The sequence below is a fragment of the Ascaphus truei genome, chromosome 1 (assembly GCF_040206685.1).
Source record: "Ascaphus truei isolate aAscTru1 chromosome 1, aAscTru1.hap1, whole genome shotgun sequence".
Taxonomy (NCBI): Eukaryota; Metazoa; Chordata; class Amphibia; order Anura; family Ascaphidae; genus Ascaphus; species Ascaphus truei.
Window position 1 is genome coordinate 477182757 of NC_134483.1, and position 123714 is coordinate 477306470.

Below are 123714 nucleotides of genomic sequence, written 5' to 3' on the forward strand. Positions count from 1 at the left end.
ACCATCCAGACTCTTGCGTTCTTCTCAAGGCTGTCTTCTTTCTACCCCCTTTGTATCTAAAGCCCTCTCCCGCCTTAAACCTTTCTCACTTTCTGCCCCACACCTCTGGAATGCCCTTCCCCTCAGTACCCGACTAGCACCCTCTCTATCCACCTTTAAGACCCACCTTAAGACACACTTGCTTAAAGAAGCATATGAATAGCACTGTGGATATTCTGAACACGATACATAAAGCTTGGCCCCCTGCAGACGCACTTACCAGAACTCCCTCCTACTGTCTCTGTACGTTCTCCCTACCTACCAATTAGACTGTAAGCTCCTCGGGGCAGGGACTCCTCTTCCTTAATGTTACTTTTATGTCTAAAGCACTTATTCCCATGATCTGTTATTTATATTATCTGTTATTTATTTGATTACCACATGTATTACTACTGTGAAGCGCTATGTACATTAATGGCGCTATATAAATAAAGATATACAATACAATACAAAATAGGAGTTGAACAGCAAGAACTTGTTCCGATTTAGCCTTATGGCAGTGCGCATGTGCACGGGTTTAATAGATACAGCCTTTTCGTTCTTTCAGCTGTTTAGTGCATATTATATAGTCTCAACACCTTGTTTGCCCCTTACACACATTTATTATACCTAGGATTGAGCATTATAGGATCCTCTTCTGTTTCAGCATATAAAGTTACAATTTGGTTTTGGGTTTGCATGCATGTTTTTTTGTCCAATATGAGCCACCGTAGGAGTCTGGGTGGGGAACTTTTGGCGCCAAATATGCTGATTGACAGCATTATAAATGTTCACAATTTATGTCAGATTATGTGGGGGAGCTTGAGAAAGGACCGTAAAGGTCCGAAAGGTTGCTTCTTTTTTCTGTGATTACCCCCTGATTGATGTGTTACTTCATTAAATTGTATTTTTTGAATTTGTGAGTGCTCCAGATTCTTTGATATTGGGTGTATATATATATATATATATATATATATATATATATATATATATATATATATATATATATATATATATATTTATTGGGTATATATATATATATATATATATATATATATATATATATATATATATATATAGTATATATATATATATCTAACAGAATAGTCACTTTTAAAGGGAAACTGACAGAATCTACAGGATTACCAGTGCCCATGTCCCATGTGACATCTCATGCGCACACCCAACGATTTCTAACCATTTACCAGCTGGAAGGCACAACAGATATAATGAATATATCACAATTATAAACTATATTTATGTACACACATGCACAGACACAGATTTGGCAAAGATCATTGCACCTGCGCATAATACAGAATATTGTGTCAGATTTTCCATTAGATTCAATGAGAGAGATAGCACAGAATATCCCATGCTAATGCGAATGCAGGTGCAATAACTCCTGCTGTAGATAGATACGTAGATACACAGACCTCTGTAATACATACACACAGATAACATGTAATCCTTACCATATGAAGCTGCACTTTACCCTCAAAAAGTGCGGCAGCATAATCGGAGTTTATGCACATACTAGCAACGGTGCCCAAGTATTCCATATCTTTCAGTTTTTCTACACCTAGACATAAGATAGACAAGTGTGTTAATAAACAATAGTAAAAACGTTTTGTTGGGACGACCACAAAAAAGGGGGCGGGGGGGGTGGCAAGCACACCCAATGTAAGTGAAACTTCACAGTGGTTTGTAAATTAAATAAAATATGCATAGGCATGTTGACGGATTAAATACAGACTGGTTTTAATGTAATACATTTACTGTAGAACTGGTATGCCAGTTAAATAGTATTATTTTTAATACATGAAATGATAGATTTATGATAACTAAAGTAAGAGACATACATTTGGGATTGAAACGTATCGTGGCTGAAGTAGTATGAAATTTGTGTCAGTACTATTGGAAATGATGGTAAGTGAAGTTAGGAGATTTGAAAGGAGAACCCAACAGGGAAGGATTGCTAATGAGTGGTGTGGTCGGGCGGGCACCTTCACGCATGTGCGGAGGTGGCACAGACGCATGTCCTTTCTACGCATGCGTGGATCCCGTATAAGGCTTGTGACCAGCGCATGAAAGGGGTACTGCAGCGGTGAGTACTGGGGATGTCTAAGCGCATGTACAGGATAATTTGCCCGGTACAGCAGCGGTGAGTACTGGAGCTGCAAACGCGCAGGCACAGCAGATTTCGCCCGACGCTTCCACACACATACAATTGGAGACATGCGCAGTGAGTATGTTGCATTATTATTTGCGTGACCATTTGCAGGTTTTTTCCCTATGAAAATGTTGTGAATAGCAGTGCCACGAAAGAAGTTTCACTTCACAAAATATATATGTAGCACCTTTTCCCCCCCCATGCCACAGAAGATCTGGCAATTGGGTATTGTCCCCGGTGCTGTCGCTCACCTGCTGGTTCAAGATGTCTGAATGACTCCCCACTTGGAGTATGGGAGCAGCAACAGGGCAGGCTTTCTCCATTTCTTTACTGTGCAGCGCCTCCATCCCATGAGGATTCTGCTGAGTGCAGGATGGTCCCCACAGGCAATCCTCATTTCCAATAAGCACACACCATAGTTGGTTCAACGGCAGGTTTATTGCAGAACAGCATTATACATCTCCAGCCCTGGAGCAGACCCCAGGGGCTTGAGGCCCCAAGAGCCCCTCCCAATTTCCTTGACCCTTTTGTAGGGAAAAGGGGATCACACTGTCCCATAATCAACACACTCAATTTGGTGGAGTGTCAGCTTTTATACCCGGGAGGGAAGGGCTTGTAACCCCACCCCATAACTGGGCAGGTCCAGATACAGACTGGCATCACACCACATACATGTGACCCAGTCAGTACCCTCTCCAGCTATGACACTCAAACTGCCGGTTTAGGCCTGCCCCTGGATAAGGCAACCTAGTACCCATCCAGGATTCAACTGCAGGCTAGGCCCTGCGCAGGAGATTAACCCCAACACTGCCTGTTCCTATCAGGACTTATAGTGTTGAGGCCAGTAGAAGACTATAGCCAGGGGCACTTGGCTACATATATATAGTACTGTACATGACAAAGCTATGTTGCAATGAAGCACCTACAGACTTAATTCCCAATGAACCGTCCAAAAAACGGTCAAATGAAACAATCTGATTGGCTTCATTAAACAATTCTAATTTAGCTAAAGCCAACAATCCGGCTGCTTTTGTTTCTTTGGAAATTAATTAATTCATTACAAAATGTATTTCTTTGGGGCATCTGACTGGGGAAGTGTTTGTTTATTATGTGTTTGGTGCACACTTAGCCCACCCTGTCCTTATCAGAGAACCAACAGATAAGGGGACGGAGAGAGAGGGGCTCTGGCTGTACAAGCTCTTGTTGAAAACACTGTGACATCACAAAAAAGGGAGTAACCAAAGGAAATGAACCCCCCCCCAGTCTCAGCTCACCATGTTTTTAAACTAATTTAAAACATTATTTAAAATAAATTAGAAATACTTATAGGATATTGGTAAAAAAAGGCATCAATCACTCAGATGTAACCTCTTAAACACGTCTCCGCTATTAGTACAGATGTAGCAGACATTATTACCCATTAACGAGAAATATAACATGCTAAATAATGTGTGTGTTCTCGTTAACCATTGTTCTTACAAGCGTTAATGCAATACATCACGTTAACAGGAGCGGTAACGTTTGATACATCTGAGCATTTTGGTCCTAGGAGGGACTGCCCTATTAAGAAAAGCACAAATATATTTCAAGCCATTTCTTTATGATCCGGAGATACATTTTTATATAGTAATAAAACGTGGGAAATGAAAATGTTTAGCCACATAACAACTTCTATACCATTTCCATAGTGACACACATGATTAAGACTTCTTACAATATTTTTTACAGCAATATTTCTTCAAGATTAGTAGGATCATCAGTGGCCAGTGATGTATGTTATCAAGAAGGCAAAATGATAGAAATTTGGACGCAAATACTTAGCTTTTATTTTGACCACCAAGGAGGGGGTAAAAATTTTTGGTTATGCTTTATTCAGTGATTGGATTTAAAAATTACATTTACACTCTCAGTACCAGGTTAATTTCTACATAAAGAGAGTTGTGTGTGAGAATCTTCTGTCCCACGTGGCTTGCCACTAGGAAGTGCGAGTACAAAGACAATATGAAGAACTTACCCTTTTCTGTAAGGGCATAAAACCAAGCTCGGTTGTTCATTCCCACAGCTAAATGGTCCGGACCAACAGCCACAAAATTTGGCTCCACTTCAACAGAAACTGTAATTGGTAGTTCCTAAATGTCAAGAAAAAATATCAAATATTTTGTTTTTACTAAAGATAGATCCACTACAATAGCTCACTAAAAAAAACCTCACTATAACACTGAAGTAATAATGTGTACAGAGAATAACTTGTTATCTGGTTAAAGAATCAGTGCCACGTAATAAGAAAAACCTTTGAGATAAGTTGCGGTTTATATGGTACTACTTTTGATTCCCTCAATATTTGCAAACTTAACCCTAGTACACAGAAATATATAAATGGCAGGTAAGGGTCACTTAGCCCAGCGGTGCCCAACTCCAGTCCTCAAGCCTCCCCCCCCCTAAACAGGTCAGGTTTTCAGGACATCCCTTCTTCTGCACAGGTGGCTCAATCAGTCCCTGCTTCAGCACAGGTGGATCAGTCGTCGGCTGAGCTTGATTGAGCCACCTGTGCTGAAGCTGGGATATCCAGAAAACCTGACCTGTTGGGGGGGCTTGAGGACTGGAGATGAGCACCCTTGACTTAGCCCAGAGTCACTCCGTTTTCCTAGCTTAGATCCCCTATTGCTTCTTGGCTCTTTTAATTAAATATAGGATACTCGTGTCTATCCCAAACAAAGGCACAATCCTTTACTACAGTATATTAACCTCCACCAGCTCTGCATCAAGGTTGTTCTATATTCACTATTTGTTCCCAGTAAAGATGCATTTCCTCACGTTTCTCGTAAGCTTACCACCGCCAAGCTTCAGTATGGGACATCTTCTATTAGCATTCCTCTTTCTATGAAAAGTGCTTCCCTTCGGTACTTTTTTGGTGGACAGTATTTAGAAATGTTTACGATACTCCCTATACTTCTTCCCTCCTTGCAAGATGTTTAGGTTTTAAAGTCTAACGTTTTATGATGCAAACCATCCAACATCGTTGTGCTCTTTTTGGACCATGTCTCATTTATTTAGGCCCTCTGGAGGTATGGACTCCAGAAATTAACACAGTTTTTATAAGTGAGGGCTTAATAACCATCTATAGCTAGGCATTTGTACATTCCACTCTCTTCTTCTAATACATTTCCTTATATAAACAAGCATCCTTGTGCCTTTCCCCGTTGTTCTATTACGCAGTTTACCTTATTTTAAGTTAGTAGTCTACAAATCCGTTTTCACTGTGGTGGATGACAGTATTGTACCATTAATTACCATGGTTTGCAAATAATACAGACTAAGAACTAAAAGACCTTACAATGGCACCAGACAGTCATCTCAGTGAAGCCTTTTGGTTCCCAAAACGTTTTGTAAATCCTACCTCCACTTTTTCAGAGGATCTCCATTAGGAGTATAAAGTATCCTTATACAGTCTTTCTTTAACGCCTTATGTACCATATACTGTACATGTTTGGATAAGTAAAGGAATTCCCCAAATTCTGGACACATGTCTACAATGTCCATCTTCAGCGAGCACTAATGTTGGTGATATTTTGTGGTGGTTAAAAAGTCTGCAAAGATATTTAATTTTCCTGCAGTATGTACGGCCAGAAAATGTACAGCTAGAATTTTTTTAATATACAGGTATGCTACAGACTCTAAATTTTGATCATCCTATTTCTATTTAGCCCAAGAATCATCTCTCTCGCCATTTGATAAAATATCTCAACCCTTGATTTTTACAAGTCTTGTGTGATCTGTTAACATACAGAACTACAGTAGTGTTAAGCCTTTTAGAAAGTAATAATCGTGAGCTTACTCCTTCAACATTGTTAGTCACTGTGACCTCAAGAAGAGACGTGAGGTATGCAATTTTTGTGGCACAGGTATCTCCAAGGATAGGAAGCTTTGTCAAGAAGACATGGAGGGATCCTTGTTGTGTTGATATAGCCAATAACTGACCATCATCTGTCCAAGACAGGCTGTCTAAACCTAGAAAAAAATATTATAAATCATAAAAATCAATCAGTGCACTACCCAACAAATACTGTACATCATTTTAACAGAACTTTTTATTTTTTTACATTAATAATAATGAGTTCTCAGAGAGGCATCAAAAAGCAGACATTGCCTTAAGAACAGCAACATCAATAGTATATACAGTAATTAGTATCAAACATTAAATACAGATTGAAAGAAAATGGGGAGAGAGTGGATACAACAAACACAAATGCCAAATATCTGAAAGGGATATCTACATTCATGGGGATTCAATTTGTTTTTTTGATGCTTTTACATATAAAAAAAATGGTATCACATCATTGCGACACAATCGACCACTACTCAATTGGTGACTAAGGAGAAAGTAATATTGATAGTGCAGTAATCTAAGGCAAGGCGCGGAATTTTAGTTGGCTGACGTGAGTCAGCCCTTCTATACGAGGGCCGTGCGCGTGCACGGCACGGAGAGGGGAGCCGACAGGGAGCGGGGAAGACGGGGAAAAGAATCTTTTCGCGCCGCGGCCGGAGCTAAATGTGTGTGTGTGTGTGTGTGTGTGTGTGTGTGTGTGTGTATGTATTTGTGAGTCTGCAAACTTACTAAATATTTTATTTTTACCAATTGTTTTATTTTAAATAAATAATAAATTACACATGCATATATACACACACACACATACACACACACATATACATACACATACATACACACACTGTACCTTCCCAGTATACTGCCCCTCTCACTATATTTACGAAAAGCATGCGGCACATACACGCGTGTTCGCATAGGCACGCACGGCCGCTTGCTCTATAACAGCCCTAAGCCCTACTAGTGGTCACAGAATAAGTTAATCCTTCTCTCCTGCCAAGCTAGATCTCCTATTGGTAGTCAGACATTGGATGCATCTCTAACCTTTGGCAACTACAAGGAGTCATAGTGACAGATCATTTAGGAATATCAAAAGTATGTATATCTGTATTTATATAGCACCATTTATGTACATAGATATTGACAGCAGTAATTCACGTGAAATAATAATAAAACCCATAATGGGAATGAGCGGGTTGGACATAAAAAGTAACATTAGTAAAAGGAGTCCCTGCCCCGATGAGCTTACAATCTAAGTGGTAAGTAGGAAGAACGTACAGAGAGAGTAGGAAGCTGTGATGTATGAGGTGTATGGTATCAGCCACAGAGCTACCCATATGCTAAGTTAAGGAAGTGGGTTTTAAGATGGGTCTTAAAAGGTGGATAGAGTGGGTGCTAGTCGAATATTGAGGGGAAGGGCATACCAGAGGTGTGGGGCAGTGAGTGAGAAAGTTTTAAGGCGGGAGAGGGGTTTAGATACCAAAGGGGTAGAGAAAAAACAACCTTGAGAAGAACGTAAATGTCGGTATGGGGTGTAGTGAGAAATTAGGTCTGAGATGCAAGGACGGGCAGAAGAGTGTACAGCCTTAAGAGTGAGGAGGACAATTTGGTGTGTGATACAGGATTTAATAGGAAGCCAGTAGAGGGATTTCAGCAGGAGAGCCACAGACAGATTTAGAACAGTAAAGTGATTCTTGCAGCAGCGTTTAGGATAGAGTGAAAGGGAAAGAGGTGAGAGGCAGCAAGGCCGAACAGCAGAAGGTTACAATAGTCGAGACGGGAGAGAATGAGGGTTTGCGTTAGAGTTTTAGCAGTAGAGCAACAGAAGAAAGGGCGTATCTTTGCAATGTTGCAGAGTAAAAAACGACAGGTTTTAGCTACATTTTGAATGTGACGGAAGAATGTAAGGGAGGAGTGAAATGTGACCCCTGGCAGCGTGCTTATGATACTACACGTATGATAGTACTGCCAACATTAATGTAGAAGGGGTACTAGGGCCAGGCTTGGGAGAAAGTTTGAGGAGCTCTGTTTTTGATATGTTAAGTTTGAGTCGGCGGAGGGCCATCCAGGATGATATAGTGGAGAGACATTCAGAGACTTTGGTCTGTACAGCAGGTGTAAGGTCAGGGGTTTAAAAGTTTGTGTATCGTCAGCATAGAGGTGATATTTGAACCCAAGAGATGCGAGAAGGTCACCTAGAGAGTGTGTAAAGAGAAGAGGTTGCAGGACAGACTGTAGAGGATCTAAGAGAGAATAGGAGGTGAGAAAATGGAGCAAACGAGAGAATACAAGGCGTTCAAGTTTAGAGGCAAAAGGAAGACAGGACAATAGTTAGACAGGCAGGGTCAAGCTGGCTGTTTTTGAGTAATGGTATAACTGTTGCATGTTTGAAGGAGGAGGGAAAGGTACGAGAGTAGAGGGAGGAGTTGAAAATGTGTGAGCGTTAGGATTAGAGTAGAAGCAAGAAGTTTGAGGTGATGGGAGGGAATGGGGTCAAGAGGGCAAGTGGTAGAGGGAGAAGAGGATATCAGTAGAGACACATCCTCCTCTGTGACAGCAGAAAAAGAGTTGAGGAAGGCAGGAGAGTTAGGAAGAGGTGTAGAATGTGAGGAGGATACAGATGGGATGTCTTGATGCACCTACCGGAGGAGGTATACCAGGAAGACCACCCAGCCGTGAGTAATATTACTCTTACACCTTACACCTTATTGTTCCACAGCGACATATCTGACTGGACACTAGCTAGTGGGAGTTGTTACTTACAATAGTGGAACTCCATTCAGGCCATCGTGCCATAGTGGAAATAGGTGTTATATCCAACAGGATTTTGGTTTGGTTTAATGCTCCTGGTACCCCTAGGATCTCTACACATGGAATTATTCTGTTGAAGGACTTTATTGCAGCTTTTGATCTATGTTTTTGAGCACCATACAGCATTTTTTACATTGTTTTTGAGTAATGGTATAACTGTTGCATGTTTGAAGGAGGAGGGAAAGGTACCAGAGTAGAGGGAGGAGTTGAAAATGTGTGAGCGTTAGGATTAGAGTAGAAGCAAGAAGTTTGAGGTGATGGGAGGGAATGGGGTCAAGAGGGCAAGTGGTAGAGGGAGAAGAGGATATCAGTAGAGACACATCCTCCTCTGTGACAGCAGAAAAAGAGTTGAGGAAGGCAGGAGAGTTAGGAAGAGGTGTAGAATGTGAGGAGGATACAGATGGGATGTCTTGATGTATGGAATCCACCTTTGTCTTGAAATAGTCAGTAAAGTCCCGAGGTGAAATGGAGGAAGAAAAACAGGTAACAGACGGTGGTCAGCCGTGGGTTAGTCTTGTGAGTGTTCATAAGTTAAGAAAAGTAGGTTTGTTTAGCCTGGGAGAGGGCAGAGTTAAAACAGGATAGGATAAATTTGTATTGAAGGAAATATGCAAGAGTGTGATTTCCTCCAGAGGCGTTCTGAGGTACGAATGCAGGAACGCAGCATGCATGTGGCAATTTAGCCAGGGTAGGGTTAGACGAGCGAGAATGTCAGAGAAAGAGGGGAATGTAGATCAAGAGAGGAGGATAGGGCAGAGTTGTAGTTCCTGACCAGGTTGTCAGAGTCTGGAGCAGAGCAGAGTGAGGAGAGGGAGGATCGCAAAGTGGAATCAAAAGCTGGTAGGTTAATAAAGCGTAGGTCTCTCCAGAAACGAGGGGTTGATGGAGGTGGAGAAGGGGAGAAGTGAGAGAGAGAAGATGAGATGATGAGAGAGAGAGAGGAAAGGGGGAAATGGAGAAACCAGAGAAAGGAAAGTTTTTTTTGTGAAAACAGGTCTATATAGTGGCCATCCTTGTGGGTACTGGCTGCAGTCCATTGGTGAAGGCCAAAAGAAGAGGTTAGAGAGAGAAAGCTGGAAGCCCAAGGGAGAGCGGGGTCATCAATGTGGCAGTTGAAGTCCCCAAAGAGAACAGGAGAGTCTGAGGAGAGAAAGAAGGAGCCAGGATTCAAAGTGTCAGAGAAAGACAGAAGGTAGATGACTGCCCAGTGGAGAGGGAGAGGAGAAAAAAGCTGGACAGTGTGAGCCTCAAAAGGAGGGAAAAGAAAGAGACGGAGGAATAGGAAGGGTTCGGAAACGGCAGATTAAGAAGAGGAGGAGCCCCACGCCTCCACCCCTGCCATCAAGGTGTGGAGTGTGGGAGAAAGTAAGGCTACCATAAGTGAGCGCAGCTTCCAGTGCAGAGTCAGACTGAGTGAGCCAGGTCTCGGTTATAGCAGTTGTATATTATTGTTATGGCACGTAGGTGGCACTACATCTGCAAACTAAAAATTACATTTTTTTTTGACAATTCCCTTTAGAAACAAAGAGATCTGTTACCTTTAGTTTCATCATCCAGGTTTATAATGGCGTACATTTCTTTAAGCTCGGTCAAATCATGGATTTTGATGCTAAAAATAAACATATATATTAATAATTGCAGTGGAGTAATGATTTAAACTGAATGACAATCATATCAAAATGATACAGAAAAATGTTAGCTAGAAATAATGATGCTTTGATGCATTGCTAGGTAGTACTGTTTCTTTAAATAAGCTCCACTGAAGCAGTCGTATAGTGGCAACATCACGGTCTTTCAAGCAGGTGAACCTATTTGAAATACAAGGTCATTGTAACCTTAACCGACTCAAAAGATCCCCCTCTACCCTGGACACCAAAAATTAGGTTGTAACCTCCAACAGGCTACGGTGTGGCATTGTATGAAAAAAAAATATTATTGTTACAGTATTTTATAACCACATAGGAAAAAATAGAATAAAATGTATATTATAAATAAGGAGCAAGACATCTATTGTGTTTCCCCAGTTGTCAAAAAGAATCCGATGTTTCGGTTGCAACATGTAACCTTTATCAAGGGTCAGAATGGCTTATCGGCCGTTCAGGTTTGCCCCGGTGAGTCAGTGCTGCGGGCCAGAGCTGCTGGTGATATGACAACTGTCCCAGCATTTGCAGCTACAGAGGCCCTGCGCTCTGTAAGTGTCTCTTACCTTCTCTGGAGCAACCTCTACTGCTGCAGTGTTGCGTAGTCATGGCAACCCGATGTCACATGGCGACACGTTGCCATGACATGACGTCACATGGCAATGCGTCATAGGAGGGCTGGTATGAGATAAATCGCCGGGCCGATATTGGTCTGCAATCCACCCCTGGAGCCCTCACCTTGATAAAGGTTACATGTTGCCACCGAAACGTCGGATTATTTTTGGCTAATACATGTTTGTGATTAAGTCGGTTTGTGCCCTCCTCTACATTCCTTTATGCATGCAATTTTGTTGGGCCGTCCAGGAAGGTTCATTTTGAGCTGGAGCACAGGCATTACTTTATTGATTATAGCGTTCATGAGGAGTACCTGGGGAACTTTTACCTTGTTACTTACCAGTTGTCCCCACATGATGCGGCCTTGTTAAGGGACTGTGAAATGGCAATACTTGTCAGAGTATCCTTGTGGTTGTGAGCCTGGAATAGCTCCTGGCCAATCTCCCGAATATGTGTAGAGATTACAACGAAGAATCCCTGGGAGAAACCAATCATGATGTATCCATCACCATACCTGTCCACAAAGGAAAGAGATAGTATGTTTGCAAACATACTAACATGGAAACCTCACCACAGGCTCTGCTTTCTATGATAATGTAAAAAAGAGAATGCATACTATTGCATACTTTGGGAAGTATTAGAGGTCTCTTCAGCCATGAATTTCAGAGGGTCGCTTTTCTAATGGACATATTTATTAGGTGGGGTAATTATATTAACCTTTCTTGTCCTAAACTGCTACTTCTTCTAGTTAAAAATGTTCGATGCATAAGACAGTAGCTAGTGCTTATGATAAGAAATGGAACTATTTTCACAAAAAAGAAGCTTATGGGCTAGGTCTATTAATTATATTAATGTGATATACAAAGCAATTAGTCTTTAATCATTTTTGCTTAACACCTGTTGCAGGGTACATGCAACTACACACGTGGGTTTCTTGACAAGGCTGTTTTATTTTGCCTTGAAAAATATACAGCACACAAAACAAAAATAGCTCTTTTTCAGCAACAAACAAAAATGGCTTTTCCTTCAGCAAACCGAACAAAACAGTTTCTCTTTAGCAGACAGTTTATATATATGCAGCTACCCTTTTTCTATGCAGGGGACAGACAGTTCACAGTTTCACTACTTTGCTACTCAGACCTTGTTTTCAGGAATCACTTTAGCAGCTTACTCCTCTCTCATCAACAGCAAGCTCCATGTGTCTACAACCTGGGTTTTAACACACCTTGATTAGGCAGCTGGGATCCAACTAATTGTCCTGAGGTTCCCAGCTGAAGTTTAACCTAGTCAGTGCTGCACTGCAGACTAGACATAGGTTTTCCAAGCATATAACTGGTGGCTTTTATTTACCCTGTCACAACCAATATCATTTCTTTTGTTGATGCAAGTTTAACAGGCAATGTAGTTCCTTTAATGCTCCATGCTTTAAAGACAAAATAAATAAGAGAGTATGCTGCACACCACAATGAAAAATAAATACATACAGTTTACCGGTGCTGCTGGTTCAAGGAGTACCTGTCAAAGTGATTCCAGGGTAATACTCAGGAAAAGAAGGATCCAACACTCTACGGTTTTGATTATAATGCTAATTTATTTGTGCCACACAACGTTTCGACCTATTGTATGTATTTATTTTTCATTGTGGTGTGCAGCATACTCTTTTAATTTATTAACCGTAGAGCGTTGGATCCTTCCGTGCTTTAAAGACAGCATATGCTCCTGTCTCAGAGGAGTTTTGAAATTCCATTCACTGTTTACTGTGTATTTCAGTGCCAATGATTACAAATCCCTATCTGATTAATCAAATGCTCCCTGTTACCTTCTCTACACACATGTTAAATCAGCAGTCCAAGCTGCCATTTATTTTTATTCCTCTTTAATATGTGCATCAATACAATCCACACAATGATAAGTAATTCGCTAAATTGCTGATTGATTGGCGAAGATTCAGCTCGGGGGTTCCCTTCTCACTGTCAGTACAGCAGAAGAGGACCAAAGATGCAAAGTTCTGTGGGGAAGATCATGTGACCAAGCAGTCACTAGATACAATTGGTGCACTGATAAAGAGAGGGCAGGGCTCAAAAAGGGGTGTGCCAGAGCCTGTTTCAGAAAAGGAAAGTGATTAGACTTTTTCAATGGTTGCTATAGAAACAAAAAATGCTTGATACATTATAATACATTAAAATGACATTCAGAGTTTTTTTTTTTTATGCTTCAAGTATTTTCTCATAGTACAGAACTGATTAATTTAAAAAAAAACACACATATAGGATATTGCTTGGTCGGCAGCTTTTAGTCTGAATAACAATGGCAGACACCTACTGCACTGTAATCTGCTCTCTCACTCTCCCCAAGAACAACACAACAATGTTCTATTGGATTCAGACAAGGATCCCGGCCTCATCATGTTAATTTTTTTAGTTTTTTTTAACTTCACATTTCTCAAATTGTAATAAGAAAATAAGAGTATATTGTAGGCACTTCATGTGAAAAGAAATACAAAAGAGAGAAATAAAAACAGAGCAAACAACATCACGAAAAACGTCCGGCAACAGTGAAAGCAGGATTTTCATGGAACATTTCGTTCCTCAGATGTGCCTCTGGGTTGCGAAGGCAGGCAGCATTAAGCACAATACCTAGTACCTTATATACTCTCTTATTTGTCTCTCACATGTCGGGGTGAGGGTGGGAGAGGAAGAGGGCAGGGGGGAGGAGGGAGGAGGAGGGGGGAGGGGGAAGAGGGAGAAATATTTAAACAAAAACTCAGCAATCCTATCCTAATGAATATAAGCCAACATTAAACCATTTTAAGCAACAGTTAGTATCAGAGACAAGAGACCCAAAGTCCGGTCACATTTGTTCAGCTGGGACTAAAACCAAAACGGAGGAGCTTCCTCTCCTCCTTGTCTACCCTCCTCTCGGGGGGCCTCTCACGAAGTGCTTTACTCACTGTTTACCGTCCTACACCCGCTGGGGCCAGACTCCCGGTTTTTCTTCCTCTCCTGCATATATCTGCTGGGCCGATGGTCCATTATTTTGAGCTGACCAACAATAGAGAGCGGACATAGGGCGAGCATAGCGCCTACAGTCGCAGGCAGGATTTTCCATGGGCGCAGGGGACCTGGCGGGGAGCTTTACTCTTCAACGGCTGCGACATTACTGCAGGAGCGGAGTGCAGCACTCGAGATCTAAACTTCTCGGGTGAGGCAACAACCAACCCCCCCCTCAGCTCTCAAAAAACAGGCAAGCAACAGGCTTGGGAAACATAGCGACCTCACGGATCGTTGCAAACGGTGGGGGAAGCATCCAATTTCTTCAACCGGTGAGCTGCTTCATAAAAATCCCCCCCGACAATGATCATCGCGGGTGATTGCGAGCCAAGGAGGATTTTCTGGAGCGTAGCAGGAAAAGGGCTTCTGTTCTTCTGAAGGGGATTAAGCCTCAACCAGGGACTGGAAGGTAGGTGGAATTCCGTTTTTCCAGGTGAGATCTTTAACCAGGTGTAGATGGGGTGCCTCACTCGCCTCACTTGTTCGTGTCTTGCTGAGCTGCCGCTCTGGCTGGGATGCGGCTCGGGCTTTCGCCGTTCCTCGCGGTGAGCGGGCAGGGGTCCTTGAGGGTGGGGGCGTCAGACCCAAAGCTTGGGCATAGGGAGCCATATCTTCCGGGTACTTGAGGGTTAGGAATTTCCCATTTCTAAGCACCACAAGCTTAAAAAGGAAAGCCCCATCGGTACTTGATGCCTTTTTCCCGGAGCAAGTTGGTAAGTGGCTTTAGTTCTCTTCTACGGTTGATCGTAGCTTTGGCAAAATTGTTATATATTTGGAGAGATTCATTCCTGAACAGGATCTTATCTTTGTCTCGGCATTCCGTTATAATTTTGTCCTTGACCGAGTAGCTATGTAATTTTATTATGAGGTCTCTTCTCCTGCTAGGATCATCCGACTTGGGCCCAATGCTCGGTGTGCTCGATCTATTTCTAGATCTCTTTCGGTCAGGTCTCCGCATATATCATTGAATAAATCTGTTGGGTAGGCGCATAGGTGTTCTTGAAGGATCATTTCAGGAACATTTCTCATCCGAATATTCTGGCGCCTCTCTCTGTTTTCCTGATCCTCCATTCCTTCCTTCAGTAAGGTAATTTCCTCCCCCAGGCGACTTATCTCCTCTTCAGCCTCCGTCTGTCTGTGATGGGTCTCATCCAATTTGTTCTCGAGAGTCGTTGTCCTCTCAGCAAGTCCCGCAATTTCTTGTCTGATATCGTTTGCGGCAGCCTGGAATGCGGAGTGTAGCTTTGCTGACATGGTTGATAGCAAGTCTTCCAAGTGCTCCCTTGTCAGAGGAGTTTCTGTGGAGCGCCACCTGGTCCGGCGCCATTTTGAGACTCCATGTCGGCAACAGAAGGGCTCTGAGACGGGGAAAAGTACTTCTTGACTTCTTCGACATAACAGCCTTAGTTAGGCACTCGGTGGGACTGGATCAGGTGTTCCAAATTGGCAGGAAAGGTGAGTTATAAGGGTTTTATGCTTACGGGTCTGAGGAGCTCCTCACCTACCCGACCATTCCGTGTGACGTCACCGGAAGCCCCCCAACTGATACCCTTTTTAACCAATTCTGCCAACTACAAGAATTTTTTTTTTTAAAGTTATACTTGAGAGTGGTTTGATTCCCTCAGGCTTGCTCCCTTTTGTGTGATGTCGCTTGGTGTTCAGAAAGCGCTTGTACAGCGAGTCCCCTTCCTCACCTCCCCTTAACTCTATTGGTTCTCTGAGAAGGTCAGGGTAAAGAAATCACTTGATTGACAAACCCTTCCCTATTCAGAGGCCGACTTTAAAATATAACCAATATGCACATGGCATACTCACCATCTGTAAGACACAATGGAGCCATAGCGTTGCTGGAAAGCCAATTCTATCGGGTTATCTGGATCACTTAGGTTGAATAAAAACAATGTTTTCTTTCCGACAACTACACTTATCTGAAATCAACATAAACCGTTATCCATTAGGGCAGGGGTCTGCAATCTCTCAAGGAAGAAGAGCCATTTTATAAAAAAAAGTCTTTCTCCAAAATATTCAGAGAGCCGCAGCACATGCATGAATATTACACCCCCACAAACACATCCATATACTGTACACACGCTAATAGGTATATACTGTATAAGCATTAACATATAACAAAATATGTAAGGGAATAAAATGCATCTCACAATAAGAAGTCCCTTTAATAAGTGTTTTTTTCAGGGTTTTTCTGTGCAAAAACAGTGTCATTTACAAATACACAATACATACCCATACACATATATACATCCGCCAATAGAAATCTTGGGACCCAGGACAAATTAAAGGAGCAGGGCCCCCCTGATTAATCTCCCCATCTTCCCCTTGTAATCCCCACATCTACCCCCCCCCCCCGCACTCCCCCATTAAACCCCACAGTGTATTGTGTGTTCCTTAGGGGTGGGAGAATGAGAACGACAGAGACAGAGAGGACAGGGATATTGGAAGAGAGGTAGGATCTGTGTATCTGAGATGTAGGACCTGCCTATAGGCTGCCCTGGAGGATTGAGGGGGCTGTTAGAGGCCTGACGAGCTGCCTGCTGAAAGGTGCCCACGGAGGTGCCTGTCAGGGGAACCTCCCTTCCACCAGTCTACAGCAAGACGTGTGGACAGGCATCTCTACGGACACCTTCCAGAAGGCCACCTCTGCGGATCATGCCAGATTAGGTTTGCTGGCAGGATAGTGAGGGAGAGAGGCAGCAGCTGGGGGTCGGCAACCTGCAGAGAGCCGCAAGTAGGAGCGAAAGAGCTGCGTGCGGCTCGAGAGCCGCAGGTTGTCAGCCCTTGCATTAGGGTGTAAACACTTTTGAGTAGAGATCTCCTTCATCTAGGCCTGGGTTGTGAAACTCCCATCCTCAAGTACCACGAACAGGTCAGAGTTGAAGGATATCCCATCAGCAGCATAGGTGGGTCAATCAAAATGACTGAGCCACCGATTGAGCCACCTGTGCTTAAGCCGGGTTATCCTTAAACCCTGACCTGTATGTGGCATTTAAAACGTCTGCAAGTTCAATTCTCATCATCTAGGCTATGTCTTTTTGACTTTAAACTTTGAGCCCACCAGCCAAGACATTAAACCTAGTCAATGCATAAATTTTTAAAAAAAAAAAAGATAATTCTGTATAATATTTCTTTTTTTTCCTATGGTTGTTTGAAACAGCATAAAATGATATATGTATATGGCATATGTGTTTCACTGTGTATGTTGCTGTCCTTAAATCGCATAGCAGACTGTGGCTTCTATACCATTATGAATGGAAAGTTGCATCTAGAGTTCCTTATGGCTTCTATTTGATTAATGTCATTCAAATTTCATCCTGTCTGCTACAATCCACTTTGTTACCCAGACTCTAGTCTGTAATTTTTGTTTGTAAAACGGATTGTGAGAAAGAAGCACATTTAGGGTAAACATGTTATTGTTTATGTGACAGAGAGGAACTTAAGTTGGTACATATGACATCTCGTGTATCCAGGGTTTAGATAAGAATATGGGGTGTACGCCCAGGTTTGTGTTTTATTATTTTTCTTATAATACGCAGCTTTCGGCTTTCTAATATTATTACTACGTAATAATCCATGAATAGGTTCAGCTAGTAACAAGGAAATAACTATATGAAACCTGTAAATGCGTCAGAAATACATAGCCTAAGACTGTTCTCCATTGCTAACCTGTATTTGCCTGTAGGTTATTGCAACTGCCTCTGGAAGAATAAATTATTTGGAACTGCAATAAACCTGTGTCAGATCAATTTATAGAGACAAAGAATCTTTATTTTCTCACATTAAGAACGTTTATTTTCAGAAACCAGTTTCAGCGACAGATAAGATAATTCACTGATAAAGGGCTATAATAGTTACGCCGGTATCCTCTTTAACCTCTTTGATAACAGCCCTGTAGTACAGTTATCATTTTAGCAGGACAGTAAATGAATGACAACCTCAGTAATACATGTGTACAGACGTTTCCCAGTGAGACCTTACTGTGCTTTCTCCTGGTGATGCTCTCTCATCAGTTTTCATCACCGAGAACTGGATATCGCTGGGGTCCGATCTCACGGAGGTCTGCACGACAAACGGGTATTTTATTCCTCATTTGCTTTACAGAGAACCTTTCCCAAAAAGTATTCCTACCATTCGATCTATTCTTCTATTCCATGTATACACACACACACACACACACACACACACACACACACACACACACACACACACACACACACACACACAGTATATTTTGTATTATATTAATATCAAAGAAACATCATTTTTATAAGGTGAAAACCTACAACATGCTCTTTTTTCAGAATACTTCAGAAGAATTATGATCTATAAATGACCTCAGGCAGCTTGATGATGGGCATCCAGAAGAACGTAGCTTCTCCCAGCCCCAAAGTAAATTATATTTAGGAGCACATTGAGTATGTGCAGAAATAATAGTGTACAAAGTCCTGTGTCTTATGACATACCTGTCTGATTGTGTCCCCTTCCTGGTTGCTGACAGTAATCATTTTATCTTCACTCCCCAGTGCTAGCAAATTTTGAGAGCTCCAACAACCACATGTTATACGTTTGGTGTGTTTACCTGCAGAAGAACAGGTCAAACAAGTGATGGATGGTGAAGGATTTTTGATTGCTACATTTCTTTCAAAGGTCTAAAAGTGAAACCATGTTTCTCTACTCGAAAACAGTGTCAAGCGACATTAAACTATACAATACAGTTCAATCATTTGCTAAAAGTACACACTTGTACAAATAACCACCACTGCCAAATGAAATATTTAAGATGGGTTAAGTATATAATAATGCATACAAAATAAATACAAGTCAATGTTAATAGAGCACTTGATTCATAGCAGTGCATTTATATATATTGGACTATCATGACAATTATTAATAGATAAAAACATGTAATTTGAAATAATATTTTAGTACCATAACATTATCTGTTGCGCTTTTAATATACCAAACGTTACTTCACTATTGTGGCCTTTTCTTTATTACCTGCAGGCTCGTCTTCGGGGACAGCTTTGTCTCTTGCCCCCATTACTTTATTAATATCTCGTCCTCACGGAGACCTCCACATACCTTTTCTCCTCCATTTGCGCCTATTTTTTATGTTATAATTTAATATGGGGGTTTTGTGTCAAAACCGAGAATTTATGGCAGTATAAGAGGCACATCTCCATATCACAGAGACAATGACTTTTTGCGCATACATATACATATATATATATATATATATATATATATATATATATATATATATATAGTGTTCGACAAACCTATACATTTGCACGCCCCGGGCGAGTGGATTTAACATCGTGGCGAGCTCCTATTGGCCCAAGCAGCACACGTGTGGTACTAGGTGGCGAGTAGATTTTTTTGTTTGGCGAGTAGATTTCTTGGTGATTTGTCGACCACTGTGTATATATATATATATATATATATAAAGCAACTGTAAATATTACTGTATGTTCATTTGCATGTCTTAGACAGGTCTGCAACCCTGTCTTTCCCCATTGTCACCCAGCATACAGCGCTTCCACTGCAGCAAGGGATTCTGGGAAATGACATGCAAATGAGCACCAGCATGCAGTGGCTTGAGGATTGGCTTGTGTAATACGAGCTTGAGACAAAAGGTGGCACTGAGTGCTCATTTGCATGTCATTTCCCAGAATCCCTTGCTGCAGTGGAAGCGCTGTATGCTGGGTGACAATGGGGAAAGACAGGGTTGCAGACCTGTCTAAGACATGCAAATGAACATACAGTAATATTTACAGTTGCTTTATGCTTTACTGTGGAGGGTTTTTGTCACTTTTTTTACCCACCATAACCTTAATGACAGTGGTATATGTGGTATATATATATATATATATATATATATATATATATATATATATATATATATATATATATATATATATATATATATATATATATATATATATATATTCCTTTGTGTATCAGTATTGCTTGACCTGAAGAAGAGAGGAGAACTCTCGAAAGCTTGTCCTATGACATAAATTGTTAGTCCAATAAAAAAGGTATCACCGAATACTGAAGAACTCATTTATTCTGCACTATCGCAACTGGACTAACACGGCTATTTTCTGCTTTATATATACATATATACACATATACACACACACACATACAGATAGATACATACATATTAGAATTTAAATACTTTATTAAATCTGATACCCAAATAAAATAAACGGTTGGCAAATTAATATAGATTTGTGCCGGTTTCTTCTATTGGGAATTATGAGATCCGAATAAGAGATCAGAACATAACTTCATGCTTTCAAAGCATCATTGTTTATTTAAATAGAACAAGTCAAGAGACACAAAATCTTGTTCTGTCTCTCTTTAGTGGTAATGTGGGTGAAGTGCTTCACTTTAGCATACACACATTTATTTATAAAATATTTTACCAGGAAGTGATACATTGAGAGTTACCTCTCGTTTTCAAGTGTGCCCTGGGCATAGAGTTATGATGACAAATAGTACATGGACATCAGTAGTACATCACTCTGCCTTTTCTATGACAAGTGTATCAATGCTGCACCTATAGAGAAGATTAGTGCTTCTCAAACCTCTCATAAAGGACGGCTCGTTTTAAGGATAACCAACGCACACAGGTGAATGCACATAAATTGCATATATGCACAATGATGGTTGGTTGCCTTATTACCCTGGTCTGGCGCAGGGATCTCCGGGGAGGTTTGTAAACCGCTAGTGTACAATCAACAAGATGTAAAGTTAAAGGCCATTCCAGGTGAATCCCATTCAAAAATAAATATTGCTTACCAAGTACAGGGACCTTACGCGAGGTCTGAAGATTATAAATAAGCAAACTTCCCTTGGATGTCCCAACAGCTAGCAATGTACCAGCCTTTGACCACAGCAAAAAGGACATTTGATCCCTGCAAAGTAAATAGCATTATAAAACAGCATCAACAGAGGAGCAGGTTCTGCTGGCCGATTGTGGGTTACTAACAATTAATGGTAATAACACAACCCGTTGGTTCTTATTTCTCACTATGCAGGGAAGTGTAGTCTGTTGTAACAATGTGTTATAACTGATTGTGATCACATCGTTTTGTGCCACAAACACGTTTTTGTCTCTGCAACACTGACGTGCCTCCTTAGGAGATAATAGTATTAGTATTGGTGAGCTAAGATCTGACATTTTCTTGACCTGGCAGAAACACTGCAATACCTACTGTATATTCTTTACACACCAGTTCTCTAAAACTCACTGCAGATTTATCCAGTCATAGCAAGCAATTAAGCAGGGATAACCTGAAAATCTGAGCTGTTAGTGGCCCTGGAGGACTGGAGTTGCCCACCCAATGTAAGTCTTGTACCCACAGATCTATATTTTAACTTGTTACATTTGTACTGTCCCTTCAGTAACACCTATGCATAATCGTATCTGAACTTGTACGGTACCCAGCTTACCTCATGCCACTGTCTAACTGGCTGGTTTTATTTGTATTCGGATCCCACATATAGATGGAGCTAGATTTATCAGCAATGATGGCCAGAGCATTTCCATCTTTATCCCAGTCCAGTGCGAAACATACGCTAAATACAACATGAGAAAATTACCCATGATTAAAAATAAATATTTAATTGCAAATCAATGATGTACGTAATTAGCACTGTGTAATACAGCAGATGTCATTCTAAAAACACAATAAATACAAATACAATGGAAATGGAGTTAAAATGTATATCTTCTGATTGTTAGGGTTAATGATATAGGGTTTGTGTTTTTAAGATGATAAAGCACTCTTTGATAATCTTACCTCAGTCTTAAACCATAAAGCCTGATTTTATCAAAATCCCTTGTGGACTAATTTCATAGTTACAGGCTGCGGTGTCATTTTAAAACATAGGGATTTACAGTATGTATCTACACAGAGAAAAAGGGTGTTTTGAGGCAATGATGCATTTTTTGGAACACAGTTGCATTGAAAATAAGAAACAGTTTCTTACATGTGGTGCTGAATGTTACACTTAAAAAGAAGCATTTCTGCCTGCTCTGTTTTTATTTTTTCACCACAATATGTTTTAGATGGATAGGTAGTAAGGGTCTCCGAAACTGAACCGCGTTAAATGCAGCTCCGGGAACCGCCTGGTTCTCAAGATACCACGGTAGATGCCACCGATATCATCCCCTCCGGGGGAAACAAAATGGCGTTTAAATCTCCTGCAGCTTCCCATTGGCCTGCGTGAGGCGGGACCTTAGCCAGGGAGTAAGCGGCAGCCCCTTCCGTGGGTAATTATCATCTCGGAAATCAGAGTTCCAGGGGCTGAAATAAATGTGGTTCAGCTACGAGGACCCCCTGCATCACACACACACACACAGGTTTGCAGGAGTATTCACCACCTGCCAATAGTTTTATATTTTGTTGAATTACAAAGAATGTTTTTCAAATAAACTTTTTTTATTCTAAGTTACAAAACTGTAGTGGTTAAACTGAACTCTGTTATATGAGAAGGTTAAATGTCAGCAAAGGAAATATGCAAAATGAAATTGACTGGTTGCATAAGTATTCAGCCCCTTAAGTCAGTACTTGGTAGAAGCACGTTTTGCAGCAATTACTGTTATGAGTTGTTTTGGATCGGTCATTACTAGCTTTGCACAGGTAGAATCGTGAAATTTTTGTCCATTCTTCATGAGAAAATTGATCCAGTTCTGATTAGTTTGTTGAAGATCATCAATGGATTGAAATCTTCAAGTCTCGCCATAAATGTTCGATTGGGTTCAAGTCAGGACTTTGACTGACAGAATTCTGATCAGTCTTTCAGCACAATTGTGCATTATGTAGCCCTTCTGATTCAGTTATTTACCCAATATCTATTGTCAATTTGTTGACTTATACGTAAACTCTGACATTAGTTGAGTGCAATTTTTGGATGCCTTTTTTCCTGGTTTTATTTTACCAGGATTTGTTTAAACCAATGACTGGGCCACTCAGAACATTAATTCTCTTCTTGTTCAACCACTCGAGTGTGACTTTGGCCTTCTGCTTCAGCTCATTGGCCTGGTTAAATGTGAATTTCCTCCCCAGTTTTAGAGTCTTAGCTGACAAACAATTTTTCCTCAAAGATTCAACCATTCTCCCCTCTATTCTGACAAGCTTCCCAGTCCCTGCTGAAGAGAAGCATCCACATAACATCATGCTGCCACCACCATGCATGACAGCTGGGATGGTGTTGACTGGGTGATGTGTAGGGTTGGGCTTAATGATGGACTTCACTGTGCTGAGACGAATAATCAGAGCCTATGATATTTTCTTGAACCCTTCTCCTACTCTGTACCTCTCTATCACTTTATCTCTGACTTGTTTCGGAAGCTCCTTGGTCTTTAGCGTTGCTTTGTTGGATCACTATCTGAGTTGCAGATTCAATATCTTTATATACCTGGAGGGAAATGATCTACAAGTTAAACCACTTTGATTACACACAGGCTGAAACCATTTCACAAATTTTGGGACCTTTCAAACAATTCATTTGCCCCTGAGCTGATTTAGGGGTGCGGTAGCAAAGGAGTTGAATACGTATGCAACTGAGATTAATCTGTTTTTCTATGTGACCTTACTTCTTTATATTCTCTATGTATTTTCTAACTTTATCACTTTAATTGTTTTGTAGATTCTACATGTAAAGTCTAATCTGAAAGTGTTGTGGAGTACACAGGTGTCAACAAAATGTGAAAAAATGTGCAGGGGGTGAATACTTCTGCAAACCACCGTGTATATGTATGTAGATCTAGATCAGGAAAATAGAAGCGCTTTTCTCAAATTATTAGCAGAACAAAATGTATTAGGCTACTGTCCGTTAGACATTAGGATATATTTATTTAAAACAGTGATGTGATTCACAAGGTAAAATAACCATAAAAAATGGCTTTACGGTCAAATAGAACAAATTCCACTGGTAGGTGGAGAAATAGACATAAAAAACATATTAGATTGGGCTGGTAAATGCACTAATTGGGATCATATGTAAAGTGTATGGAGTTTGAGATAACACAAGTCCGGGCAATAAAGTAACAATGATAAAGTGATCTTAATCCAGATATTAAGAGGTGAATTAAAAATATAACCCCACCCAAAAGATCTCCTCACTCTTGCCTGCGTGTAATAAAGCGTGAAAAGCCAATGTACTCATAATCTCAGTGTGACACTGAACCTGTATTAAGATCTTTGTTCAGTAGGGAAATACTCCAAATATATGTTTAACTGGTTACAGATATATGATGAGAAGGTCTGACAGTGCTCAGAGGAGGCGGGTGCTACGTATCTGTGCCCACAGCTGATCCGCAGCTGATGTCAGAAAGGCAATTCACGGTCACAATGCTGTGTTTGATCTGTATAAAAATCCTTTCCGATAACTGGGCCCACCCAGGTGTTAAATCATCTTGTTGCAGGTTTCCAATATAGGGTTCCCGCAGGTTACAGAGTCAGGAGATATCACAATTGGCTCGAACACACATGCACCCTGGAGTGTCCCACACCTTACAGTTTTCACAAGGGGCAGGCAATATTGTGAAACTGTAGCTTGCAGTTACTGCAGCAGCTGGTCTCAATGAGATACTTAGGCCTGGGACATAGTGCCCCAAACAGTGCGGAGGCGTGCTGAGGTTCAGGGAAAGCGGTGCTTTCCCTGGCCTTACACAGCGCGCCGTCAGGGGGCGGGACAGGGGCGGGCCAGTGACGTCACGGAGCTGGTTCGCCCTCATTGGGCGAACCGCTCACGTGACCGGCCCTGCGCTCCGGCAAGCGGGGAAATTTCCAAACTCCGTCAGACACAAGCTTCCCCAAGCGTGCTGACGCGTGCGCGAGCCCCTGCTAAAGCTGCTCTCATTGCGGCTGCAGGGGCTCAGTGCCGAGCAGCAGCACGGCTCAGCACGGGTCAGCGCATAAGCGCTTACCATGCCCGAGGCCTAAGCAACATGCAGCTGTGTGTCTCCAGGGTGATAGGAATAGCTCACGCTCAATAGGATAGAGAAACTACGATCCAGCTCAATGAGTTGTGTTTCTCTGCTCAAGACAAATCCAATATAATCACCCAACGTGGTTCATCGCAATATGCGACTTCCTCAGGGGTAGGTTTCTTGGGAGGTAACAATTCACCTCTACATACTCCTCAGAAACCATGGTAATTAATTGCAAAATGATCCTCCAATCTGGATTTAGCGCTGCTATTTCCTCGTTGTGTGTGTGTGTGTGTGTGTGTGTACATATATACATACATACATACATACATACATACATACAGGCAAAGGACAGACACTGCTGCTTTGAGTCAGATATAGCAGATTTTTTTTATTGCAACTGAAAGGTAAAAGGAATGATGCAGAGGCACAGGGGCACAGAATTCCATACCTCATTACAATCTGTGCGTCATTCAACTCATCCTACTGACACTGCCCAAGTCGTAAGCTGATGCACGCAGAGAACTATTGGAGCAGAGAAGAGTCTCTAGTAGACAAATTGAATTCTTTGCCAGTTGTTTAAATCTTTTCTTGGACCAACGTGAGAATTATTACCATATTTTGGTTGATATAATCTTTTAGGACCAAATGTATTGTATTGTATTGTATTTCTAACCAATATATCAGAAATGGCAAATAATTAACTGCATTACAAAGACACCAACAATAATGCTTACCCTGGTAAATTAATTTCCTCTCTCTTCTGTCCATGTCGGTCGTAGATTTTAACAGTGTGATCCGCTCTGGGGGAATAAAAGGGAGCTGAAGTAAGACATTTCTATATCCTATTTTCATTATTATTGCTGGAGGGATTATGCTACAAAGACAACGTAGAATATGTGCTGGCAACACGGTTCACAGATGTATTATTTCATTAATGAATGCTTAACGTATATCAGTAAATAGAAGTAAAATTAATTCAGTTGCCTGTTCTTGCTTTTTGAGGTTTTAAATTGCAAATATTTTGATTGAGGACTAAGGGCCTCATGCAGAGAGCAGCGTTATCGTGGAAAGCGCCATTTTTTGGCAAAATCTGCCTTTAGAAAGGCAGGTACTGGCGAGTTTTAAAAAAAGCGCCATTTTTTTATTTATTTTTTTCAAACTCCCTGCACGACCGGCGAGAAGGTAAATCTCTCCAGTTGAAAAAATGTCCCTATTCAGAAAGGCGCGATCGCCATCTAGTAGCTGTTCGCGCCAATAACATGGAGAGAAATTCTACAATTACCTCCGCCAAAAAAAGTTGGCAGGCAGCTGGAGAGAGAGGGAAAATACAAAAAAAAAACGCGCTTTTTTCAAACATGTTTCACCAGCGCACATCTCGCCGGTTGCAACTCTCCATATGCAGAAAGGATTCTAAATGCAGTTTTATGCCCTTTCTGCATATGGAGAAAAAAACTCTCCAATAAAGCTAAAAAATTTCCCCCTCTCCAATTCTAAATAGCGCTGCTCTCTGCATGAGGCCCTAAGTCAATGCAGTACAAAGTATAACAGGGCAACAGACCTTAGCCAAAGTTCAGCAGTACAAAGTATAGTAGGGTAACAGACCCAGTATCCACCTGCAGTCAAGAACAGCAGCAGCACTGGGCTGCAGGCTGCCTGTCTGTAAAGGTTTCAGCCCAGGTGGCTCATTAGTGCTCCTGCCTTCTCTAGGCAGCAGTTAAGTATTAGGTTTTAACAGTGCTAGGCTTTTGCTGAGAGGGTTGACACTGCTACATTCCCCGTTTGAGCGTAGCTAGGGCTATCCGCAGCCGAAGCTCACCCCTCCACTCCGTCCGGGACAAGAAGTCAGCATTTGCATTCTCCTTGCCTGGTCTAAGTTGGATGTTAAAAGAGAATGGTTGGAGGGACAGGTACCACCTTGTAAACCTGGGACTGGAGTCCTTCATGGTATGAAGCCGTTATAATAGAGCATGATCGGTATGTAATACAAAACGGACTACGGTTCAATAATATTTTAGTGACTCAATTGCCCATTTTATTGCCGAGGCCTCATTTTCTATCGCCGCATGTTTCACCTCTCTAGGGAATGATTACTGGCTTGGGAACAGGATAGGACAAGACTGCCCCATGGCCTATATTTGAGGCATCCGTCTGGACAATAAAAGGCCTTTTAAAATCAGGACTTTGGAGAGTGGGAGCTTCGAACAAACACCTTTTAACTTCGTCAAAAGCCCACTGGCATCTTCTGTGTTCAGACGACCTGGGTAAAGGCTGTTTATTTGTGAGGCCCATCAGGGCCCCCGTAATCGTGGAGTCGTGTGGGATAAACCGCCGGTAATACCTGGCTAACCCCAGAAGTGAGCGCACCCGAGTCTTTGTCTGCGGCCTGGGAGCTTCTCTCAGGGCATTTACCTGGTTAGATAATGGTCTTACTTTACCACCCCGCATGACATAAAATACGTATTTTTCTCAACCAAAAGTAGAACTCAAACGAAATAATAATAATAAGTTTAAAAGGGTTAAGGAGGAGATAAAAAGGAGGCATGAGAGAGAAAGTGAGACAAGGAGATTGTGCCAGGAAGACACACGTTTCTAGTAACCACGTTGGTCGGAGAGAAGCGCAGATTCGTTGTTGCTTTTAACAGGAGTTCTTCGTAGATAAAATAATAGAGGGACACTTCGAAACCTCACAGGTTCAAAGAGGTAAAGGGAGCAAAAAGCAATACAAATGAAGGTGCAGTGTACGCCAGAATCAGAGTTTATGTATATTTATGTGTATACATCCAGCTAGATCCGCGTAACATTTTTCTTCCTATTTGCTTACCCGGTAACTGCAATGTAATTTCCTAACGTTTTCTGCCAGACATAATGGATGGGAACGCCAAGCAAGCCCTTTTCCGCCAGAGAAAATACACGCTGAAAAACACAAGAGTTACTAATAAGATACAGCAGAAGTGAGAAAGGCCCTTTTAAAACCAATATAGCCCTAAAATATTAAGATATATATATGCACGATACTGGAAGTGTTCAAAATAAAATGAAAAAACAAAGTGATAAAATAGATGTATGTGCTCAGGAGTCAGTCATTTCAGATGTATGTTTTCAGTTACGCTGGAAGACTAAATTCCTCATGTTTCTCCATAAAAGCCAGCAGAGGTTTTATCATTTTATGTTACATTTCCTTTTTTATAACTCCACAATTGTAGAAGTAACTTCTCTCACATTTTAAGTGTACATGTTTTGGACTGCATTATCTAACAAGGACAGGGGGGTAGCTTGCCTACAGACTAAAAAACATACTGTATATTAGAAAGGTATATACTTGGCACTATAGACTTTTAGACATGTCAACGCTCACTAATCTTCTGTGAATCTCACTGTTCTGGAGTCAGTATCAATGATTTTAGCATATGGACTTTAATGGCGAGTCACAGATGAAAATAAATACAGTATTTTCTTTTACAATTCTAGTGTATAAAATGTGCAGTCTTGGGGGCAGATCTTTTGCATTGCTTGAGGAATTGCCCGGTAATCCAAAAATTCTGGTCACAGATTGGTAATTACTGTAAAGAATCACTAGACACAAACATTCGCATAAACTCAGAATATGTGATCTTTCATTTGACAAATTTAGAGGTAGAAAGGGAAAGAGAGAACCAAACTGGGAAAAGAAAATGTATACAAATTATAGCCATGGCAGCAAGGAAAACGATCTTGTAGCAACGGATTCACAATACCCCCTCGTCGCTAAAATGATGGAAAGAAAAACGGCTTAGTTTATTCACACTAGATTGGGTAAAAGCAACGACAGATCGAGAAAACAAGGTGGAGAAATTATTTCAAACTTGGGAGAGCTTTATTGCCACACAATCAGACGATATAAAGCTAAAATACAGGAACATTTTCAATACACAGTGTGGTTCGCGACACGGACGCTGGCCATAAACCCCCCATTAGGACTTAGGGCCTCATGCAGAGAGCAGCGCTAACAGGGAAAGCTGCATGTTTTGCTGAAATCTGCCTTTAGAAAGGCAGATAATGGCGAGTTTTAAAAAAAGCGCCATATTTTTTTTTTCTGAAACTCGCCGCGCGGCTGGAGAGAACCTAAATCTCTCCAGTGTTGAAAACGGCCGTATTCAGAGAGCCGCGAATGCCATCTAGTGGCTGTTCGCGCCAAAAAAATGGCGCGATTTTCAACATTTTGCTTCGCCAGCAAGAAGCTGCCGTTCGGCGGCCGGTGGGGAAAAAAAAAAACGCGCGCATATCGCCGGCTGAAACTCTCCATATGCAGAAAGGATTCTAAATGCAGTTTTATGCCCTTTCTGCATATGGAGAAAAAAACTCTCCATTAAAGCTACATTTTATTCCCCTCTCCAATTTTAAATAGCGCTGCTCTCTGCATGAGGCCCTTAAACATTACACAGTCTGAACAGGGATCTATTAGAGACGAGGGGAGACCAGACACGACCATTAACAGCCCCCTTAGCACAGCTGACGGTGTCATGAGAGCAGATGTTGTATAAACTTGGGTGATTTAACAGGAGCATAGTATTTAAGTTTGTGTTGTAATTTGGTTGACAACATGCAGTAAGTTTGTTTTACAAGAATTGCTGTTGGTTAATAACAAAAAACAAAATAAAAAAAACAAAAAGGGAAATTTACAAAATGTGGAAATATAGAAGCAAAATAAATTGTATTGTTACTAAGCATGTAAAATTGTCATGTACAAGATTGTAAGTTCTCTAATTAAAAAGATTTACAAACAAAAAAATAAAATTATTGCAATAATTATTTATTTCATTCACAGGCTTTTATTTGAGGCCTCCAATATCAGTGAAAACTCCAATCTAAACATTTAGAGGGGAATCGCTGAGTTTTAGCAGTAACATTTCACAATAAATCATGTATGTTAATGTATTTTGTAAAATTGTACAGATTTTCCATGTGTAAATATGTAACAAATTATTTTGTATCCATTGAAAACACACGAGTAACTTAAATGTCGCTCACCTGTCTGGTAATTCAAAAGGAAAATGAGGTCATTTTCATACCAGGTTATCTGCTTACCAACACAAACACACCACTTGTCTTGCGGCCAAACCACTTCAAACTACCCAAATAGTGTTGCACTGTGTGTCATATGTGTAGCCATTACAAGGCGGTTTGTCATTTTCTAATATTGGTCATCTCTGGCAGTATACCGATATGATCGTAATAACAAGAAGTGACGATACGTTTGGAGACATGGGATAGTCTAGGCCAGGGGTGCTCAACTCCAGTCCTCAAACACCCCCAACCGGTCAGGTTTTCAGGATAGCCCAGCTTCAGCACAGGTGGCTCAATCAGTCCCTGCTTCAGCACAGGTGGCTCAATCAGTCCCTGCTTCAACACAGGTGGCTCAATCAGTCCCTGCTTCAGCACAGGTGTTCAATCAGAGGCTGTCTTTGACTGAGCCTCTGATTGAGCCACCTGTGCTGAAGCTGTGATATCCTGAACACCTGACTTGTTGGAGGGGGGGATGCACTTGACATGCAGTTTATGATGTGGCAGCTCCAAAGAAGCCAGATTTGCCTGTGTAAATAGGGTCACTACCCTGCTTTCCTGGGGTCAGGGGCATCACTCCCTAATGGAAGGTTGCTTGGGCTTCCTCACTCTTAATCCTTTCCTTACACCCATCTATTTATTCTAAAATGTAATTTATTTTAAAAAAAACACACACATTTAATTTGTAATAAATATTAAAATGAAATACTTAAAAATATATATTTTAAGCCTTTACTATGATACAATTCTTTCAAACTAATTTGAAGGAGTTATATATATATATATATATATATATATATATATATATATATATATATATATATATCTTTATTTATATGGTGCCATTAATGTACATAGTAATTCACAGCATTCATTGGCTGTCCCTGGGCTAGTGATAGACCGATCAGCCTATCACATAGGGATGTGCAGACATCCTTAGACAAATATAGATACAGCAGGGCCCTGCTTCTCGGCGATCCGCCGGCACCGAGAAGTGGGCCGCCATGTTGTATCGTAAGTCGCGCATGTGCAGAACAGGCGGTTGCGCCCGGCGCACATGTGCAGACCGTAGTTTGCGCGCACAGACCATAGGTCGCGCATGCGCAGAATGGCAAAAAATGCCGGTTTGCGCATGCGCAGAACTGAAAATCGCCGGATCCACTTTCCGGCGATTTTCACTACACGGTGGAACCCGCCGTATACCCGGGGCCCTCCTGTATATCATCTGTATCTGCATCATGTATGTGTATGTATGTCTTTATTTATATATCACCATTAATATATGTACATAGTGCTTCACAGCAGTAATACACGTGACAATCATTTACATAACAAATAGTATAAATAACACAAAGGAGAGAAGTGCTTGAGACATAAAAGTAACATTTAGGAAAAGGAGTCCTTGCTCCGAAGAGCTTACAATCTAATCGGTAGGAGGAAAGAACAGAGACAGTAGGAGGGCATTCTGGTAAGTGCGTCTGCAAGGGGCCAAGCTTTATGTATCAGGTGTATAGTGTTAGCCATGGAGCTACTCAAATGCTTTGTTAAGAAGGTGTGATAGAAGGTGGGTAGAGAGGGGAAGGGCATTCCAGAGGTGTTGGGCAGTCAGTGAGAAAGGTTTAATGCGGGAGAGGGCTTTAGATACAAAAGGGGCAGAGAGAAGACATCCTTGAGAAGAACGCAAGAGTCGGGATCGTGCATAGCGAGAAATTAGGGCTGAGATGTAAGGAGGAGCAGAAGCTTAAAAAATGTGGAGGAGAAATGAGTGTGAGATGCGGGATTTGACAGGGAGCCAGGAGAGGGATCTCAGCAGGGGAGACGCGGAGACAGATTTAGGAAAGAGTAGAGTGATTCTGGCAGCAGCATTTAGGAAAGATTGTAGGGGAGACAGGTGAGAGGCAGGAAGGCCAGACAGCAGGAGGTTACAGTATTCAAGACGGGAGAGAATGAGGGTCTGTGTCAGAGTTTTAGCAGTCGAGCAACAGACGGGCGTATCTTTGCAACATTACGGGTAGAAAAAAACAACAGGCTTTTGCTACATTTTGAATGTTTGAGTAGTCGAGTGTGACCCCTAGGCAGGGCCGCCGACAGGGGGGACAGCCGGGACAATTGTCCCAGGCCCGCTGGCTGCAGGGGGCCTGGCGACAGGACAAAGCAGTTGGGCCTTATCTCTCGTGGCCGCCGGGCCCTGGCTCTCCCTACTCAAAAACTGTCAGCACACGTCGGAAGTAAGCTGGGCTATGCGTCCGGCGTGCCGGCATGAGGTTGTTTTTTGTTTTTTTTTATATACAAATATTGGGGGGGGGGGGGTGTTATATGTATTATTTATATATTTTTAAATATGTATTGGGGGGTTATATGTATGGGTTTTTTTTTCTATGTACAGTATTTGGTGAGTTTATATGTATTCGGTTTTGCTTATATGAATTGGGGGATTTTCGATGTATTGGGTGTTTTTTTCCTATGATGTGTCTACCACTAAATAAACTAGACTATCAAATGGACAACCAATGAACTTTCCTAACGAAAAAATTGGGAAGAGTAGCAAAACCTTAAAGGCCTCAAGTTGCCCTTTCGCGGGATACACAATTATTAAAGGCCAAGCAGACATTTGGATCCCATGCAACAATGGGGAGCACAGACTGACCCCGGAAGATCCTGTACATCACTGGGGAGCACAGACTGACCCCGGAGGATATTGTACATCACTGGGGTGCACAGACTGACCCCGGGGGATCCTGTACATCACTGGGGAGCACAGACTGACCCCGGGGGATCCTGTACATCACTGGGGAGCACAGACTGACCCCGGGGGATCCTGTACATCACTGGGGAGCACAGACTGACCCCGGGGGATCCTGTACATCACTGGGGAGCACAGACTGACCCCGGAAGATCCTGTACATCACTGGGGAGCACAGACTGACCCCGGAAGATCCTGTACATCACTGGGGAGCACAGACTGACCCCGGAGGATATTGTACATCACTGGGGAGCACAGACTGACCCCGGGGGATCCTGTACATCACTGGGGAGCACAGACTGACCCCGGAGGATCCTGTACATCACTGGGGAGCACAGACTGACCCCGGAGGATATTGTACATCACTGGGGAGCACAGACTGATCCCGGGGGATCCTGTACATCACTGGGGTGCACAGACTGACCCCGGGGGATCCTGTACATCTCTGGGGAGCACAGACTGACCCCGGGGGATCCTGTACATCACTGGGGAGCACAGACTGACCCCGGAGGATCCTGTACATCACTGGGGAGCACAGACTGACCCCGGAGGATATTGTACATCACTGGGGAGCACAGACTGACCCCGGAGGATATTGTACATCACTGGGGAGCACAGACTGACCCCGGGGGATCCTGTACATCACTTGGGAGCACAGACTGACCCCGGGGGATCCTGTACATCACTGGGGAGCACAGACTGACCCCGGGGGATCCTGTACATCACTGGGGAGCACAGACTGACCCCGGGGGATCCTGTACATCACTGGGGAGCACATACTGACCCCGGAGGATCCCGTACATCTCTGAGGGGCACAGAATGACCCCGGAGGATCCCGTACATCTCTGAGGGGCACAGAATGACCCCGGAGGATATTGTACATCACTGGGGAGCACAGACTGATCCCGGGGGATCCTGTACATCACTGGGGAGCACAGACTGACCCCGGGGGATCTAGTACATCACTGGGGAGCACAGACTGACCCCGGAGGATCCCGTACATCTCTGAGGGGCACAGACTGACCCCGGAGGATCCCGTACATCTCTGATGGGCACAGAATGACCCCGGAGGGATCATGTACATCACTGGGGAGCACAGACTGACCCCGGAGGATCCCGTACATCTCTGAGGGGCACAGAATGACCCCGGAGGATATTGTACATCACTGGGGAGCACAGACTGATCCCGGGGGATCCTGTACATCACTGGGGTGCACAGACTGACCCCGGGGGATCCTGTACATCACTGGGGAGCACAGACTGACCCCGGGGGATCCTGTACATCACTGGGGAGCACAGACTGACCCCGGGGGATCCTGTACATCTCTGAGGGGCACAGACTGACCCCGGAGGATCCCGTACATCTCTGAGGGGCACAGAATGACCCCAGATGATCCCATATGTCTCTGGGCTCTCTGGTTGGTTGCACACGTTATAAGGAGCCCCGCTTAGCTTGAGCTTCCTCTAGTTAGATCTGTTTAAACACCCATGGCTGGTTGAGGCCACACTGCGGCGTCATTTACCGGGCTAGTGTCGCTGTCACGCAGCCGGTACCAGGCTCTTGCCGCGCTCCCTCCCCGCGTCAGGCAGCCGGTACCGGCCCGCTCTCCCTCCCTCCCTGTGTCACACAGCCAGTACCCCGGGTCTGCGGCCTCATTACCTTCATTCTCCCTCCGCGCGGACAGCTGCACCGAACTGCGCACGCGCGTCACCATGGCAACCGCTGGCGGGCAACGCTACGCAGCGTCACACGTCTCCATGACAATGCTGCTGCGAATCAGCGGGAGAGAAAGCGTCATCAGCGCGACAAGTTCTAAATTGTTATGCTGGACGTCATCGCGCACGACGCGTGAGTCAGCCGTCTTTGATTTGGGAGATAAAAAAGGTTCCCTCCAAAATATCTCCGCTTATTACGTCACAAAATCCGGGGAGATTTGTATATAGTGTTTGTTTTCTTACTGCGAATTGTATCTCACACAGATAACAGCTGCTGACAGTGCGCCCCAGCAGAACTTAACGTGTTGACCCTGAACAACAATGGCCGCTTAGGGAGCAGCAATTGTGTTACACAGAGCCGGACAAAACTGTGAGATGCGATGGGGAGGCATGTTATTTATATAATGATCTGACAGTCACGTCATTTAAAATAAAAATCATTCCAAGTATGTTCCAATTTGCACCATTTTATATAAAGATCTGGAGAGGGGTTTGAGGAAGGAGCGCCCTCAGGATTTGTTTTCATGAAATAGAATATGAAATTATGCAAATTGGTGCGCACTTGCATTGATTTTTTTTATGGTCAGATCATTTATAAATAACATACCTGCAGTCATACATGCCCATGGTGAGCAATACTGATCTTAATGCCCCTCTTACACAAATTCCAAGGTTGTTGCACCCCTCTTCATCCTCTCGCCCCCTCATCCTCCCACTCCCTCCCCCCCCCCTTCATTCTCCCTCCCCCCCCCCTTCATTCTCCCTCCCCCCCTTCCCTTAATCCTCCCACCCCCCCTTCCCTTCATCCTCTCTCACTAGGGTGACCATATTTTCCTAGTGCAAAACAAGGGCACCTGTTGCCCCGCGCCGAATCAGCTTTTGCCGTCAGTGCATTCACGATCGTCACGGGCCAATCGCGCATGCGCAGGATCAGCTCTTGCTGGCAGTGCATCGGCAATTTTGTCGGGGGCCATTTGCACACACGCCAACAACAACAAAAACTAGACATTTTGGATTTTTTAAAAAGTAGTTGTGACACAATCACAAAAACCGTGAAAATCCCGTAAAAAAACGGAACATCTGGTCACCCTCTCGCCCCCCCCCCCCCCCGCTTAGATTAACGAAAAGGTTATTACAAGAACATACAGTTACAATAAATGCAGACCAGTATCTTAAAATAAAAGGTTAAACATAGACTTTAACTTACGTTATCGTCTAACATTGATCAGATCTTTGAGTGGATATTAAGATTTAACGTGCTCCAGCATGCTCCCTTAGTTGAAATCTAATGTTCTATTTACACATGCCAACTTTTATGCCCAGACCTTCTGCATTGAGACACACATAAAACCCACCCCTGACATAAATCAGCTACTTGGTTGACATTTACGACTTAATAAGCACGCAGATACCCAGTAAGCTCATATAAACCCCCCAAATTACAACAACATATATATATATGTATATAAGTGGTACTGAGCATGGCACTGTATACTACAAAAACAAAACACAAAGGGAGCCCAGAGCAACTTCCAATATGACAAAAATACACAGTGAAATACCTATATATATATATCTCTTGAAAAAAGGGTAATTTAGTTGGATCCAACAACCTCCTCTGCCAGAGCAGTCTCCTTTTGGCTTCCTAGTCCCCAGTACCCTGCATACCAGAAAACTCCTTCCTGAACTTCACTTGGAAAGGTGCGTGCGCATATAGTAGAAGCAGAGCGACGGCTTGGTCGCGTTCGCTGGAAATCAAGTGAATTTGATTTTTCCAGCGACCGCAGTGTGACGTAACCGTCGCGTCGCCGGTGACGGCACTATAAGCGTAGCCTAAGTGGGTTCTGCAAAAGGCAGTTAGTTGATCCCTCACCTAGGGGTGAGTGAGCAGGGAAGTGTAGACTGCCTGGGAGCCTCAAGCTCCTGGTATGAACAGTCAAGGGCCAGTGAGAAGCAAGACCTTTCCAGTGAAGTTCAGGAAGGAGTTTTCTGGTATGCAGGGCACTGGGGACTAGGAAGCCAAAAGGAGACCGCTCTGGCAGAGGAGGTTTTTGGACCCAACTCCTTGTTAGGTGCGGGCTTGAGGTGGAATAGAGGCAAAAGCCTGCATGAAAGTCCTTATCTGAATGGGAAGGGTCAAGAAGTGAAATTGCCCTACAAGGTACATTAGGAAAAGCCTGCCTAATGATATGCTGTGAGGGTCCTCTGTGTATTAAGAGAGTGATCATTGATTCTATGCAAGTCTGGAGCTCTTGTGCCTGTTAATAAAAGACCATTGAGTTGCAAAGATCCTGGCGCCCTATTCTTTATCCTGTACTCACAACCACCAACTATCCTCCATTACAGCCAAGGCCTAAACCTGCCAGAGGGAACCCTGAGATCACAGGTAATTGCCCGCGGAGCTAACACGCTAAGTCCGTTTGGAACGGGTAATAGACCTTATCACACGTGTACACCCTATCTCCTGCTGCCGAGGAGGGGGTAGGGGTGTTACACACATGTAAGTTATGGTAAAAAGTGACAAAAAAAGCTCCACTGTACAGTGATGATATAGAACATGAAAGCCGGATCTGGCGCGCTGGGACTGGCAGTGGCGGTGATTTACAGGTCAAGTCGCCGTCGCCCCACTCAATGAGCAGAAGAGGGCTGGTGACGGAGCTAGTCGGTAGCCCTCCTGTACCTGTCTGTGTGTGAGTGAACTAACTTCTGGCTTGCTCCTAAGTATTTTATATTTTTCTCCACCCGTTTACTCCATAATTTCACAGCATACCGTGCTTCCACTGCAGCAGAGGATTCTGGGTAATAACATGCACATGTGAAAGGGTGTACCTTTTGCTTGTTTAACATGGAATACTTTAAGCTTAAGCCTGCTATTTTACACTGCATTGAGCCCCTTGAGTGCCATGGCGTACGTGGTCGTGGCAGCCCTTAACCCAGAAAAGGATGGCGTGTCCTCTTTGTCCACTTCCCTGCACAACAAATCGCCTTCTGCCATCTTCCCTGGATAACGAGCACTCCAAGGGCATGATGCAGGCACTATGTGAAGGAACCCTTGAAGTGCCAGACTCCATGCTGTAGTGGTTACATTTTAGAACAACCAGAGGGTTAAAGCAAAGCCTGTAAACCTACAGAGACAGCTACTGTGACCTTTTGGGTCTCCTCAGTTTGAGGATGGTTACAGGCCTTGCACTGTGAAGCTGGTTGTGGCTACAAACCAAGTACACAAGTTATGTTGAGTAAAAAAAGTTACAAAAAAAAATCATTGTACAGCAATGATAAAGAAAACGTTCACATGCCTGGGATACGTCCACAAACCTGCCTTATTCCCTAGTTATATAACACACGATTGCTGAATAGCGCTCTCACAAACCCAAAATGATAATGGTGCATACAATAGTGCAAAAAATAATGCATAAAAATTAGTACATTAAAAAATATATAAATAGTGCATAAATAATATATATGGTGCACAAATGTGACAAACTAAGCTCTTAATGGTGAACTATAGGTGATTTAGAGGACAAAACCCACTCAACCCTTAGTGAAGACTGTTTCCAAAGTCTTCTGCACAAACTTCTTCCACAAAGACCAGGGGAGCGTCGTAAGTACCATAAAAATAAAAAAACATCACATAGTATAGCATAGTGATCACTCCTGACGAAGCCGTGCTGACCAACGGCGAAACGCGTAGAGTGTTTCAGCAAGAGATCTGTGAGAGAGAGCTCCAAGAGCGCATCTGCACCACCGAGTCCGGAGGTTCCTGCCACATCGGAAGTGACGTGTGACCCTGGCGTCGATGCGGAAGCATTTCGGAGAGCAGTGCGTTACACAGGGGAGGTCGCGACCCGCTGTGCACCTGCTACATGCTATACTGCGCTTGAAAATCTTTCTAAGTGTAAGCCTTCAATTGTATTTCACCGTGTAATAATAGATTTTTCATTCTACACATTGTTTTGTTCTTTTTCTTTGGAGACTGACTGCTGAATATTGCTGCACATCTACGGGAACATCCACCCCTTAAGTTGGATGACTGTCTGATATTTCTACTCTATTGTGAGTAGCCATTTGCGAGCCCATTTATTGTTTATATATTTTTGTTAACACTACTATACTATGTGATGTTTTTTTTTTTTACGGTACTTACGACGCTCCCCTGGTCTTTGTGGAAGAAGTTATTCCCTAATTACACAGCATACCGTGCTTCCGCTGCAGCAAATAATTCTGGGTAATAACATGTCAATGAGCACTGACAGGGTGTCACTTTTTGCTTCTTATCCACTCTAATATGGGTCTTTATAAACGTATGCCTGCTGTTTTATACAGCTTCTAAAGCACAGCCCAGGACCGAAAAGTGCATGGCCTAAAACCTCCTCACAGACAGCTGTGCTGACCTTTTTGGTCTCAATGGTTATTGGCCATGCAATGTGAAGCTGGTTGCAGCTACAAACCAGGTACACAAGTTAGGTTTGGCGAGTAAATAAAAGTGACAAAACTATACAGCAATGCTAAAGAACACTTCTGAGCACGTTGACATATCTGAAACAGGTCCACAACCCTGCCTTGCCCCATAATCGCACAGCATACCAGGCTTCCACTGCAGCAAAGGATTCTGGGTAAGTATATGCAAATTAGCACTCACTTTATGCTTCTTATCCATTTTAACATGGATCCCTATAAATGTAAGGCTTCTGTTTTACAGCTTTTGAAGCAAAGCCTGGGTTAAAAAAAAATAGCGCAGGGCCAGTAACCCTTCTCACAGACATCTTTTTCAACCATTTGCAGCACTGGGAAAGGTTCTGATGCAATGCTAAGTCTTCGCTGTGACACGCTGTGCATTGCAATAACCTGTACCGGCAAATCCAGCCGCACACCATGTACATTACCCTGTGATTTTAGTCCATCCAGATTGACACCTCTTATTCAAGTGGGTTGCCGTGAGGATTATTAGATAAATATTTTATTATTTGCATCAATACTTATGGGACTCATTAAATGTCACATTGGAAATGTTATCAACTGTTTTATTACTCCACTTATACCAACATGTCACGTAAATCAGTCTCCTTTCCTTTATCCATTAGCAGAAGCAGCAGTGATAGCGTGTTCCTTTGTACCCGACATGGCACAGTTCTGGATATGTAATTAAACTTACCTTTAATTGTTAATTGCTAGAAATATGAACTGAATTATTGCCTTTGCTTGATTGTATCTACTATATATGTGTGAAAGCAATGTATGTTTGTCTGCATGGCCTGTGTCCATTGGTCCCTTGGGCCGCCCCCGCACACCTCATTGGCCTGAGGCGGAGTGACGGACCAAAGGACACACAGTGTCACACACACACACACACACACACACACACACACACACACACACACACACACACACACACACACACACACACACACACACAGTGTCACACACACACACACCTCACCCCCCCAAGCTCATCCCCCCCCCCAAGCTCACCCCCCCCAAGCTCACACCCCGGCGCCGCTACAGTCAGCGGGGGGGCCACAACACGCTGCCTCCCACCTCACATCTACGTGGGAGCGGCCGGATGGGTGAGGCAGCGGCCGGATGGGTGAGGCAGCATACCCACGGGCCTCGCCGCACGCTCCTCGGCACCGCCTCACCTCTCCCACCCCCCCTCACAGCAAAGCCCAGCCTACCCGGCGCCGCCTGCAACGCTCCTCGGCACCGCCTCACCTCGAGGCGGAGGCCAGCGGGGGGGGGGGGGCTCCCGCCAGCCTTGCAGGAGGGACCCCACACATGCCCCGTGCTGCTCACCCCCCCTCCACATGCCCCGTGCTGCTCACCCCCCCTCCACATGCCCTGTGCTGCTCACCCCCCTCCACATGCCCCGTGCTGCTCTCCCCCCCTCCACATGCCCCGTGCTGCTCTCCCCCCTCCACATGCCCCGTGCTGCTCTCCCTGCAGCGTCCCCCCCCTCCACATGCCCTCTGTCCAGCTCCCGTCCGATCCCTGCCCCTCCATACCAAATGACTGCAGGGTCCGTCTCCCGGCCTGCACGAGGAAGATGCTGCCGACTGCAAGGTAAGCAGCTCCCCCCCCCACACATTCCTTCATCTCCAGCCTGATCCCTCCGTACACACACACACTATATATATCTCTATACATAAGACACACACACACACACAGATGTAGACACACACACACAGATGTAGACACACACACACACGTAGACATACACACACACACACACACACATAGACAGAAACACACACACACACACACGTAGACACACACACACACACCTATACAGACACCTATACAGACACACGTATACACACAGACACACGTATACACACAGACACACGTATACACACAGACACACGTATACACACAGACACACACACAGACACACGTAAACACACAGACACACGTATACACACAGACACACGTATACACATGTATACACACACGTATATACACACACGTATACACACGTACACACACACGTATACACACGTACACACACACGTAGACACACGTATACACACACGTAGGCACACGTATACACACACACATAGGCACACGTATACACACACACACACACACACACACACACACACACACGTAGACACACGTATACACACACACACATGTAGACACACACGCGTAGACACAAACGCGTACACACACGTATATACACACACGTATACATACACACGTACACGTTGACACAAGTATACACGCAGGCACACGTAGACAAGCAGGCACACGTAGACACGCAGGCACACGTAGACACGCAGGCACACGTACACACGCACACACACGTAGACACGCACACACACGTAGACACGCACACACACGTAGACACGCACACGCACACGTAGACACACACACGCACGTAGACACACTCACACGCACGTAGACACACACACGTACACGTAGACACGTACACACACACACACATGTACACATATACTCACACACATGTACACGTACACACACACACATGGAGTCATACACACACACATGTAGACATACACACACACGTATACACACACACACACACACACACACACACGTATACATACACATCATGTATACACACACATATGTATACACACACACACACACATACGTATACACACACATGTATACACACACACGTATACACACACAATGTATACACACACGTGTATACACACACACACACATGTATACACACACACACATGTATACACACACATGTATACACACACAAATGTACACACACACACACACGTAGACATACACACACACACGTACACATACACGCACACACATGTATACACACACAATGTATACACACATGTATACACACACACACACGTATACACACACACACACGTATACACACACACACTATCCCCAGCACCACCACATCAGCACACCGGTATCCCATGCCCCCCCAGCACACTGGCATTCTCGGCTCCCCACCATTCCCAGTCCCCATCAACACCATCAGCACCCACACATTGGCACCTTCGCACCTCCCCCATCGGCACACCCACATCCGCACCCCTACATCTGCAACAAACCCTCCCAAATCAGCACACCGATATAATCACCATCAGTACAGCCACAGCAGCAGTACCACCGCACACCGCCATGGGCCGCGTGGACCACTCCCCTCCCAAATGCCACCCCCACACCACAAACATCCCGGGCAACACCGGGGCTCTCAGCTAGTCTTTAATATATGCTGCTAAACAAGATGAGTTTTTAATGCCGATTTGGCCAGATAAAACAAATATATATATATAAATTGTGTAACAGATTTTCTGGCCTAGCCTGACCCACCCAATCTCACATTGGCCCTTGTGGTCTAACCAGTCCCCATTACAGTGTTGAGAAAAAGAGTGGTGGAGCACTGCTGTAAAAATAAAGGGCTGCTCTCTTCAGTGAGTGTACATTTCACACACCCACTGTGGTGCCTGCATACAACGCTTTATATATCCTTATTATCAGTGTTCGACAAATCTATACATTTGCTCGCCCCGGGCGAGTGGATTTAACATCGTGGCGAGCTCCTATTGGCCCAAGCAGCACACGTTTGGTACTAGGTGGCGAGTAGATTTTTTTTGTGTGGCGAGTAGATTTTTTGGTGATTTGTCAACCACTGCTTATTATGGCTACCAAGTGAGCATTTAATGCCTGTATACTGCACATGAAGTTAACTCTTTCCTGGACTTCAATGCTATATTGCACAATACTGCAAAGACATTTGTAGCACCTACAGGGATTCATTTCCCATATCTGCAGCCCCCATTACATGGTAGTGTCTGGTGGTGCACCTGTTGGCAACAGAACTCCTGAGTCTCCCGCATGATGTTGTGTGGGGATTGCCAACCAGACAGGCAGCTGAGGTAGTGTGCATGAGTTCTACCTATATCCAGTGCAGCGCCTCCACCTCATCAGGATCTGTGCGTCCGCAGGAAGATGTGACTGATGAGGAACTCCTCTGTGGTGCCTCCTCCTGTGCAAGAACTTCATACCCACACAGCAAGGATTGGTTGAACTTGTGCATCTTTATTGTACTTTCGGTATGGGCTAGCTGCCCCTCGCAGTGATTGACATCTTGGCATGTGATCCCTTCAAAGGTACACCCTCCCAATGGAGTGGGATCCCCTCTCCCCTCAGGGAGATCACCCCTGTGCCAGGTCCCTGGACACAGTATGGCGTTGATAGCTGGATGCTGATTGATATAGAATGGGGCCACTAGTTACAGCACTAGTGGGCCTCTTTCCCCCAGGTCTCAACGCAGACCTGCTCCTTACTCCAACACACTAACTTTGAGCAGTGCTGTGCCTTATATCTCTCAGGAGGCAGGCACATCTCTGATGTCACTAATGGTGGACTCAGAGTATGTAGCCACTCCCATCCACACATAGGGCACCTCACCAGGGGGTGAGGGCAAACCTCCATGATTACTGCTGGCATTCCCATAACTTACCAGGCCTTACTGCCAGCAGAAGAGGAAACGGCAGTCCATTTTACAGCCTGGCTACATTTGTAACCATTGATATCACAGATTACCATATAAGAAGTGGTGTGAGAGTGGCTTACAAAAAAGGGAAAATAGAATGAAGGCATTTTCCCGATTATACAGAGCATACAATTACATAGTACTCCAATGTCTACAATCAAATATGTATTCAAATGCAAGGGACAATTCCATTAACTCTGGATTATTTTGGGAATTGTCTCATCTTAGAAAGATGCGTCAAACTTTGTTTCAAGGGCGAGCCCAGGGTAAATATTGCATCTTAGAGACCAGAGTGCTATATACCAGCGCATTACATGGTCTCTTACTACACTGCTGTAGCATGTCACTTACCTGTGCAAGTGCCTTGTGTGTGTTATTTTATTAGCTCCACTGGATCCCAGAGGTCTAGGCATGAAGTGTCACAAAATGCTGTTTTTTACAGTTAGATGACACTGAAATCCTTAATTTTATTTTGCATTTCTTAGCATTAACTGTGCTGTGTGACAACCTTATGGGAGACATTACTTGGTGCAATATTAGGATGTAATTAGAGCAACATTCTTGTATAACAGCATGGAAACCGGGGAATCACCCGGAACGTGTTACTATGATACTTACCGTTGCTTGTGGTCTTTTTAAAAGGAAGTGAAACGGCTGTCCAATAGGAAGTGGAGTCTTCGACAGAAGGGGAGCGCAGATGCACATTCAGGAAGAAGAAGAATGACCCATATGGTGTAATACGTATATGGTGGGAGTTTAGAATGTATAACAAGAGAATGAGTTTACTCACATTTCCCAAATAAATGCAGGCATTTCAGACACATACAGTACTCTCTTAAAAAGGAGCTTGAAAACCTCTACGACTGGAAGGGTAAGTAACCTTATATAGGTGGTCCAGTGGTCATGTGTGAGTCAGATGATCCTCAGAGGGATAGAAAGGACAATAGTGCAAATCGTTTTAGACAAATTTGCCTATAAACTAGTGACTTGCACTATTAGTTCTTGTATCCAGAACGTATTACACCATATGTGTCATTATTCTTTTTCCTGAACGGGGATCCTGCGCTCCCCTTCTGTCGAAGACTTCACTGCCAACAGAAGAACCACAGAAACGGTTCTTCAATTAGGGGTTTTGAGCTGCCTTAAGATTAATTTATTATGGAGTTGAAATTGGAGGTGAAGATTGGAGGAAGATCTGGACTCTGCATTACAACGTTGCCACTGTGAGACATTAACTTTTAACATCTGTGATTTATTTGTACACTTTTATCCTCCAGTACCTTGGAACTCTCTCCTCCTGCATCTCCCTATTTCTTTTTCTGTTTACTGTTTCCTCACTCCTTTGTGAGCATTTCTGTTCTCTACAACATCTCCACTCCACCATTATTTATATACCTCTACCAACAACGTCTTTACCCCTCAATAAAAAACACCCACACAAATCCTCTATTCACACCTTCTATCTACTCCTTCCTGCTGCTCAGGATCTTCCCTCAGCCTGAAGCCAGACATACACACCTGATCTCACTCATGCCTCCTTGCCACCTCTTCCCCTGTAAATGGTGTTAACCTTTTCATTTAACACTGACCTTCCTTAAATTTTACCCTACAAATCAAGCATCCCAATAGCCTGCCCTCATGGCTAATGTCCCACACTCAGTCACTCCTACCACCCATTGTGACCAAGCACTGCCATCTACAGCACTTACTCCCTCACCTGCTGTCTCTGTAAGTTTCCCATTAAACCTCTTAGATTGTAAGCTCTTCGGGGCAGGGATTTCCTTTCCTATTGTCTGATTTTGCGGCACTTATTGTATAATTATAATTCCCTGTACTGTATTCTTTGTGAAGCGCTGAGTACACTTTTGGCGCTATATAAATAAAGACATACAATACATGCACTTATTGCACATGGGTTTGTGGCACTAGCACCTGAACACTTATAATGTATTCTATATTTGTTTTGTTGATTCACGTTTTTCCTCGATTTAGTATTTAAAATATAAACACTCCTAGCATCTTCACAAGAGCGCCTTTTTGACATTCCTGTTTGCTTTGTCCAATAGGAAGCCACAACCAATGATAATGCCTCTCTCATTGGCCAGCAGGATTTGGTGGCCATTTTGTTGTATGGAATTTTATGAATTAAAAAAAAAAAAAAAAAAAGAACAGCCCAGATTGCTGCTATAAAGTTTGTGTCAATGCGATTTGTTTCTTGAGAATACATTAGCAAGACTTCAGGTGGAGTTACTTCATACAAGATAACATGAGAGTTTTTGCGTCAAGGAGCAAATAGCAGTAAAATGATACATAACTCCTGTAGTTTTTAAAAGTACAAACCCGTACAGTGCCTCATTAACACGATGGCAATTAATGTTTTGAAGCATCAAATAAGCATATGCCCACACACAAAAAAAAGATAGTCCAATTTTATCATGGTTTGATTTTATAATAAATGCTGTAACTACACACATTTTTACAAAATGTAAAAAAAACAACAGACAAGTTCACAGATCATCAAATGTTACTGCTCGGGATTCTCTTGGAAAAAGATCAATAAATAAAGCTAACTTTCCACATAAAACATCTGTGTATAGATCTAAAAAACTTGTCATTGTTGGTGGGGTCTGTGAAGCACTAACAGCAGTGCATAAAGTGAGGAATTGGCATACATGTATCCCCTTCTTTATTACGTTAAGGATATTCCAGAATGTCACATCTTTCAAACTTCACAGAAGCCCAGCGCTCTTTTATGTTAGAGAGAAGGCACAGAGAGAAAAAAAACAAATACCACATACATGAGTGGAATATTAAAATAATAGAATACAAAATTAAACCAATTAGATATAAGAGTACACATTCCAATATGTGACTCCTATAATTGGAAGTACAATTTTTTTTGCGGGGGGAGGGACATTTTTACAGAACATGCCAGGTATTGTAATATGGTCCAGCAAAAATAGAAACAAACATTTTCATGGAATGTTTAGGGAGGGTTACATTAACTGATCACTCATTTGATATTGCACAATTGAAATATATATTGGATAATCAAAAATAACTTAATTGGAATAACCCATACTTGATAAAAAAAAAAGCATAAATGTGACACACCTAATTAACAAATACTTTTCTGTCTCTGATTATGCCGATGCGTGCAAATGATTCAAATTGTATTCTTTCACTCTGACGTTTCTCCGTCTAGATCCTCAAAACCAATGGATAGATTTCAGACAGATGTTATGGCTTATTTGAAATCTCTAATACAAAACAATAGCGTATCATTGTAAACTTCCATGTTAGTGGACAGGTGGTAGGCAAGACATGTTTTCTGTACTGGACTTCTTTAAAGCAGGAATTACCCCAAACCCATTCTTTTTCTATGTACCTCAACCGGGACGTTCCCCAGAGCTATGGACTTTGGGAACCGACCCTTTCATGAGATGTTTGGTGTTTTTTTGTGTGCCTTCTTTGACACTAAAAATAAACCACAAATATGGCTGCAAGGACTCCCGATGACATTCCAGCTTTCTATTTGCCATAAAGCATGTTGGATCCTATGAACATTTTGTGTCCACCAGGCAAATATTCTTGCCCAGTGACGGTACTGTGAGAACTAGGGAGTCCCCTGAGGTCGGGGGACCATGAATCCCATCTGGGGAACCCTTCGGTTCAGGTCAGTCATTTTTTAAAATATATATCTCCCAAAAATATCAAGCCACGAGGACGCCATTAAATTGTTCCAAAAGAGAAGCTTTGGGTAACTGGAAGTGCATCGGACCAGCCAGCTCTGATTTTCTGTCGGTCTACCTGATTTTGACTCCATTTCACCGATTTTCAGAATCAAAAGGTCACAGGCTTCAATGGAGTCTCACTGTACACACAGTACTTCTCAATTTAAAAGCTATTTTCTTCGGCCCATTACACCAAGGATCACAACTGCTGAGATTTGGTGGATGAACATCTCTTGTGTATAAAGATATTATGTAGTGAAATAAAGTTTCTCCATTTGTCTGTAGACAATGTTTTGCATTTTTCAGTTGCCGCTGCTCACATCTCACAATGGACCTTCCTGGTCGGGCCAATGAATATATACAGTAGTAAAGTTATCATCAAGAGGAGGGCTCACACAGGCGTAAGCATAAATTAGCCAAAATCCGATATTTTGGTTGAACTAAGCAACTTTTATCAAGGTGAGGGTTTATGCTTAAGCCCCTTTGAGCCGTCCTCTGTATAACTTTACTACTGTACAAAGATATTAAGACACAGAGTAGGATGTCAATTTGCTCCCCCCTCCCCATAAAAAACAAGCAAATCTGCCTAAGGATGGTCAAAGATAAAGAGATAACCTCTCTAACAAATTTGATTCTGTTTAAAATGTAACTTGCCCCACAATTATGAGGCTGCCCACCAATTTAGTTCCAGTTGAAAACGCCTGAGTACACACCCCGTTTTTTTACAGGAATTGAGCTCCGAAATAGTTTGCTTTCAGATGGGGCATCACAAAATACATCTCCAGATAAATATTATGACGAAAAAAGGCTCTACTCCCCTTTCAAAATGGCTGCTGGGGAGCTTCCTGACCGTGATCTTCTAGTCCAGCGCTGTGCAAACTTTCAGTTGCGGCCCCCTTCCTGGGAGCCGCAGCGTTCATGCCCCCCCTCCCCCGAAGGCACAGCTTCAAAGGACGTTGCGGGTCACGTGTGACATCACATGCTGCGTTGTCATGGCGATGCGTCGCCAAAGACCCGGCTGCCAGTAGGTAAGTGAGGTTACAGAGGCCTCACGCCTCCCCCGGCATTAAATTAAATGCCTGGGGGAAGAGCGTGGGGCCTCTAACAGCCCGCGCCCCCCTGCAAATTCTCCCGCGCCCCCCAGTTTGCGCACCGCTGATCTAGTCAGCAGCAGTGAACTAATACCATTACCCATCTCAATGTTTCAAAATGTTGCTTTAAATACAAAATAAAACTAGATTACATTTAAAAATAAGGCTTTGGTAAATACATTTAAAATTAAAAAAAATAATAAGTGGACAAAGTACAATGTCCGTGCAATAGTCACAAAATAAGAGCATATTTTTGATACAACAAAAAAGAAAATGCATGTATAACCACTATTTAATTTTTCTTCATCCTTTTCCTCCTCTGGTCTTCTTTCCCTCTCTTCCCGCCGCTCTCCTCACTTCCGTGCATCCATATTCAGGCTGACACTCGTTCCTTTCTATATGTTGTACTTACTTTGACTAAAAGTGATCTATTTACCAGTGAAATAGGATTGAGTGTACTCTGCACGGCCCTCATTCCTTCAGGTTTCTGGATTGCATTACTATATATATTTATATCTCTCTCTAACATCGCTGGTTGTGCATTTTTTTCGTTGCTTAATATTTCGATAGCCCCTAATGCAGATTAACGCCTTCAGTGCCAGAGAGGCCTACAACACAACATGTTGCAAGCCCTTCTGGTCTTGAAAAAGTTAAGTGGGGGACTCAACTCCAATCCTCAAAACCTCACAACAGGTCAGGTTTTCAGGATATCCCTGCTTCAGCACAGGTGGCTCAGTCGATAGACTGTCTGTGCTGAAGCAGGGATATCCTGAAAACCTGACCTGTTGGGGGTCTTGAGAACTGGAGTTGAGAACCCGTGGGTTAAGCCATGAATCTTTGTAACATATGTTGCGTTGAAAAATGATACTATTCTATAATATATAGGCAAGAAAAAAACTCACTAGCTACTAGTGTTTAAAAAACGTTGCATCCATTTTAATGGCTTAAATACAGTCTCAGTCAAAATGTGCATGGCGTATGTATGTGAAAGGTCCTTAAAATGTGATAAATACGAAGGTTTCCTCGTTCACCACAAAACCACAGAGGAAGAGAAAGTGTGCTCTGAATGATAATCTCTTTGGGAATGTAAAAGTCCGTGCAGATGGTGGCATAAAACTGGCAAATTATAGTTTTACAGTTACTACACATGCACCAGCTCTGCCAAGGCACAACGGAGCAACCTAGGGCAGCAAAGAAGAAAAAGGTCATTAACGCACAAAGACAAACAAAAAGTATTGTTCAGCAATGATCTCTCAGATTGTAGTAGAAGTACTATAGGGAACCTCATCACGGACGTATCAAATAACAACCCTGCACCAAGGATTCCTCCATTGGCGCTTAAAGAGGTAATGATTGGCAGGAAAATTGCATACAAAATTTGTTTCAATTTTGGTCTGGGTTATTTTTCGGAGGATATTTTGTATTTTGTTTTATTTTAAAGATCAACAAGACATTCCACATATAGATTACAGAATTATTAGGAACCCGGAGGGCCCTTTCCTAATTTAGAGCTGGACTATTATTGTACTTTACATTTGCTGCTCGTTTTTCTACAAAATCGCTCCTGGGTCGGGGACGTATACAAGATGCCAGCACAAGAATACTAACCCAGGAGTTTGCAAGCATCTATTTTTTATTTTTAAAGGTCAACAACAAATTCTTCATTGCTTACCTGTGTCCACTCATTTGTTTGGGGATCATAGGCCTCCACGGTATTGAGATAGCTTTGTCCGTCATAACCTCCGACAGCGTAAAGTTTGTCACCCAATAGGCATACTCCTACGGCATCCCTGCTAATGCTCATAGAGGCTACTGAGGTCCACATGTCTGTTTTGGGATCATATCTGTAAATGAATATTATTTCGTTGTTACATAAATATGAAATAATGTGTAGTATAGATTTGTACTCTAACTTCGTGACTTGTTAGCCATTTGGAGTTACAATTATTTGTAATGTTACATAGTAAATTAGGTTGAAAAAAGACATGTGTTCATCAATTTCAACCTGTGCTAAATTTAGATGACAGATACTTTATACTATATTTGAACTTACAGTATTTTAATCCAGAGGAAGGCAAAGAAAACCCCAGTGAAATATCATCCAATGATGTCTAATAAGGGGGGGGGGGAATTCCTCCCTGGATCAATATCTTTCTCATGTTTACTTATTTGGTATATCCCTGTAGACCTTTCCTTTTTTTTGAAGATATCTATTGTATCTGCCATCACAGTTTTCATGGGTAATGAATTCCACATTTTTACTGCCCTTAAATATAAGTTAGGAGTTGATTGACCAGTCTCAACCTGGCTCATCAAGTAGGTTAAAAAAGCCTGCTGAACAGACTACAGGGGATCTCTGGCACAGGGAGAGTCTGTGCTGCCAGAGAGATCCCAGTGGAGGAAATACTCTGTTCCAAGGAACACTGGTTCCTGGAACCTGCCAGAGGGAAGCCCCCCATTGACACCACCACATATCCTGGACGGACACGGGGAGCACCCTGCCTACAGCTACCTCTCTTTGGACTGGTGTCAAAAGGTTGGTAAGAGGCCTACCCTTCCAGCCGTCAGATACTGCTGAATGGTTGTTAGTCCCCTACATAGGCCTGGTTGTTATTTTCTGCTCTAACTTTGTTTGCCTAGATGAAGCTATGTTCTGTTTAAAGCTGCTGGCTAATAAAGCCTACATTTATTTCTCCTCCGTGGACCGAAACATTTGGTTTGTTGTAGCTCGACTGAAACAGTCGTTAAACTACTGAGTGTCCAGTGTTGGTTTCAATATTGTCTGGATGCTGCACTTTGTTATGAACTCTTATCTTTAACAGTGCACGACATGTCCCAAGGACACTACTCCACTGCAGGTTTGAGTGTGCTGCAACCTTGATTTTGCTTTAATTCTGTATGAATATTAATTCTGGAGGCTCTAAATTAGACGGCCCGCTGTGGTCTATGAGTTACGTTGAATGGGAAGGGTCCAAAAGTGTAGAGGATCTGCAGGCATTGCTGTGGTTACATTAACAAAGACCTGGTATGTCCGTAAGATCAGGAGCAGTGTGAATTGTAGCCTCTGATACTGTGACTACACCCTCTGGTGCTTCCTCACTTCCACTGACTTCTCAGTGATGAACATGAAGAGGTAGATTCATCAAGCTCGGGTATAGGTCAGTGCACCGGGTTCCGGTGTTAACTCCCATTGACTTGAATGGGGATTCACGTTGGATCAGGTGCGCTAACCCACAACAGTACTTGATTAATCTGCCCCCTAAGTGCCTATTAGCAATGTTCTATTGCCTTATTGGCATTGTTGCCTACACCTTCTGCTTTAGAAGATACAAATGTAGCCTTCTTCATTGTTCCCTTTGGTGGTATATGTTATGATTTTACATAATACTACCATTGAATACTCTGAATTATAACGAGATATGCTGTGTGATCTGTAAAACAATATCATGTACAACATCGTTACATCCATCATTGGCCATGGCATGGTCTTCCCTATCTGCTGGTTGTTGTAGCATTCTAATTCGAGTGCTACCTTTCTACACAGTCGGATAGCCGAGATGTTAAATTGGAAGCTGGTGCGTCATGTCCTCCGATTGCATACAAGAAACCATTCCAAGTAGTAACACCAACCCCCCCTCTTCGCTTTGACATCTGTGAGCACAGGGTCCATTTGTTGGTGTGAGGATCAAAGCATTCTACAGATTTGAGGCAAGAACTTCCATCACGACCACCCACTGCATAAAGTCTGTAAAGCAATGAAAACAAAATGTGTGATTTATGGAAAATAATTTTTAAAACCACTTCCATGTGGACGGCGGCTCCAAAAGTATGAGTTATAAAACGTAATAAATATGGAAATATCCCTTTTTGCTTGAGCAATGTACATCTGATAGTCTTAATGGGTCAGAATGAAGTTACCATAAATAAAACAATCACCTTCAAAGCAGGAATCCAACCAAACCACTCGTAGTAAACACTATATTAGAGTAGGACCCTAACCATAATAGCAGGAAAACAATCCAAGAATAGGAGACGGTGCACAACCATAATAGTCTGATCCCCGATACATATTGGGGATTTGGAGAAAGTTCATTGTGCTCCCTCTTACTAGGTGCTCCGCTATTGCTCAGCCTACCAATAAGGAGTGGATGACAAGTGTCTATGATGTCTCTAAGTCTCTATGATGTAGCTGTGCTAAAAAGGCGTGGTAATTCAGAAACCCTCAATGGCTTTGTCAGTGTCAGGAATCCACTCCTGGCTTTTCTCGTAGCCTTGCAGGGTGCTGTTGTTCTCACTAATTCCCTCTTTGCAATCAACAGCAGCTGTGTGGGCTATCACTGCAACCTAGCCTTGTACTTAGTCATTGGAGCAGTGCCCTCACACCCTCCTCCTGGGATTGGCCTGCTGGCCTTTAAATACTGCATTCCCCCACAATCCCTCTCTGTCGAGCATAATCCTTTTTGGATGTTATCAGTGTTTTGCCACAAGCCTCTTGGTTTGTTATCTCTCATTACTAATCTCTGTTTATTGTTCCAGTTCGTTGTATTCGTTCCTGTTTCCTCGCACCCTGCAGCTACTTCACTGAGGCCTGTGTTCCTCTCTTCTCAGAGAGCCTGGACCCTGCAACCTGCGAGCTTGGACCCTGCAACCTGCTGCATACTCCTCTTGCAGAGGTTGCTGTTTTGACCCCGTGGCCTGCTGCTCTTTCTCCCTTCGCAGAGGCCAGCTTAAACTTCTGCGCTGAAGCACCCCGGAGACCTGCTGTGTGCTATCTCCCTGGAGCCCGCAACCTGCTGCTTCTACCCTTAGCAGAGGTTGCTATTTGGACCCTGTGGCCTGCTGCTCTTTCCCCCTTCGCAGAGGCCAGCTTGAATTCCTGCACTGATGCATTAGTTTTCCAGTGCTGCTTGGCGGTGTGCCCTCTCCGGTCAGCCTTCTCTCTGCTGAACTCTGGTCAGCCTTCTCCTCGCTGAGACCAGTACCATGGGCCTGTTTGATTATGAACTTCGCACTCCGGACCAGTCTGCGCGGTCTAAGGTCGGTGATTTCATAACCCAACCTCAGCCCCGCGGTCCGGCCCCCGGTTTGTGGCGAGCACAGGCGTAACAGTCAGATTCGCCTGCTTAAAAAAAAACTTTTCCTACTCCATTAAGGTTCAATAAGGTTCAATGCAGCCGATTGCGGAAAACTGACATTCAAGTCAATTATCATTTTCGGCAGATCGCGACGCAAATCGGACACTTTTGACCTCATTTAATAAATTCCTTAATCCCTTATCACAATAATAGACTTAAAAAAAAAAAAAAAGAGATGAAGTATTAAAAGAAATAACCTAATCAGAAGGAAGTAGCCAAGTAGGTGACCCGGGTGGTTTATAAATGCAGTTAAATGGCCTGTCTGCTTTAACAAACATATTTTAATATTTGCATACAGTACATAGGATATTTAAAATCACGATTATTACAAGAATCTGCTGATCTCTAGATGACCATAATTACCATGATCTAGTTCTTGTGCTCATCCCTAACAATAGTTTTGTCTAATCAAATAAAAACGATGGTTGCCGTATTACTAGGTAAAAGTAGAATTCACATATATGGAATTGAATGTCTAAATCCGCCTGTTATTTTGCTTACTTTCCACCTAGCACAGCCACACCAACTGTGCTCCTGGGAGTTGACATACTGGCAACAAAATTCCACTGGCGTGCCTGCGGGTCCCATCTCTCCACCGTGTTCAGGTAACTCCATCCATCGTGGCCACCCACAGCATACATAGGTCCTTCTAAAACCGCCACTCCTATCGTAAGGAAGCAGAGTAAGTTAAGGTCATGTTACTGGCTACTGTGGTTGTATAATCTGCAATGCATTCAGTTATGGGTTTATGATTCACATAATTCACGCTTGGAGCTGTATCAGCACATCATTTCCTGTAATCAGAATCACATGAAAAAGATGAAGGTTTATTTTTTTTTTTTCACTTGTCATTCAGTATTACTTGTGATGAGATAAAGCGTAGTGTTGAAAGGCACTGAATAATATTAATTCTGCAATGCTTTAGTCAAGCGAACATTTCACGTAACAAAATTTATGTGGCTGTAAAATTATTGACTTTGTTTTATTAAGATCAGATTTCTCCGGGTTGCACATAAGATATTATGACGGCTAAATAGCTTTTCCAAAGTAGTGGTTGCTATTTATTTTTGTTGACGCATCAAAACATATTCAAAGTCCCGTTTTACACTGATTGTTATAGATTGAGCTTTGTTCCTATGTGCCAAGTATTATTTAATCTCCCCACATGGAATATAAATACGATGAGGAAAGGAGATTTCACCAGCAGCAAAGGAAAGGGTTATTTACAGTAAGGGCAGGTAAAATGTGGAATTCATTACCCATGGAGACTGATTGCAGGTTCAATGGATATATTTAAGAAAAGGTCAGACATCTTTTTAGAAAGAAAAGGTATTCACGGATATACCAAATAACTAAACATGGGAAGGATGTTGATATAGGGAGTAATCTGACTGCCTATATTTCGAGTTTGGAAGGAATTTATTTTTCCCTTTTATGAGATATCATTCAATGATATTTCACTGGGGTTTTTTGTTTGCCTTCCTCTGGATCAATCTACTGTAAGTAGGGATAGAGGATAAAGTATGTCATATAAATTTAGCATAGGTTGAACTTGATGGACGTATGTCTTTTTTCAACCTCATCTTCAGTAAGAAATGTAACTGTGTAGCATGGAATGTTACATACAATTACAAATGATGAACATTCCTACTTACCGAGGCCATGTCTATGAGTAGACATGGGTGGCATTACGCTCCATGTTTTAGTTTTGGGGTTGTAGCATTCGACAGTATTTAACGTCTTTAGTCCATCTCTGCCTCCAACGACATACAGTTTATCATCCAACACAGCGACTCCAAACTGCAGTCTCCGTCCATTCATGTTAGCTACAGGAGTCCACATGTTGGTGCGAAGATCATACTTTTCAATACTTGTAGCTCCTGAGTGGGAACAGAGACACATTCATATCAAATGTGGTTATTATTAATGACTTGTACATGTTTGCCCCCACAAAATGTTTTGCAGGCTCATATGGCAACAAAAAGGTTCCAACAAAGATATGTATAAAAGCATTTAAAACAGGAGGGCCACAAACAGGCCAGGTTTTAAGGATATCCCTGCTTCAGCACAGCTGGCTCAATCAGTGGCTCAGTCGAAAAAGAGATTGAGCCACCTGTACTGAAGCAGGGATAAGGCTGTGTAACATCAAAAGCGTCACATCATAAGTGTACATCAAAAGTGTCTACAAGAGTTAATTTTGGAGTTGAAATTGGAGGTGAAGATCTGGACTCTGCATTACAACGTTGCCACTGTGAGACATTAACTTTTAACATCTGTGATTTATTTGTACACTTTTATCCTCCAGTACCTTGGAACTCTCTCCTCCTGCATCTCACTATGCCCTCCCTACTGCTTTTTCTGTTTACTGTTTCCTCCCTCCTTTGTGAGCATTTCTATTCTCTACAACATCTCCACTCTCCACTTCACCATTATTTATACACCTCTCTCCCAACAACTTCTTTACCCCTGAATAAAAAACACCCACACAAATCCTCTATTCACACCCTCTATCTACTCCTTCCTGCTGCTGGGGATCTTCCCTCAGCCTGAAGCCAGACATACACACCTGATCTCACTCGTGCCTTCCTGCCACCTCTTCCCCTGTAAATGGTGTTAACTTTTTCATTTAACACTGACCTTCCTTAAATTTTACCCCACAAATCAAGCATCCCAATAGCCTGCCCTCATGGCTAATGTCCCACACTCAGTCACTCCTACCACCCATTGTGACCAAGCACTGCCATTTACAGCACTTACTCCCTCACCTGCTGACTCTGTAAGTTTCCCATTAAACCTCTTAGATTGTAAGCTCTACGGGCAGGGATTTCCTTTCCTATTGTCTGATTTTGCTGCACTTATTGTATAATTATAATTCCCTGTACTGTATTCTTTGTGAAGCGCTGAGTACACTTTTGGCGCTATATAAATAAAGACATAGAATATCCATAAACCTGGCCTGTTGGTTGCCCTTGAGGACTGGAGTTGACCACTCCTGTTTTAAAACATTAACTAAATGGTGCAGGTGTATACAGTGCGTTGCAGGACTCACTGCACTACTCTCCAGAATGGAGCAGAAGGGGTAATTAAGTCGTTTTCATGTGTCTAAATACAATACAATACAATAGTAAGGTCTTAACCAAGTGCAATATTTGTAATCATTGCACTGTTTCTCCCCCACAGCCCCCCCCCCTAATACACACATTGAATTTGAATTCTTACGACATATTTTAGAAACGCTTCAAAGATTTAATATGGTGTAAAGTTTTTGTGTTATAATTTGCTTATCTGGATTGCCACAGGAGTTTTGGAAGAACATCAGTCGAAGAGAGATGCTGTCCCATTTGCACGGTTACGAGATTCAGGCGCATGGTTACTAAGTGGTGCTATTACATACGACACATTCCGGCCCATTCAAGGAAAGCCAATGCCTTTGCATACAAGTTAACCCTATTAGTGCCTCATGCAGCAAGGTCATAATAAGTTGAATGTAAGATCATGGTCATATGACACTGGCGACACACTTTATTCGAGCTTGGCTAGTCCCACGAATTCGGGTATACCCGGGTGTATTGAGGTTTGTGACTGTTTTCTGCCCGAGTGCATTGAGTTATTTTCCAAGCAGGGATTGAAGCATTTTATTCCCGCTGGCTGCAATACTGCACAGTATATATATATATACTGCATTACAATTCATGAATTTATGCCATCTGGTAGACACGCGAAGCATTGCAGCCTATTAAATCCTAATCATTATCATTTAACAGATCAGCCGCCCATCAGCCAGGCATGTACCCAGGCTGGGAAGGCAAATGCAACGGGGCTTGTCAGAGGTGAGGAGTGGCGCATTCCAGGTATCTGCCAGGTACATACCGGGTATTTGCTCGAATAAAGTGTGTCGGTGCAGTGATGTATGTATGTATGTCTTTATTTGTTTAGCGCCATAAAATGTACATAGCGCTTCACAGTAGTAATACATGTCATATAAATAACAAATATAAATAACAGATCATGGGAATAAGTGCTTCAGACATACTGTAAAAGTAACATTAAGGAAGGAGTCCCTGCTCCGAGGAGCTTACAATCTAATTGGTAGGTAGGGAGAACGTACAGAGACAGTAGGAGGGAATACTAGTAAGTGCGTCTGCAGGGGGCCAAGCTTTGTGTCATGTGTCCATGATTATCCAGTGCTACTCATATGCTTCTTTAAGCAGATGTGTCTTAAGGTGGGTCTTAAAGGTGGATAGCGAGGGGGCTAGTCGGGTATTGAGGGGAAGGGCATTCCAGAGGTGTGGGGCAGAAAGTGAGAAAGGTTTAAGGCGGGAGAGAGCTTTAGATACAAAGGGGGTAGTAAGAAGACTTCCTTGAGAAGAACGCAAGAGTCGTGATGGTGCATAGCGAGAAATTAGGGCTGAGATGTAATGAGGGGCAGAAGAATGTAAAGCTTTAAAAGTGAGCAGTAGAATTGAGTGTGAGATACGCGATTTAATCGGAAGCCAGGAGAGGGATTTCAGCAGGGGAGACGCTGAGACAGATTTAGGAAAGAGTAGAGTGATTCTGGCAGCAGTGTTTAGGATAGATTGTAGGGGAGACAGGTGAGAGGTAGGAAGGCCGGACAGCTGGAGGTTGCAGTAATCGAGACGTGAGAGAATGAGGGCCTGAGTCAGAGTTTTAGCAGTTGAGTAACAGAGGAAAGGGCGTATCTTTGTGATATTGCGGAGGAAAAAGCGACAAGTTTTAGAAACGTTTTGAATATGAGAGGAGAATGAGAGAGAGGAATCAAGTGTGACCCCTAGGCAGCGTGCTTGGGCTACTGGGTGAATGATCGTATTTCCAATAGCAATGTGGAAGGATGTAGTAGGGCCAGGTTTGGGAGGTAGTATAAGGAGCTCTGTTTTTGCCATGTTAAGTTTCAGTCGGCAGATGGCCATCCAGGATGATATTCCAGAGAGGCATTCAGAAACTTTGGTCTGTATAGCAGGTGTAAGGTCAGGGGTTGAAAGGTAAATTTGTGTGTCGTCAGCATAGAGGTGATATTTAAACCCAAAATATGTGATTAGGTCACCTAGAGAGAGTGTGTAGAGAGAAAAGAGAAGGGGTCCCAGGACAGAGCCCTGGGGTACCCCCACAGAGAGATCAATAGAGGAGGAGGAGGTGTTAGCAAAAGAGACACTGAAGGTACGATGGGAGAGGTAAGAGGAGATCCAGGATAAAGCTTTGTTCCGAATACCAAGAGTATGGAGAATGTGAAGGAGAAGAGGGTGGTCCACGGTGTCGAATGCTGCAGAGAGGTCGAGTAATATGAGCAGAGTGTAATGACCTCTGTCTTTGGCAGCGTGGAGGACGTCAGTTATTTTAGTGAGGGCTGTTTCAGTAGAGTGAGCAGTGCGGAAGCCAGATTGTAGAGGGTCTAGTACAGAATAGGTGTTGAGAAAGTGTAGCAATCGAGAGAATACAAGACGTTCAAGGAGTTTGGAGGCAAAAGGCAGGAGGGAGACAGGTCGATAGTTAGAAGGACAGGTAGGGTCAAGCTTGCTGTTTTTGAGTAATGGTATAACGGTTGCATGCTTGAAGGATGAAGGAAAGGTACCAGAGTAGAGGGAAGAGTTAAAGATCTGTGTGAGCATAGGGATTATAGAAGGAGCAAGAGGTTTTAGGAGATGGGAGGGAATGGGATCAAGAGGGCAAGTGGTAGAGGGAGAAGAGGAGATCAGCAGTGATACATCCTCCTCCGAGATAGCAGAAAAAGAGTCAAGAAAGATAGGAGGAGAGTTGGGAAGCATTGTGGGATGGGAGGAGGCAACAGATGGGATGTTCTGCCATATGGACTCCACCTTTTTCTTAAAAAAGTCAGCAAAGTCCTGACAACATTTAGCGCCGCCGACAGTCTTGTGAAGCCCCCCTCTTTCTCACCTTGTTCTCTCCCCCCATCAATCACTCAATGCCCCCCCGCCTGTCACTCAATCCCCCCCCCCCCACACACACACACAATTAATCACCCCCCTACAATACCTTCACACACACACACACACACACGAATGCAGAAGTTGGGCCTGTCTCCTAGCGGCCCCAACTTTCATCGCCGAGCAGGGGGTGGCGGAGGCCTGCTGCAGAAGCAGCAATAAGGGCCTGGCAGCCAGGCACAGAAGTTGAGCCTCGTAGCAGTGTATGTCGGCGGCTCTCACTAAGCTGACTACTTGACACAGGAGCCAGAAGGTCCGCGACACACTGGCACCCAAAGGTGTCAGAAAGTTATACTTCGTAGTCAGAAAACATTGCGGCACATATATACTAAGCAGGGCTATTCTTCCTGGCGCTGGATGACCTTCCGGCCCATTCATTTGTATCTTGTGGAATAACACCGCTAAGTAAATATTGCCCTATATGCTCCATCACTAAAAATAAATAAATCCACTTTTTTTTCTAATTTGGCCATACTTCATAAAATGGTCTCGTATGAAATGTCATATAAATGGAAATATATAGTTTATGTTGCAATTCTTATTTTAGCGGTTTGTCTCATAATAATGAAAATATAACTTTATTTTATATAATTTATAACATTGTTACGTTATACAGGGTTATAGCCACCACTCCGGGTTTGACCCAGAGACAATGGCTTTTGGCCACGTACCTCAGTGCTACGGGTTTACCTAGTAAACCTCCGGGTGGCGGCGTTCAGCAGTGTCTCCCAGCATCTTCCCCTGGAACTACTGTCAATATGGCCACGCGGCATCAAATGGTGCAGCGTTGCCATGTCAACGGGAACGCCACAGCGTCACGTGACGCCCATTGCCATGACAACGAGTTGCTACGTGACACCACATTACCATGGCAACATGACGCCATAAGGCATCCCGTTATGGCAACCAGATGCCGCGACGCCACGTAGCAACTCGACACCATGTGACGTCGCGCGGCCATATTGACAGTAGTTGCAGGGGAAGATGCCGGGAGACGAAGGTAAGCGCTAAATTTAAAAAAGTTGTCTCCGGGTTAGCCTTCAGTAGAAGTTGGCAACCCTGGTTGCATATTCCCTGTATTATTTTTTATGCTGTGACTTGTATTTATTCATATTTTGTCCTTTTATGATTCAAGTACATATTCCCAGTATGTATTACATCTCATAATTTTTGTTGCTGCTGTGAACCGGTTTTTACATTGGTGATGGTATACAATTACAGATAATCATATGTACATTTCATGTAATTATCATTTGAATTTGTTTTTAGTTTAAATAAAGATTAAAAATACAAAATGAGATGTTAAAAAAAAAAAAAAAGTGTGAGTAGAAACAAACATTATCCCTATGCGACTTAATTTGCAACATTCATTTAATACTGTCCCAATGAAAAGAACTAGAGCACGGAAAGGAAAGAATATGAAGTATATGTATAAAGGGGATTTTTTTTTCTTCTTCATTGTTTCAACAATCCAGAATATAAAAGAATACCCTTGGTAGCATCCATTCCACCAACAGCAAATAACATTCCGACTGTAGACTTTCTCGGCTTTGTGCGAGGGCTCTGTAACATGGGTCGTCTCTCAGGCAGTAAATGGTATTTCATGGCTTCCATAATGAGTTTCTGACACTCAATGTCATCTCTAAACAGTGGATTATTTTCCATGTCTGCAAGGAACTGCAACAAGGAATTGTACATTATTATGTGTTTAATAAAGCAAAAAGTGCAGCTTGTTAAAGCTGCAGTTCAGTCAATATCCTGCATGTGTGTTTTTTTTAAATAAATCAGTTCTGTAGTAAGAAAAAATACTTTTAGCATTTTCTGTTTTAAAAAAAACAACTTTGAAAGACCAATTTTCTTGTATTCTATTTTAATAACCATTTGCTAAGGCACTGCCCCTTCATGTCCTGTCACAAGCCCTGGCACACCCCTTTGTCAGCTTTGCCCTCCCTCTAGCACATGTCAGTGCAGGAGTGCTCATGAATATTCATGAGCTTCCACTGACGGACAGAAGCAGAAAAATAACAGATCCCTTCACTAATGATGTCACCAAATTTCGCCGATCAATACATGGAGAACGAATTGACCTGCAGCTCTGCCGTTCTTTAGGTAATTAGAGATTGCACACATGAAATTATTGAAGTAAAAAAATAAATTAAAAAAAAAAAAGACTGAACTGCAGCTTTAAGTCATAGCAATTACATTTGTATGATCACATGAATATTTTTCTGATCCAATATAAGAGTGCTTCATAGATGAAAACACCTAGTGTGTAGAGTTTTAGAAACCGCACAGGTTTTTCTTCACCTGTACGGGTGAGGTGACCTGTGAAAAAGTTTGTTTAGTAGAATTTAATCTATGAAGAATTCTCATATTGAATCACATTAAAAAAAACGGATCAATAATAATTTGAAAGTCAGAGATGGAGAATAATGAATTCCAAGGCTTTCTAGATTTAACAGACAGTTAATGTGACGTTTCGCAGTAGTGTCAGCTCTGTAAGTGCACATATGTGCTATGAAACAACTTTTCTGCATACACTTAGCTTAGTGATTATGTGTGTAGTTAATTTAGAGGGCTATTCACGATTACATAGGGAACGATTAAATAGAAGAGGTGGTGGTCTATTTTTCATTTCTTTATGAGACAATTACCAAAAGTGTCACTAGGCTTTTTGTTTGCCTTCCTCTTGACCAATGTAGCTATAAACATAGGATGAGTACACCCAACAGGTCAGGTTTTCAAGATATTCCAGCTTCAGCACAGGTGGTTGGATCAGTCCCCGCTTTGGCACAGATGGATCAACCAGTATCCGCTTCAACAACAGTGGCTCAATCAGAAGATTTGATGGAACCTCTGATTGAACCACCGGTGCTGAAGCTAGGATATCTGAAAACCTGACCTGTTGGGGGGAGGGCTTAAACTGGAGTTGAGCACCCTTGCATTATTCACTAAACATCTTTACGTGACCTATAAAAAAAATGTTATAAATCTGTTTTGACACTCTCCCTGGTTATGCCCAAAGATGGTTGTAAATATATGTATTGTTTTACTAGCTGCATTCATTGCTTATTTTTGATGACATGCTTTATGGCAAATTGCATTTTGCGGTTAGGGTCCCTATTCTTCTCTTATGAATAGGATAAATAGCAATGTAATTATACTTTATTCAGTAGCCACAAAACTGCGGTCATTAAAAAGGTATTTTATGTATTAAATGTGATGGCAAGGGAAAAAGAATCCAGGCACTCCAATGGTTAATACATCTTGACAAATGTCCCAGAGTGAAAGAAACCTCAATCCTGCGTGAATAAACCATTTTTTCTTCCCCAAAGACCATTGTAATGCCTGGATGATTCTTCTTCTTCTTTTACTACATACAAGTTCCCTGGGTACTTGATTCGGCAACTGTGGCCTGGCTATTATAAAGATGAGTGCTCCTAAACCATGAACACAATTAGCAACAATTCCTTTTTACCTGTGGTGCAAGCAGCGGTAATCTGATGTAAGCCAAGAGTTTACTGAGGTCTGTCCGTCTCTGTTCCACATCGTGCCGCACCCAGGTTAGCAGAGCATTAAAAATGGTCTCTTCATTGGGAATATTCATATCATCACTTGCTAAGATTTTGGCAATTTCACCTCCCGGTAATAATAAAAACTCTTGATTCCTGATTACTTCCATGAAATTCTCCTGTCAAAGAAGGAATGAGCAATGATTAAAAAAAAAGGAAGGTTGAGATATTATAAATAAGTCTTGGAATCGATTGCATTTTTCAACTTGTCATTACAGTATACCGAACACCTGTTATTCAGCACTTAGTTTCTTTATGCTCTGCAATGAAATAACGTAACATGCAACATGCTCAGAGTGACAGAAGGGTGGAATCAAATGGAGCTCTCTCTCGAAAGGTGCAATCCATCAGAACAGGTTTTGAGGAAAAAGAACCCACAAGAAATCAAAGTATTCCTAAAATACCATATAAACTAGAGATGGGAGAGTTCAGGGTTGGGAAGTGGCAAAATGCAAGTGCCCCCCCCTCCCCCCCCCCCCCCGAAATTCTGCAGTTTGGACCACTCTAATCGCAGCTTGGTCACTTGAGACTGAGGCAAAGTGGATGGAAAACCTTAGTTCTTGTGTCGGCTTGAACTCTGGGTCTATACAGTGAGAACAAGTGTTCTTGCAGTGCCGTCCTCGCCGTCAGGAAGGCTTGCCAACGGCTTTCAAAAAACGCATTGGGGATCATGGTTAAAACAGGCCTCTCGCATGTATTTTTGCTCACTAGAAATTATATAATTCTGGTGAGTCTTAGATCAAGATCGAGTACATACTGTATATGATAAACGAAGCTATGTCTGCCGTGCCCCCAAGTACTTTGAGGCTTGAGCAGTAAGTGGAAGTTTATGTTTGTACACTATTAAAAGAAGGTACCTGCTTCCCTCAAAGAGGTTGCAAAGTGATGAATGCAACAAAAAAATTGCGATGCCCCATCCTTACTACCAAAATGTCAGCCTCATCTAAATGATGTTTTATGGCAATCATCAGTAGTTACAACTGTCCCCATCTCCCCTGTTTGAAAGTTGGTAACCCCTATTTACTACATAGTAAACAATAGAGGAATACATACAACAGTCCTTGGGTGCATGGGCAAAAAAAAAAGAACAAAAAAAAAGAAGAAGAGGCGGGGGTTTAAGAGAAAAAAACAATTAATTGTGAGGTTTGCACGCACAGAATAAAAACTTGATTGTTGCCTTGTACGTATGTCTATTTATATAGCGCCATTAATGTACATAGCGCTTCACAGCAGTAATTCACGTGACAATCATATAAATAACAAATAATATAAATAACACATAAAGGGGAGAAGTGCTTCTGACATAAAAGTAACATTTTGGAAGAGTTGTCCCTGCTCCGAAGAGCTTACAATCTAATCCTTTAGGGTAGGTACTCCTGTAGGTCTGTTCTCTAGCTGTTCAGCCCTGTTGAATATTTGGATCCGGGTGGTATGCAGAAAGGAAGACACGAAACACCCAAAAACAAAAAAAACTGTGCAATCCTATTTATTAAATAAAAAACGTACTTCTGGCCTCCGCACGGGCACCCTCTATCTCTCCAGTGACTACACAAGAATGGTGCCATGGAATAGTGCTGGGCGGGCGCCCCAGCTGGAAGTGCCTCTCAGATGCTACCTTGTTAGTCCAGAACAGCTATTATATGTATTACGCATTGATTAAATGTGAATGGATCTCGCCTTTTATGATTTTGACTTAATACATAGGATTGCCCAATTTCTGGGGGTGTTTCTTCGGGTATACCCGGATCCAAATACTCAACTGAGCTGAATACTGGCAGGAGACTTACATAGAGAACAGATCAACAGGAGTGCCTACCCTTAAAGCAGCAAAACATGTGAAATCTTACATGTTTAGTTTTTTTTTTTTAAATAAATTAGTTTTGTAGTATTAGATAATAGGGACTTTTTTTATTATTATTATTATTCAACTCAATGTCATTTTTAATGAGTTTTAATATACTGACCATCCTCTATAGCAGGCTTTAGCCCACCTCCCAAGCAGTGCAAGATAATTACAACACTTTCCTGTTTGTGATAATTTGTTGCCAATGTTCCCAACCGTTTGCGCTGCAAACTGTAACAATTGTCAATGTTACTTTAATGTAACTCAGCAGCTACAATGTATCCTGATATTACTGACTGAAGGATTTATTGAACAGAAAGGCAGCCGTTTCTTTAAGAGTTCAAGCAAGATTTTGACAGATTTATAACAGGATTGGGGGTATAGGAAAGGACGGGAATATACAGCGTGCGTGGCATACACAAATGTCCTAATCCCTATGCGGCCGCCCCTATTGCGTGCACCCACGCCGGAGCACAATGGCGCCACCGCGTTTTGAAAAGACAAAAATGTTGTTTCAAGCGCGAGCGCGTGACTTCAGCGTCACGTGAGCTGGTTCAATCAATGAGGGCGAACAAGCTTCGTGACGCGTCCGCCACGCCTCCCCAATCTCCTGCAGCAATAATCGGACATCGCTTTGGCGAGAGGTGCCCGCAACGTGATGGGCGCGCGCCAGCGGGCACCATGATCCAAGCCTTAGAATGTAGAATTATACATTGTCACATGCTTTAAATCTAGAAAGAAGATGAACAATAGGGGGGAAACCTGGATTGCTGCTTTAAAGCTACAATGACATTTTTATTCTGTGATTGCAAAACTCATCATTTTTCTGTTTTCCCTCCCCCTTTTTTTCCCCAATACGTGCGAGCACAATGTTGTTTTTTTTTTTTAACATCAATATAATCTAAAAAGACCCTCAAGGAAGGTCTCTTCTTTCACTTGGTGGTATTTTGTCTAACCATCACTGTATAATTATATTAATGTTTATGTGCTATATGCATTTATGTTATACTAGCTATTAATTGGGAGTATGTGTACCAACACCTACTAAAGCATTACATATATGTAACATACATCCTACGGTCCTTTTGGGTAAAAAAGGCTATTCTTAAACGATAGTGGAAACCTTGCCTGTCACAATACTACGGGGTGATGTAAAAGACAAATTTGGAGGGAAATTGGCAGAAACTGCTTCATTTTCATCTCGTGTCCTGCACAGTGCATCAGGGTCTGTTCTGCATTTTGTGCTGTGTGCAACAGCTTGTGATTTGGGGAGTGTCTCTGTGTGTCACTTATGTATCTTATATTTGAGTAAAAAACCCAGCCAGGTCTTAGGTGGCATAAACGTCTCAGGGTAACATTTTGCTCCAGCAGCAAGGTTTGAATGTTCAATGCACTCTAGCAATAAACGGGCTGCCCTTGAGCAGGAACCATAGAAAAAGACAGGGTACCCAGGTACAGAAAATTAAAAAGGCTTTATTAAGGCATTAGTGAGTGGTAAAAAAATGACAGGGTAGTCCTCCCACGCGTTTCGCGCAAGTGTTTGTGCTCTCTCATTTTGCACCAACTGCAAGAAACACTTTTACGTTAGACACATATGCAAGCATAAAATAGAGCAATACGTCCAAACTAACACCTACTGTATTTGCACTTTCTTTACGCCGATACATCCCCCACTATGTTCTATTCTATGATCCCATCTGATATACCATAAATGTTATAACTAAAAAAAGTGGGCAGAAATTAGAATTGTGAGAAAGTCCTTCCACTCTAGAAGAATGGTGCATGCATAGGACATGCACACGGAACGGTGGGGGAGTTTAAGAAGTATAAATGAAATATGATGCAGCATGTAAGGTTCTAGAATAGATGGGGAAAGTACTGTAGGCAGACTCTATGGGCCAGTTGGTCTTTATCTGCCAACAAGGAGTTCTCCAGAGTTGTTGGGTGCACGTCTCCAACAGATTGAACGCACATTCAAATAAAGCCTTTGCTGCTGTAAATGTGAATTATTTAATAGTCAAAGAGAAACAATATAACTATATATTCATGCATGTCCCTATCCGTACAACCTCTGTAGGTAGACCAAGAGACATTGCAACATCAGTCTTGCTCACAGTAGACTCCTTGTTCTTCTAAAGAAGGGAGAGTGTTTATATAACTGATGTTAGGGCGTTTCCTGGATACTTGCACAAGTCATAGAGTTTCATCATTTTAAGTGGTTACTTTATTCTGATGGAAATGTTACTAGCATGATTAACCCCAATTCCGGCTACAAACAAAATTACAGTATTATGCAGCTGGAACCACTAGTAACAAAAGAAAATGTGAAAATTCCCATCTGCTTTCAGAGCTGGTGGGCTTTATTGCGCTGTTTGTAATGGTAGTGTCGTGTAGCAACCACTATATTTGTACCAACAGTGCAGAGAAACCAGAGTTATGTTGGTGTAGCCCCGAGGTAAAATTTAAATCCCTGGCCCCTCTCCGCGAGTGCCGTGAGGTAGCGGGTGCCGCCGGAGGCTGCGACGGACCCGCCGGCACTTCGCGAGGGTGGGGGCCAGTGCAGGGAGCGGTGCAGGCTGGTTGCCGGGGACGCGATCGGGCCGTCGCTAAGGCCGCGATCGCGTTGCCACCGGCTCGGCGGCTAGGAGAGAGTGCGCCGCCATTGCGCGTAGGTTCGCGCATGCGCAGGAGGCGGCCAGCGCGCGATAGGACTCCAGGGCAAGGGAGAGGTCGCGCGAGAGTAGGGAAGAGGATAGGAAGGTTGAGGCGGCCATTAGGGGTTCGCGCATGCGCGAGGGAAGCGCGCACGCGGCCCCAATGCATTAGGCAGCCCCTGGGAACTACAATTCCCAGGAGGCTTAGGGAGGCAGAGGTCAGGTGCTCCCTAGTGGCCAATAGGGCTGAAGGAAGCTCAGCCCGGGAAAAGAGATACATTTCCCGGGCTTTGCAACAGCAGTCAGGCAGAGGAGAAGGAAGGAGTAGGAAGGGTGCAGGGAGCGCGTGGCTCCTGCATCAGGTAAGGGTTCTCCCTAGATCCCCAGGCAGGCCCCAATTCACGGGTAAGGGTAGGGGGTAACTGAAGAGGGACGCCTTAGACTGAGGAGGGACGCCTTAGCTAGGGAGGTGACCCTTGAGTGTGGGAAGGTGCTGGTTTGGCCGTGCCGCAGCGGAGAGTGCTGTGGGCACTGTCAAAGAGGCACGGTGTGCTAGCAGTGTGTTTGCTGCGGGATCCAGGGGCTGTGTGTTATTACAGCTGCCTGTGAGTAGTGTCGCTGTATGTGCTGGGCACAGTGCGTGCAGTGTGTGTGAAGTGTGGATCCCTGCAGGCTGACAGTGTGTGCGGTGTGTCAGCTGCAGGTGAGTTGGGAATAGCTAGTAGCAGATACAGTTGAGACTGGGTAGCTAGGGGAAGGGGGGCGGTTATTGTCCACAGGCCCTAGGAGTTTTCCCCAAGCCATCCCAGGTTGCGGTTCTTCAGGGACAGGCCCTAGGTTAGGGTTGCTGTCACTCAAGTAGTAGGTATTGATAGGAAGGCGGTTCCGGTTCCCCTGCGGTTGGTGTTGCCGTGATCCGGTTGCAGTTCCCGTTGAGCGGTGGGACCCTCGTTGGGGTCCACCGGCAGAGTACCTGGAATAGGATCAGACGGACGTCTGACCCTTTTAGAAGAAAGTGTGTTGCGGTCCCGAGCATCGGAGTGCTCGGAAGGTATCTTCCATATTCTAAGTGCACCAACTGGGCCCTAGCTTAAATAGTGACTGCGCAGTCACCCACGACCTTTCGTAGGAGGACGAGACATTGGGTGTGGGGTGATCACAGGACACTGGGTGGGGTACACCAGACATTGGGTTGATGTGATGCGGGTAGAGCATCTGGTTATGGTTATGTTATGTAATGTGTTATATGTGTGTTAAGTAAAGAGTTAGTTATTGGTTATCGTATCTGTGTGTTATTGTATTTCTTACTCAGGGCTATCTTTCCTCACGGGGGATCCTGGGTAAGTGGAGGCGCTGCACCAAGTAAGGGTAAGGGTTTTTCCCCAGGCTCCCAGCTAGCGGAGGCTCAGATCTCCTGGAGCCACACAGGTTATGCAGTACCAGTAGTCCTTTAGAGCAGGTGTGTTGCAGGGAAAGGGACCGGTTAGACCACGAGGGGCCAATGTGGGATTGGGTGGGTCAGCCGGTTCACAAAAAGGGCTACATTTGGAGGCGCTGCTGAGATGATATCAGACCTGGGGTGCCCTGTACATGTTTTTCTAAATTATTGTCCTATTTTTGTTCCACCATGTGGGTGCTCTCAAAGCAGGAGGTCTACGCTTGGGCCTTGAAAGTGAACGTGACTCCTAACCGCGTGGTTGCCGTGGGGGCAGTCCCGGCTGGCGTGCCCTTGTTAGAAGTCCAGGCGCAGGTTCGGAAGCTCCCTGGACTGTCGGGTACGTGGGTCAGAGGGCGAAGGTATGATGACACCGTGCAATGGAGTACTGTCCTGATATATGTAGGCCAGACCCTAAGCGAGGAAGATGGCCCTAAGTTCTTAAATTTGCCCGGGGGTCCGACTGATGGGTGCCCCTTTATCTACCCTGACTTGGCAGTTTCTACCTGCATCGAGAGCCCTATAGACATTGACCGTGAGCCCCACCTAAAATGGCGGCTCCCGCCAAATCAAAATGGCACGTGTGCGGCTGACTGCCAGCATGCACAGGAAAATGTTGCAACCCTTCTCCCAGGACTGGCGGGAAAGCCAGAGCCCCGCCCCCACACTGTGAGTGACTCAGAACAGAGTTTGCAACATTCCCCAAAAGACTGTGCTGTTTTTCCTCTAGAGTCCACCAGGGGGAGGGAGTGTCGTGAGCAGAAATCAGCCAACTCTGTTCCCCCTAAGGAAAGCAAGGGATGCCGAGAAAAGCACCCTTGGCTGTATAGAATCGTACGGGCCCCCCATTTAGACTTGTCAATGGCGGTGTGCCCGTGTGCATTAAGAGACTGGAAGGCGACTGGTGGCTGGGCGGACGGGTCCCCTGAGTTAGCCGTTGCCCTCACGATGACCGTGGTAGACGGGGAAGAATGCCTGCACGGCCGTCTGCATGAATGTGAGTGTCCTGTGGGTGAACTGACCCGAGGGCCCGAGTGCCCTGAGTGTGCGGCGCAGTTCCTGCAACCCAAACTGCCGCAGCCTACCGAGCTGCCAGTGGGGGAGGACACTGTAGCAGAACTGGATTGTCCTTTCCCTGGGAAGGAAGAGCAGGAACCTCTGATGGCGGAACCTACAGAGAAAGAGGCGCCTGATGGTGCTACCAAGGTGGGTGAAGCCGTTACTAATTTTTCCACTTCAGCGATGGAGGGCCCGTGTGCCCAAGTGAACTTGCCAGACGCTGAGGCGGAGCCGCTGAAGGCGGAGCTCCAGATGGCGGAACCCCAGATGTCGGTTCCAGATCCGGTTCCCGAGCAGGAACCACCGGGACCAGAACCACAAGTCCCGGAAGGCCAGGGTAAGGTGTTTATACCCCCGCCCTTGTGCGATGAGTCCAGCGACCGACCGAGCGTGGTGATGCGCCTGGCGGCGGACCACTCCAGTGAGGTCACCGAGGCAACCGCCTCAACTGATCCAGACCCTGATGTGGGCCCGTGTGCCCTGCAACAGCCAGTCCGGCCTATCAACGAGGTACCAGCGGTCCCAGGCGTGGGATCAGTACCTGCCGATACCGACCGGGGTAAGTTGACTGCCCCAGGGGTGTCGGGTGTGAGCTCCCCGGTGATCGTGGAGCCTGGTGACTCCAAAGGTAGGGTCACCCGGGCGATGGGCTCACCCCGTCATCGCGTCCTGGTGGAGGTGTCTCCCCCAGAAGATCTCTGCGGATCGTGGAACGACTCCGACCTCATCAAGGGATCCGGTGTAGCGGACCGGAGTGACCCATACTCCTGTGAGAGGAGTCTCCAAACGGGCCTACCCGAAGAAGTGGTGCCGTCCGCGGACGAAGTCACCGTTAAAGGGATTGTTGGAGCGGACAAAGACTCTGTTGAGACCGCTCTGGTAGTTGTGGCCTCTCCCAGGTGCGCGATGGAGCGCTATGTTCGCCATGTGGTGGATCGAGGAAAGAGACTGAGCCTCCCTGTCTCCCGTGAGACGAGACCGGCGGAACCGGAAAGGGTCAATACCCAGGACCCCGTACATTTTTTTTGCGCGAGGGAGAAGGTGGGTTGGTGCAAGGGACAGGTCTTGAGCTCCAAAAGACTCACAGGAGTCAAGGTGGGATACCCTCACCCAATCTGTTAGGGGCACTCCACTCTGAGACTCAGCTAGCCTCGGGTATCCATATGAGGATTGATGACAAAATGCATGTTACATGTGATGTGATTTATGCCATGTATTTTCCATTATATAATTCTCTGTACGGTTGCTACCCAAGCGAGGACGTTGGGATTCTGCGAAGGGGAGAATGTAGCCCCGAGGTAAAATTTAAATCCCTGGCCCCTCTCCGCGAGTGCCGTGAGGTAGCGGGTGCCGCCGGAGGCTGCGACGGACCCGCCGGCACTTCGCGAGGGTGGGGGCCAGTGCAAGGAGCGGTGCAGGCTGGTTGCCGGGGACGCGATCGGGCCGTCGCTAAGGCCGCGATCGCGTTGCCACCGGCTCGGCGGCTAGGAGAGAGTGCGCCGCCATTGCGCGTAGGTTCGCGCATGCGCAGGAGGCGGCCAGCGCGCGATAGGACTCCAGGGCAAGGGAGAGGTCGCGCGAGAGTAGGGAAGATAGGAAGGTTGAGGCGGCCATTAGGGGTTCGCGCATGCGCGAGGGAAGCGCGCACGCGGCCCCAATGCATTAGGCAGCCCCTGGGAACTACAATTCCCAGGAGGCTTAGGGAGGCAGAGGTCAGGTGCTCCCTAGTGGCCAATAGGGCTGAAGGAAGCTCAGCCCGGGAAAAGAGATACATTTCCCGGGCTTTGCAACAGCAGTCAGGCAGAGGAGAAGGAAGGAGTAGGAAGGGTGCAGGGAGCGCGTGGCTCCTGCATCAGGTAAGGGTTCTCCCTAGATCCCCAGGCAGGCCCCAATTCCCGGGTAAGGGTAGGGGGTAACTGAAGAGGGACGCCTTAGACTGAGGAGGGACGCCTTAGCTACGGAGGTGACCCTTGAGTGTGGGAAGGTGCTGGTTTGGCCGTGCCGCAGCGGAGAGTGCTGTGGGCACTGTCAAAGAGGCACGGTGTGCTAGCAGTGTGTTTGCTGCGGGATCCAGGGGCTGTGTGTGATTGCAGCTGCCTGTGAGTAGTGTCGCTGTATGTGCTGGGCACAGTGCGTGCAGTGTGTGTGAAGTGTGGATCGCTGCAGGCTGACAGTTTGTGCGGTGTGTCAGCTGCAGGTGAGTTGGGAATAGCTAGTAGCAGATACAGTTGAGACTGGGTAGCTAGGGGAAGGGGGGCGGTTATTGTCCACAGGCCCTAGGAGTTTTCCCCAAGCCATCCCAGGTTGCGGTTCTTCAGGGACAGGCCCTAGGTTAGGGTTGCTGTCACTCAAGTAGTAGGTATTGATAGGAAGGCGGTTCCGGTTCCCCTGCGGTTGGTGTTGCCGTGATCCGGTTGCAGTTCCCGTTGAGCGGTGGGACCCTCGTTGGGGTCCACCGGCAGAGTACCTGGAATAGGATCAGACGGACGTCTGACCCTTTTAGAAGAAAGTGTGTTGCGGTCCCGAGCATCGGAGTGCTCGGAAGGTATCTTCCATATTCTAAGTGCACCAACTGGGCCCTAGCTTAAATATTGACTGCGCAGTCACCCACGACCTTTCGTAGGAGGACGAGACATTGGGTGTGGGGTGATCACAGGACACTGGGTGGGGTACACCAGACATTGGGTTGATGTGATGCGGGTAGAGCATCTGGTTATGGTTATGTTATGTAATGTGTTATATGTGTGTTAAGTAAAGAGTTAGTTATTGGTTATCGTATCTGTGTGTTATTGTATTTCTTACTCAGGGCTATCTTTCCTCACGGGGGATCCTGGGTAAGTGGAGGCGCTGCACCAAGTAAGGGTAAGGGTTTTTCCCCAGGCTCCCAGCTAGCGGAGGCTCAGATCTCCTGGAGCCACACAGGTTATGCAGTACCAGTAGTCCTTTAGAGCAGGTGTGTTGCAGGGAAAGGGACCGGTTAGACCACGAGGGGCCAATGTGGGATTGGGTGGGTCAGCCGGTTCACAAAAAGGGCTACATTGGCAACAGCTGTAATATAAGCTCGTTCAGGAAGAAACTTGATTTGGTTTAAAAAAAAAAAAAAAAAGGCACGATTACATTCCATTAAAAAAACGAATAAAAGAAAAGAATAATGGAAAAAGAAAAACAAAAACGTTGCAGTGATTCAACCTTCTCCATTATAAAGCAGCAATACAGGTTAAATTAAAAAATAAATAAAAAATATATTACAGAATTGAAGCAGTGGGTCTTCTGACTTGAACTGTGTGACTGTCAGCCCCGGGGATCCCCTGCTTCCAGAGATACTTACCTCCGTAGGGGGTGCTGGTATCCCTGCGGGCAGGGAACAGTGCGCCTAACACAATGGTGGCGTTTAAATGTCCAGCGTCACACAGGCCAATAGGAAGCTGTGACGTCTTCCAGAGCGGCATACTATTGCCCCGCGTGATCGGAACCTTTAAACTGAAAAGATACCGGTACTCCCTGCGGCGGTGAGTATCTCTGGAAGCAGGGGGGACTCCAGAGCCGAATCTCCCCTAAGCTCAAATTAACACAGTTCAGCTCCGGAGACCCCCTGCTTCAATCCTGCAATAATAATTATAAAAAAATATTTTTTAAAAATGAAACCCGTATTGCCGCTTTAAACTAGACTGGGAAAGTGGTGCTAAGCTCCCACATCCCTAGCATTGTTCATACAAAGGAACATGATATTTATTTTGGTGAAAGTGTATGAGGCCTTGAGAACGTTTATGACAACAGAGGGTAATGTCACAGGGGCTCAGGGTAGCGATGAAGCTCTGGGCAGTTATCAATATTCTATGGGGAAATTATACAACTACATACATTTAGTCTGTGTTTTCCTTGTTCATTAAAATAGAGCAGTGTGTTTGCAATGGCATCCACTACCTACACCCACTGCAAAAACCCGAAAGCCAAATCTTAAGCAGCATAACATTTCAAACCCACTCAGCAACATATGTTGGGTCTAGATTAAAATGACAAGAACTCAGACATATACCACAAATCAAAAAAAATAAAGGATTAGAGCCAGATTGAATAGCTATTTATGCGAGACAAAAAGCCTACATTGAAACAGCATTACACAAACCAGCAAAAATAAAATAAGTAGGGCCTCATCTCCAATTTAAAAATGTTGCAGCAATGGGGGGGGGGGGGGGAATAGTGACAGTAAAGCAGATGTTAGGGGTCAGTATAAGTATCCCACATATTTATTTGCATCAATATTTCTCCTTGATAGAAAACTTCAGGAGCAATTCACAAGGATAATTGGTCTGCTCAACTATTTGGTCCTAAAAATCTATTCTTCATTACAAAGTGAATTTGAATCTGAGCAAATACTACAGCTTTGTTAAGAAAGTACAGGCATACCCCGCATTAACGTACGCAATGGGACCGGAGCATGTATGTAAAGCGAAAATGTACTTAAAGTGAAGCACTGCCTTTTTCCCACTTATCGATGCATGTACTGTACTGCAATCGTCATATACGTGCATAACTGATGTAAATAAGGCATTTGTAACAGGCTCTATAGTCTCCCCACTTGCGCACACCTTTGGTACAGGTAGGGAGCCGGTATTGCTGTTCAGGATGTGCAGACAGGCGCATGCGCGAGCTGCCGTTTGACTATTGAGTGAGATGTACTTACTCGCGAGTGTACTTAAAGTGAGTGTACTTAAACCGGGGTATGCCTGTAATACAGTTACAGCAACGAGGTAATGAAAGTCTGTTCTAATTCTTTGGATGCAACTAGGGAGAATTTTTGGTCAAACCAAAATCATAGTCAAAAATAAAAAATACGTGATGATGAAAATTACTAAACGGTCTTGCACTGGTTTAATGGTGTTCACTTTCTTTATGTACACTTCCTCATAAAGGATGGGGATTATGTACTCCACATTTGTAAATTACCCTCCAATTACTATAGTACAGGAATGTGAGAAGTGAAAGTAACAATAATAAACATAATTGAGATGTATGCCGTGCCCAAGGGATCAACTTACATCAGTCATGATAAGGCCATTTAGTATTTTAATAAACTGGCACACAAACAGTTAACAGTTCCAAGTTACAGCTTAAAATACATGTTTTGTTTTTATTGAGGTCAAGACATGGCCTGGTTTTCTGTGTTTGTCTAGAAGTGAGGTTATCTGCGGCCAACATCTGGTTTTGGAAAGTGGGGTGATTGAAGCCTGAAGTTACAACTCTTTCTGACAGTAGAAATAAGCAAAATCCCGTTTAATATAACTTAAAAGGGATTCCTCTGTGTTCGGGAGACACCAAAGGGTGTGGCCAGTAAGATATTCTACATGATTGTGTAAATTAAAATATCATGAATCTGACAAGTATTTGTAAGAATACCAAATAAATCTTTGTAACATTTGCGATCAGACGAATTAAATAATGCTAAACAATCCATGATTGTGAGGGTGCAACGGTCCGATCTTCGTTTGTCTCGCGAATTTAGGAGTAAGCCAGTGGAAACAAATGGACTCTTTGCATGTGGAAAACTCACCTGGACACATTGATACAAGTCACATTATTCTAGGAGCTACGGGGATAAAGATATGTGGCATTTTCTATATTCAGGCATCGTTTGATTCAAAGGGAAAGCTATTTTTTTTAAATTCAGGAACTATTTTCACATATATGGTCAATTATTTCAACTGGCAGTGTGTTGTAATTCAATGTATGCAGCTAGAGATCATTTTTGGTCAAACCAAAATCATAATTAAAAAGATACTGTATGAGGACGGAAAAAAAAATTGATTTAAGATTTAAGCCTGACATTACTAAACTGTCTGGAACTGGCTTACAGCGGTTTGCTTTCTTTATGTACACTTCCTCACACGGGAAGGAGATTATGTACTCCACATGTGTACATTATCCTCCAATTATTAGATCACAGGAATGTGAGAAGTGAACGTAACAATGATAAAAGCCATTGAGGTGTATGCTGTGCCCCAGGGATCAACCTACATACTTTAGTCCTTTTTCATGCTCCATTCCAGTGCCCATCCAATTGTGTCTCTTATGGTGTGTACACATGTCCCTTCAATTTATATACGCAGTAGTCAACCGGCTTCACAGTTCTTCAATGAGCCGACATTAGAACACATGGAGATATCAGACATAAAAGCACACAATAGGAAAATGACATCTCTGCCAGAAGAGTTTACAGTGTAAGATGAACGTTGTGAGACACCCAGAGACAATACGAGAAGCTGTAACCGTAGTGCATTGATCGGCAATATGCAGCCTGGGGCTTCACCTGCGGCCCCCAATCGCTGGCCACCCCTGCAGCCCCCAACCACTGGCCACCCGTGCAGCCCCCAACCACTGGCCACCCGTGCAGCCCCCAACCGCTGGCCAGCCCTGCAGCCCCCAACCACTGGCCACCCGTGCAGCCCATGCTCTCTGTCCACAGTGCAGAGAAAGTGGAGATGTTACTGGTGGGTGTTGTAGCTTCTTCCCACTCCCTCTGCTGCCTAATGACAATGTGAACTGCTAGTTCTCAGGGTAAGGAGCTGAGTGGCACAGTATTCATCAATGTCTTGGCATGAAGAAGCCGACTGTAGGGGGCAGGGAGAAGCACCTATAGTTCATATAAAGAAATATGACATTTATTTTGGTGAAAGTGTACGATGCCTTGAGAACGTCTATAAACAACAGAGGGGAATGTCACAGGGGCTCAGGGAAGCGATGAAGCTCTGGGCAGTTTTCAATATTCTATGGGGAAATTATACAACTACATACATTTAGTCCGTGTTTTGCTTGTTCATTAAAATAGAGCAGTGTGTTTTTAATGGCATACACCAGGGGTGCGCAAACCAGAGGCCCCGTGCTCTTCTTCAAGGCATTTAAATTAAATGCTGGGGGATCACGTGAGGCCTCTGTAATGTCCCTTACCTTGTCTTCGGCGACACAGTGTCACGTGACTTCGCGGGGCCATTTGACGCCAAAGGCAAGATAAGGAGAGAGAGGGGGGGGGAGAGAGAGCAGGCAGGGGGGCGCAGCAGGGAAAGTTTGCGCATCCATGGCATACACTACCTACACCCACTGCAAAAGCATGAAAGCCAAATTCTGTATTAAGCAGCATAACATTTCAAACACACTCCGCAACATATGTTGGGTCTGGAATAAAATGACAAGAACTCATACATATACCACAAATCAAGAAATACAAGGATTAGAGCCAGATTGTATATATTTGCAGAAAATTACAGTTATATTCATTTTAAAAATGAAGAAAAACAAACACGTCAAATTAACACCATGTGTCTTCCTTTATCATGACAAAAGTATGTAAATGCAGGTAATGGGTTACGGGACCTTCCCCTGTAATCTGCTCACCTTGGCCTTAGCATTAAATAACAAAAATATTACATATCTGATCAGAAATACTGTCCTAAAGGATGTCCAGTCCCTTGATTTTAACCCTTTGGGTGTCCCTATGTCATGTCCGCAGAGTGAGTGTTTTCTAGGGGAGAACGCGTTCTGCACTCCATCACAACACACACACACACACACACCTTTTGAGGGCTTAAGAGCTGTACACATGGCCTTAAAAGATACATAATTTTGATTACCACTGCTATAGTGCATATCAATGGTTGGTAAATGCCAGTGTGGGTGTCGAGAACAAACAAATCTTGACTCCAGATTGTTGAAATGCCTTTTTCCCACAATTTTTCATCCACTTTCACACCTGTCTGCCCCACTAAGTAAATATGAGCAATATGTTTTCCTTTATAATAGTGACTGGGAAATATAAATTTTCTACTCCAATGTGCTAGTGAAAGTTTCCACACTAGTGCTAGTGATTATTTTCCTACTTAAATTTTTGACAGATACAACACAGGTAACAAAAAGGTACCTTACATAATACCAATATTTTGTTAGTGCTGCACTTTACACAGAATTTCTGCAGACAGTCCCTTTTCCGTAGAGCTTACAATCTAATTGGTCCCAGCGGCACAGGGAGATAAATTCACTTGTCACAAGGAGAATGGGATAACATTAACATCTTTAAATATATCTTTTAAAATGCTTACATAAAATGGAATTATGTGAGCAGCAGAAATAGCTGGAGCTCCAGTTTGACTTTACAATTATGGTTCCCATAGAAACATACGCTTCAATCCAATGGAGTTATTTTCATATTTCTCATTATTATTTATCCGATTTCTATTCCACTCAACAACATAAAAATGGGCCTAGGGACATATCCATCTGGAACTGCTTATTCATTCTAAAATGTCTTTTCCTCCTGAGCTGATTTAAGTATTTATGCACAAAAAAACCCCATAAAAGTAGGAATTGGTAACAGCAGAATATTCTGAATATATAACTTGAAGAAACAAAGTATGAACATAATAAAAACCGCACCCCGATTTCATAACCACCCACCACTGAAAACAAGGAAAGAGTCCAACGTGTCATGATGAAATGAGTATTACAGGGCGACTTTGCAAGGAAGTCTAACAGGAAATGGGTATAGAAATACTGAATTACAGTACCAGGTTCCCTCGTTTGACACACACTTATTTTAAGTAGTATCTGAACAATTAATATTGTTAACTTTATGTGGTCATTTAGCCTAATAATGTCCCCCCTATATTGTGGCTAAACCCATTTAAAAAAAGGAGTGGTGCATATCTATAGCAGAGAGCAGGAAAGAGGAGTGGTGCATATCTATAGCAGAGAGCAGGAAAGAATACAAACATTAATTTCTTTACCAAACTATTAAAGGAAGCCCATTCTTACTGCTGTTCTGCAATCAATAGGATAGTGTATTTGCAAAGGCCCCTATTCACTGTGCTGTGACACCCTCTTCCTGTGGAAGGAAGATTCTCCACAACAGATTACATTTCTCAGCTTTATTTTGAGACCTCTTCATATAATAGGGCTCCGGGTGACTAATCAGGTTATGTCAATTGTTTTTCTCTACAGTTTTGTATGACATCCTCAAAAATGTGTTAATCTTATGTATCTAAACACCAGCGGATTTGTTCTCTATACAATATGCTGTGAAGCCATCTTCGCTATGCTTGGGAATCTTATTTCAATAGCGCTGAAATCCTCCTGAGTGAGAGGACGATTGCTACAGCATATTGAATAATACATAATAGTTGGGTCAGACCAAATGGTCCTTCAAGCCCCGTATCCTACTTTCCAGAGTGGTAAGTACTGGGACTTCTGGGTGAGCTCACCCCTCACTCCCCCGTCTTAAGATACTGTATTCCCATGCTGCCAGTATCCAGTTATGGATTCTTCTTCATGGAGAGATCTAGACCCCTTTCAATGTTTAAGGGGCATTGGAAATTATAACACAGAAAGTATGGTGGAGAGCCAGTATCAGAAAGAGCCAGCATCTGAATGACCTACAGTATAAAACATATATATTGTACATTACATTCAATGTTTGATACAGGTCATTCTGTGATGGTTAGACTTACCATTGTATAATTATGAGCCACTTTCTGCAGATCGGAACAGCCTTGTGCATCAGCAAACGATCGGATTCCCAGGCAGTTGGAAGGGTGGAGTTGTTTCATCAAGAATTTGCAGCATGCTTCCACAACCGGAGATAGCTGCAGTAGGCATGCTGTTGACAGTAGGCATTCAATATTATCTTCTTTTAATTCAATTTGACCTAGAAACAAGGAGTTTCACTGTCATTATACAGACGTCACTGGGCTAACTTTCTCCCTAGTAAAAATTGGCACCAGCACCAACATGATTTTTGTTTTGTTTTAAAGCAGCAGCCCAAGGTGCCCTTTGTTTCTTATTTTTTCCCTTTAATATGTGCATCAATACAATCCACACAATGATAAGTAATTATCTAAGGATGTCCAAGTCCCTAATTTGAAACCTTTGGGTGTCCCAAGATGAAGCCACTACATCATGTGGTCTGGTACTCCAGGGGCACCATGACAGTCACTACATCACGCCCACAGAGTGCTTGTTTTCGAGGGGAGATCGCGTTCTGCGCTCCATCACAATCTGTCATGCAGGCGGACTCCTCTTCGTTTTCTGGGTTAAGGGATGCCGCGATTACATAGAGCGTGGTTTACCAGAGATGCCATGGCACTGTGATGCCGCGGCCCCTCTGGGACCCAAAGGGTTAAGCCTATGTGTTGAAAATATTACATATTGTGAAAACAGATCATATGATTGAAAGGTAAACCCAAATGGGGCCGTCTTATGAGGTCACGGTTGATAAGAATTTAGGATCACTTTCCCTTACCTCACCCATCATACTTTAGTGTCTTGTTTACTAACACCACCTCCGTCGATCTCTCTGTGGACATAGCCCTGGGACCTCTTTTTTTTATCTCTAGGCAACCGTACCACATCTTTTAAGTGAAAATATGAACTCTATGCTGATGACACACAAACTTACTTTTCAACCCCAGACCTTATACCTGCTGTCCAGACCAAAGTCTCTAAATGTGTCTCCATTATACAGAGAGAGCTCTTCATACTTCCCCCAAGCCTGTCCCCTTCTCCATTACTGTTGGCAGCACCATCTTGCACCCAGTATTACAAGCATGGGGCCTACTTGTCACATTTAACGCCTCCTTTGCATTCTCCTCTCAAATTAAAATGAACCTGTTGTTTTTTCCTCTATAATAATATTGCAAATATACGCCCTTTCCTCTGTCGCCCTACTACTAAAACAACGCTGGACCTCATTCCCTCCCATCTCGACTATTGTAACCTTCTACTATCCAGCATTCCTGCCTCTCCCCTACTTTCCTAAACGGCTAGAATCACTCGCCTACACAACTCTTGTGTTCTGCTCAAGGATGTCTTCTGACTACACCTTTTGTATCTAACTCTCTCTCGCATAAAACCTCTCACTTTCTGCCCCACACCTCTGGAATGCCCTTCCCCTCAGTACCCGACTAGCACCCTCTCTATCCACCTTTAAGGCCCATCTTAAAACACAGCTCTTTAACGAAGCATTACAGTAGCACTTAAGTACTCACCCCTTGAAGTCACACTCACCATAACGCCCTCCTACTTTTTATGTAAGTTTTCCCTACATACCACTTAGATTGTAAGCTCTTGGGGCAGGGACTCCCTTTCCTAATGTCAAGTTTTTTGAAGTGGTTATTCCCATTATGTCTCATTATTTTGTTATGCATATTATTGCTGTGAAGCGCTATGTACATGAATGGCGCGATACAAATAAAGCCATACATACATACTGTAACAGAACTCAAAATGTAATCCTACATAACACAGCATCCTTTCAAACTACAATGTTGCCTCAAAGCTCACTGTACATTTTCACAATTCCAATGTATAAATGATATACATAAATTACAGGCTTGTGTTTTGCAAGCATACACATTACTTTAATCCCTGACAATCTATTAAAAAAAAACATTTGAAATGTTGAAGTACAGTAGCTTTTTAATAAACACTGTATTCTCTCTATAGAGTTCACTACGTTCTCCTTTAATCCTTTTATGCAGCGACACGGCGGAGATAATTCACTGTACTTGATGGATGTTGCAGGGATATAAAAAAATGATTGTCCGTTTTGATTACATGAAAAAAAAAAAAGTGCTATTTTTCTTATTGCATTAACAATGCATTTAATCTATTTCTACACACACTTTTGGGGTTTGACTTTGAACATTTCAGGGCTTGACACGGGGAGACTGAAAGAGAATGTCATACTTTTTAATGCCTTGGCATTTTTCACACAGCACACAATATATTTTGTTTGTACCAACACTGGATGGCAAAGTATATTTTTTCATAGCGGTTTTTTTCTTGACGTTAATGGTAATTGAGAATAAATAGGACACAAGCTTCTCTGAAAGTACACAAATGTCAAAAGGCTATTCTTACTATATATTCTACTATTTAACAATGTGACTATTTTTAATTCATATTCCTTGAGATTAGTGAACCAAATCAAGATGATGTAATCGTAAAAACGTATATACATTTTATACGGCAGCATACATTTTCTTTCCATGCGCATCTAATGTTGAGCTGTGCTGTTGCAGAAAAGCCAAATGCTTTGCATTTCTATGATTTCTCATATGATAAAAAAAAAATTAAAAAAAAAAATGCATTACCAGTGTATGAATACTGTACTAGGGCCCAAAGTGCATTTGGTTCAACACCTTCCATCTTAATTTCTTCCTGCTTTGCCTCTCTCACATCACTGGTAAACATGGCAGCAAAATAGTCCGATACAGAGGAGAGAACCAGCCTGGAAATATAAATAAGCACACACAACAGTGACCTATCAACTTGGCAGATACGTATTCATTCTTTCCCTAGTACGGACTGATACAGTTTACGTTTGACAGTTGTATGCGGCTGCTCATTTCAATTCATAATTGTACATCCTGCCTTGGCATTGTTTCTACAAGAGCGGCTGTAAATCATCAACATTTGACATACAACTAAAGTAATAATTACTTTATAAAGATGTGCTGGAGTAAGCAGGTTATTTTCAGTAATATACGTAACCATGCAGGTGAACTTACAGGTTTTTGGAGTTTGCTGTGCCTTGCACTGTTGGAGGTTTTTTTGTCACTTTTTTTTTTTACTTACTACAACCTTATTGTTTCTGATTTGTGAACAGATATATGATAGGTCATAGTATCCAACTTGGACTTGGACTTTTTCATGGTTGTAATATTAGCAGACAGGCTCACACTGGCCCATTGGGTAACAGGAGAAATCCCTTAAGGTCCAGACTGGCTGAGTGTCTTGGCATAAAATGGATACTCCCCACATCTTGGGTAGACTCCAGGAAACAAGCCACATCTCCCATGCAAGCCAGCCTAATCCGTGTATGTATGTTTATGTATGCATGAGTGAGTACATATATGAGCTTATGTATGTATGAGCAGAATCCTTATTATTTCTCTCTTGTCTGTTATGGCCCTATAGTCAGACCTACAATCTGTTTTCCCTGATGCCCCAATTCGGTAGCGTAAATAGCGCAGTGGAGGAGGAGCAGCTTTGTGGTTGAGGCACAGACCTGCAGTTTGGTTGTGATTGACCTAGATGTTTCCATAGACGGATCTTTTTTTTATTACAGTTAAAGCAGCAATCCCACCTAAGCAAACCCCCACTTTTAGAAATATTTCACAGAATGGAAACCCAGGGAGTACTCCAGAGCATAACTGCGCTATTTTCAGCTCTGTGTACGCCTCAGTTCCAGAGATTTAAAACAGTTCACTTCACCGACAAGTCTCTCAGGAACTAAAGTCGCCTAGGAGCGGAAAATAGCATGGTGCAGTACCAGAGAAAACCCAGTTCACACGCTGTGAACCCGAGGGGACAACAATGCTGCTGGAATCAACATCTTCCAGTAGTTTTTGTTTTTGTGACAAATGTGGATGTAACATCATTTTTTCTTGTTGGGACTTTTCAAAAATCACTACAAATTATGATTGTCTAACATATGACCTGCAACAATGACAAGAAGTTTGGGATGGTGGCTGCATCTTTTCCTGCTGCAAGCAATATACCTCAGAATGATCCCAAGAGAATCCTGTATTCATCGTGTATTCTGTGATATTCCTTTTTGCTCCAAGTCACAACTTGCAAAATCTTGGTAAAGAAGGTCAAACATGACTGAATGATTTCTAAATGGACCAGGTTTAAAAACAGCTCTATGAGCCGTGTGGGCATTTTGGAGTTGGGATGATAAGGCAGAAGATAAAGAAATCTGGTTGTTTACATGCCAATTTACTCCACCAAACAGTTATAACACAGTAGTGTGAAAACTGGTCACAGCTTCATTTTTCACCCTTAGGCTCGGCGGCGCTGAGCGGGCAGGCGCGCTCACGCTGGCCGCTCTGAAACACATTGAGGCAATGTGTGTGGCCAGCATGAGCAAGCGCCTGCTTGGCACTTTGATGCTTCCAGAGCAAGCAAATTTGATTTTGCCGCTTGCAAGCGCGTCACGTGAGCGGGTCACCCGTTGCGAACGAGCAGGGCGCAGCGCACGAGCCCCAGCACGCCCGCTCCCTGCCAGGCCGCAGCCATAGTAAGCGTCACGTGAACGAAGACAATGGTGGGTTTAAATATAAATACAGTATATACACTTAGATTAACAAAAAGTCTCACTTTAGCGTGTTAGTTATAGCTCAATAATACCAATGACTGTAGTAGTACAACAGAAACAATATTCTGTCTACCACTTTGAGTATATTGCAATCATGCATTTGTATGTTTTTTATATACCGAGTTTAAAAAATGCTTTGTTGGAGTAAAATGGTACCAAATAGGGAAGTTTTGCATTACAAATAGTTTGTTCAGATTTACTTAGTGGTAATTTATTCATACAGAAAATTCAGTTTGCAACTTGCAGAACAAGTTTTACGGGAGGTTTTGGTTTTGACTTGGTTACGTTACATAATTGAAGTGGAATTTAATATGGTCACAGAAAAGAGAACACACGAACAGTTTTAGCATATATATCCCTTATATAGAACAATAAAACAGGTTTGCTTAACCCATTAATTGATGGAGGAGCCTGCAATAAAACACATCTTTGCAATGCCTTGCAAGACCACTCAGCACTGATGATATTAACGGCTGTGGGGTGAGAGGTCAACATTTTAAAAAATATGGCAGATTAAATTTGGGGATTAGGCCCATAACATCCCAATATCTTTCACTAAAGCTTCACACGTCATCAGTTTAGGTGAAATCATCCTGGTGGACAGCTACAAGACCTGAAGGGCTGACGGACACACATGGAGGGAAGCAGGAATATAAAATCAGGGGCTGAGAACTCACAAGAGGTATGTGAATCCTACCACGCCAACATGTAAAGAAAAACTAATATGGAGGTGCCCCGACCCTCACTCAAGGGAGAGGCTGGTATTTGAGTGCAAAGGGTACACCTGGGGGGAGACTACATCTGACACTGTGCAGGGAGAGCGGTCACACTGGTACTGACTGAGGCAAGGGGGGGTGGGGGAGGGGCTTCACTGAGGACAGGGAGCCCACAGACCTCTGCGGGCCAGATTCAGAGTGCCAGGGAGGGGCGGAGTCCCAGCCTCTGTCTGTGTGATTTGCCCCAAGAGGGGCGGCAGATTAATTGACAACTTGGGCGCCCTAACACTTCCCCCTATTTAATAACTTAAGGGCCCCAACCACTCCCTGCTTAACAACATGATTGCCCCAACCCCCCTCCCCATGCCTAACAATTTGAGGTCCCCTACCCCCCCCCCCCCCTCCGCTTAACAACTTGAGAATCCAGACTCCCCCCGCCCCGGGGACAACATCGACTAGTACAGATCATCCAGGAAATGATATAACAAACTCACTGATAAATTTACCTATGAGCGGGAATTCTGCGATCACCAGCAATGAGGATAACATCACAAAGCTGTTTGTGCCGAAGGTAGTTTTCCATCTTCTTAAACGTCTGCTCCGCATGGTTGAGGGACTGGAAAAACTCATCAGGGGCACACGATTCCATGGTAGGGCAGGGTGATAAAGTCTGGCTGCTGTTGGAGGTCCTAGAGGCAGAAAACAACAACATGTTTTACCCCCCCATAAAGGCATCTTCATAGAAAGAAAAAGTACTTGCTCTGCTCCAGTGGTGGCACTGACCACGTGCAGCCGGTTTGGCTGCACTAGGGCCCACCCCCTTTAACGGCCCATCCTTCACGCGCTGGAACGCTGTTCCGACATTTATGTTAGCAGCTGTGACAGCGTTCTGACATTTCTAAAGGCCCCCTCCCTATACCCCCTGCACCCCCCCCACCTGCCCGGGGCACTGCCCGTAGCGGCGGGAGCCCACACCAGCACCTGGGTGGGCTCCCACCGCACCCGCTCCACAGGTAGGGCAACCGGGGGGAGAGGGGAGCCATTTATAAAAACTTTCAACAGGGCCCACCGCCGCGACAAGCTCCGCCCCTGCCCGATAAAGTGTATGCATACATGCATATTTACATATAAACACACACACACACACACACACACACACAATATTTACAGAAGAACAAGATCACTGCTCTGATTGCACTCATTGCCCTGTTACTATTGAAATTGAAATGATGTCTACGTTAAAACAAACAGCCATAGTGAGAAGAAGCGCGACGCAGCGGCAGATTTTTCAGCCAGCAACATTTTTTTATTTGGTCGCGCGACGGCCAGGTCACGTGCGCGGTTCAGCCAATGAGGGCGAACAGCTCACGTGACGTCACCGCCCGCCTCCGCTACACCTCCCTGTCACGCACATCATAAAAATCCTACAGGCCAAGAATCGCTCCAGTTGCAGGTGCGTGCGACGCCATGCGCTCCATCGTGCGCCTACTGAATCTGAGGCCTGAGGGGTTGCGAGAGGTGGAGGCGTAAGGGGGAGCGAGAGGTGGCGGCGTGAGGGGGAACATGAAGTGAGGGAGAGGGGCGTGAAAGAGAGCGAGTGGTGGGGGTGCGAGGGTGAGCGAGTGGTGGGGATGCGAGGGTGAGCGAGTGGTGGGGGTGCGAGGGTAAGCGAGTGGTGGGGGTGCGAGGGTGAGCGAGTGGTGGGGGTGCGAGGGTGAGCGAGTGGTGGGGGTGCGAGGGTGAGCGAGTGGTGGGGGTGCGAGGGTGAGCGAGAGGTGGGGGTGCGAGGGTGAGCGAGTGGTGGGGGTGCGAGGGTGAGCGAGTGGTGGGGGTGCGAGGGTGAGCGAGTGGTGGGGGTGCGAGGGTGAACGAGTGGTGAGGGTGCGAGGGTGCGAGGGTGAGCGAGTGGTGGGGGTGCGAGGGTGAGCGAGTGGTGGGGGTGCAAGGGTGAGCGATTGAGGGGAGCGAGACGAGGGAGAGCGAGATGTGGGGGCAAGAGGGGGAGCGAGAGGTGGGGGCATGTGGGGGAGGGAGAGAGGCGTGAGAGAGAGAGAGCTGTGAGGGCGTGAGGGGGAGAAAGCGGTGGGGGTAGCGAGGGAGAGAGAGAGGTAAATGTATAGTGTGTTTGTATAAACACGTGTTAACTGGTTGGAGCCCACCACGCACTACTAAACTCAAAAGTGTGCCCTTCGGCACAAAAAGGTTTGGGGACCCCTGTCCTAAGCAATAGTTTCGTTTTCTTGTGTCCTAACACCACATTTGCAGATTAGTCAAATAATATTCTTACTCATCTTGCTCACTTGGAGCGAATCTTATTTACCAGCATCACTTGTCTAACACTTGGCACAAAAAATATCACTGAAGCATCGAGGAAAGTGAGAAAAATGGGCCATGGGTCCTTCGAAGGGAGAGGGAAGGGCACGCATGGGCCAGGTGTGGAGATTAATACTTAAATTTGTCATTTTTAAAATAATTTGTGTGTTCTAAGCCAATGTATTGTTAAATGAGTGTGTTTCTTGCATTGCTTGGCAAATGTACATACAAATATGCAGTGGAAGTATATTTGTATTGATTTAGCCCCGACCGTGCATGCAAAATAGTTTTCAAAACAATGCTGGGAGTGAAAAACAGTGAAAAGATTAAGGACAGCATTCATTCCTGTTGGTCGTTTACATTTTTCATTAAAAAAATAAAAAAATAAACACAACTAATATTTCTCAAAAAATTTAAGCATGTAGGAAAGGGAATGTGAGGACACAATTATAAATCCTAGTTTAGTGGTAACAAGCTTTTTTTTAAAAATTTTAAGCATTAACCTGGGTTATACAACGGAATAAAATGGCTACTGTAGATCCATGTATCAGTACCAAAGCATAACGTTCAACTGTGGAGCTATGACGGAGATCGATTGATCGTTCTAGATCTAATTTATTTAAGCCAGAAACACAACACAACATTTCGACCTAGTGGTCTTTTGTCAAGTGAACTTCGATCGATCGAAGTCACTTGACAAAGACCACTAGGTCGAAACATTGTGTTGTTTTCTGGCTTAAATAAATTAGATCGTTAACAAATCCATTGTGCTTTGCGTTGCCCATTTTCATGTACTGCTGTGCCCTGCTCGGACCTTGGAACCGTGACCCCGACTACGCTGCTGCACCCTGTCCCGACCTTGGCTTGTGACCCGGATATTCTACTCGATCAGGACTCTGTCCCTAGGTCTGTGGTCAGCCTCCATATCCTGCCTCAGCCCTGAGGGTCAGTCAGGTTACAGACGAGTACTGTCACACAGAGTTACCGCATTCATATCACTCATTAGGGTCAAGGAAGAAGATATTAGTTGGTGTGTGTGCATTTCCACTGCAAATTCAGTGGTTTGCAAATTATAGATATTACCTTCAATTACAGGCCATTATCCAACTAAAATGATCTCATTAAGGGAGTGAGCACCTTTTATTTGCGTGTGAATTAGTACGGAGTTGATTTGTACATATTTTAGAAGGAGGCAATTTTTACCTAAATGCTTTTCATGACATATGTATCCATAGGAACAGTGGTTTCATTATCTTGTCAGTTTGCAAGGAGCAATGGTTCTGTTTTGTTTCAATTACAGAACTCAAAGCACTAATCTGTGCTGTTAAAAAGGTATTTAACATTAATAATTTAAATTCCATTAGCACCTAATTAAGCCAGGGAGCCGTGAAAACAGGAATCAATCCAGGCAGAAACTGCTGTAAAAATCGGTCTCATTAGAGCAGGAGAGGCCAACTCCAGTCCTCAAGGGCACACCAACAGGTCAGGCTTGAAGGATATCCCTGCTTCAGCACAGGTGGCTCAGTCAATGACTGTGCTGAAGCATGGATTTCCTTAAAACCTGCATTGTTATAATCCTCTATATTTTTGGTATTCTCTTCCCTGCCAGAGGGACATTGCAGTGCAGGATCTAACCGAGGGTTAATATTACATCATAAATAATGGTGCATTGGCTGCAAACAAACAAGAGCAATGATGCAGAAATCAATGTTCATGTCCCGAGAACATTTTAGGCAGGGTTATTATATACATGTACCGTACGTACTTGTTCATGTTGTAACAGATGATGGATAATATCTCTCACGCAGTCTGCCCAGTCCTCTTCCTATTTTAGACCTGTATTCCCTACTACTTGACCGCGAGTTTTGATTCCCTGTTTCCTGAGCCCTTTGAGATTTGTAGCGTCTGCTCTACTGTATTCATTCTCCCTTAAGATATCGAGCAATCATATATTGCATTTTCCCTCTCTCCTTACCTCATCAGATAATTGATACAAACCCGTCATTAGACCAAGCTCCCATCACGAGTCATACGGCAGCGATATTTTTATGTTACAGTATGTCATTTCCAACGCTGGAGTAACCAGAGACGGAGGTTCATTAAAATTAATTACTAATACTCTTGGACCTCTGCGTCTCCTACAATAAATTCCAGCATAATTGCACATTAAAAGCCCATTCTGACTCCTATGAATCACTATATTTTCAATTTGTATACCTCCTGAATTTTAAATATATGTATTTTGTATATAACTTCAGAGCTTTACTGGCCTGTACAAGTACAGTACAGAGTAAGCTGTACGTGATTTCATAACTGATTTTAGGATATGTACTTCATAAGAATGTACCCATTGCGAGATAGAAAAGAAGGCTCTTATTACCATCTTCAATAGCAACCCTGTTTGACATGTCCCAAAAAGGATTGCATTGAAGATCCAAGTATTCAGATTTCTTCAATAGCTAGTATCAATGAAGTTATGCCCTGCTCGCATCGCTTGGAAGGGGACGGTATGCCATTTTGCTAATGGAATGTTTTGGAATTTACGGATCATTTAGCACACAGAATGAATGAGGCTTACACACTCAGGCATATTCGTACAGATGTAGTGGGTGATGCCACTCCTTAACAAAGGCTGCTGTGACAGCCGAAACGTTGGACACAATTTGGCTTCAATAAATTATTGAATTTATAAAATCCGTGGAGCCTCTACTCTTCCTTTTTTGTGCATCCTGTACTTGGGATTGCAGCGGGCCTTCCGTCATTGAGTTAGGGAGCACCGGTAATCAGTAGCTCAGATTTTTAATTATTGATCTGCAAAATGTCCCCATATTCCACGAGCAGTGTGTGACATTTTCCTCCAGATAACAAAACATGTCCTGTTGTAATGTAGAATATCACAGTGTTTCAAAAAGTTCAAAGGCAGTGTTTGGTTCAGAATTACACACATCTCCTGCCAGATCATACCAGAATTAATAATAAAATTAGCTACATCTGTATCTAGTTGACAGTGGATCAAATCCTGGCAAAACAAATAAAAATAACGCCCTGGATAGATCAAAGAAAAAAATCCTATTACTTTCAACGTGAACTTATTTTTCCAGTTTACAATCCAAAACATTAACTTTGTAGAGAAAATAAAAGAAGTCAAATTACAAATCAAATCTTCCACTGTTTTCTCAAGATAAAGGCTGGTCGATAATGAACATTCAAACCACAGTTTTGAGAAGCAATAAGTTTTTTTCATCCTTATTGCTATACAATTGCTACATTTTTATACATTAACAAGCACTGTACTACCCAGCAGAGCCGGCTGGAAATTTAGAGGGGCTCGATGCCGGGGGGAGAGCACGGGGCCTCTTACCTGCTCCGGCATCTCCTCATCTCAGCGCCATCTCACTGTCATGGCAATGTGATGTTGCGACGTCACAAAGATGAGATGCTGGAGAGGAGAAGCCGGATAGAAGGCAAGGAGGCACTTACAGAGGCCCAGCACTCCCCACTACAATTGGTTTAACTGCTTTGGGGAAGAGCTCAGGGTCTCTGTAAGGGTGAGGTCCCAGTCATCACTGTGGCACGCGCGCTCGGCGGGGAAGGCGGCGCGTGCACAGCGCTAACCGCGATCTGCGGTCTTTCAGGGAGAGAGGGAGATTGCGACGGGAGTGGGCGTGGTCAGGGTTTTGAAAGGGCTTGGCCATGACCTCACGCGGCTGATTCGCCCTCATTGGGTGAACCGCCGGCGGGGGCGTGGCCACGCCTCCGTCGCAAGTTCTAAACTCAATGTCATTGAGTTTTAAAAAAACTGCCAGTACGGCGCAGCTGCACCTTCAGCGGGAAGGGGAGTACTGGGCCCAGCCCCATTGACGGGCGGTGCTTATACGAACAGCGCACGCCTGTAGCAGTCACTGGGACCGCAGCCTAAGCGCGGGGCTGGTGCGACTGCACGGCTCCGCCAATCAAGCCGGCCCCGATTACAACTATTGAATGATATGGAGTCTTAACAAATGGTATCAGGATGTGTGGGGAACACACGTGTTTGTGTGTGTCACACACCCGCTCTGTCTTTCCAAGGACATTAGAATGTTTGCATTGCAAGAGAATGCTGCCATGGCCGAGCTTATAGTGGAGGAGTTGCTGTTTCCGCGTCAAGCACACTTCAATTATTGGCTATAGCAGTTAGCCAAGAGCCTGTGCGCCTGCAGGCAAAGAGGCGCATTCACGCGGCAGTGGAGAATTATTTTTGTCTTTTCAGGTGGCTGTCGCGTGACGTCAGCGTCACATGAGTTGGTTCAGCCAATGAGCTTAAACCAGCTTTGTGACGCGTCCGCCACGCCCCTTCATCGCTGACAGCACTATGAGCAGTAAAAGGTTTCCCAAGACATAGGCAACCAGCTTGTGTGTAATAAGTGAAAATAGCGGATGGGTTCCCTGGAGATTATGCCAGACTGCGATAATGCCAACTGGGCCACATTCCCAAGAAAACTCCAAATTAAAGCAGCAATACTACATTCCCCCCCCCCCTTTTATTTATTATTTATTACTTATTGTAAAGCATGTAGCAATGAATATATCTACCTTCTTACCCAAGCTGGCAATCGTTTTGTGGTCGTTATAAATCTGTCAAAATCCTGATTGTGTGCCCAACAATGGCAGCTTCAGGTGGTGTAAAACCCAGGATAGGGTCAGCAGTGCACAGCAGATCGGAACAGGAAAAATGGAGCCCAGCACATTAAGCAAATTAAAAACATTTTATTGTTACAGGTGACACCAGGGATGGGTGGGCAACAGAAAACTAACGCGTTTCGAGCTTAGTCAAAGAATCATTCTTCAGAGGTTCTGTAGCACTGGACTTTGGTTCGATATTTGCCAACTATAATGGTAGCTTCAGTCAGTGTAACTCAGCAGCTAAAATATATCCTTATGTACCCTCCCATGCCTCCTCCCGGGCAGTGGTCCCGTTGCTCGGGAGGGTTTGTGCGAGTTGCGTCCACATACATATGGACTGTGTGTAAGGCAGCGGCCATCTTGAGGTTGGCGCTGCAGAAAGAGGTGTTCCTGGCAGTTCAGGATTTCCTCCGCGGACTGGATGCGGTGTGCTCAGTCCTGACAGAGCCGGCGAAGGGAAATCAAGACCCTGGACTAGGTCAGACCCGTTCCCACTAGGCCCCAACTAGTTTACCCTACACCGTAGTGGAGTATTGTAGGGCTGCCCAGTAGTAAGGGACCTGCCCTTAGTGTGTGTGAGTGTACGAACCAGCGACGTAGACGGAACCGCCGCAGAGAATTCCCCAGGATTGGTGGAACGGCCGCGCGGTGCTACCGACGTAAGGAGAAAGGGGATTGTGTTGGAGGCCCTGCATCGTGGGATCACAGATACGGCCTGAGGAAATACCCTGGTGTACCCGAGCACCCAGTAAGGTACCCACGTGCACCAACACTACACGCGGGAGGGTAGAGCTGCCCTCACACTTACTTTGGGTGTTGCCTTGACGGACACATTGCACCTTTAGGTATATACATTGGCAGGGAATTGTTAGTTATTATTGTGACTGTTACTGTTATTGTGTGGGTTCTGTGGGACCACAGTAAAGAGTGTTGCATATACTTTGTTCTGGTTGTGATTATTGGGGGTATACCGGATCTCGTGAAGGGCTATCCAGCCAACCCTAGGATCCTCACGGGTGGAGGAGCAGCACCAGTCACCACAGGCGCGGAGGCTAGGCTTTCTGTAAGCCTAACAGGTTAGCACCGTAACACTATTGTCTGCTGTTTCCCTAGGTCATTGTTTCATAACTCCAGTCCTCAGGGAACCCCAACAGGTCAGGTCTTAAGGATATCCCTGCTCCAGCACAGGTTCCCTGAGGACTGGAGTTGGGAAACACTGCCCTAGGGCAGGGGGGCGCAAACTTTTTTCCATGCGCCCCCCTGCCGGCGTTCCCCTCACTCCCGCGCCCCCCCCTAACCCCCACTTACCTGCGCTCCGGCGTCATGACGTCACGTTGCCATAGCAACGTGACGTCTCATGACCTCGCTGCGTCATTTTGACGCCGCGTTGCCATGGCGACGCAGGAAGGAAGCCGCCGGAGCCTCGGTAAGTAAAAGGTTTACAGAGGCCCTGCAGCTCCCCCGGCACTTAATTTATGTGCCTTCGGGAAGCGCGCGGGGCCTCTGTAAACCTCGCGCCCTCCCGCCGGCAGTCTCAGGGGGGGCGCGCCCCCCAGTTTGCACACCGCTGCCCTATGGGGTAGAGAAACGGTGTTACACTTACTAAAGAAAAAAACCTGGCGCCAAATTGTCAGTGGAATGTCCTGTATTCCTCAAGGGATCCGCACACTTGCTTGACAGACCATGCAAAGAAAAAAAACCACAAACAAACAAAGATCATAGCGCAACACTGTAGGGTGAGCAGTATTGAACTAATATACACAGACAATTAAGAATCCTAGCGACAATTAAAACAACTATTTTTGCTGTTTTTATGTGTTTTTTTTATATGTTTGATGTTTTGTATGTCTAAGAGTCCATGTAGTGATTTGGTACTAATGACATACAGGCTGTTTTAATTATAAACGATCAATTAATTTTAATTGGCTAGGGTATATTAATGTGTCACTAAGTATCATTGTTTTCAGCCCCTGAGGAAGTAGAGTGACATCTACGAAACGCGTAGGGCTAGTGGCACTGCCACTGTTTGATTGACTTTGGACTTATATGGTCGTTTGGCATTGGAGCCCTGCTTTTCATTCTGCCTGCCAGAGACTTCCCGTTGTTCCGGAGGAGGAAGTGAGGCGTGTGTCTACACGCGGTGCAGAGCTGTGGACCCCGCACACCAGCCTCCACGGCCGGAGATGTTCCGGTTACCATCATAAGGGACTGACTGGAGTTCGAGCCGCAGTGGAGCAGAGATCACACCCGGCAGGGAGATCATCTCTATCTAGGACTTGTTCCTACCATGCGAGTTTAAGCCTTGCTGTCTGTAAGTAGGGCTCCAATTTTTGTGTTCCAGATGACCTGCGGTCCTCAGTTTTGGCATAGTTCTTTTTAATAAATAGTTGTTTTAATTGTCGCTAGGATTCTTAATTGTCTGTGTATATTAGTTCAATACTGCTCACCCTACAGTGTTGCGCTATGATCTTTGTTTGTTTGTGTTTATTTCTTTGCATGGTCTGTCAAGCAAGTGTGCGGATCCCTTGAGGAATACAGGACATTCCACTGACAATTTGGCGCCAGGTTTTTTTCTTTATTTTGTGTTATTCTGTTAGTACTGACAGTATCACCGGGCAGCCATCCTTTATTAGAAGTTTTTTATTAATATCACACTGTGTTTTACACTTTAGCGCTAGTTCACATTTATTTTCCCCATTTCGGTGTTACACTTACATTACTAAAGGTAACATTATTTATTGTTACATTTTACAGCTCAAACTGCTGGGAAATTTGGCAACAAATTATTCCAAACAGGAAAGTGTTGCAAAGATCTTACCCTGCTTGGGAGGAGGGATAAAACTTGCTATAGAAATCAAAAGAATGCTCTAAAACTAATTAAAATGGCATCAAGAGGGGGGCGCATGTGCGGTGATGAGCCGAATGGACGCTTAGTGGGTCAGATCTGACGGGACTAAAATGGCGCAAGTGACCGCGGGAATCTCTACATTTCGATTAAAATAGTGTGGGATCAGCGGTGCCCAGAACTAGGCTTTAAAAAAATCAAAGAGACAGACTCTTTCGCGAAAAGCGTTGGAGTTCTTTAAACAGGCGCGAAGGCCTGAAGAAAACTAAGGCGCTGGGAAATGGCGACCCCCCATGTAGCACAAGGGAATCAGACTCTGAACCAGACACGTTAACCCAGATTCAAATGCGACAAGATAATCGCAGACCTCTTCAGCCACATAAAGTCTCTTTTCCACGAGGAGCTACAAACGTCCCTAGACCATAGGGACCATGAAATAGTGGAATTGGGTGAAAGAACCGACACGCTTGAATCAAAGACGGACGGACGTCATTATAGTAGACAAACGAGAAAGTGGTGGAGGAGATGCAGACCCGGATCGGCGACCTGGAGAGGAGGCTGACAGATTTCACCGTAACAATATTCGCATCCAAGGGATACCTGAAAGGGAATCCCATAGAGACCCATACCTACACCGACTTTTCAATCTTCTCCTTCCGACGAGAGAGGTACCCAATTCCAACTCAACAGGGCTCATAGAGCCCTAAGATCCAAGCAAGGCCCAAGAAACATGGTCCATTATTACAATATTAAGGAAGCACTGAGTGCTGCTCACAGGACCCCATCGATCGTGATGGAAGGGTCTCGGATCCAAATTTACGCTAACATATCAGCATCCACTTTACTAAAATGCCGCAAGATTAAAAGAATTACTGAAGAATAACATAATATAGATGGGGCTTGCTTTTCAGATTGTCCTCTAGTTACAAAGGTGCTCATGCGACTGTAAACCCCTTGAAGGGAGAGTCCTGCTGGGGAAGTGGAATTTGGAAGAACAATCCCAAGGCCATCCATGGAAAATTCATCGCCTAAACCATAACGACCTACATGGAACAAGATTCCCATTAGACGGGAGCGGACAAGAGCCCAGCAAACAGAGGCAAGCGAGACCATCACCAGCACCTGCTAGAGAAATACCTGTGTGATACTACTATATATATACACAGGAGGCACCTTAGACGCTACCCTCTGTCCCCACCTACCCCCTGATCAATTTTAACCATTAGTCGTTAAGTGTCTTTGCATAGATGTTAAATAAAATATTTTATATGTATTATTAAATGGTGTATGGGCTCCACCCAAGGATTAAATTATTCCTAACCATTTATTTGAGATAAGCGAGTGCAAATAGGTTCTTGCTGGGTTGTACCCCATCCCCCTCTGCATATGCACTATAGGTAGTAAGGTTGGTCTCATGAGGTTATAGATTGAGTGGTTGGACGTTTGCCGTGGTGTTCCACGGTCTCAGGTGGTTATAGCCATCTGTATACTAATGGTAATACTGTACATAGAGGTTTGGGTTTCTCTCTCCTTTTTGAGTTATCAGGGCTTAAGCCTATGTATAATGGAATGGAACTATTGAGGATATGTTATTCTGCCACTTATGGGTCTGGTCTTGGGGGCCTCTTCCACTTTACAAAAGGAGGCCCCACGGTTACTTAAATGTTATTTTTTTAAAGCTATTATTTTTAGTCCCATGTACACCCCCAGCTCTTAAGAGCAAGCAGGTCCTGTCCGCCCTTTACTTGCTACCCTTTCCTTTCTAAACCCTCTTTATTCAACGGTCGACTAAAACTGGGTTTAGATGTCCCCCCAGGTCCATGTTTATCTCCCTTTTTTGTTTCCTAATCCACCCCCCTCCCTATACACCCAGAAAATCCCCTCACCAACAACAGTTCAGCTTTCTGACCGGCATAGACGTGCCCCACATCTGGTAGAAGTGGGACTGTCCAACCTTAAACAACATCTAATACTAAAGATCTAAATAATTATAAAAACCAAAACTAACCGTCCGTACAACCAAAACAGTCCTGTGACCATCATAAAACTCCAGTCCCATAGCCGCATTTAGCGCATCCATGCCTATAACTTGTATTACACACAACATCAAAGTCCTGAATGGCTCAAATAAAAAGAAGAATGGGCTTCTCCAACTATAAGAAACTGGAAGCCAATATTGTCTTCCTACGTGAGACACCTTAAGAGATCTACCAGCTCTATATACATCGACAAACAATACCCTTCGGCCATCTTTGCTTCAGCTGGTGTCAATAAAATGAGGCGTGGCTATACCTAAACACTAAAATTAACTTTCACACAAATACTGTAAAACGAGACCCTGATGGCAGATACATTATGGTATCAGGGAGGCTCCAAGATACAGAAGTAACATTAGTGAGCGTCTATGCTCCGAACGAGGCAAGAGCACAGTTCTATGTCACCCTCCTAGACGTGCTAGAAAAATTTATGGCACGGTGCTAATGGGGGGGGGGGAGATTTTAATGAGGTGCTCGAGGTAAAACCTGGACCGATCCTCCAAAAATGGTTCCCAGGGCCTTGCCCGATTGCCAACCAAAGATTCTAGACTCCTATCTACCAAACTAGATACCTGATTGAAGGAGACATTCCCATACCAAAGATAGAAACTATAAATTTTTCTCCACCCCACATCAAAACACTCTCGTATAGACTTGATCTTCCCGGAAGCCGCAATGATCTCACTATAGATTTTTTTTAAATCACAACATTACTTGGTCCAACCACACCATCGTCTAAACAACTCTTAAATGATTCTTCCTCCTCCCCAAATACCTAAGATTATGGAGACTCAACAACTCCCTCGTGGCTATTCCCGAAATCCTGCTGGAGGTAAGCACGGAATTATGTCACTATTTTAAAGACAAATCGTACTCCTTGGACCACATCCTCCCTGTTGTGTATAGCCCACAAGACCACCATTAGAGGGATTCTGATTAAGATAACAGCAAACAGGAAAAGGCTCTGTAATGAGAAAATAAATCTCCCGTCAGCCCAATTAAATCAGCTCGAACGGGGGCCACACAGATAATTTCCTGCCACAGATCATGGAAGTTAGAGGGAAATGTATTCTATGTTTGATAGAAGCTACAGAAAGAGCAGTGAGCTGGACCTCCAAAGGTTATACGAAAAGAGAAATTCTGACCTTGACGGACTCCCTGACTTCTCTCCCCAATGTCTTTAAGATATTAAAAAATGTTGAAGCATTATCAGGCCTCCAGATCACTAATAAATCTAAAGCCTTAGCTCTAACCATCCCACAAGAGACGATAAAACGCCTTGAAAGTAATTTCGAGTTTAAATGGAAAAAATACATCTCTTAAATACTTACTGTAGGCATAAAACTCACTACGACAGTAAAGGACCTGTATAAAGCTAATTACCCACAAATAATTAAACCATGATAAAAAGCATGGAAACCTGGACGAAATACGCAATCTCATGGATTGAATAGATCCAGGCAGTTAAAATGAATCTCCTCACAAATATACTTTACCTATTTCATACACTTCCCATCCCAATTAAAAAAAACTCAGAGATAGTAGAACTCCAAATCCAAACATCTCGCTTTATATGGCAAATAAAAAAAAAACATAGTCCGAGGGAGATCTTGGTTTGTCCCAGGGAAATGGGTGTGGGGCGGGTATTAGCCATCCCATACTTTATGTCATACTATAGAGCAGTAAAGTGGAAGGTAAACGTGCGCGCTGGCCATCACAGATCTCCTATGGTAATCTCTCTTCAGTGCTGCTCCCCATCTCCCGTGATCAGCGGGGCTAGAGAACACTCACAAACACATAAACAAAATTTAAGTGTCCCACGTGACACGAAACTCGTAGGAGTGCCAGTGCATGCTGGGTAGTGGCGTGATGACGCGATACGCCCAACAGCGTCTACACCACTGCAGGAACTTTCACACAAAGATGCCGGTCTAGAGATTCCCCTCAGCCTTTACCATCTGCTATCCGGAGAGGGTTTTCAGCCCAGATTGCGGACATCCCGTTCGTGTTATTTACCTGCGTGGTGTTTTTGGATCTACATGATCATAATATTATTGTAAGTCTTGTACTTTTTAATATATGTCCTTATAAATTTATATATATTTTTTGCACTTTCAGCGATTATCTTCTCTTCTTTTGCGCCCCCATTCTTTTTGATTATACTATAGGGCAGCCCAAATGACCCGCTTACTCCCTGGCACGTTCAAAAAAGGCACAAAAGGTTTGGGTGGATATAGAGAGAGAAGTAACAGCCCGACTCCTATAATCTCGCTTTATTGGCTCCTGACAAATAGGTCCCCCCGGTGCTATCTCACATCCAATAGTGTCACACTGCTCAGAATGTAGACTTCATGAAATTCAAGTATTGTTTCATTTCCAGGCCCTCCCCCATGCTAACCACCCTGGGCAACCCTCAATTCCCCCCTGGCATGTCCCACTCTGACTTTGATTGGTGGGAGTGAAGAACTTATCGACATGGAGTTCCCCCTTCTGAATATTTCCATTATAATCAAATACGCCACTTTGTTCGCTCCTTGTAGTCCCACACCTCTTCATGTTTAAATACTTACTTCGAGGAGATGTGTCAATCCTCCCCTATGAGTCCGAGTCTGATATTGTTTTACCAAAAACATTGTCCCGATCATCAAAAATAAGAAATTCATTTTTATGAGTCAATGGGAGGTAGATATAGGACAAACATTACAGATGGAAGACTAGGAGAACATATGGGTAGCCACAGCCAAAAGTTCCAATAAAACACATAAAAGAAAATGGGTACAAGATCCTATACCCAACCAGACGTCAAAAGAACTACCCCTCGGCTTCCCTACTCTGTTTTAGGGGATTAGGCCAGCCAGGGTCAATGTTCCACATCTGGTGGACCTGTCCTCAGATGGCCAACAGGTCAATCTATTGGTGAACTCTACCCTAGGCACTAACCTCCAAATGCCCCCTTGGAAGTGCTTCTTAATACACCAATACCAGATGTTTCAAAGGTGAAACATAAATGAATTGCGCAGATCCTACCATCCACCAGCTCTGTTCCGCATTAAGAAAATATGGCACAATCTCCATGGAAAAATTGACCCTCTCCCTTAAATATAGAATGGAAAAATTTGGTACAACATGGGATCCATAGCTGAACTGGATGGGTCCAAGGGAGCTGACAAACAGTTGCTGACAATAAAGTCGTGGCGAGGTCATGGAAGAGTGTTGAAGAACCTAAACAATAAAATGTTAAAAACAATCTAAAAAAGGTATGTTGGACGCATATACGTATATGCCTTCAAAGGTCACCCTACACCTTCCCTTTCTGTAACACCCCCCACCCTCCTTTACATTTCTGTATTAAACCGTAAAACAATCAAATGAAGTTGAAAGGAAATGGCATTAAAAGTTGATTTTTTTTACAGAACAGAACAGATTAAAAAAAACAAAAAAACAACGCCCCATAAGATTTCCCATGTTTTGCTACTTTAAGTCAATAGGAGTTCCTGTGCAATAATGTCCTGATCGGCACAATAGAAATCTAATGATTAACCACCCCTTGTGTGAAGCCAGAGGTCCTGTCAGGCCATTTCATAAGAGGTTCATTTTCAGAGGGTAGTTCACAAAGCTGTCAGTTACTAGTAATCGTGTATTGAAGAACCTTCCTTGTGACAAATCATTTCAGTGATGTGGCAAAGAATTACAAAAATGCGTTATTTTGAAAGATGTAGAGGCACAAACCTAATAATCTAAAGGGTACAATCCCACATATGGCCAGATAGAGATAGATATATAGAGATAGATATAGCGATAGATCTCATGTAATAAAACCCACTGTAAACTACTTATTAACAAATGTTTTCAGAATAAAACATTTAAAGATGGCTTAACACCAGCCTGATTTTATTAACAGGCATCAAGCACCAGGTTTTAACCTATTACACATATTACAGCGATTGTCATTTTGTTCCATGTTGGAATTAAACATTCAATTTAATTGACTTCCTGGAGTCTAAAGGCTATGAGACAAAATGACAAATTAAAATGCAAACTCCCTGGATCCTTCATCTTCTACCACCATTATACATACAGTATGAGCAATAACACCCAGCGATACTAACATATCTGCATAAGAAAACAAATGTTACTAACATATCTGCATAAGAAAACAAATGTTACTAACATATCTGCATAAGAAAACATGTTTTTCAGGGTAGAATAGGATGTAATTATATTACTAAAAACTATTAACTTGAAATAAATCCCATATTGAAGTACATTGGTCACCCATAGGTTTATTGCTCAGCATTTTTTAAGCAGTAACCCCTTCACTACTGGAGACGCATAACACTTCCAAAAAGGGGTTCAATGCATTAAATGTTTCTGCGAAAAAGCTTATTTTATAATTGTTACGAATATATAGAGTGAGCTTATGTCGTGTTAACCCTTCGAGCGTCAAGGGGGGCCAGAAACGCATTGTCTATTTGGCCTGCCTGACACTCGGTGGGTACAAATGGTACAGATCCACAATCTAACCTGAATGAACTGCTTTCAGATTCATGGTCTTCTTCGCTCCCACCGTCTTCAGCCTCTGGTTTTCCAAGACACTGTGCTCCTTCAGAGGCATCGGTCGTGAACTCAAACGAAGGGACTGGGAGCTCGGAGGCTGATGCCATTGGACAAGGAAGCAAATTTGGGAGATCCGGGTCGCTAGGTCTTCGGTAACCAAAGGACGGCAAATGCAGTGGGAGGTTACCCGCAGCTAAAAACTTTCTCTCGCCAGTTCCAACGCTCTGTTGTCCGTGCAAGACGTCTCCTTGATGGGTGCCACCTGTAATGCTGGCAGGTGGTGCCGGATGTCCGAACCACCTCCATCTGATTTTCAATATCTGCTTCAGATCAAAGTCCTTACGGGAACCAGACATCCTCTATGAGAGCAAAATATTGTCTAGGCAACGGGGCAAGAAAACACTGTACCATACAGGATTTATGCTTCCAGCCAAGACGAAAAAAAAGAACACACGTTCACATGTGGATTGTAGAGCTGACCAGAATAAAAGAGACCAGACTCCATGCACATGCAGAGGGGAGAAAAAATAAAAACACCTTGATTTCTGGCAATTAGAAGGTTAAGAAAACACAGGAAATTATTTAGATGCCTAATGAAAAGAACACAGCAGATGGGGCTCCTTTATGAAGATAAACTAATCAGCTTACATGAAGCATTGCACTTTCCCGTTGCATTCCTCCTGTGTCTGTGACCATTTGCTTTCAAAGACACCGACAGCATTCATTAAAGTCTTTCAGATGCTCAACGCCTCCTCCCCCTTCTCCGAACCCACGAATGACAGAACATTCCCCTGCAGCATCTTTTTAGGCCACAATGTTTTTCTTCCGAAACCTTAAAAATAAAAAATAAAAAAGGCACCAGCAGTTTGTTCCCCCTGCTTGATGACAAACTACCTAACCATGTTCCAATCCAACAATGATACTGCACTTCGTTGTACCTGCAGCTTTTACATTGAATGTCGGGTGGGTTTGATTTTGAGACAGATTGATCTGCGTAGCGCTAATGGATTCCTAATTAATTTTTAAACGTAAAGTAGAAGAGCAATATACTACTTAATTCCCCAGCCTCCTTAATGTGCAGGAAGTTGGGACACAAGCCAAAACAGGCATACAGTATATAGATCCAGAGGAAAAGAACAGCGCTCTAATGACCTCTAAATCACTAGTCGTTATGGCTCTGCAGTGCTGGTTTGAGAAATGGGAGTCAGAGGGTACTGGGATCATATTCTATCAAATGTAGGCCACAGATTACTTGTGAAGATATTGTCGAAAAGCGCTCTGCTGATGTAGCGGAAAAAGTTTGTTGTCTCGTGTTCTGTTCCCAATAAACGGCTAAACTAAGGGGGTCATCATTTGTAGCTTTAAAGCAGCCATGCATGTTGATCGCCATATTTTTGCATTTCAATTTTTACTTCCAAAAGATCTCTTCTTACCCTTTCCAGGCACAGCTATATGATAACATTTGTGATATCCTAAAACACAATTGTCACGTACGTCACATGTGTGAGCACATGACCTGCATAAGAGACCAGGGTACACAGCTCACAAACTGTCCCACTTCTCACCTTCTCAAAGGTCCCTCAAATCAACACTTTCTCTCCACAATTCGTCCCTATATACCATCTGTCACAAACAGCACACTAGTGAGCATGTGATTTAGATAATCAACCAGGGTTAATACACACGGCTACTCTAGCCAACTCACCTTTCAATGAGTTAATATTAATCCCGTACTCAATTGCAAATCATATCTATACAGGCAGTCCTCGGTTATCCGACACAATGCGTTACTCAAAATGGCGTTGGATAGCGAAACGTCTTAAAGCGAAACACGTTTTCCCATAGGATCACTGTTTAAATGAAAGGTTCCGTTCCTGAAGGCATTTTTAACACTAAAATACACCAAATATTTAATGCAAGCAATAAGATACGCAGCACACACAAATTATATAGTGTATATACATATAACAAAATATAATAATACATTATATAGTATAATATAATATTATATAATATATATATTATATACACAAACAACTTTGCAAAGCGTTGTAAGAGCATTGGATAAGCCGTTTTGGCGTTGTAAAAATGAACATAGGTATGCATTGCATAGCGTTGGATAAGCCATTCGTTGTAAAACGAGGATTGCCTATACTCTGCCACCACCCAAGCATTATGCAAATAAAAGATGTAAAATTAATATCTGCAGGGTCTCAGGCCCCTGTTTATTATAGAAAAAAAAACTAGGCACTTAAGACACACAAATCTGTTGTAGCAAAATGTGTCCGAAAATGTAAACACCCTATCCAGAGTGTGCAACAGTTTTATTATATATAAAAATATAGTTCTCAGATTACAGAAAAAGGATTACAGGAACACAGTAACAGGACTGTAAATGCATGACAGGTTCTTAAAAAAACAAATAGGATAAAACATAAAACAGAAATCCCTATAACATGTCAGGATTTTCTTCCAGAAAGGTCACTGGCACAGAAATGAGACTTCATGTGTTTGGTCCAAAACACACCTCTGTTTAAAATCTAATTTTCACAATACCTTGTTAAGTCTTGTGTACTATTTTCTCCCCCACTGAAACATAAGCCCACCCCAATCATAAATCAGCTGCGAGATTGATGGTTTTACGACAGAGTAAAAAAAGACTTACCTTGACGTGGTTAGCAGGCTTGGCATTATTTGATCAAAGGATGTATACACACACACACACACACACCATTGATTGCTATCCCCAAGGGAGAAGTGCAGGGATTCACTTTTTGTTTTGAACATTTGTATGGCCAATTCCAGATTGGCTGCATGCTCCTTATACGGAGAAGCGCAGTGATTATATTTGTTTTACATTATTTGTTGGGCCGATTTTAATCCTTTGCAGCACGCTCCTAGAGGGCAACACTACTATGGTGTAATTTAATATATTTAGCCAATCACCTGCAACTGCTTATTGAGCAGTTTGTGGCAGGCCAGCCCCTCCCCTTCTAGGTATATAATCCCAAAGCAAGGTCCCATTATTTCACTTCACTTGCAGACATGTGAGTTTCTGTTCTGGTATATACCAGTTTTTAACTGCACTAGGTTATATAAGCATATGCTTTGATATTTTAACCCCTTCTGGGCTTATTTCACATAACACTAGTATGCATTTAGCGTATGGACCTGCTATTGAGACTTACCTTGACGTGGTTAGCAGGCTTGGCATTATTTGATCAAAGGATGTATACCGAAAGGCTTCTTTTTTCTTATAGGTATTTACACCATACATACATACATATATACATTCCCCATTGATTGCTATCCCTAACGGAGAAGCGCAGGGATTCGCTTTTTGTTTTGCACATTTGTATGGCCAATTCCTTCACTAGCTGCATGCTCTTTATACGGAGAAGCGCAGTGATTATATTTGTTTTACATTATTTTTTTCCTCTGGAGTCAGGAGATATCTCCAATAATTTGTGTAACCAACCCTGCCCGGCTCCTGAGGAGTTTACAACAGTGTGTGGTGTACATCCACAACAGCCTTGATTTACCTTGTCTCAAGGTGCTGGTCGGCTGGGCGATGATACAGATGAGCGCCAGAAGCTTTTATGGTACAACAGTAATCTTTATTCAAGTTCCCAGGCATTGGAACACTTCAGTTGCATATACAATCAGATTGGCTTAGTTGTATTTTACTTCATCCATAGCGCCATCACTCTTGATACAGGTCTTCCCTGGGTGTCTTCTCTTAACACTGATGGGAGGTACATTCACTTGTTACTGTACTGACTTCATCTTGTGGACCGGCTCCCCTTTTTAGCAACATCCCTATGGTCCCTAGCTCAGATCCTGTTCTATGTACATTACTATTATTCTTCTGACCCGTTGAGGAACTGCCACTTCCTCAGGGGTAATGAATACGGTCGATGGGGAACCTTTTGTATTGCTGATCTCCTGACATCCTGACATCCTGGGGCCTTCTCTGCTTTGCCTATGGTGGCATGTCTGCATTCCCTATCTGGGACATGCTCTTCTCTTATGGCCATACTATGGGATCCTACCAGATGGGGTACTGTCCCTAACAAACAATAAAAGGGGGTCCTGATCTATAGTATAACTGTGGGAACATATCCCCTACCTCTACTCCCCGAGGCTGCTCTCCTCATGCCATGCTGGAACCTAACTTCTGGAATCCCTGTGATACCCTGTGATGACACAGATGTACTGTATCTCGGTTTACCTTTCTCAGGGTGCTGGCATCCGTGCAGGCTGGGCTTATAAAAACAGTGATAACGGATGGGCGCCAGGAACTTTTCTCACTCAGTTATTCTTTATTTGCATTTGATATTAGTCACACTTCATCTCTGGGTGCTCATGCAGGATCCCAAAGAGGCACCTTTCTTGTCACCATGTTGTGTCATGGGTATGGCAGTCCCTTGCCTAGCAGATGGAGCTATCCTACATGCCACCGGGACCTTGTTGGCAAGGGGTTCACTCTCACTCGAGGATCCACATCTCATCACACTATGCAGAACCCTCGTAACCCCTACATATTGGATACAGGTGTGCTTGTGGACCTGTTGCTACAGCAGCTCCATTGCCCATATTCAAATGGACCTCACGTGGAGTACCATGCAGCCCTATCCTTAATAAGGGACACATTCTCCAAAAGGTAAAACAAGCAAGATCACCCTACCACATTACACATATAGTTCCACACTTAGACAGGATGTACTATATATATGTGACGGGAGACGCGCTTAATAACACATTTATATTTCGTGGGTCCTGATTGAGCAAAATAAACTGAGATTTATTCCCTTGATAGGCAAACACACGACAACTGCAGAATAAACTTAATAATTACACTCACGGGTAGAGAAACAGAGGATAATGTCCAGAAAGGTGCAAAGCACCAGGAGATTGTCTTTTAAATGTAGTCCTTTTGCAAGGGCACAAATTGCCAGCCCCAATCCTTCTGTGAATGTGCAAAGTCTTTTCTGGTTCTTTATGGGTTCGGTCTGGAATCCCCAGGGCTAACGCAATCCTGAAGCAGGGCAAGTTTCCTTGTTGTGATGTTTTTTAACCCCTTGCGTTCTGGAATCGTAGCCGCTGTACTTAGGTCTTATCCGCTTTAAGAAATCAGGTAACAACAGCAGGAACAACAGCAGGAACAACACAGGAATGAGGGGTACAGGCCTTTTTAAGGACAAGGGCCTGTGGAGTGTTACATTAGCCTCATCCCATTGGCAAGGAATTTTCTTCCTCCTATCAGAACCTGCCATGTCACATGGGCAAATCCTACAGCCAGCTCAGGTAACTCTGAACATGCTCAGTAAGCAGCTTGGTAGCACTGCTAAGTAAAAAGGGGGCATTCATTTCTGGGGACGCAATGTCTGGAGTTTGGTCCCAAGGTGTGAAATAGCCAGGATGAGTAACAGGACCTGCTACTCAGAAACATCCTGATTAAGTGACACTTTAAGAATCTGGGGTCTTTCATGTATGCATAACATTTGGTCCTTAATGCATTACAAAGGCAGGCAGAAAAAAACAGCATCCTGCCGGTACATTTTAACTGCACCAGAAAGGCACTTCATCAAAAATATATGTTTCCCTTATGACAAAGTTATATTTTTAATATGTGTGTACTTGGGGGATTACACTGAAGCTGCACCCCAAAAATCAGGGTGCTGGCTCACTCCGTTCCTAAATTAGCAGTCTTAAAAGGGGAACAGCATATAATATTAACCCCTTCATCCCCAATACAAAATAGGGGTAACCAGTCGAGCCCACTGCCTTTATTAATGCGCTGATTACCCCCATTTTCGCCACAATATACACAATGAGATTTCCCCCCCCCCCCCCCCATATCTGTCTTTCCTCCTGGGATCCTGCATCTAGAACATTAGAACATTCTCCCTCGAGAGATAGATAGATAGATAGATAGATAGATAGATAGATAGATAGATATTGTGACATAGTCCAAAGATGTTAGGCAGCTTTCTGCCCCATTTTAGGTCAGAAAGTGCAGGAATAGTTAAAAATGATCCATTCCACAGCTTCACATTAACTCAGGCTTGCTGGATGGAAAATCCAGACCACAGATTACAATGGCTCTAGTTCTCCCTCACCTGCTCTTCTAATCACATGCACAGGTATTTAGAGCAGAGGAGGTTTGCATTTCAGTCTCTCTCCTTAGAGCCTGGGGGCGTCGCTGCTCCCCTGCATCCAGTTCGGGGTGGACGGCCCCTCCAAGTATCACAGTACCAGAGGATTTGCCTGGACACTTGGGACCGAGTTCCCACCACGAACAGATAAGACAAACGAATATGTATTGCTGTTTCTAAAAGACTATGCTGTAGCTAGTGACCCTAAATGAGAGGGCATTGTTTTAAGCTGGGGAACCAGGTTAGTTGGCCCAGCAGCAGTTAGAGGCTGATTATGATGTGTGGTTAGATCCCTGAAAGGGATAGGATTTCGTTTATATAATTTGGTTTCTTGTTTCTTGAAATAACAGTGTGGGAAATACTATGACACTGATATAAGTGAACCACTGAATGAAAAAGTGCCTCTAACCTACACATGTTAAAGCTGCAGTACCTTACTTGGATGAAAATAAAGCAGGCAGAAGCCTGAGTTAAGCAACACTTTGCATGTTCCTGTTTGTTGTATAATTAACCCTAGAAGACTGTGTCGGGAAGAACCCAGACAGACGTCAGCGCTACAAAAGAGGGGCGTTTGTCACAATATATATATATATATATATATATTACCCAAAGGGTGTTTACACTGAAAATCTGTGAGACCGACTCCAAAATCAGTAATAGACAGGTGTGTAGTAGCAGGTCTAAAATAACATGAAAGCTCTCATTACAGCAGATAACACAATTTCTTCAGATGGTTGGAGTCATAATCTCTGCTTTGCTGGCTGAATTGTTTTAAAACATTTAACTTCTTGATTTTCTGGCCCTTTTCTCACCCCGAAACACGCTTCCTTCCTCTTTTTCTCTTCTGTTTTAGCAAACTGATCATCTAAATTTATCGTAGGTTGAACTTGGTGGATACATGTATTTATTCAACCTCATCACCTATGTAACTATGTAAGAATATGAACTATGAGTTAATACAGTACTTCAATATTCTTTTGGGAAGATTGGTTGCATTAAAGTTATATTATTCATCCAATATATAAAATAGTTTGTTTTTTTAACTCCAAACAATGAATACTATTGAAAAGACCTTGCATATTGCTGAAAGTTGCATATTAAAAAAAGGACATACTGTATGTTCGAGTTCAACCTATTTTAAATGTAATCGGCTGAGATACTCATCCTATAGTTCTAGCCCAGGGGACTGCACCCTTTCAAGGAAAAAAAAAACATTTTATAAAAAATGTCTTTGTCCAAAATATTCCGAGAGTCGCAACATATGCATGAATATTACACCCCCACAAACACATACTGTACACACTAATATATACTGTATAAGCATTAACATCCAACTTAATTCAATCAGAATTAGGGAAAGGAAAAAATATGTGGGGGAATGAAATGTATCTCACGATAATAAGTCCCTTTATTTAGTTTTTTTCATTGTCATTTCTACCATTGGGTAAAAAAAAAAAAAAACACAAAATACATTTGTTACTGTACCCTGCTGTGTATAGGGTAAGGCTGAGGCCCCGCTGCACGCGTCCATACGGCTGCCTTGCCTGCAACTCACTGCACCGTGATTTGCGGTTTGCAGTGAACTGTGATGCGTGCTCAGGGGGCAATGACGAGGGGGAGCGCAGCCATGTGTGTACAGAGCGAGAACATGACCCCATGTCACAATACATGTATGCACAATTATTACGTGTCCCGTCCGTCCGAGCTATGAACGGGAGGAGGGGGGGGGGGGGGAGGGAGAGGGAGGGAGTGCCATGCACGGATGCCTCCCACAGACGTCCCTCCCAAGCCGCCTCCCTCCCTAAGCTCCTTCCTCCTCCCCTCATTGGCTGACTTGTGCACCACGTGACACGTCAGCGCTTCTGATCACCAGAAGCTTGCAGCAGCGGCCGGCTGACGCGTCACAGCACGCAGTCAGCCCTATCGGAGGGAGCCAGCAGGGACCTCCAGACTGGAGGAAAGGGGCTGGTGTCCCGCAGCCGCCGACCGCAGCGGGTCCTTAGCCTAGGGTCATGCCCAAATAAACTCATCTCCAAAAACAAGGAGGAAATGACGACGGCCAAAAGACATCCACAATGTTCGGTTTATATATTGTACTACTTTCCCCCAAAGGGCACTTGTCTAAAGGGTAATTAATAATAATTCTTTACTATATAGTGCTACCAATGCAATACATCAACATTTGCAGGCACAAGAAGCCCCTGCCTAGTAGAGCTTACAATGTAATGTTTGGTGCACAGAGAGAAAGTTTGCAAAGTCACAAGGAGCAGATTCTGGTATTTGAACCAGGCTCATCTGCTTCAAACTCGGTCTCATGGATGTGTCAGTGTCTTTACCGACTGAGCCACACCCACAATCTGATGTTGAGTTTTTACACTTCAGCAGAGAAGGATGTAGATTACATTTCTGAAAAACGTGATGAACTGTAAGCTCTTTGGAAAAGTTCAAAATGTAGTGTAGGGAAGTAAGCCGATAAAGAACTTTTGGTTCCATTATAATATTTAAAACAAACAATATGTCTACATGGTCAAGATCAGGGAAATCTTGCTTGTCATTTATCCAAGAGCCCCTTTCAAACAAAAACTCTGTCCTGGCCTCTTTTATCAAGTTGATAACGATTGAAGTGGAGTATCCACCGGAAGCCCATGGACGTAAAATCGAGTGGACTATTTATTAGTCATAACATTCAGGAAAGAGGAGATTAGGTTTGTAATGTAAAGTCTGCATTGTGGTAAGATAAAAATGATTTGTTTCTCTTCGAGATAAAAAAAAAAAAAGACAGATGACAATAGTTATCCTTAACAACACAACCGGCTATATTGCGGTAACCTTGCTTCACAAATTATGTAGAAATCGACTGCACATGTTCAGCAAGGAAATGTCTCTTATAACCAAATAAGGACAAACATCGGGTCCATTCTCACTGTACGTCTGTTTAATTTCCAAGCTCTAATAGCATCAGAGACTAGAATATCCTCCTTGATAAGATATTCAATGGGACATGGGGTAGATAAACCAAAGAGACGTTAGTAGTTTCTGAATCAAGTTTTAGATTGGTGTAAATTGATACATTATGCTGATTGATTCAGTCTCTGGCATGTACTGTAAACCAGATTTAATGTTTGGAAAAGTTGGTGCTTCATTGTCCACATCAGCTTAGCATTTAGTTACAATTTCACTATGCCTCTTATTATGTCAAACAAAGTTGGTGAAATATTGATCATAGCAATATATATTTTTCTTCTTAACAAGGGGAGTACATGCGACGGGTAAATAATCTTAGGAAAAGGGATTATTTTAATTACAGCTATACCCACAAACAGAAAGTCCAATAAATCCAAAGAAATAAGCACTTGCCCTGCACTTCCCATTAGTTTTTCAGTGAAGTGTAATCTGGTAAATATGATGGTGGCGAGTATCTCCTTGACAGGATATCCCACAGACCGGCACTATGCAAATCTTTGTCCAAATAAAAGAGAGGCGCACTGGTCTATGATGAAAGGGTCTTCAGACCACTTATTAAACATATACAGTATAAGACCAAAAAGGCACAACATTTCCGGGTATAAATTAACCCTTCAGGTATAAATTCCCCAAACCTTTTTAAATTTTACCGAAAGCTGAGATGCAATTTTAGTGCAAATATTTGAGGAAGCGTGTTTGAAATGTTAATTCATGAATATTTTAGGACACCTTTTTCTAGTTGAAAAGGAAGCAGGTCATTGGAGATTTTTATTTTTTGTTATCCCACTACATGATTTCTGATTTTTAAAGTATATAAAGCCACATGAATTCTCTGTTGTCCAATCTGGGGCCCCGGAAACACATTTCTTTTAGAGATAGCTGGCAATACCATGGCTAAGTCAAAAGTAATTACATCGTTATAAAATAAGCATTTACAATGTAATGGAAACTCGTTCTATGAACAATTGACATTCATTTGTTTGCATAGGTTCACTGCGCTAGAATGAGAAAGGTTTAAAAAGGATGACAATTTTTTTTTTAACTAAATGTAAATGCTAAATAAAATTTGTGATCCTGCATTATTTTTGAGAAAAAGGGAAAGCACTCTATACCACTGTAATATTGTTGTACACATTTGTAACGGAAAAGGAAATGTTCTCGTTTCCTGTCCCAAGGTATTTCTGTACTCAAGGGCCCTCGTACAATTTGGGGAGACGGCACTCCCCTGTGCTGGGTGACATTCAGTGGAATGTGGCTTCTCAGCATATTAAATAAGGGTTTAGGATTACATCAACAGACCTCTGACCAGATCTCAGACTCTGCAACCCTAAAAGGAATGAACTATACTAAACATTGTATACTGATTATTGAAAAATGCTACATAAGTTTGTAGAACTGTAAACTATAATACTAGAGGGAAAAAAAAGCTAATTTGTAAAAAAATAAATTTAAAAAAAAAATGAATACATCTGTTGAAACCACTTCCAAATTATGTCATGCTTTGTACATGGTTTATGGGTGCCTGGTAATATTAAAATAGTATTATACTAGCTGAGAGACCCGGCGTTGCCCGGGATGTAAATGCGTAATAGGTCGTATTATTTATAAATCGTTGAACAATAGATGACTATTTGTTGTAAAGGTTGGATAATAATGTTGAAAAGAAAGATGGAAGAAAATGTAATACGATGTTGTATAAAAATGGTTTATTGTAAACACACCACAGTACAATGTATATTTTGGTGACATAAGTGATGTGAAAATGTGAGGCGTGTGTCCTGCTAGGGTGTGAGCGTGTGTGAGGCGGCGGGTGGGTGTTCAGTACGGGTGGCGCGTGGGTAGTGAGTGCTGGCTGTGGGTCGGGGTCCTGCTAGGGTGTGAGGCGGCGGGTGTGTGGCGAGTGCAGGTGACAGCTGGTCAGTGATATTGTTGCGTAGGGGCAGGATGCGGCAGGTGTGTGTTGAGTGTGTGGGGTGGGGTGAGAGGCGGCGGGTGTGTGTCGAGTGTGGCAGGTCTGTTTAGTGCGTGCGGCGGCTGTGTGGCGCGGGGATGTGAGCGGTGGGCGGGTGAAAGGCAGAATTGCGGGTGGGCGAAAGGCAGAGGCGGGAGGGCGGACGAAAGGCGTTGAGAGGGGGAGGTGAGGTCGGAGGGGTGGTGGGGGGTGGTGAGGGGAGGTGAAGGGGGGCGGAGGGGAGGTCAGAGGGGAGGTGAGGATGGTGGTGAGGGGGGGTGGTGAGGGGAGGTGAAGGGGGGTGGAGGGGAGGTGAAGGGGTGGGCGAGGGGAGGTGAAGGGGGGGTGAGGGGAGGTGAAGGAGGGGTGAGGGGAGGTGAAGGGGGAGAGGTGAAGGGGGGGTGACGGGAGGTGGAGGGGGTTGCCGGGAGGTTGAAGGGAGGGGGGGGTGAAGGAGGTGAAGGGAGGGGGGGGGTGACAGGAGGGGGGTGACAGGAGGCGAAGGGGGGGGTGGTGACAGGAGGTGAAGGGGGGGTGAAGGGAGGAGGGAAGGGGGAGGTGGAGGAGAGGAAGGGGGAAGAGGGGGGTGGAGGGGAAGGGGGGAGGAGAAGGGGGGGAGGGGGGGGAGGTGGGGGAAAGGGTGTGAAGGGGGGAGGTGGGGGAAAGGGTGAAGGGGGGGAGGTAAGGGTGAAGGGGGGAGGGGTGAAGGGGGAAAGGGGGTAAAGGTGGGGGAGGGGAAAGGGGGGAAAGGTGGGGGAGGAGGGAAAGGGGGAAAAGGGGGGAAGGGGGAAGAGGGGTGGAGGGGGGGAAGAGGGGAGAGGGGGGGATGGGGAAAGGGGGAGGTGGAGGAGGGGAAGTGGGGAGGTGAGGAGGGGTAAGGGGGGAGGTGAGAGGGTAAGGGGGAGGGGTGAGGAGGGTAAGGGGGGAGGTGGAGGAGGGGAAGGGGGAGGTGGAGGAAGGGAAGGGGGAGGTGGAGGAGGGGAAGGGGGGAGGTGGTGGAGGGGGGAGGTGGAGGAGGGGAAGGGGGGAGATGGAGGAGGGGAAGGGGGGGAGATGGTGGAGGGGAAGGGGGGGGTGGTGGGAGAGGGGGGAGGTGGTGGGAAGGGGGGAAGAGGGGGGGAGGTGGTGGGAAGAGGGGGAGGAGGGGGAGGTGGTGGGAAGGGGGAGGTGGGAAGGGGGGGGGGTGGTGGGAAGGGGGGGGGTGGTGGGGGAGGTGGTGGGAAGGGGGGGGGGGGGGTGGTGGGAAGGGGGGGGGGGGGTGGTGGAAGGGGGGGGAGGTGGGGGGAAGGGGAGGTGGTGGGAAGGGGGGGGGAGGTGGTGGGAAGGGGGGGAGGTGGGACGGGGGGGGAGGTGGGAAGGGGGGGGTGGATTGGAAGTGAGTGAGGGGATGTGAGTGAGGTGATCACTCCGCTCCCCCGGCTGAGTGTAGCGGCGCCGGGGGGGGTGGAGGGGAAGTGAGTGAGGGGAGGTGATCACTCCGCTCCCCCGCTGACTGTAGCGGCGCCGGGGGGGGGTGGAGGGGAAGTGAGTGAGGGGAGGTGATCACTCCGCTCCCCCGCTGAGTGTAGCGGCGCCGGGGGGTGGGGGGGGGGTGGAGGGGAAGTGAGTGAGGGGAGGTGTCACTCCGCTCCCCGCTGAGTGTAGCGGCGCCGGGGGGGTGGAGGGGAAGTGAGTGAGGGGAGGTGATCACTCCAGCTCCCCCGCTGACTGTAGCGGCGCCGGGGGGGGGGGGGGTGAGGGAAGTGAGTGAGGGGAGGTGAAGGGGGGTGAGGGGACGTGAAGACCGCTCACTCACCGTCCGGCCACTCACTCACCCGTCCGGCAGCTCCACGTGGAGGGGGGGGGGGTGAAAGCGCAGGAAACAGGGAGAGGCGGAGCCTCCGGGGACCAGTGGGGGAAGAGAGCGGGAGATGTTGCTGCTAACCCGCTAATGTATGTAACACCCCCCCCCCGTGTGTGTGTGTGTGTGACAGTGTGTGTGTGTGTGTGTGTGTGTGTGTGTGTGTGTGTGTGTGTGTGTGTGTGTGTGTGTGTGTGTGTGTGTGTTGTGTGGTGACAGTGTGTGACAGTGTGTGACAGTGTGTGTGTGTGTGGTTTTTTTTTTCGTGTGGACCTTTGGCCCGTCACTCCGCCTCAGGCCAATGCGAGGTGTGGGGGGCGGGCCAAGGGGGGTGGTGTGAGTGTGTGAGGCCAATGAGAGGTGTGCGGGGGCGGGCGGCCCAAGGGACCAATGAGATTGCCGCTAGGGACACCGGACATCCAGGCAGGCAAACATACAGTGCTTTCACTAATATAGTATAAGATTGTTTAAAAAAAGATGCACTCCATTGTGAGAGCAGAGTGACTATTGGCAGTAATATGTTTAATGGGTTCAATTGTGGTGACTGGAGCCAGGAAAGAATAATGACAAAAATGACTCTAAAAGAAGGAGGATCGTTGAGTTTATTTCTTCAGCTCCTCATGATACATTAATTACGTATACTCTCACCCTGCCAGAGGACAAGATTAGGATTGTGTCAAGCAGCTACATTTAACACGACACAGCCATTGTTGGACCAGCAATATTCTACTGTATGTACAGTACAGCGATGCGACATAAATAATTATAATAGCAAACAGGGGACACCTGTGGCAAATGCATAGAACGCCTACACTGAAACAACAATTTACTATGTTACTAATTTCCTACTGAAACACATGCTGATAAGAATAAAAAAAGTTGGAAGAGTTGACATGTTTGGTACATATACAGTGTACAGTAGGGTAAGGAGAAAAATTATGCAATATTTACTAGGCAGTGCTACAGCTAAGTAAATATGGCCCACTCCAGTGAATGGGCTGTAATGCGTCTTTAGGCACGGAAGGGTCTTCTAGAGCGGAGGTGCGCAAACTGGGGAGCCAAGATTTTATTTGGGGGGGGTGGGAGGGAAGTGGGGAGCGGCGGTTACAGAGGCCCTGCACTCTACCCCAAGGCATTTAAATTAAATGCCAGGGGTCTGCGCGAAGCCTCTGTAACTCACTTACCTTGATTCAGCCGGCTTTGGGCGACGTTACGTTACATGTCCCCGCGGCATCATTTGACGCCGGGACAAAAAGGTATGGGGGGGGGGGAGGGGCGCAAGCACCAAATGTTTGCACACCCCTGTTCTAGAGTATCACATCCTAGTAAATGTGGGCCATTCACTTGAACAGGGCTGTAAGGTGTCTTCCAGCATAAAAAAAGGTTTCTTGTGGAGACACACACGCGCGCGCACACTTTGAACTTAAAAATTGTTCACTGTAGCGCTGTTTGTTCTACGCACTTGCACACACATATACTGACATTAAAGTATAGTTTCTCCTGAGACCAAACTAGAATAAATGACAGTTACATGGTTAAAGAGGCAATCCAAGCAGTTTAAAAAACAAAATCTTTCTTGAATATATGCAGCATTTGATTACCTTTATTGAAAGCCAATTACCTAAGCTGCTGATTTATTCGTTCTCCCGTGATCGATCAGCAAAATCCTGCTTACCAGGGTTCACTAAATGGCCGCCTTTCAGTATCTAATCAATCCTTCAGTCAGTGTAACTCAGCAGCTACAATGTATTCTTATATTACTAAACGATAACATTATCTATTGTTACAGCTCAAACTGCTGAGAATGATCACAAGCAGAAAAGTATTACAAAGAAATTGCACTGCTGGGGGAGGTGTGCCAAGACCTGCTATTAGAGAGGGTTGGGGTGCCTTACAATGCATCTGATCTCAGGCGCGCAAAGAGAGAGGGTTGGGGCTTCTTACAATGCCTCTGATCTCAGGCGCACTATTAGAGAGGGTTGGGGTTCCACACAATTTCACAATATACTCATTGGGTTCCTTAACCAGAAAAAAAGATTGCAAACCACTGGTCTATCCAATTGCTTTTGTGGTAAGACTGCTTGCAGGACCTTGTAATTACAAGCTAATTCAGTAAAGGCAGTTTCACATCCATGGGGAATTGTTTTATTAATTAACCGCACAGTGTAATCCCAGGGTATCGTCATTAACCACATAACCATGAATGTGAGAGAATACGGGAGTGTTCATATTTCACAGGACATACATAAGTAAAAGTTTCACTTCAAGGATTAATTTAGGCCGAGGCCATGCTAGGCGCGTGGCATCGTGCGTCCGCAGCAGAGGCCATGTGTGGCAGAGGGGCCTATGCGATGTGGTGGCGGAGCCGTGACTTCACAGAGCTGGTTCTCCCTCATTGGCGGAACCGCTCACGTGATCCGGCAGTCGCACGACAAAATCAAATACATTTTGTTGCGTGACAAATCGCGTCACGCGAAGAATGGGCGCAGCATTTGTCTTTCTGAGTCAATTACATTGGTAAGTTGTATATACATTATTATTTCTTTCACAGCTAAGCTAGTATGAGCTTCCCTTCAAAACATTTCTGTTTATGAAAACAATATTTTTTTCGGTCTCCGTTTTGGCTGCGGCCAGGCAGGGAGCGGGCGTGCTGGCGCTCATGCGCGGGTGACGTCACGCTCCCTGCTCGTCCGGGAGATTTGTGGCCGGCTAGGTGCGCGCGCAGGGGGCGATTCGGGGGGCGTGGCCATGATGTCACAGAGCTGGTTCGCCCTCATTGGGCGAACCGCTCACGTGACGCGCTTGCGGACGAGAAATTCAAATTTGCTTGCTCTGCAAGCAGCTAAGCGCCGAGTGGGCGCTTGCTGACACTGGCCACACAAATTGTCGCAATGTTTTTCATAGCAGCCAGCGTGAGCGTGCCCGCTCAGTGCCGCCAAGGCCTTAGGCTAAGGCCCCGCTCCCAGAGTCAGCGCACCTGCGCTGCTGACAGGCGGTGCGCTGAGATACACAGACCGCGATCTGCGGTCTGTAGGGAGCGGAAGCCGGAGCGGGAGGTGGGCGGGAGGTGGGAGGTTTGATCGGGAGGTGGGCGGGAGGTGGGAGGTTTGATCGGGAGGTGGGCGGGAGGTGGGCGGTTTGACAGGGAGGGGGGGCGTGGCTTGAGCGGAGGGACCCGCTACTCTCCCCCCCCTCCCTCCACGGACTCGGGCTGGAGCTGGAAGGTAAGTTTAAACACACACACGCAGGCACTCATTCATACACGCGCACACACACACACACACACACACACACACACACACACACACAGGCAGGCACTCACGCACTCATACACACACACACACACACACACAGACAGAGGCAGGCACTCGGGCACACACACAGACAGGCACTCACGCACTCAGACACATACACACACACACAGGCACACATACACACACACAGAGAAAGGCACTCATTCATACACGCGCACACACACACACACACACACACAGGCACACATACACACACACAGAGAAAGGCACTCACCTGCTTTCACTCCACACTCCTCCCCGCTCCCCGAAGCCTCTCCTCCTCCCGCAGCCTCCCCTCCCCATTGGCTCACAGCCACACACGTCACGCGTCAAAGCTAGAAAACACCATTCTCTGGTGTCTCCAGCGGCTGACGCGCTACAGCGTGTAGTGCTCTGTGCAGCCAGTGGGGACCGGGACCAGCTCGCGAGGATTCCCCTGCTGGTGGGGAACTCGCGACCCGCCGCCCGCGCCAACGAGCGCAGCGGGACCGAGGCCTTAGTCTAGATTGTTTCTAGATTATAAACTCATTGGGGCAGTGAACTCCTTCCTATTGTCTCAGTTTGCCATAACATGTACTCTTGTCACACAATGTTATTGTACTCCCTCCCACATTGTACCGGAGAATATTGCCGCTAAACAAATAAATGAAAATAAATTGACTGAATATTATCGGTTATCGCGCTTCATGCAAAAGATTTTAATTTGCTCTAGAGAGATTTCTCATATTTGTTTTCTCATCACCGTGTATCTACTTCAGACTTTGTTTTGCTATTTAGTTTTTACTTAAAATAAAATTCATGTAATACGTCACTTTAAATTGTTCAAAAGTGAGTTGTTTATACCATGTTACATTCATTTCCATTTTTTCTCTTATTTCCCTTTTCAAACTCCTTTTTTTTTTGTTTTTGTGTAAAGAGTCCCCCCCCCCCCCAAAAAAAATTGTGATACTCTGGGTGTGAAGATGAAGAGTAACAAAGAAAGTGGTGGTACTCTGGGTATGAAGACAAGAGTAACAAAGTAGTGGTACTCAGTGCCTCCTAGCACCATCACAGTGCTCGATCCTTTTACCCCTCCCGATCCGGCCCCAGGACAGCCCCACAATCACAACACAACTGATAACTCCCCTTTTAGGGGCGCCCGTCTTACCTTTCCAGCACTGGGATCATGTGACTCAGGGGCTTCACACCCGGGGCACCCACAGGAGGTGACAAGCCACCGGGGACACTGGTTTCTTTGGGGTACACAATTGTGCAGCGACGCCTGTTCCGATAAGGAGGATTTGGCACAGATATATGCTCCGGTGCTGGCGGCTGCCCTCATCTCCATCACTCTGTCCCCCCCAGCCGTAAGGTTACAGGCTCCAGGTCAATGACTTCTCCGCGCGCTGCTGTAATCCGGGGAACTCCATGCAGAGGATCCCACAGCAGGCAAGAGGGAGCAGGCGGGGCGGAGGTAATGTCAACCTCCCAGCGCCAAGAGCGAGGCAGTAATGTCAGCTTCCCGGCGCCAAGGAGGAAGAGAGGGGCAGTGACAGGGACGTCCCAGCTAAGCAGCTGCATGCAGGGCCTGTTTCCCATGCACGAGACTGACTCCGGCTGAGACACTCCTCCAGGAGCTGGGAGACACTCCTCCTGGAGCTGGTTGGCTCAGTTTGAAGCTGTGTGAACAGCTTGTTTAACCCCTTTCGCTGCCAGAGGGGCCTGCGAGGTAAAGCAATGCAACTTCATCACATGCTTCTCTGCTGCAAAGTGTAAGCTCTATGGGTCAGGGTGCCCCTCTCTTATAGTCTGTGTAGCCCTCTTTCCCTCTAGTGTGAAGGGTCTACTAGTGCTGGCGTTACCTGTCATCTCACAGGGATCTGAGCCTCCGCATAAAACAGATGAATCAGACTGCTCTCCTTAAGTATTGCATCCTATTGCAATGAGTGCATTCTAGTGGGGTTCTTTGAGCCCTTCTTTTGGGTTCTCTCTGCATGGCTCCGCTACTGGGAGCCTGGGGTAACCAATATACTGAGTCTCCACCTGCACAGGATCGCAATTGGATGAGATAACCCCAAGCAGGAACCAATAATAATAGCCCACAGATTATAACAATAACCTTTACTGTAACAAATAACCATAGACCACATAAATGAAATAGCAACACTAATGCTTACAGCTATACCTCGCCGCGCAGGGTGTTGTCCCACCACCGTGTACCCCCACAGTACCAGAGGAGTCCCTTGGTCACCTCACCCACTGAGTGTCCACGAAAGATGCCCACCCCTCTAGACGGGATCAGCGCCTTACTGTACAGTATGTTGGTGCACGTTTGTGAACGGTACCTGCCGGGTGTGTCCACACCCGAGCGCGCTGTCAAAGAGAAGGAGGGGATCCGACAATAGCCTCCGCCGAATGGAACGCCTCCCACTAGAATGACCGCCGCGGTGATGGTCGCTCTCTCTCTTGCAGTCTGGTCCCAGACTGCGGTTGTATTGTATTGTATGTGTAGCGGTCATGTAAAATGCCTACAGTCATCTCTCCTGTTGGCAGTAAGGCCTGGTAAGTGTGGGCATGCCAGCAGTAATTATGGAGGTTTGCCCTCACACCCTGGTGGGGTGCCCTGTGTATGGATGGGACTGGTCACATGCTCTGACTCCATGGTTAGTGGTGATGTCAGAGGTGTGTCAGCCTCAGAAGTTACATAAGGCACAGCACTGTGTCTAAAAGTTAGTTCTAGTGCTAGTTAGTTCAGAGAGGAGTTCAAGTTCCGCCAGAGTGTTAGTTATGTTATAGTAACTCCAGAGGAGACTGTGTCCAGGGACCTGGCACAGGGCAGTGATCCCTGCGGAGATAGGGAATCCCTATTAAGGAGAGAATCACCTTTGAAGGGAAGCAGAGTGAATAATCATGAGAGGCTAGATCTCAACTGCGAGGGGCAGCTAGCCCACATCACTCAATAAAGATGTGTTCATTCAGAAACCCTCTCGTGTACATGTGTGGAATGAGTGTACAGAGAGGAGCACCACGGAGGAGTTCCTCAACAGGATCATCCCCTTGCGGACGCAGGGACCCTGATGAGGTGGAGGCGCTGCACTGGAACTAGGTGAGACTCAGCACACTACCTCAGCTGCCTGTCTGGACGGGTCCTCCCCATACACCATCATGCGGGAGACTCAGGAGTCCTGTTGCCAACAGGTGCACCACCAGACACTACCACACTGTAATGGGGACCGGTTAGACCACAGGGGCCAATGTGAGATTGGGTGGGTCAGGCCGGGCCAGAAATACCGTTACATTTGGAGGCGAGCTGCTGAGATCAGATCTGTCATCAGGACAGGCTCTAGCTAGGCACACTGGGAAACAGGGAGAGTGTCTGCTGCCACTCTGTGCTGCGTAGGGACGGACCTAGGGGTGGTCAGGGGGCTGACGGGATATTGTCAGTTCGCAGGGACAACCTAGGGGCCTGAAAGGAGTGAAGGGTTTGGAGCCGGGCTATAGCTGACCGAGTCACCTTGAGGCAGTGCTAGTTGGTAGGATGCCAGAAGGGATAGCCTGTTAACTTGGTCAGGAATCCTGGAGAGGGTCTGCGCTAGGCTGACCAAGAGAGGTAGACGCCCCAAGTACTGCATGGCAGAGCCAGAGTACCTAGCCCATTCTAGACACTCACCGTAGGGAGCACAGACTGGGAGGAAGGAGTCACAGCAGACACTGAGAGAGTGAGCCTAGCCTGAGGTAGTGCAACACTGGGTCACACCTAGATAAGGTACACATGTGGTGGTGCATCTGAGCAACTCTTTATTGTACTGATGTGGAGGCTGCCCCGCAGAGCGGAGCCCCATGTACGATAATTGGTACGAGAGTGAGACAACCCAAAGAATGGAGGATCCGCGTGGTGCGGAGAACCCAAAATGGCGACCAGAGGCTGATGGGGAGGGCACCCGTGGCGTGCACCCCACTGAAGAGCAAACAGTCGCCGAGTTATCGTTAACCAGTCTGCTCTGGAGCGGAGCGAAGGCTGTGGCTGCCCCGTTTTTATCCTGTCTGGGACAGCGAGGGGCCACCCTTGAAGAGTGTGAGGAAATTGTAATAATTGGGGGAGAACCCCGCGAGGAGAGCAAACAAACGGACTTTTTGGGCTTAAAAGTCAACCAAAATGGCGGTTCCCGCTTGCTAGGGACACCGCATGGGACAGTCACAGAAAATGTGGCTGGTGCAGGACTTGCAAAAAGCTGGCCGGGAATGGCGCGAACAGCAGAGCTCCGCCCTGATGGGGGGCATGGCGCGAAAGCTATGGCTGCGCCTTCATGGACAGTGACTAACTCAGCCCCTGTGCTGAGTCAACCGCTTAGTCTATGGGACCCTCCACTGATTTCCACCAGGGGGAGTGACTTTCAATTATGGCCTGTGGGAATGCACCCACTGGGCCCAGGGACTGATATCCAGACGGCGCCACTACAAAAAGTAGTTCCGGCCGCGGAAACGATTTGCAAGAAAGAGGGATATTTTGCACGCAAAGCTGCTGCAAGGAGAAGGCGGGAACTAGCCGCGGGAAAAGAATCCAGCTCTGAGGAGGAAACTGGCGCGAAAACGCAGACCGCGCCCACCAGGACTGAGAAAGGCGCGGCCTTAATTAAGGGGCATGATATTCCCCTGTGGGACCCGCCCATAATTGCAACCCCTGGGGGCGGGTTCCAGCTATGTCAGCGAAAGGAGGAGCCGAGGCAGGAAGTGGCTGGCCCAGAAGCTTCTACCGGTCAGTTGCGAGGAACCACTGACCTGGAGAGACCCACACTGAAAGTGGTCCCTACCAAAAGAATGGCCTGCCCCTCCTCTGTGGGAACTATGGTCTCCACTCAGCCCTACTCAGTACCCGGCGGGCTACTGGTAGTAAGGGTGGCTAACACCGAGACGGTGGTCGGGCTCTGCCTACAATGCGGGCTGCCCGGAGGCACAGTCAACACGGCGGCACGTTGCCACATTTGCGGGACACTATACTTATGGCCTATGCCAACGTTTATTCCGATACAATCGGCTGACCCCCCGGGGGACCAGGCTAAGCGAACTGCCGAGTCCCCTGGCGCACTGTGGATAGGACGTGCGAGTCCCGGAGAAAGGGGACTGGAGCCGGTCAAGTCGGCTGGGTCGGCCGCAACCGCAGCAGTCGGGGCACCTCCTGACCGCACCGAGAAGGGAGAATACTCGGACGAAGATCTCCGGGAACTTGCGGAGGTAACAGCGAGGCCCAGGATAGAACCGGGGAGGACGACACCCCGTGGTACTAGCAGCTGTCAAAAAGACAGAACGTCCCCCGCAGATCGGCGAGCCGAGAGACGGAGTCCCTCCGCCTCAGAACGTGGCGGCGACGGACGAGAGACGCCGGCACCCCTGCGGACGGGTAAGAGGAGTCCCTTCACTTACCTTGCCTCAGCAGACGGTGTAGGAGTGGAGAGGCCATGCCAGGCCGCAGGCGCACGTGGAGAGACGGCATCACTTCCGGTGAGGACGACGGCGGAGCTTCCGGATGTCGTCATTGAGGAAGAGATCCCGAATGGGGGTCCAACCCGCGATGACGGTGTTTCCGGTTCCGGGGAGGACATCACTTCCGGTGGCGACAGCGGAACCCCAAGGAAGAGTGCAGCGACGTTTCGGCGATCGGGGGAAGGTCCCCGATCACCTACAAGGCCCAGGAGTTGGAGGGGCGATCCAAGGACTGAGGAGGGTGAGATATCCTCATTGGACCAGTCTACGGACAGCCAGGAATGGGTCGTAACCCCGTGGGGTCCAATCCCGTGCCCCTCCGCCCAATACCCCGCCCTAGCTAAAACCCCTGCCCCAATCACACGGTCCCCGGGTTCCCCGCCTAGTTTGGAATCTGTGGACTTATCACCAGGGGGGGAAGAAAGACGGACTGGGGAAAGACAGCGCAGTGGCGCTACTGAGGGCGATTCTCGGGGAGGGGGAGAGTTGAGAGTGGCCACGACAGCACCCGTACAAGCGGTACAGGCCCCCGGGTCATCCAGATGGTTCCTGCCACGATCCGCACGGTCATCGGGGATATTTTCCATAGACGATGATAGGGAGTCAGGGAGGTCCGATAGATTTAAGGAGAGCCGTT

The 123714-nt window shown here is 44.7% G+C and overlaps 2 protein-coding genes across 7 annotated transcripts in view; both read right to left on the minus strand.

The window, feature by feature from the left end:
* The window catches only part of WDR19 (WD repeat domain 19), a 116466-nt gene extending 81744 nt beyond the window's left edge, over nt 1-34722 (minus strand). For 3 of the 5 annotated variants that reach the window (XR_012787652.1, XR_012787654.1, XM_075567836.1), the window contains exons 1-13: nt 34600-34722; nt 27978-28069; nt 25891-25956; nt 21667-21792; nt 21013-21128; nt 18666-18781; nt 18181-18261; nt 16006-16118; nt 11481-11654; nt 10424-10494; nt 6027-6199; nt 4206-4320; nt 1494-1600 (exon numbers count right to left, since the gene is read on the minus strand). Coding sequence is in view for 3 of the 5 variants with exons in the window: in XM_075567836.1 (XP_075423951.1) it covers nt 1494-1600; nt 4206-4320; nt 6027-6199; nt 10424-10494; nt 11481-11654; nt 16006-16118; nt 18181-18261; nt 18666-18781; nt 21013-21128; nt 21667-21792; nt 25891-25956; nt 27978-28069; nt 34600-34605 (1356 nt within the window). In the remaining 2 variants the exon portion in view is untranslated. Of the gene's footprint in view, nt 1-1493; nt 1601-4205; nt 4321-6026; nt 6200-10423; nt 10495-11480; nt 11655-16005; nt 16119-18180; nt 18262-18665; nt 18782-21012; nt 21129-21666; nt 21793-25890; nt 25957-27977; nt 28070-34462; nt 34564-34599 lie in introns of those variants that run through there. The other 2 variants (XM_075567858.1, XM_075567849.1) reach the window with 2 other exon arrangements.
* Nucleotides 34723-46081: 11359 nt separating this feature from the next.
* KLHL5 (kelch like family member 5) lies at nt 46082-119215 on the minus strand. 2 transcript variants are annotated; one of them, XM_075567866.1, is made up of 11 exons: nt 118765-119215; nt 85505-85687; nt 82274-82410; nt 79631-79827; nt 63052-63264; nt 61064-61250; nt 55269-55493; nt 54115-54277; nt 52011-52223; nt 50151-50322; nt 46082-49659 (listed from the first exon to the last, which is right to left on the minus strand). In XM_075567866.1, exons 1-11 carry the CDS (start codon nt 118782-118784, stop codon nt 49603-49605), a joined length of 1767 nt encoding a protein of 588 aa, XP_075423981.1. In that variant the 5' UTR covers nt 118785-119215; the 3' UTR covers nt 46082-49602. The 2 variants fall into 2 exon arrangements, with proteins under 2 accessions (XP_075423981.1, XP_075423980.1); XM_075567865.1 differs by lacking the exon at nt 118765-119215 and adding an exon at nt 101379-102095.
* Nucleotides 119216-123714: the final 4499 nt, after the last annotated feature.

Bases quoted from the DNA above. Each gene is read 5' to 3' on its own strand.
- KLHL5 (XM_075567865.1), bottom strand. From the start codon at position 101,767: ATGTCTGGTTCCCGTAAGGACTTTGATCTGAAGCAGATATTGAAAATC. The intron at 79,828-82,273 runs GTAATGCATTTT...CCTTGTTTCTAG, and splicing joins AGTACAGTATTCATACACTG to GTCAAATTGAATTAAAAGAA. The intron at 54,278-55,268 runs GTAAGTAGGAAT...TCCTTACGATAG, and splicing joins TACTCATAGACATGGCCTCG to GAGTGGCGGTTTTAGAAGGA.